General features: G+C 50.3%; 5 protein-coding genes and 1 long non-coding RNA gene across 30 annotated transcripts in view; 1 reads left to right on the top strand and 5 right to left on the bottom strand.

The window, feature by feature from the left end:
* Positions 1-19,725: 19,725 nt before the first annotated feature.
* C2CD4D (C2 calcium dependent domain containing 4D) lies at positions 19,726-34,012 on the bottom strand. Of its 2 annotated transcripts, XM_084824114.1 has the most exons (4): positions 33,888-34,000; positions 28,855-29,557; positions 26,341-26,490; positions 19,726-24,189 (listed from the first exon to the last, which is right to left on the bottom strand). In XM_084824114.1, exon 4 carries the CDS (start codon positions 24,083-24,085, stop codon positions 23,009-23,011), a length of 1,077 nt encoding a protein of 358 aa, XP_084680240.1. In that variant the 5' UTR covers positions 24,086-24,189; positions 26,341-26,490; positions 28,855-29,557; positions 33,888-34,000; the 3' UTR covers positions 19,726-23,008. The 2 variants fall into 2 exon arrangements, with proteins under 2 accessions (XP_084680240.1, XP_084680239.1); XM_084824113.1 differs by lacking the exon at positions 26,341-26,490 and having other exon boundaries at positions 33,888-34,012.
* On the top strand, positions 29,042-56,162 carry LOC146334612 (uncharacterized). Of its 2 annotated transcripts, XR_014786306.1 has the most exons (4): positions 29,042-29,853; positions 50,732-50,922; positions 51,217-51,437; positions 55,309-56,162. It is a non-coding gene; the product is annotated as an uncharacterized LOC146334612 (long non-coding RNA). The 2 variants fall into 2 exon arrangements; XR_014786305.1 differs by lacking the exon at positions 55,309-56,162 and having other exon boundaries at positions 51,217-52,562.
* LOC146334613 (acyl-coenzyme A thioesterase THEM4-like) lies at positions 39,138-55,822 on the bottom strand. Of its 3 annotated transcripts, none has more exons than XM_084824116.1 (6): positions 52,265-52,532; positions 51,200-51,368; positions 47,611-47,721; positions 40,580-40,704; positions 39,793-39,931; positions 39,138-39,219 (listed from the first exon to the last, which is right to left on the bottom strand). In XM_084824116.1, the coding sequence occupies exons 1-5, from the start codon at positions 52,434-52,436 to the stop codon at positions 39,837-39,839; spliced, it is 672 nt and encodes a 223-aa protein (XP_084680242.1). In that variant the 5' UTR covers positions 52,437-52,532; the 3' UTR covers positions 39,138-39,219; positions 39,793-39,836. The 3 variants fall into 3 exon arrangements, with proteins under 3 accessions (XP_084680242.1, XP_084680241.1, XP_084680243.1); XM_084824115.1 differs by lacking the exon at positions 39,138-39,219 and adding an exon at positions 55,543-55,822 and having other exon boundaries at positions 39,459-39,931; positions 52,265-52,424; XM_084824117.1 differs by lacking the exon at positions 39,138-39,219 and adding an exon at positions 54,844-54,924 and having other exon boundaries at positions 39,459-39,931; positions 52,265-52,424.
* A 5,148-nt stretch (positions 56,163-61,310) lies between the features above and the next one.
* Positions 61,311-76,238, bottom strand: THEM4 (thioesterase superfamily member 4). Of its 21 annotated transcripts, none has more exons than XM_084824126.1 (8): positions 75,962-76,238; positions 74,877-75,085; positions 74,063-74,360; positions 72,432-72,591; positions 70,626-70,791; positions 67,261-67,371; positions 66,638-66,762; positions 61,311-63,446 (listed from the first exon to the last, which is right to left on the bottom strand). In XM_084824126.1, exons 3-8 carry the CDS (start codon positions 74,192-74,194, stop codon positions 63,361-63,363), a joined length of 780 nt encoding a protein of 259 aa, XP_084680252.1. In that variant the 5' UTR covers positions 74,195-74,360; positions 74,877-75,085; positions 75,962-76,238; the 3' UTR covers positions 61,311-63,360. The 21 variants fall into 21 exon arrangements, with proteins under 21 accessions (XP_084680252.1, XP_084680247.1, XP_084680259.1 ...); XM_084824121.1 differs by having other exon boundaries at positions 75,807-76,022; XM_084824133.1 differs by having other exon boundaries at positions 74,063-74,268; positions 75,962-76,018.
* Positions 76,239-96,237: 19,999 nt separating this feature from the next.
* Positions 96,238-117,525, bottom strand: S100A10 (S100 calcium binding protein A10). The gene is made up of 3 exons (XM_084824287.1): positions 117,468-117,525; positions 102,353-102,516; positions 96,238-96,767 (listed from the first exon to the last, which is right to left on the bottom strand). Exons 2-3 carry the CDS (start codon positions 102,482-102,484, stop codon positions 96,603-96,605), a joined length of 297 nt encoding a protein of 98 aa, XP_084680413.1. The 5' UTR covers positions 102,485-102,516; positions 117,468-117,525; the 3' UTR covers positions 96,238-96,602.
* A 20,804-nt stretch (positions 117,526-138,329) lies between these two features.
* Positions 138,330-140,459, bottom strand: part of S100A11 (S100 calcium binding protein A11) — a 10,038-nt gene continuing 7,908 nt past the window's right edge. The window contains exon 3 of the mRNA XM_084824159.1: positions 138,330-138,652. Within this exon, the coding sequence (XP_084680285.1) occupies positions 138,485-138,652 (168 nt within the window). The 3' untranslated portion in view covers positions 138,330-138,484. The remainder of the gene's footprint in view (positions 138,653-140,459) is intronic.

Raw genomic sequence — 140,459 nt, 5'->3', positions numbered from 1 at the left:
TCCTGCCCCCTACCTGGAGATGCCAGGGATCAAAGTGGGGACCTCCTGCATGCAAAGCAGGGACTCCGCCACCGAGCTACAGCCCCTGATGGCTATCAGTGATAACTCCAATTGGTTGATCAAACTCTTTATGGACTGCCTTTTGGCCGCAAAGAGGGGTAGAACATAAAAACATCAGGACAGCCCTGCTGGCTCAGACCAGGGGTCAATCTAGACCAGCATTCTGTTCACACAGTGACCAGCCGGCAGCCCACAGGAAACCCACAAGCAGGACATGAGTGCAACAGCAGCCTCCCACCCATGTTCCCCATACACCATGCAACTGGTGTACATAGCCGTACTGCCTCTGCTACTGAGGGTATCATATAGCCATCGGGACTACTAGCTATTGATACCCTTGTTCTCCACGAATTTGCCAAGCTGGTGTACAAACTGAAATACCAACTGGAACTAAGGCCTGGTTTGCATGTAACTGCAACCCGGACTAAGGGTTGACAATGGGTTGTCGTTGAATCGTGGCTTGATGTTGAAGCGTGGGTTGTCGTTACGCGCGAACCTTGCACTGTGGTTTAACTATGGGTTGCTAACCACGAAAGAGAAGCCATGGTTTGTTGTTGGGTTGTGAACTCCGGGTGGCTCGCGGTTAACAGCCCGGAGTTAAACCACAGTGCAGGGTTCGCACATAACAACAACCCACGATTCAACGACAGCCCATACTCCGGGTTGTCGGTGCATGCGAACCAGCTATAAGTTGGAGTAGGCAACTTGGTGTCCTCTAGATATGGTGGAGTGCAACTCCCATCATCCCCAGCCAGCATGGCCAAGGGTGAGGGTTGATGGGAGTTGTAAGGGTTGATGGGAGTTGTAGATCAAAACATCTAGAAGTCACCAGGGTTGCCTGCCCCTGAACTATGGGATGAAAGAGAGAACCTTAAAACCAAGGCAGCAGCTTCTCATCCTGATTTAACCCAAAACTCTCTAGGCAAAGGCAGTCTACCTGTGAACTACCATCTTTGCAAAAACAAAGCAAAACAAAACACAGATGACAGAAGGATTGCGTTCAGACATGGCGAGAGGATGGCGTTCAGGCCGAGGAAGCTCACACAGGCGAGTGTGCCCTCTGGAACAGGGGGTGGGCAGTTTCCAAATGCCCTGGAATCTTGGAAGGATGGGAACGTGATCCAAAAGGCTGATGGGGAAATGGAGGCCGACACCCTAGAAGTCAACCCTTCCCTGTAGGGTGATGTGACGGCCCCATTCAACTCCCCACCCCCTTTTCGAGTGGGCACACCCATGCTTTCCCCAGGGGTAATTGCTGTTTACGAGGGATTATTTTTGGGGCACATGGATCCTTGCCTGACGCCGGGGGCGGTGGGATGGGGTGGCACGTGGGCAGGGCGATTGCACGTCTGGGGCAGAGCTAGCTTGGCTTGTCCTGCCACCTCCTCCAGCTTTGTGCCTCTGATTCGCTCACTGGCGGTGCCAAGTTGTCGACTGCATTCCCACCCAGGGCAGGTGCCACTCTCTTTTCCCCGCCTAGGAAGGCTGCTGTGCTTTCCACGACTGGGTGATATAACACGGCAATTGCACAAATGCAGCCTTACCAGCACGGCAGCTGTGCGCTCGCTGATGTAAGGCCAAGAGACAGGAACCAGGAAATTCCCAGGAAGTTCCCAGCTCATATTTCTCCCCCTGCAACCCACAACCCACTCAGCATTTGCAATGCTGCAATGATAACCGCATGAGCCAACCTTGCAGGGTTGTTGTTATTGTAAGGATCACAAGGAGAGGATGTTGGCAAGGTGCTTGAATATGCTCGCACGCTTTATGAAGGCCTCAGTGTTATCAGGGTAGAGGGTGGACAGGCAGGGTTGCCAACTGACCACAAAAACTGGCATGGATGGCTCCTCTACTCTTAATTAAAGCTTGAGCTGCAGAAACTGGCAGCTGGAGCCTTTCCTGGTGTGGAGAGACACGTGATCATATCTGCAGATCAAGCAGCTGCGAAAGGAAGAAGAGGAGGAGCTGGTAAAAAGAAAAGAAAAACGTAGCTGTAGTGTAGCTCTAAGGGGTACTTGCCAACTGACCGGCAAAACCAGGCTGGCCTGGTCCTCCCCATTTAACATCAGTGTGAAGTGTAAAAAGGTGAAGTGTAGACATCAGCAGATGAAAGGTTTTTTCATTGCGCAGAGACAAGCATGATCAGCTCTGAGCTTCAGGTTTTTCTTAAAGGCAGAGGAGCGGGGACTGGTAAAAAAAATTGGCAGCTCTAGCTATAAGCTGAGAATCCCCCATCTGGATTCAGATTTTTACCTCAGCCACAAACAACACCATAGGGGATTTCAGGCAAACCACTATTATCTCAGCATCCATGTCTGCAAAATAGGGATAATAAGTCCTTCCTTCCTTCCTTCCTTCCAGGGTTGCCATGAGGATTATTGAGATATATGTAAGTGAAGGGCTTTGAACATTCAAAGTAATAAACAAACTCTGCTTGCTCTCCCTCCCTTTTCCCAGTTCTGGCTTCAGAGGTTCCATCAGGCCCATGAACATCCAAAACTATCTTAAGGACCAGACTTTCAGACACAATCCCAGTTTATCTTGACAGTCATGAAACAACCGCAGTGGTTACTTACTGGTCCATTTCTGGGCACAATTCAAAGTGCTGGTTCCACTTGCGTAGTTGGATCTCTTCTCTTGCATCGACCTCCTCCAGTCTTACATTCATCCACGGAGGTCTTAGTCCAAATCCTTTCAAAAGTGTACACCGAAGCCTATCTTAAGGACTAGAACCCTGACTGGATTTGGCGACTGGGGATAAGGACTTCTCTGCTGTGGCACCTTGAATGATCTTCCCAAGGGGTCTCACTTGGAATGGATCTATTCACATTTTTAGATCTGTTTATGTTGGAGTGTTATTTGCTTTATTGAGATTGCACTGATCAAGCTGTTTTAACATTATTAATATTAGTTAGGTTTTTATTTTAATTTAAATAAAATAAAATTGAAACAGACTCTAGATTGAAGGGAGGGGCAGGAATATTTGCAAACAAACTTCATCAGGATGTGCTTGCCACAGCCTGATAGCATGTGAGCTCGCTTTAGGAATAATTACCTGTCTCCCCCCCCCCCCCCGCAGCCCCACTGCATTTTCCTTCATTTTGCTCCCTCTCTGGTGAAACTGAAATGGTTAGTTGTGGGGAAACCCCTTCTTTTTCACAGGATTGCACAGGACAGTGAAGAAAACCCATGAAATTGTCAAGGAGTTCTTTTCCCCTTCTTAATTCTCAAGATTTAGGCCCCCGCTTTCTATAAAATATTCAGGGTGGTACCTTATTGGCACCGGGGTTTCTTCGGAGAACAGAACAGAACCCCCCTACATACACTATGTCAGTTTCACCAAATGTGTCAGTTTCACCTAGCCATGAGTTGGGGAAATTTGCAAAAAACTGTGAAATTGGCTAGATTTTCCCATGGTATATTTTGCATTGGTAGGAGAGGTTAAAAATGCAAAAGAACTGCTCCCAAATTGTATAAAACTCTGTGGAAAAATGCTGGGTGGAGGACTTTAAAAAGAAGAGCATACATTTATTCAGAGGCAACACAAAAAGCAGGAACGCTGAAATGTGACTGTAAAACCTACCATAAAGCGAGGGCATCATTTGATCTAAAATATGGATTCTAAAAGATATATTTAAAACTGTGTACCTTGCTTTTGCACATGCATACCGATTGTGGGAGAGAGACCCAAAGCATCTTAAGGCTGTGATCTTATACCTGCTTACCTGTGACTAAGCCCTATTGAACTCAGTGGGCTTTACTTCTGAGCAGACATGTACAACTGCACAGTAAGTCGCCCACCTGAAAGGGGTATCTGCAAGGACGTTGCTAGTCCTGCTTTGTCATGTCAGCAAAGTATCTTTTTGGAGGAGATTCCATTTGCTGGGCCCTGTCTAGGTAAGCTGTGCCTCTGTGCCAATGCAAAGCGCTTCTGAAATAGTGAGCTCTCCCACTCGCCATGGGACGCACCGAGTTCAAAGGCAGAGGATCCCCTCCCGCGCGCGGTGAAGCTTAATTTCCCAACTTGGGCCAGCTTCACCCTAAACAAAGCTCTTGGCAACCCATGGAGGCATCCCAAAGTAAACATGCATATTATGATATATTAAGAACCTGGTAATCAATTCCTCTCTCTCTTGGTTATGTCTGCCTTGTGGTGCAAAGCAACTGTCTGTCAGGGGTTGGCAGAAAAAAGATCAGGATGGACTGGTAGTTCTCAGATGATTTGCAGTAGATCTCCAAGGGTTACTGACTGCCAAGGAGAGCAAGTGAAATTGCGAGAGGGGGGTGGGAGGAACTGGCCGGCCTTGCAATGCCTTCTCAGCCTCGGTCTTCCTCGTTTCTAAAATGGGATTCGTTGCTTCTGACCAGGTCTTCATTCAGTTTGGCTAGCCAGGTTTATTTATTTATTTATTTATTTATTTATTTACAATATTTGGGCAGAGGATGAGATGGCTAGATAGCATCACCGATGCAATGAATATGGACTTGAGCACGCTCCGGGAGAGAGCGCAGGACAGGAAGGCCTGGCGTGCTCTGGTCCATGGGGTCACGAAGAGTCGGACACGACTGAACGACCATATCTAGAACAGATTTCGGAGCGGTGAACAGAGATAAAACAGTCAAAGGATAAAAAGATGAAAACACCAGATTAAAATTATGCTATTTTTAAAAAACAGAATACCAATAAAAACGGTGACTGGTCAATTAAGGAGTGCCTCCTGGAAGAATGCTGTTTTCAGGAGGTGCTGGAAACAGCATAGTGTTGGCGCCCGCCTGGTCTCCAGGGGCAGGGAGTTCCAAAGAAAGGGGGCCACCACACTGAAGGCTCTTCTTCTGGTGGACTCCAATCGGGCCATAGGTCCAGGAACATGCCCCCCGATGACCTCAGTGGCCAGACAGGTTGGTAAGGGAGAAGGCGCTCTCTCAGGTATCCTGGTCCCAAGTTGCTGAGTGAATTGTGATAGAATCCCTGATTACTTGTAACTCACAAGTAGATTTATATCCCTGGGCCTGAGACTCTGGCCTCATCCATTGGACAGAAAACTACAGGCCACTAGAAGGATCCGGCCCACATTTCCTGGGATAAACTTCAGGACAAGGGGGAGCCCAACTGAATCCCCTCCATCAGCCAGGGAATGAACACCTGCAGGGAACTGGTCCCTTCCAGAAAGAACACCTGTAGGAACATTGAAACTAAGAACTTCTGTCCGAGGTTTACTTTTTTCCTCCTCCCTCCCAATCCCTTTTCCTCTTGTGTCATGTCTTTTGCATGCCTGAAGGCAGGAGTTGTTTCATTATTAATCTTTGTAAGCTGCTTTAGGGGCCTTGGGGGGGGGGACTGAAGAGTGGGGTAAAATGCTGTAAATAAATAATAAAGATTTTGCCCCGAGACAGACCACAGACCACAGTAAACAACAAAATAGATCCCACGAGGCTGAGGTCTACCTGTCTGTGCACCTGGGAGTCACAGGAACCAGGTGGGACCACGAGACACTGAGGTCATGCTCGTTGCTTGCCAAGGAGTCCCAGGGTGGTCTTTTAATTTTTTAAAAAATGAACAATTCTATATAATTACACATAATCTAAAATGGGAGTAGAATATTCATTTTCTTCTTTAGTACAGCACCCATGTATATCCCACCCTTCCTCCAAGGAGCCCAAGGCAGGGATTGTGGTCCTTCCCCATCCCATTTTATCCTTACGACACCCCTACAAGGTAGGTTAGGCTTGCGAATCGAATTGCCAGCCGTTCCAGACGGACCTTAGCAGCTGTCGAGTGAAACGGGAGGCTGCGTGTTGCGTAGTGTCTTGCAGTGCAATCCTATACTTCTGTCTACTCAGAAGTAAGTGTCACTGAATTCAGCGGGTCTCACTTCCATGGAAATGGGCATAGGAGTTTGGCGGGCTTCGCATTCGTGCACTTGTGTAACTTTGTAAAATACCTATTTTTACTTCATTTGTACCTGGCCTTTCTCCCACTGTGGAACTCAAGGTTATGTACATAGAATTGGAGTGGTAAGGGAACTCAGAGGTCCTATAGTCCAAACCACTGTTCAATGCAGGCATCTTACAGCTCCAGCATTCCTGAAAGATAGTTGTTGAGCCTCTGCTTACAGGCCTTCAGCAAAGGCGTGCGCGCCACCGCCCAAAGCAGCCTGCTGTCTGTCGAACAGCTCTTACCATCAGGGAGAAGTTTCTCCTAATGTTCAGCCAACATCTGCTTCCCTGCAACGTCCAACCTTGGGTTCCAGTCCTGGAGTGACAGAGGACAGGTCTGCCCGCTCTTCTGTTAGACAGCCCTGCAGAGATGTGCAGACAGCACTCGTGTCCCCAGATATCTGGAGGGAACAGAAGATGGAGCAAACTTGAAAAGAGTTATACTGAAGGACAGACAAATCCGTGGAGGTGAGACTGATCCATATTCATTGCCTAGGCTCTGATCTGCTTCTGTTTCCCCAGTTGGCTAGCTTAAAGCACAGACCGATGCTCAGGCCCTGAAATGGCTCTGGGTGTGTCCCAGGACTTACATCCCTGGGCGGAAAGAACGTCATTCCCTTTCTGCCCCACTCTCCCCCACACTCTCCCCCCCCCACAAACGCCCCTATTCCATCCCGCTTGGAATCATCGTAGGCCGATCCCCAGAGCCACACTGCCCCCTAGCGGCATCCTGCATCACCCCGGCCAGATCCGAGATACCGCTGTTCAGTCATGCCAACCTCTGAGGGTGCTGCTGCCAGATGGTTATATAACCAGGGCGCTGACTCACATACTTTTGATCACAGGGTTGTTCCTGGGCGGGGTGCACTGAAAGAACAAAATATCTGGGTTCCAGGAAAGTTGTGAGGAATGGCCCTGAAGGGCTGGGGACAGGTCGTGCCTCATGCCTGGAGAACTCGACTGCCGAATGAGAGCTTGGGAAAAGGTGCCCAGCTGAAATCAGTGTTGCAGAGGGTGGGGTGGGGGCCAAAAGGACGAAAAGAAGCAGACTCAGAGGGGCTGCCCCTCCCACTCCACCCATCATCCAAATTCACAGCATGTCCAGAGCTGTGCGATAAAAAGGGCCATTTTAGAGCAGGAGCATTTCTGGCGCAACAGACGAGCATTTATGAGCATTTCATGAGCATGTCTGGCCCAACACAGGAGCATTTCTGAGCATTTCAGGCCCAACACAGGATCATTTCTGAGCATTTCAGGAGCATTTCTGGCCCAGCACAGGAGCATTTCTGAGCATTTCACGAGCAGTTCCGGCCCAGCACAGGAGCATTTCTGAGCATTTCACGAGCAGTTCTGGCCCAACACAGGAGCATTTCAGGAGCATTTCTGGCCCAACACAGGAGCATTTCTGAGCATTTCACGAGCAGTTCTAGCCCAACATAGGAGCATTTCAGGAGCATTTCTGGCCCAACACAGGAGCATTTCTGAGCATTTCACGAGCAGTTCTGGCCCAACACAGGAGCATTTCTGAGCATTTCACGAGCAGTTCTGGCCCAACAGATGATTTGGCCTTCAGTTCCCATGATCCCTCACATTGCTGGCAAGGGCTAATGGGAACTGTAGGCCAAAGCATCTGGAGGGCCAGACATCGTTTTGAAGCCACGTCAGTTACCATCTCTTCCAGAAGCTGCGTGGTCTCCTTTCGACAGGGCCAGTGATGGAAGAGACAGCACGTGGACATGGATAACAAGAGGGCCAGCAAGAGCAAGGAACGCTGGTGAGGGGCGTGGCGGGGAAGTGGAACCAATAGGAGGCAGGGCTTAATTGGAGCCTAACAGAAACCGATCCCAGAGCAAGGAACAAAACAGCAAATGGGACTTCAAGGCAGGGGTGAAGCACATGGTGCATGCACGAGGGCTGGCTTTCGAGCCAAAAAGTCTCGGCTAGCAGAGCTGGGGATAGGGTGGCCACACGTGCTTTGCACCAAAAGAAGAAATGCATCACCAAAAAAAGGATGCTAGAGAGCTGGTCCGGGAGCCGGGAGATCGGGGTTCTAGTCCCCACTCGGCCATGGAAGCTCACCGGGTGACTCTGGGCCAGCCACAGACTCTCAGCCCAACCCACCTCACGGGGTTGTTGTCGTGAGGATGAAATGGAGAGGAGGAGGATCACGTAGGTCGCCTTGGGTTCCTTGCAAGAGGGAAAAAGGCGGGGTATAAATGCAATAAACAAATAAAAATAATAAATTAAAAGGAGGAAAAGAGGACACCAGTTTGCATGAGGGGGACTAGAAACAGAGGAACTGGGTATGAGAAGAGAACACTGAGGGGGTATGATAGCACACTTCAAGGACCTAACGGGTTGTCATACAGAAGAGGGCCGCAACCTGTTCTCTGTCATCCATGACATGAAAGAATGGCCTTAAGGAACAGGAATGCAGATTTTGGTTGACCTTCAGGAAAATCTTCCCAAGTGTCACAGCAGTCAGGCAACGGAACCAGCTGCCTCGGGAGGTGGCCGGCTCTCCATCCCTGGAGGTATTCAAGCGGAGACTGGGCTTGACCTGCCAGGGATGCTTTCAGCTGGATTCCTGCACTGAGCAGGGGGTTGGACTCAGTGGCCGGAATGGCCCCTTCCAACTCCACGACTCCACAATAAAAACTGAGCATGCACACGTATATGTAATGTATAGGTGCCAATTTAGAAATAATAACTATACCTTAAATAGAAATACAAGGCATCTCACCTTACTGGAGAAGAAGGCACCTGCGGTCTGCTCTCCGCTGTCCAGGTGTGAGCTGTGGATGGCAACCGGAAGGTGCCTTCTCTGCTCTCCCTCCTTATGGGTCATTGACTGTTAACCAGACTTGGTTGGTGCAGCTCATCAGACGGAGGACTTTCAAATCAAGGACAGGTCTCTGAAACAGTCCTCTGCAAAGGAGGACACCTGGCCCTCCTAGCTGGAGAGGACCTCTGAGTGAGACCCTGTAGAGCCACTGCAGGTCACAGCAGACGGTTCTGGCTGGCCAGCCCAGTGCTCTGATTCTGTATGAAGCAGCTCCGTATGCCAGTCTGGGCTTCTTGCAAACTAGAGGCTTCACCCTGCAAGACCCATAACGTCCAGGCTGTGTAACACCTATTGGTGCCCGAGTTGTCTTCTTTTCCTCTTCCCTCCCCTTCCCTTTTTTCCTTCTGTGTCGTGTCTTTCTAAAAAGTAACGTTGAGGGTAGGGGACTGTCTTGTTTTTATTGATCATGTGTAAGCTACTCTGGAAGATTTCCAAGCTGAAGCTGGTGGGGTATAAATGCTTCACAACAATAACTTGGGACCGGGATTCCTAACAGGCCAACTTCCCGTAGAGAGACCCAACTGACTTTTAAGAACTTAAGTTGCTGGTTGTTCTGCAACCAACAGAATGTTGCCACGTAATATCTTGAAGGCAGGCCTTTTCAGTGGTGGCACCACCCCCTGGAATACCCTCCCCCTGTGCAATTGGGGAGGTAGGAAATGTGGTATGTTTTCGACGCCTCCTGAAAATGCACTTGTTGATGCAGGCTTTCTCTGGCTTGTAATTAATTGCATTTCATCCCACGCCACTCCACCTTACCATTTATTTTTATTATTAAAGTATTGCTTTTTATTGCTATTGTAGCTGAAAGTGTTTTTAGTGGTTTTTTTAAATAGTGATTTTTAATAATGATATGTAAACCACGTAGAGATTTTATTCTATTAAGCAGTATAGAAGTATTATTAATAAGTAATATGAAATAATAAATAACAACATGCCAATTGTCCTGTTTTCCCTGGCTGGGTCCAGGAATGCTGAGGGATGACATATCAAAAGGGGGGTGGAGCCTGGAGGAATTTGAGGGTGGAGCCAGTTCAGAGGGTGGCAACAAGGGAGAGGGCCTTTTCAGTGGTGGCTCCAATCATGGAGCGCTCTCCCCAGTGAGGTCTGCCTGGTGCCAACATTGTCATCTTTTCAGCACCAGGCTAAAACTTTCCTTTACTCCCAGGCATTTGACAGCATATGATAAGGCTTTTTAGCAGGTCCTGAGATTTTATTGTGGATTGTTTAAAACTGTTTTTATATTTCTGTACATTACAGGTTTTATATTATTTTTTTATCACATTGTATTTTTAGGGTTTTAACCTTTGCAAACTGCCCAGAGGGAGCTTTGGCTATCAGGCAGTATAGAAATGTAATAAATATAATAAATGTAACGTAATAGAAACTGTGGAATTCACTGCTGCAAGATGTGGTGGTGCCCGTGAGCTTATATGGCTTTAAATGGGAAACAGAAAATTCAGGGAGGAGGATGAGGAAGAGGGCTGCCTGCAGCTATTAGCCATGACAGCTAAAGGGAAGCTCCAGGTTCAAAGGCAGTCTAGCCTTTGATATCAATGTTGGTAAGAGGGGGCTTTTGACCTCATGACCTGCTGCTTGTGGGGCTTCTTGGGGCTGCTGGTCGGCCCCTGTAGTTTAGCAACATGGACTTCTGGTCTCGGGATGCTGGAGAGATCCATCCGGGAGGTGAAGCCCTCTGGACTTTGGCTCGCTTCCCTGCGAGCTGGCCCGACTCGGTCTGCATTGAGTCGGGCCAGCTTGAGGATTTTCTTGGGGGTTTCCGCCCCATAAAAAGACATTTGTGCAAATTGCGGCCAGAAATGGCTTGATCTGTGCAAATTATGGCTGCAATTTGCGCAGATTATGCAATTGGTGGCTGCGATTTGTGCAAATGTCTTTTTATGACCCCCTCCTGCCAGAAAAGTTCCCAAATTCTGGGAACAAGCTGAGCCGGGTGGCCAGACATGCCTGCTTTTGTCTGCTGTAGGTGGGCTCTTTTTCTGCTCTGAAAACGGTGGGATTAGGGTGGCCTGTTGTGAATCACCAAAAAAAGAGGACATACATTATCGCCCCCCCCCCCCCCCGGCCAAAATATGGTGATTGGCGTAAAATTTGCAGATGCTAATTTATATGCATCAATGTAAATCTGGAAATAGTGACGAACATTTAAATAGAAATACAGTTCACCACACCATAGTGGGGAAGATGGCGGCCAGGTCTCCTGTGTGCCTTCATCAGCCTGTTGATGGGCAAATCCAAGGCCCTTTCGCTTTTCCTTTGGATGGTTCTTTGTCTTTATACTGGACTCGGAGAGGACAGCCCTGCAAAGGGGGGCCATCTTCAAAAGAGAGGACGGTCCTCTGTGAAAGAGGACACATGCCCAGTCAGGCCGTGGAACGGAGGTGGCGCCTGCCGGAATCCGGCGTTTCCTTGCTTTGGGGACACTGATACAGTGGAATCGTGGTTGATTGGTGGCATGATTTAGGAGGCCTAAATGAATGAAAGGTGCACCCTGTCCAAGAGAAGCTCCCCAGCGTTCCCACGGGAGACACGAAGCGGTTAGATGAGACGGAGTGGGGGGGCGGAAAGGGGGTGCGCGTAGGGGGAACAGGTCGGGGGTTGCCGCAACAGGCCGAACCCTTTCATATGAAGAAGCAGTGCCGCTCCTGAACGCCAGATCCACCCCGGGCAGGCATGTTTATCTCCACATCTGAAGAGGCTTCCCAGAGGAGAAGAGGCCCATCCCAGCAAACACATTCCAAGAAAAACCTGGCCCAAGTGTGACACTTTCCAGAAGGGCCTGGAGCACATTGGGAAGCATCCGAGAGGGAGATGTTCACATCGCGCCGATGCCGCCTGAGCGCCCCTGCCCCGCCGACGTTTCACAACAGCACCCACCGGAGGGTTGGCAAGGCCTCTGAAAGGAGCTCGGCAAAGATGTTATTGGCCCGTGGACATTCTTACTTGGTCCAGCTCAGTGCTGGCTCCAGGCTTAGGAGGGGCCGTGGGCAAGACCCCTGCAATGGTCCCCTCCCTCAGGGAGTCTGCCTTCTCACTGCCATGGTCACCAGCTGTTCCTCCTCCTCCTTGTCCTCATGGCTCCCACTTGCTTGCGTGGCAGGCGGAGAGGCAGGGAGCACGCGGGCCAGGGCCTCCCCTGCTCGTCCTTCTCACCACCACCGTTGTCTGGGCTGGAGCGAGAGGTAGGGGAACCAGGCGCTTGCAGTGGGGAAGAAGGGGAGCAACTCCAGGGCCTCCTGGTGGTGGCCCCCTGCTGGCATCTAGCCCTGGTCTAGCTTCCTGCATGGAGTGCTGTTAATTTTTTGCAGGGGAAAGAGGCAGAGGAACCAGCAGCTTGCAGAGGTGAAGAAGGGGAGCAACTCCAGGGCCTCCTGGTGGCGGCCCCCCGCTGGCATCTAGCCCTGGTCTAGCTTCCTGCATGGAGTGCTGTTAATTTTTTGCAGGGGAACCAGGCAGAGGAACCAGCAGCTTGCAGAGGTGAAGAAGCAGAGCAACTCCAGGGCCTCCTGGCGGTGGCCCCCCGCTGGCATCTAGCCCTGGTCTAGCTTCCGTCATGGAGTGCTGTTAATTTTTTGTCTTCAATGGCACGAAAGGAAGAAAGAGGGAAAGGGAGAAAGAGGGAAAGAAAGAGAAAGGTCTAGTTATATTACCAAATTTCATAATTACTTGGTTCGCTGGTCAAAACCCGGGCGCTCATAATGCTCACTTTTGTACCGAGCTCAGATCAGGGTCTTACGTCTAAGCTATGGCATTTCTGTGTTGAGTTGGTTGAACCCTTTTCTCTCAGGAGGAAATGCGCTGATCTCAATCGGCTTTGCCATCATCCACGAAGAAACAACTGATCGGGAAGGGGTGCGTAATGTGGTTGACGTACAGCGTCAGGGTGCACCACGTCATCCCAAACGACGGCTCCCAAGGCACAGTTGGATACCGCGCCTGTGCAAGGTCTCGTCTACACAGAACGAAATCACAAATGAAAGGAGCAGCCGTGTCCGAGATTAGACAGATGAATTTGTTGCTTTCCGAGGAAAGAACAAATCCATTTGGGGTAAGTTTGCCCATCACTAGAAAGGGCTTCTTCACGTGAAGTGTAATGGATGGCTGAAATTCCGAGCCATTCGGCATGGTGAAGCCCCATGCAGGCCCAAGGTTTAGTTCTTAGAAGTTTATGGTGCTGAATTAGGGTTGCCACCTCTTTTTCTCATCTTTAACAGCTACATGGCAGACAGGCTAAACATGGTCCAATCCATAGCTGTGTCTGTTGAATTCAGCTGGTGCAGATGGGAAATAATTTCATTTCAATTTGGTTTTGATCCGAATTTACCAAAATTCGCAACATTCTTATATTCCAGAGATTGGAAAAATTTGAATGCAGGAGAAACCAAAACTGTCTGACCTGCCCACCCTTCAACCAAATTTAAGATCAGGAGCTTTTCTACACGAGGCTGTTAATCCGCTGTTAATATGTTTGGTTTCGTCGCAGAATTGAGATCTGAGCACTGCACAAAGAGTGTTTCCTTTCCTGCTTTTCCTCTCCATAACCTCTAGGTGGCACTGTGGTGTAGTGGAATAGTGTGATTACGCAAGTAGGAAAAAGCATTTTATTTTGCTTTCACAAATAATACTGCATTTTTCCTGCTCTGAAAAAAACCTCGCTGAAAGCACTGTTTAAAAACAGAAGCAAAACTGGAGGGTCACAACGTTGCCTAAAGAGCCTGTAAACAACTGTGAGTAGGAAATGATGAGTGCATGATAAATGCCTCATGTTGAATAGCTCTGGAAATAGGAGAAACTGACAGAAACCAAAATTAACAGATTGGTCCATCGCTCCTGGTGTCCTCCAGGTGATCTGGGATGATGGCAGCTGTAGTCCAACAACATCTGGAGGGCACCAGGTTGGGAAAGGCTGCTGTACATACTCAGCCTGAACAGCTAGCCAATATATTGGTTAGCCTCATCTGGAGTACTGTGTCCAGTTCTGAGCGCCACATTTTAAGAAGGATGCGGACAAGCTGGAGAGGGTTCAGAGGAGGGCAACAAAGATGATCAGGGGACTGGAAACAAAGCCCTATGAAGAGAGAGTGAAAGAACTGGGCATATTTAGCCTTGAGAAGAGGAGACTGAGGGGAGATAGGATAGCGCTCTTCAAGTCCTTGAAAGGTTGTCCCAGAGAGGAAGGCCAGGATCTCTTCTCCGTCATCCCGGAGTGCAGGACACGGAAGAATGGGCTCAAGTGACAGGAAGCTGGATTCCGGCTGAACATCAGGAAAAACCTCCTTACTGTTAAGAGCAATACAACAATGGAATCCATTCCCTAGGGAGGCGGTGGGCTCTCCCACACTGGAGGCCTTCAAGACGAGGCTGGACAGCCACCTGTCAGGGATGCTCTGACTTGGATTCCTGCATTGGGCAGGGGGTTGGACTCGATGGCCTTGTAGGCCCCTTCCAACCCTACTATTCTATGATTCTATGATATTGTCCCTTAATTGTAATGCAAAGTATTTTGGGGGTGGTTTGGTCTTTAATGGGCAATTGAGCCATTTTCTTTACAAAATACGTGCTCCTAGCTAATGAAAAGTCCTAGAACCAGTTTGTTGATAGCAATCAACACAGCAGCCTGCATTTTGGGACTCTCCTTGGGGGTGTGGCTGTATTTTATTTATTTATTACATTTATATCCCACCTTTCTTCCATTGTGGAACTCAAGGTGGCAATACGTGGCTCCCCGGTGGTCTCCCCTTCAAGCACTGACCAGACCCAGACCTGCTTAGCTTCAGCAAGGGGGCTGCCTCATTTGCTTTCAGACCATGCTATGGGGACGGTCATGATGAAGCACCAAATTCACCAGTACACTACTGGTCCTGCTGGTGGGCTTCCACTGGGGCCCCTGGTTGGTCTTTATGGGAACAGAATGCTGGACCAGAGAGGCCTTTGGTCAGACCCAGCAGGGCTCCTTTTAAATTCTTCAGCTGCAATACTACCTCATCCTTCTAGCTGTGGACACCACCAGGAAACTGAACTCGGGACTTCCTATATGCAAAGCCGGTGCTTGTCTGTGGAGCTGTGGGGCTCTGGCACGTGCATCGCCCCGACACTTGCATAAGAAAATTCCCAGATGGGTGGTGGCCATAATTAACTAGTGAACCACACTTTCATCAATGGATAATTAAGCATCTGAACCCGGGGGAGGAGAAACTCTTTCAGCCTGAGGCCTGAATTTCATTTTGGAGAAACTCCCCGGGGCTGCGTTGTAAGGGGGGGGGGAGGCAAAGTAGGTGGGGTAAAGGGGGAGGGGCAAAGGGGGCAGGGCCAAAATGCCAAAAGAAGTTACCGCCAAGGAAAGGTGCTCTGTCATCTTTGCATCCATAAGGACTACAACCTTGGCTTTTCACATGGGAAGCTGAGATTCTCAAGAATTCTGCCACAGATACCAGATCCTTCGCTTCCACATGAATATCGTACTTCCACATTCATTGGTAAATCTGCCTAGACTTGATCTGGTTGGATAACACCGTGGGGAGGGTGTGCACTCTGCACATGCCAAGAGGCACATTCACTCAGCCTCTCGGTCAGGTTTCATGTTCATTTCCCTTTGTTTAGGTTCTTTTATCCAGGGGTGTTTTGAACCTCTTTCGGCCGGAGGGCCAAATCCCATGTCAGAGAAGCTCTCGGCGGCCGCCTTCCAGTAATGGGCGGGGCCAAAGGAAAAAGGGGCAGGGCCAAAATACCGCCCTATTTTAGCTTACAGCTCTTCCTGCCAGGAACGATGCTTCAGGAGAGGCATTTTAACCTTTGGGAATGGGGAAGAAACTGCAGGAAAGCTGGGAAACCCGGAAAAGGTAAGTGGCCAGAGGGGAGGGGGTGTGGCCAGAGGAAAGAGGGTGTGGCCATCTGGAGAACCCCGGATTTGGCCCCCAGGTCTGAGATTCTGCCTGCCTGGTTTAACCCCCCTAGCAAATACCATCACAATTCACTGGACACAATACAGTTATGCTTCCTCCGTCCCGCCAAAGTCCGCCTACCTGCTTTGAGCATATTCCTCCCTTGGCACCGTAATCTTCCAACTCCAGTTCCTCTCATCTCACTTCCTAACTTTAGCTTAGGTCCTGCCTTGAAGACCATCCAGTCTTTGGTTGCTGCTTATGCCATAAATAAAACATCCATGGCAGGGCACATGCATAAATCTGTTGTTTTTACCAATGTATAGGTGGAGCAGAAGGGAAGCTAGTAGAGACACTCGGGAAGCGCAGAATTTGTTAAACCCATTCTGTCTGTGTTTGACAGATTATCAGGCATCTTTCATTCTGTCATCCGCTCATTGACAGAATTGGGTATTTTTTTACCGGAAAGTTACGTTCTAGTTGCACTAATTCACATTAGCGCTAATGCGCGCTTGCGCTAATATTCATATTAGCACTATGCAAATTAGTGCAACCCCCGCCCCCCCCCCCCCGTGAAAAACTGCTCTGCAAGCCCACAGAACTGGTATGTCTCAGAAAAAGCTGGCCTGCTGTGAAATCCGCAGGTTGGATTCATAGAAACCTGAACTCATTTAATCTGTTGGGGGGTTTCTCCTACATCTCTAAGAGACACAAGCGGTATTAGTCCCCCCAAAACACCTGTCCAAGGAGTTGCTTCTGCTTGGTTATCAACTGACCTGCTCCTGTGCCTTTAATGTGAAGCGTAGACATCAGCAGGGGAAACTCTTCACAGCATGTGGAAAAATCGTAGCTTTTCAGCTGTTTGTGTTTGCACACCATGACTTTTTTTTTTAAGGCACAGGCACTGTGGCTGATTAAACAGTTGGCAACCTTACCTTTGGCTAGCCAGAAACCCTTTACCAACCTTTTCTAGTCAGCTCCCAATACTCAAAGGGCTCTTCTTAGAATCATGGAATCACAGAATAGTAGGGTTGGAAGGGGCCTACCAGGCCATCGAGTACAACCCCCTGCTCAATGCAGGAATCCAGGTCAGAGCATCCCTGACAGATGCCTGTCCAGCCTCGTCTTGAACGCCTCCAGTCTGGGAGAGCCCACCACCTCCCTAGGTCATGGGTTCCATTGTCGTAATGCTCTAACAGTCAGGCAGTTTTTCCTGATGTTCAGCCGGAATCCGGCTTCCTGTCACTTGAGCCCATTATTCTGTGTCCTGCACTCTGGGATGATCAAGAAGAGATCCTGGCCTTCTTCTCTGTGACAACCTTTCACGTCTTCTTCTTCTTCTAAATAGTGTATGCTTTTCATTATAAAAAATAATATCAGCTGAAATTGCTATATAGGATTAGTAGACCTGTTTTCTCTCTCTCTCTCTTTAATTCTGCACTTGATGTGAATTGTTAAGTGTTAATTGTTGTGATGTGACTGGTTCTGACGATTATATTACAGTGGTCAGAATAAGTTCATTGATGTCTAACCAGTTTCGCCCTATTAATATGGGTGAATGGCTGTCCTGCCCACAATTAATTTGCCAAGTTAAAACTTGGCACGCCTACCCAGGCACAGGGTGGACACTGGAAAGTGAGAAGGCAAGAACGTTTGCCAACAACAGGGAAACAACATTTGCCTTTTCCAGAGAATTAAGCAAGGCGAGATTTGAACAGCTACGCCACTGGTCCAAGCATTCCCTCTGCTGGTTCACACTGATATAACAACCTCCCGGCATAATCTCCGCATTTGCTCTCTCTGGGACGAATCCGGGCCGAACAGCTGGATGCAGGCCTGCAGCTGGGTCATTTTAGACTCTGGACTCGATTGTCTGAACGGGGGCAGGGGCTCTTTCGATGGTAATGCGCATTACATCCCTTCCTTCAAAATGTGTGTCAGCCAGCCCTGTTGGTTGTTTTGCTGACTGGGGCTGGACTCTGCCGCCTCAAAGCCCGACCCAGATGGCGCCGCTAACTAGACGTAATGTTGAACGTGCCTTTGCCTTTAAGATTTGCAAAGAGCAACAGTGGTGGGATTGCAGCAAATTTAAGTTCCCCCTCTCCCTGGTGAGGTCCTGAGGAAAACCTGTCCTCCAGAGCCAGTATTTTGCTTTGTGGGGGAAATCCCCCACAGGTCTTAATGGGAGATCCCCCCACACTGCACTTTCAGGGGAGGCATTTTCCTCAGGATCTCAGCAGGGGAGGAGCTGTGATCCTGATGATTATCTCCCCCACCCCGCACCCCCTGCCCAGCGGAGGCCGGGTGCATTTGCAGACAAGCTGGAGAGGGTTCAGAGGCGGGCAACGAAGATGACCAGGGGACTGGAAACAAAGCCCTATGAGGAGAGACAGAAAGAACTGGGCATGTTTAGCCTTGAGAAGAGGAGACCGAGGGGAGATAGGATAGCGCTCTTCAAGTCCTTGAAAGGCTGTCCCAGAGAGGAAGGCCAGGATCTCTTCTCCATCATCCCAGAGTGCAGGACCCGGAATCATGGGCTCAAGTGACAGGAAGCCAGATTCCGGCTGAGCATTAGGAGAAACGTCCTGACTCTTGGAGCAATACAACAATGGGACCCATTCCCTAGGGAGGCGGTGGGCTCTCCCACACTGGAGGCATTCAAGATGAGGCTGGACGGCCACCTCTCAGGGATGCTCTGACTGGGATTCCTTCACTGAGCAGGGGGTTGGACTTGATGGTCTTATAGGCCCCTTCCAACCCTACTATTCTATGATTCTATGAACAGCCCAAGCATGTGAAATGCAAAGATGCATTTAAGCTCACGACTAGTTCTGCCCTTCGAGAAACAATCAAGCAGGGCTGGGGCCTGGTTAAGGAACATGGGAGTTGTGTCCCCCCTCCCCTCCTGATATCTCACCACTGATCAGCTTCATGGGAGGATCCCTTTGGGGTCTGGTATTATGAGAGAGGGAGATGTTAATTCCCCCACAGCTACTGTGGGGATCACAGCTCAGCTCAGAGGGAACAGAGAAGTGTGAGGGGGCTTGCAGATGATGTGGGTGTTCCTGCTAATAAAGAAAGTCGTAGGACTTCACCCCTGCCACCCCTTCCTCCACTACACCATTCCTTTAAGCCCCTCTCCTCTGTACAACAGTCCTGATTTCAGTTGTTGTTCCCCCCATGCTTGGTATTCCTTGATTTTTTTTTTTTTTAAATCACACAAAGGCTAATAAATCGATTAACGTTGCATCTCGTCTGGCCCTGGGTCTCCTGTGCCCAGTGGACAGGAAACCAACATCTTTCCCCCCGTTGAGGGATTTTTCGCAGGACTGCCGCTGCAGGAGAGTAAAGGGTTCAATCTCCCCCCCCCCCGTTTCCAGGCCTGCTGCAATCCCAATAACGTTCAGCCTCCCGCCCTTCCAGCTTCTGCTAAAAGTATCGAAAAGAACCCCCGCAAACATCTGCATGTTAGATGCATTAAGCGTCGCACGTAGCTTGCCCCCAAGAAATGCTGCGAAAATTGAACTCGTGCCATACCTGTTTCTTTAAAAGAAATCTGATGCACTACTTCCATTCCTAACAGAGAAGCGGGAGCAGAAAATATCCACGCACCCCCGCCCCCGGCCACTGAAAACAAGGTTGGACAGATGGTCGAATAAACCTGCTTCAATATTGATTCTGTCTCAGGTAGGCTTCAGACGCAGGTAAGCTTCCGTTGCGCATGCAAAAACGTTTTGCTGGGCTGAGGAGGGAGGGTTGGGGGAGGCGGAAAAAGAATTAAACCCAGAGGCGCATGGAAACGGACTACTGTGGATGCGTCATTATGTGCACACAATGCTTTGTGCGCATGGAGAGGTTCTGTGTGGCACAGAGACGCCACAGAACGTAGTGCTAGGTACAGAATAGGGATGCTTGATACCTGCAGCTTTAAATGTCTATTTAACAGCACAGCTATAGATGAGGGCGGAAGCCGGAACGTTTAGCTTAAAATATATTTTTAATGCGCTGTTGCTTGTCTTTCTTATACATGTTACATTTCTTATACACTTTACTTTGACTGCCTACACACTGGAACCAGAGCTTTGCTGTTGTGCTGCTTTACACACACTCTCTCTTTCTTTCAAGTTTCTAGCCCTCATGATGGAGAGGATCTCCTTGAAACCTCATGGGGCAGGGCCTGCCGAAATCTGAGAAGCGACAGAGGGGGCTGAATGAAGTTTTCCTCCTGCGGGAGAGTGGGGGCCCAGCGCCCTCCGTAGTTGTTTGCCCCGGGAACAGTAGCACCAGGAGAAATTGGGCAAAGGTGTAAAAATAAATCCATAAAAGTGGCAGCAGGAGCAACAGTCCTGCACGCACACAGAATTGATACAAGTCCATCGATGCACTTCAATGTGGACGACATTTTCCATTTTCTGCTATGAACCACCCCACACACATACATGTCAAACACAAGGGAGACCCTAAAGGAGATGACGGGTGTGGGGCAGGGATGGACAAGAGGGGCCTGGAACAAAGAATTGCAGTGCATCTGCCCCCCTAAACGGAATTACGGAGTCAGAAGGGACCTCAGAGGTCATCGAGCCCAAACCCTCTGCTTCGCTGTGGGGTCTACAATGCAGGGTTGCAAATGGAGCAAGGGTGGAGAATTTGATTGATTGACTGCATTTATATCCCGCCTTTTTCCTCTTGCAAGGAACCCAAGGAGGCTTACATTGTCCTCCTCCCCCTCTCCATTTTATCCTCACAACAACCCTGTGAGGTAGGCTGGGCTGAGAGTCTGTGACTGGCCCAAAGTCACCCAGTGAGCTTCCATGGCTGAGCGGGGACTAGAACCCGGATCTCCCGGCTCCCAGTCCGACACTCTCACCGCTACACCACACTGACTCCCAGAATTTTGTGGGACTACAACTCCTATCATAGAATCCTAGAATAGTAGGGTTGGAAGGGGCCTATAAGACCATCGAGTCCAACCCCCTGCTCAGTGCAGGAATCCAAGTCAGAGCATCCCCAACAGGTGGCCGTCCAGCCTCCTCTTGAACGCCTCCAGTGCGGGAGAGCCCACCGCCTCCCTAGGGAATCAGTTCCATTGTCGTATTACTCTAACAGTCAGGACGTTTTTCCTGATGTTCAGCCAGGATCTGGCTTCCCGTCACTTGAGCCCATGATTCCATGTCCTGCATTCTGGGATGATCGAGAAGAGATCCCGGCCTCCCTCCCTGGGACAGCCTTTCAAGGACTCGAAGAGCGCTCTCCTATCTCCCCTCAGTCTCCTCTCCTCAAGGCTAGACATGCCCAGTTCTTTCACTCTCTCCTCATAGGGCTTTGTTTCCAGTCCCCTGATCATCTTCGTTGCCCTCCTCTGAACCCTCTCCAGCTTGTCTGCATCCTTCTTAAAGTGTGGTGCCCAGAACTGGACACAATACTCAAGATGAGGCCTAACCAGTGGCCATGCTGGCTGGGGCGGATGGGAGCTGGCGTTCAACAACATCTGGTGGGCCCCAGTGGGAGAGCCCACCACTTCTCGAGAGAGTCTGTTCCACGGGCAAACAGCTCATGCCACCAGGAACTTTCTCCCCATGTTTAGCTGACAGCTGCTTCCTTGCAATTTCCACCGGTTGGTTCTGTCCTGCATTGGAGCAACAGAAAACCAGCCTGATGCATCCTCTGCATGATATCTGAAGGCCGCTGTCAGGTGTGCAGCATCCAACTCCCTCCCCACTCCATGTTCTGTTTTTCTTTTCCAACGGTCACTCAACATTATGTGGGTACTTAGTAGGCCCAGTCCTTGGGTTGTGGCTTTGGGTTGTGGCTTTCTTTTTTGGAGGGGGGCGGGGTCTGGGGAGGTTACCCCCTTAGCTTTTTTAAAAGTATTATTTGTACATTTGAAAATTTCAGGAATTTCTCCGAGCATGTCGCTACTTCGCTCGTTTTTTTCAGTGGCTCCATTTGGGCTGCAATCCTATTGGTCCCCTGGCGTCACCTGACAGTGGCTGAAATAGGAAGCTGCACTACCACCTTCCGGCATCGGCGGTGCCCAAGAGCATCCTAGAGCAGCCCAGCAGCTCCCCCTGCTGGCGACTGGTCATGGTAGCTCAGAGGGTGAAGAGCTTAGATCTGGCCACTAGAACCTCCTGTTTGAGACCCTTCCCTAGAGCCTTAAATATCTGCGGTGTGTGGAGGTCAAACACTCACTGCCTGGCACCATTAAACTGGGGAAGAGCTGGTTGTTCATAGCTTCCACAGACTGATGCAAAACACAACCCCTCTGACTGTTGGCCACAGGCCTTTCATGTCAAAACTGGAGCAGGCGTGGTGGCATGATGGTCGATTTTGCTGGAGAAATTCTCTGTTCTGTTCTGCCTCTGTCATGTTGAGGCCTGGTGTAGACGTTTCCACTATGGATCGGGTCTTCATAGGGTTTCACAGAATCATAGAATAATAGGGTTGGAAGGGGCCTACAAGGCCATCGAGTCCAACCCCCTGCTCATTGCAGGAATCCAAGTCAGAGCATCCCTGACAGGTGGCTGTCCAGCCCCGTCTTGATGCCTCCAGTGTGGGAGAGCCCACCGCCTCCCTAGGTCATGGGTTCCATTGTCGTATTGCTCTAACAGTCAGGACGTTTTTCCCGATGTTCAGCCGGAATCTGGCTTCCTGTAACTTGAGCCCATTATTACGTGTCCTGCCCTCCGGGATGATGGAGAAGAGATCCTGGCCTTCCTCTCCGTGACAACCTTTCAAGGACTTGAAGAGCGCTATCCTATCTCCCCTCAGTCTTCTCAAGGCTAAACATGCCCAGTTCTTTCAGTCTCTCCTCATAGGGCAAGCCAGGTGTCCCAGGAAGGCACCAATGGGAAAAGGACAGCAGCATGGACAGCTCAAAGTGGTGCTAGGGCTGGAAGCCAGACAGGCTTGTCTGCACGTTGCTCCAACCAGCAGCAGATTGTGACTCAGCCTTAAGTAGGGGATTGGCTTCCTTTAGGTTGGTTAGCCCCCCCCCCCCCGCCCTCCCCACTGACCAAGGGCTTTTCTCTTGAAGGGGCCTCATCTGTTTCAGCAGCCTCAGCCTGTGACAATGCCGGAGCGGCCTACCGCGCAGGAGCCTCTTCTTCTGAGGATGAGAGGTTAGGACCCTAGTGATCTGTTGACACTCCCTTGCTGGGACAGGAGGCCAGCAAGAGTCCCCACAATCCCCTCTTCCTGCCAGCGACGGTGGCCAGCGAAGCCACTTCCCGTGGCTGAGCGACAGCATCTGCGGGGACCCCGCTCAGGGCAAAAGAGAATCGAGCGGGACATCGCATTCGCCCAGTACCATGTCCCGCCGCATGCCGGACCCTTTGTTGAGTACCTCGAGCCTCAAGCAGCGTCTGGGCAGCTCCTGCAGCGAGACCCCCTCGAAGAAAAAGTCCTCGTTGAAGATCGGGTTGGGGCTCCTCTTGACGACGGCGCTGCGCTGCCTCTGCCCACTCCCTGGGCGCAGCTGCAGGGAGACGCAGCAGCGGACGTGGCGCGGGTCGCAGCGGGGCAGGTAGAAGGCCTCGGCGCTGATGAGCCTGACACGGAGGCGCCCTTGCGGCTCCTGGTATTCGCTGGAGAGCCTCAAGCGCCCGCCTTGGCTCACCGTCAGTGTCACCTCCTTGGTGAGCCGCTCGCGGCAACGGATCATGTCCAGCGGGAAAAGCGGCGCGGGGGGCGGAGAGGCCGAGCCAGCCCAGGGGAGCTCCGTCTCCCAGCGTGGGAAGCTGGGGCTTGTGTCGGTGGAGCTGGTCTCCTCCGCAGACAAGGAGCCGGGCCGCGGCAGCGTGCTGATGTGGGTGGAGTGGCCCGCGAGTCTTCGCCGGTGGCCGCAGGCTTGGCACGACAGGTAAGGGGAGCGCATCAGCAAGGGAGAGCTGTACGGGGACGTCTCGGCAGAGGAGGCCGTGTCGCTGTCCAACGGCAGGGCGGGCTGCGAGAGCGGCCGTGTCGGCGGAGAGGAGAACCGGGCGCCGCAGAACCGGCGTGGCGCTTGTCCGTCGTGGAAGAGAGACTCGCGGCGGCGGGTGTGGGGGCTCTCCGGCAGGAAGGCCAAGCCCACTGGGCTGGAGAGCTGGGGCATGGAGGAGGCGCTGTGCAGTCGCCTGCCCGGCCGGCCTTTCTCCTGCTCGGGGCTGCCCACCTGGAGGAGGCGTGCGTCGGCCCATTGGGCGAGAACTGCCAGGTCCTCGGGGCCCTCGCTCCTCCACATGCGCCGGCCCTGTAGGGCGGCCAGGTTGGGTGGGATGAAAAACGTAGGGATCCTGTCTGGCGTCAGCACATTGGGACAGGCCAGCCGGGGGCTGGGGGGCTTCCTTCGGGAGAACATTTCAGGTCAGGCGAGGCCGGAAGCAGAAATATGGAAAGTGGCCCAGAAGACAGACGCCCCAAGGGAGAGCGGAAGCGAGTCCGGCTAAAGTCTGTCAGGATGACCTGTCAAGAAACAGAAGGAGAAATCGCTTTAGGCATTGGAGGGAAGGAGAAGCCCTTTCTACAGCCACAAACAGGCTTAGTCACACGCCTGAGCTTCTTGCTACACATTTCACAAGGCAGAGAACGATCCTTGGTGTTTTCAGTCCTCATGAGGACTAGATGCTTAACGCCCGACCACCAGTCGTTTTGTGGTTTCTCAGCTTCTGTGCTGTTCTCCCCGCCCCCTTCTAAGAGGTTGAAATGTCTCTCCTACGGCTTAGTGGCTTTAAGCTAAAATATGCTGGCATTCTTGGCCACGCCCTCCTTTGCATTCAGCCCCTCCCATCACTGGATTGCTGGACCCCAATGCTTCTCCGAAATGGAACTGAACCCTCTGGATGACAGAACTTTTGTATGTTTAGGCTTCAGCTTTCGTGGGATCTCCACTCCTGCCCCGAGCCTATGCAAGACGCATTTGCTGCCTCCTGATCTAACCACAAGGCATCGCTGCTTTTAACTCACCAAGACTTTCCCAGAAATTCCTGGTTTCTTGTCCTAACCCGTCCTCCCCTCCTCAGACAAGACCCTTTTGATTGCCGCCAGCGTCACCCTGGTCGTTGGTGCTGAGAACCAGGCGGCTGCTCTTTTCAAAAAGTAAATACAAATGAAAATGGGGCAGAGTCTGAATGGCCCGGTGATCTCCGCTTCCTCTTTGGGGAAGGACGGTGCCGTTGGCAAAAGCCGAAAGGTGAGGTTTGCGCCTCGTTTAGCAACCAAGTCATTGAACAGGCTGCTTGCCAGAGCGTAGCTAAGTAGCGCTTTGCCGCTGACGTTGTTATGTTCTCCCGGGCCCTATGAAAAGTCCTGACATGAGGAGAAGCAGCAGCAAACTGGAGGACACACCTCTCTCCCGCCCCGTGTGTGTGTGCGCGCGCTTGTGCAGGAGAGAGAGAGACGCGCACACACTTCCATACAGCTAAGCAATGGCTTTGCACCCACATCTAGGGTCTTGAGGGGGAAGCCCGTGATGCACATCTCCAAACTCTGTTGACTCTGTGCAAGCTGGTTCACCTTTCCTAACCGCCTCCGTCTTCCGTCTGCCCCTCACGTGCCCACCAACTCACTCAGCTCCCATGGGAACAGTGCCTCTGACCATGTGCAGACTAGCTTGCCACCAGGCAGTCGCGTTGCTTCGAAGAAGGCCGAAGAGGCAAAGGGTAGGCATAGGGATGTCAGAGAATTCCGCCACGGATCTCAGTGAGGCCGAATGCCAGTGGATTCGGCCCCCCGAAATCTGTGGCGGAACGACCTGCCACCCCCCTGCCCCCCTGCAGATCCCCCCCGGGACGAGACTTACCTGGGGCGGATGTTCCAGGTGGTGGCGGCGGCTCCGGCGGCGGCTTCGGCTGCTGGTCTTCCAACCGGCTGCCGCCGCCGCCATTTGCAGTCTTGTCTTTTTTTCTTCTTTTTTTTACAGAGACGTGATAGGCTACGTAAGTTTTTACGTAGCCTATCACGTTTCTGTAAAAAAAAAAAGATGAAAAATATGGAACGCAAATGGCGGCGGCAATAGCCGCCACCATTTGCGTACACTTTTTTTCCCCCCCTTACCCAGAGCCCTCCGCGGCTGGAAATCTGGTTGTGGACGGCCCTGGCCTGGGCCTGGCCGGCTGCTCTGCGGAGCTGCCGCGGAGCACAGCCGGCTTTCAAGGATTCCGGGGGGGAGGACCGGATCGCCTCCCCCCCCGTCGAGGATTCCGGGGGGAGGGATGGATCGCCTCCCCCCTTGGTCAAGGATTCTGGGGGGAGGGACGGAACGCCTCCCCCCCCCCATGAACATAATCCGCGGAAAGGTAAGTGACTTTCATACATCCCTAGTAGTGCGGGCTGGGGGCGTGGCTAAGCAAGGGAGGGCGTGGCCAGAAGAGGAAGGGGTGGGGCTGAGAGGTTGGGAGTAAAGTGGGCTTCACTCTTGCTTGGGGCATATGAAAAAGCTGAGCTCCCCCTGCCCCCCCAATCAATTTCATAATTCCTCACCACTAAAGGTTGTACTCAGCACATGGGTCGCGTGGGTCCTTTTTTGCTATTAGAAAACAGGACCCATGCAACCCCTGCCCTGAACACAAGGTTGTGGTGGGAATGTAGGAGGTAGGGATGTACGAATCCCCTTACCTGGTCTCCACAGGGGGGTCCACAGGTGGGAGGCGATCTGTTCCTCCCCCCTGGAATCCTTGCTGTCCGGCTCCGCTCCGCAGCGAGTCCGCGGAGCCACCGGCCAGCTCTGTTCCACAGGCAATACAGCCGCCATTGCCGTCCGTATCGCTGCGGGTGAGAAACAGGAAGTGAAAAAATGTCTGTGTTTTTTCACGCGATGGGCTACGTAAATAGCTACGTAAATACAGACACGTCGCCTATCGCAAGAAGAAACAGGGACGCAACTGGCGTGGCGGACGCCATTTGTGCCCGGATCACTTCCTGTTTCTCATCCACAGCGATACGGACGGCAATGGCGGCCGTATCGCTTGCGGAATGGAGCTGCTGGCGAGGAGGATTCGGCTCCGCAACGATCCGGCGGTAGGCGGAGGTGAGTGGCAACGTTCCGCCACGGACTCCGGAGGCCGTGGTGGAATTCTCCGCCATCCCTAGTAGGAGGGTTAGAAAATTCTGGGACAAGATGTGTCAAGAAATAGAAAGTATTACCCATCGAGAGATTTGTAAAACACCGGAATTCACCGTATTGAATATGTTTGTAAAAGAAAATAGCGAGATTAGAGAAAAAACATTAATTGTTTTTTTGTTGACAGCCGCGAGGCAATTAATTGCAAGTAATCGGAAGACAGCCCAGATGCTGACAATACCTTTGAGGAAAAAGGAAATCTGGGTCAGAGCAATAAATGAAAAGTTGACACAGAAGTTAAGAGTGCACAAAGGGATAAAGAAAAGAGACACCTTCAGGAAGAACTGGCAAAAATATAGAGACTTTATGAAAAAAGATTCGAATAGAATAACCTTGGTAGAAGCTTACAGAAATCTGTGGGACTCATGCAAAGAAGAAGGAAAGAAGGGAATCGCACAGGATGAATTAATATATTGCCCTGGAACAGAAATAGAAAATAAAGGAAGGGAAAAGAAGAACCCTGAAATTGTCCAAGTTGGGGGAAGGATTGGGGAGGGATTTTGGATCAATATTAATGTGTTTTTGTAATTTCTTTTGAAAACTGAAATTACAAAAAGAGGTTTACAAAGTGGGATTTGCAACAACAAAGTGCTGCGGCATGGAGTGGTCTTTCCTGGGTTCCAAGCAGCCAGCCATGCCCTCTCCTATCAGTTTTCTGTTTCCAGCCCAGCAGATGCTCAGCATGCCACGAGAAAGCTGATTAGGCTGTTTGGGGAGTTTCTTGCCCCCTCGGTGTTTCCCCCCCGATTTTGGGGGGTACCTCTGAAAATGTTGGGGTTTCCCCCAGCTCGCCGATGCCAGCCCCCCGTTCCTCCGTGGCCCCATTTTGGCTGCAATCCTGTCGGGACTCAGCACCCAAGTTCGTTATTAGAGGAAATGGCAAACTAAGAATCAGAAAGTGAGGAGTCCTTCGGTCAAATCTGGCCCCCTGAGGGGTGTCATATTTGGGCCCTGCTCAACGCACCAGAAGCCTTTACCATGTACTACATCCTTGTCGGTGGGATGTGAATTAAAATGCACAGGAGCATCCTGGTGGTTTTGACAATGGGAACACATTTCTGCTTCCGCCTGTGCCCCCACCCCGAGACCCGTCCTCCCCCTTGCGAACAGCTGTGAAGAGTTCTACAATTTTTTTTTGCAAAGGGATGCTTGAAAACAAGCAGTTTGTTTTGCCACAGGTGAGACCGTCCTCAAATTGTCTGCTGCCCTTTTAGTTCAACACTTGAATAATTGTCCTCAGACACAGTGAACGTAAGAAGAGCCCTGCTGGATCAGACAAGGGTCCATCTAGTCCAGCATTCTGTTCACACAGTGGCCAACCGGCTGCCCGCAGGAAACCCACAAGCAGGACAGGACTGCGACAGCGGTGGAATTGCAGCTGTGTGTGCATGTGATGTTTGGAGGCCATGCACGCTGTGTCTTGTGGTCTGCGGAGATGGAATGCACTTGATAAGCACGCTTGTCCCCATACCGGGAGAAATGTGCACAGGCTGCGAATGCAAAGGAGCGAAACATGCTAGGGAATATCTGCTCTCATTTAAAAAACACACACCCAAGAATGTTTCTAGCCCTCATGGCCACAGAGAAGTGCTCAAAGGTTTGCAGACAATGCCAGCTGAAATCTCAAAAGCCTGAAAGGTAGTGTGCGTGTGTATAGAGAGAGAGATTAGAAGTTTCGTGTTCTGCATAGCATTACCATGGCTAGGAGTCGTAGAAGGGGCGGGGGGAAATCATGCACGATTCTACAAACTAAGTTTTGCAAAAAGAGAGGGAAATGGTCAGTTTTCATCACGTACATTTAGATCACAACTTCTAGGTTTTCTTGGCACGCACAGCAGCCCTGCAAGGTAGCCCCTCTGAACAAGCGTCAACAGTGTGTGTTTCCCTTCATCAAATAGCACGGCACATGACCCGTCCCCTTGTAAGAGAAAGTTATCCCCTCTGGTTCTCGAGCACAACCCTCTGCTGTCAACTCAGCCGCCGAAACAGAGCTGACCGGCGCGAGTTACCTTCCATCGTTTTCTCTCTTTCCTTGTTCACCGCCTTGCTCGGGTCGCATCCCCTTCTCATTCCCTCGGATCTGCGAGAGAGCAGCTGGCTCCAGACAAGCTCCTCGTTCTGCTGTTTATACCTCGGGCTTTCCCACGTCACTCCGATGTGACTCATGACAACCCTCTCCGCTCCCCACTAGAGGGCTCTTCAGGCCACAAAAAGATCCGACGACTGACGCACCAGCAAGGTAGGATCGGCTCGGGATGGAACGCGTCGGAGACGGGGACCAAATTTGATCGGAGGGAGAAGAAGAAACACGACGACACCAAAACCCACTCCCCAAATGACAGCTCTGTTCGGCCCAGGAGGCAGTGCTCTTTTCGACAGCGTCGCTACTTTCCCGGGGCCTCATTTGACTGAAATGTCCCTCGCTGGTTGTGTTTCTTTGGCACGGTGCCTCGGGCCTCTCGGCTTCAGTTTTGCTCGGAGGATTAGTACAAAAGAATCATTCTTCTGAGCGACGCCAAGTGTTTGCCACAGGCTTTCGAGTCAAACGCCTTCCTGTCCCTCTGCCATGATGCATTACAGTTTTCGCAATCCTCGTGCCCGCGGCTGAACGGCTCGTCCCTCTGGTCCGACGTGTTACCATGAGGCCTCCTTTATCCACTGGACCTTCTGATAATGGGAGTAGGGATGTAAAAATGCAATTGTTTCTGAGCTCTGGGGGAGAGAGAGAGAGAGAAAGAGAGAGAGAGAAATAAACTTTTCTAATAGGAATTGGGGTGAGACAGCTACCCCTGTTTATATTCAGACGATACGCCCTCGATTTCATACAGTCGTTGGCCCAAGGTCTCTGCCGGCGACTCTGGGCGAAATTTGAAGACGCAAACACCTGAAGCGTAAAATGACATTAAAGGAACAACGATGCCTTGGAGGACCTGTTTTGCATTGCAAAAGGTGTGCTGAGGAGAGAGGTTGAACAGTCCTGCTACCCTTAATGGGACAACGTAGAGCAGGTTTGCTGGCAAATGCTTCTTATTCATTTATTTCATTTCATTTCTATACCGCCCAATAGCCAAAACTCTCTGGGCGGTTCACAAAAATTCTTAAAAAGTAACGTGGAGCTGAGTTAGGGATGTCAGAGAATTTCGTCACGAATCTCGGGGAGGCCGAATGCCAGCGCATTCGGCCCCCCGAAATCGGTGGCAAAACGGTCTGCCCCCCCCGCCCCCCCCAGGACGGGACTTACCTTGGGTGAATCTCCCTGGCGGCGGTGACTCTGGCGGCGGTTTGGCGGTGGTTCGGCAGCGGCAGCTGCGGCGGCCGGTCTTCTGACCGGCCGCCGCCACCATTTCCAAGTAAAAAAAAAAAAGAAAGTGATAGGCTACGTAAAGATTTACGTAGCCTATCACGGCTAGATTTTTTAAAAATACCATGATAGGCTACATAAATGTTTACGTAGCCTATCACGGCTGAGTAAACAAAACAAAACCGCGCGTACGCAAATGGCGGCGCCCATGGGCGCCGCCATTTGCGTTCCTTATTTTGGCACATCTAGTCTACATAAACATTTACGTAGACTACGGCGAAAATAAGGGGAACGCAAATAGCATAGCATCTACGCTATTTGCGTTGCCCTTATTTTCGCCGTAGTCGACGTAATCTTTACGTAGACTAAAGCGACCAAATAAGGAACGCGAATGGCGGCTCCCTATGGGGGCCGCCATTAGCCCTACGCACTTTTTTTTTTTTTAAGTCACCCGTGATAGGCTACGTGACGATTAACGTCGCCTATCACGGCTGACTTTGCAAATCTAGCCATGATAGGCTACGTTAATCGTTATGTAGCCTATCACAGGGGTGTTGTTTTTTTTTTTACTTTGCTTGTAATGGCGGCGGTGGCAGCCGGTCGAAAGACTGGCTGCCGCCCCTGCCCCTGACGAAGACCCAACGAACCGCCACCGGGACCTGCCGCCGGGAGGGACATTCGTGAAAGGTAAGTCCCATCCCGGGGGGGGGCGGGGGGGCGGAGAAGTTCTCCCCGAACAACCTTCGGAGGACCGAATGCATTGGCACTCGGTCCCCCGAAGTTTCGGGGAGAAATTCTCCCCCATCCCTAAGGAAGAGCTCTCAGCGAAAATGTGCGGCTGTTTTTGGCCCCGCCCCTTTTGGCTTTGGCCCCCACCTCTTTCCTGTTGGCTCCTCCCTGCTTGGCTTTGGTGCCCCACCCACCACGGTGGTGCAGCCTCCAAGAGTTTCTCCAAAATGGGATTTGGCCCTTGGGTAGAACAAGGTTTAACAGCCATGCTATAGCTTCCGCCTGAGCCGAATTGTGTGTGCGTTGTGTGTGAGGGGGATAGGAATAGGCCTGTAGCCAGGGTGGGCCGGGGGTGGGCCAGGGGGGTGGGGTGGGGGGCTGCCCACTTTTTTTTTTGCAAGCAAATAATTTAAAAAAGCAGTTCACAGTCTTGCCTTTAGCAGGCCTGCATCCCAGATGAACTGCCTCTGTAGTCCCCCCTCCCCAGACTTTTAGGCTGGCTAGGGGCTGGAGAGGACCTGCCAGCCCACCAGAGAAGCTGAACCAGCGTAGGGCGCCAGTGTGTAGTGTCGTGGTTAGAGTGCTGGACTGGGACTCGAGAGATCTGGGTTCTGATCCCCACTTGGCCATGAAGCTCAGTGTGTGACTTTGGGCCAGTCACTGACTCTCAGCCTAACCTACCTCACAGGGCTGTTGTGAGGGCAAAACGGAGGAGGACCACGTGAGCCACCGTGGGTTCCTTGCAAGAGGAACAAAGGCAGGACATAAATGTCGTAACAAATAAATAAATAAACCTGCCGCCGCTACCCTCGCTACAACAGAAGGCAGGGATGAGAAAAGGTGGTGGTGGGGAGGTGGTTTCAAGGCAGCTTTTGCTCCCATGACCTCCCCCCCCCCCCCGCCCGCCCCAAGGAAATATCTCCTTGGAGAGCATTCAGCTGAGCCCTGCAAAAAGCAGGCCTGGCTGCAAATTAAGCGCTCAAGCCTAAAGCGCTCTCGTGGCCTGGCCTACCTCAGAGGGCTGTTGTGTGGATCGGCTGGTGTCTGCGTGTATACTGGAGTGGGGTGGGTGGGGGCTAGCTCAGAGAGAGCCGTGTCTGCTTCCTCGAGCTCTTTGGAGGAAATGCTGTGTAATGTAAATACCACCAACAGTACTGAACAGGATGAAAAAACAGGGCAGCGGCAAAGAGAACATCATCGTACGCCTCCAAATGTCAAAGTACATTCTGTGAGATTTTTCTTCCTATGCCAGAGTTGGCCGCAGTTGCAAAGGGAAGTCGCCGCTCTCTTCCACAATGGGTGCTTGTTTCGCAGGCCTGGCCGGCCGGGGAAGCCATTGCCGTCAGCATGGCAGAGAGGCAGGGTTTTATGTTCTTCGGGGATTATCCTGGGAACGTGATCTCGCAGGTGCGCCGTGAATGGGGAGACGGGGGCCCGGCGCTCGGCTCAGCGCAGCTCAATGGCGTCGGCAGGCAGCGGCTGGGTGGCGTTTGGTGGCAAGCGAAACAGCTCTCCGCTTTCTGGAAAGCGTGGGGAAAACAGCGGCAGCAGAGTAGCTCAGCAGCGTTAATGAGGTTCGTGTCACCTGTGCGCCCGCCCAACAGGAGCAGGGAAATCCACGGATCATTGGCCATTATGGCTGAGGGCGGAATGGAACCTCCTCCTTTAGGGGCAGTGTATCTGTGGACGGCTATCCATGACGGCTAAATGGGCCAGTTCTGAGTAGGGATGTCAAAAGAATCTGGTTGGGGAATTGTCACTGGCTCAGCCCCCTGGACTTCGGCTCAGTCTGCAGCGAGTTGGGGAAGCGAGCGGATTTTCCATGGTTTGGGGGCAGGGCTGAGCGGAAAGAGACATTTGCAGAAATCGCGGCCACAGTTTGTGCCGTTTAAGCAAATTCTGGCCATGCTTTGCGCAAATGATGCAAATTGCGGCTGCAATTCGCCCAAATGTCTCTTTCTGCAAATTTAAATGAAATACAGAAAAGTTCCCGGATTTTGGGAAAAACCCATGACTCGGCTCATGAATTGAAGCCCATTTGGGGGTGCTGTGGAACTCCGGCGAGCCCCCAAAGGGCTGGATTTCTCAACAACGGACATTTCTCGATCTGAGGCAGAAACTGGTATATAGCTAGATCAATACATAGATACGTTTTCATATTTATTTATTTAAAAATGATACCCACTTTCCTGTGTATAAACTACACTCAAGTAAGCTTACAACCCCCGCCCATAACATACACAAAATATGATAGTACAATTCACGTTACAATGAAAACAGCTCAAGTTACAATTTAAAAAACCCACAAACACACCGTTCAAATCCATACATTAAAACCCAATGCAGGATTTAAAACAAAACAAAAAAATCACTGTGAAAACAGGAAGACAGAACTTAAACCCATACGAAAAGCTTGGTGAAATAGAAAGGTCTTAGCAGCATGCCGGGAGCTTTAAAGAAACACTCAACTCTCTGGGCCACTGAGCATGTTCAGGCTGTTTTAGGATTCCCCCCCCCCCCGTTTTTTTCCCCTTCAGATTTTTGTTGTACTTCTGCAAACCTTGGGGACTTTCCCACCCCCTGCCCACCCCTGTCGTGATGCAGTTTTGGCTACATAATGAACGGCACTCACAGCCTGGGCATGGAAAATAGAAGGAAAGATGGTGATATCGCTCCCTCCCCTAGCTTTCTTTAGCTGCAACCACTATCTGTCTTGCCAATATGGTGCACCAGAACAGACACAGCTCCCAGCCCTGCCTCCTTTACCCCAGAGTAGACCCATCTGTGTTAGCAGCTGCTGCCCAAAACACACAACCCGAGGACGATAAGTGTTGTGTTTCCAAAACATCCCGCAGCCTCAGGAGTGAAAGGAAGTGGCACTGGGTGTGGGGGGAAAGAAGAGTGGCTTTTTCTTCTCCTTTCGAAATAAGGACCAGCCTTACTGGCGTGACTTTCACTGTCCACCTGAAACTTGCCAAAGAATGTGCAAAGCTAATGGAGTGCAAAACTCACCCTTCTGACACCGAGGAAAGCTGGACTTCTCAAGCGGTGAATGTCGGAAAACGGTGACCTTTTTCAGACCTGCGGGAGAAGGCGCCCGCTGGGCGCCATTGTTCTCTGTCACCATTCAGTGAGTGAAAGTAGGTCAGATCCTGTTCCGCCCCCCCTGCCCCGCTGCCCCCAGAGCTGTGTGCAGCAAGACCTTTCTTGGCACAGAAGACAGTGGAGCGGAGAAAACAAACACGGCAGAGCAGTCTTTCCCCATTAAACCCTGAAGATGTGTTTTGGCATTTGCAGCTGTTTATAACAGCAGCACAAGTTGTACTACTGATATGCCATTACCAGAGGAAGCTGCAGCAAAGATTTGCAGCATGGAGTACTCCTGTTCTGCATTCCAGCCAGCCGACCGAGTGCGCCCTTTTCCACGGGGCGCCATTCCGTTGTCTTTCCCACGCTCCCCCAACAGCCACGTATGGTGGCAATTCTTTTTGCATGCACAAGCCCAGGTTGGCAAAAAATGAAACAGAGGTGGGTTTTCAAGCCCCCAGCAGGCCACCAGATATAGCTGCTGGACTGTGTTTGGGTCAGTGGTCCCAAACTGCCCAGGTCTGACAGGGGCAGCATAAGAAAGGAAGAAGTGAGGAAGGCCAGGATCTCTTCTCGATCATCCCAGAGTGCAGGACACGGAATAATGGGCTCAAGTGACAGGAAGCCAGATTCCGGCTGAACATCAGGAAAAACTTCCTAACTGTTAGAGCAATACGACAATGGAACCCATGACCTAGGGAGACGGTGGGCTCTCCCACACTGGAGACGTTCCAGATGAGGCTGGACAGCCATCTGTCGGGGATGCTCTGACTTGGATTCCTGCATTGAGCAGGGGGTTGGACTCGATGGCCTTGTAGGTCCCTTCCAACCCTACTATTCCATGATTCTATGATTCTATTCATTTATGAGCAATCGGGCGTAGGGATTGGCCTTTGCAGCAGGTTGTCCCTTCGTTAAATCTTTTGAACAGAAGTCTTTGTCCAGGTTGTTTCCTGTTTCCCGAGGAGACGTCAGGATTAGGGCGTTAATATTTTCGTCTGCTGTTGGCTGCAGAAAAGGAAGTAATTTTCAGCAGTCCCTGTAGATCAGGGATGGGGAATACGTGGTCCTCCAGATGTTGTCAGATTGGATATGCTGGCTACGAATGATAGGAGTTGCAGTCCATCGACATCTAGAGGGCTGCAAGCTGTCTATCCTTGCTGTAGCTTGTAGCCACTGGCCATCAAAAGTAATTGAAGTAACACCTTCTAGCCACTTCTGACAACTGAGAAGACATTATTGGCAGTTTGCTAAACAAAGGAGTGGAGCAGACTTCGCCACCCTGGTGCACTCCAGAGGTTTTGGACTACAACTCCCAGCATTCCTGACTGCTGGCCATGCTGACTGGGGCTGATGGTCCCAAAGCCCTGGAAGGCACCAGGTTGGAGACGTCTGGTTTAGAAAATATTGGTGAGGCTAGAGTTGGAGGAGAAAGGCACGGCAGAAGTTTTTAGCGTTCTGAAAAGCATGGAGGAACTGGAGCAAGAGAACGTCTTCTCCCTCTCTAGTAAGACCAGACCTTGAGGCCACCCAACGAAATAGACAGGACCGTCAAACGAAAGTCTTCCTGTACCCATGGCAGGTTTCATTGACAGAACGGACTGCCAGAAGTTTTCGCGAATAGCCAGTGCTTTTAAAGGAGATCAGATATAGGGATGTACGAAACACTTACCTGGTTTCGTCCAGGGACATCCACGGTGGGGGGGGAGGCGCTCTGTCCCTCCCCCTGAAATCCTCGATGGGGGGGGAGGCGATCCATTCCTCCCCCCTGGAATCCTGCCCGGCCGGCTCCGCTCCATGGCCAGGCTGCGGAGCCGCCGGCCGGGCCAACCCGCAGCGGGGCCTCCAGCCGCTGCCGGGCTGGTGCGGACGCAAATGGTGTCCTGAGTAGGGGATGCCATTTGCGTCCCTATGGTAGCCCATGATAGGCTATGTAAACATTTACGTAGCCTATCACGGCTAAAGCGGGAATGCAAATGGCATCCCCTATCACGGAGAAAACGGGGATGTGTCCCTGGTTTAGCCGTGATAGGCTACGTAAATGTTTACATAGCCTATCACGGGCTACCATAGGGACGCAAATGGCGTCCCCTACTCAGGACGCCATTTGTGTCCACAGCAGCCCGGCAGCAGCTGAAGCCACCGCCGCCGCTGCCACCAAAGCCTCAGTCAGGTAGGCTCCGTTTCATGGGGCTTTCGCGGGATGGTGGGGCGGGTTGCTCCGTTCTGCCACGGATTCCGGGGGGCTGAATTCACTGGAATCCGCCCCCGCTGGGATCTGTGGCGGAATTCTCTAACATCCCTAATCAGATACATTCGTGGGGGCGAGGTCGTGGAACAGATATTCGAGCTGAAGGAAGCTCCGTGCACAGACACGATGATTTTAGTTTTCCAGCAAGTCAAAGCAGGCCGGAGAAAGAGGGTCCAACAGCTGCTCAGAGACCTTCCCCGTTGACCTCTTGCTCAAACTGCGGAGCCCCTGCGGTTCATGGCGTTTATATATGAGGCTGCAGGAAGTGATTGGCTAATGCTGATCACCTGATTCTCCAAGCTGTGAGGGCCCCACCCACAGGTTTCTGCTGACTGGGCTGGCTGGGCCTGGACTCCTCCTGACCAATCCGGTATTCTGGCTTGTTCAGCAGATAAGGAACTAGCTTGATTACTCATGTGCTCAGACCTACATCACATGTGAAGTTTGATCTGGTACATGTTTACTCAGAAGTAAGTCCCATGGTGGCTGAATGTGGCTAAGGGTGCAATCTTATGCATGTTTAGACAGAAAAAAAGTCCTACAACTCCCAGCATGCCCTAGCCCCATAATCTTTATTGTAATTATAATTATTGCATCAGTATTATTGCTATTCTTTTCATTATCACCGGCACTGTATGTGTGGAGGGCAGGATGGCATATGGCAGGGATGCACATTACATACCGGTGCGCTCAGCACAGAGAGACACACACTGCCATAGTTGGCTGGGTCCATTCTTTCCTCTTCTATGAGGATGTGCCGATTCCATCATTTAATTCCTTTGTTATTCCTCCAAAATGCTCCGCCCTATTCTTCTGGAAGGTATACGGGTTCTAGGAAAAAGTCACTGAGCTTTGGAGACCAATGGATCTAAACGACCCCGCTGCAGAATGGGAAACGGCAGGCTGCGCGTTGAATGTGCCTTAGTGGTCATGCGCATGTTGTGTTAGAGGCATACATAGTAGGGGCAAGATGCATCCACCCTCCAACCCAGAGTCTAATGTCTAGAGGCCCAGGGGATGTGGATGACAGGGTGCCCCCTTGTTTCAGTACCAGAAGCGTAACCAAGTCACCTGTAGTGTTGGAGGGGCCTAGAGATCCACAATGCCTTGCTTAAGTTCATTATGGGTGCAATTTCAAAGTGCTGGTGTTAACATTCAAAGCCCTTAACGGCTTGGGGCCAGGTTACCTGAAGGATCGCCTCCTCCCATATGTGCCTGCCCAGACCTTAAGATCATCCTCAGCGGCCCTTCTCCGTGAGCCCCTGCCAAAGGAAGTGAGGCGGGTGGCTACTAGGGGGAGGGCTTTTTCTGCTGTGGCACCCCGGCTCTGGAATGAGCTCCCTAGTGAGGTTCGCCTGGCGCCTACATTGTATTCCTTTCGGCGCCAGGTGAAGACCTTTTTATTTTCCCAGGCATTTTAGCATTTTAGCTTTCTAAATTTTTATCTTTGCTGTTTTAAATCTGTATTTTAAACTCTTGCACTGCTGCTAGGTTTTATTGTGGTTGTATTGTTATATTGTGGTTTTAATGTTCTGTATATTTTAAATTGTTTTATTGTGTGTGGTTTGGATTTAATTTTTGTGAACCGCCCAGAGAGCTTCGGCTATTGGGCGGTATAGAAATGAAATAAATAAATAAATAAATAAATAAAGATGAGTCAAAGGCCGATAATAGCCGCCTCAGCGCATTCCTTGCTAATGAGTAGAGAGCTTCACTTCTCAGGCATGGCCTGATAAGGCCATGTGTTTATGCTGAGGGGCAGGTGGCTGTGCTGAGAACCAAACCCGGCTAGTTTATGCTGGGAATGAACGCTAGATGGCGCTTGCTGCTAGGCTGCCTCGTTGCTAACGTGTATGGTATAAAACCCATTGTACCCCTTGGCTCTGGGTTCAGAGAAGCTGTCTGATCCAACCATTGGGTACGCCTGTGTGCCGATTGTACTCCATAAAGTATCTCCTTGTAAGTAAACCTGGATCTGATTTATCACTATCTTGGCACCTCTAACCTAAGAGTTTAAAGCCCACAGCTGGGGCAATACACCCCTCCATATCTTTCCAAGCAGTGGTCCATCTGTCTGATCTCAGAAGCTAAGCAGGGTCAGCCCTGGTTAGTACTTGGATGGGAGACCACCTGGGAATCAGGCTTCCTGCACTGAGCAGGGGGGTGGACTCGATGGTCTTGTAGGCCAATGCGAATTGGCTAAGACGGCAACCCTATACCCACTTACCTAGGAGATAAGTCTCATTGCATGCAATGGGACTCACTTCTGAGTAGACCTGTAGAGGAAGGGTGCTTTTGCACTTATGTCCTGCTTGTAGGTTTCCCGTGGGCAGCTGGTTGGCCACTGTGTGAACAGAATGCTGGACTAGATGGACCCTTCGTCTCATCCAGCATCAAGGATCTTCTTATGTTCTTATGATTGCACTGTAAATAGCAACAATTTACCCAATCTTCTAAATCCGAGGTGAGTAATGTGTTTTCATCCCGGGGTTGAATTCTGCCCCCCCCCCCGACCAACCCCACTTTGGTCTCTAACCATGCCCCTAGCTGGCCTGCGGGACCCAGGTGCTTTCCTGGAGGGCAAAACGGTTCCCACCCTGTCCTGCTATACACCCTTACCTGGGATTAAGTCTGATTGAATTTATTAGGACCGAGTAGACATGTAGGATTGTGCTGGAATTTCTGCACTTGAGTCTAGGAAGTACGGATCAGGTCAGCTGATGAAGATCAAATTGCTTGAGCATCCTCAGAAAGAGGTGAGATGGAGAAGTTTGCACTGAAATGTGAACCGAATGAATTTCTCCCCCATTCCTATTCAAAGCTTTAATTCCTTTCCAAATAGACCTTTATTCAGAAAATCAATTTCCCCAAGACTGGAAAGAAAGGCCCCTATGTTACAAGTGGGAACAGATAGTCACAAATATGATGGCTCTGTCTCTCTCTCAGTCCTTCTCTGTCATTCACTCATGGGATCCTCTTGTTCTTCTGAGGAATGTCAGTAACATGCTAAGAGAGGGGAAGCAGTGAACAGAATGTGATACCGGATTGTAGAATTTTATCTGTATTGGATATTGCCATGGCAAATAGTCCTTCTTGCTGCAGGGGTAGGCAGAAAATAGATCTCCAGATGTTCTGGACTTCACGTCCCAGCCTTCCTGATCATTGGCCATGCTGGCAGGGGGCTTCTGGGAATTGAAGTCCAAAACATGTGGAGACCTACCCCTCCTTTACTATATTTTCTTGTCTGTCTGTCTGTCTGTCTGTCCATCTAGTAGCAAAGTCAGCATGTATCGGCCAACAGGACTGTAGCCAAAAGGGGGCCCTTGAAAAACAAGGAGATATCAACATGCTTAGAGGAACTCCATAGTTTACAGAAGTACATAAAACCTTTAGGAAAAAACCTAAGGGGCCAGCCCCCCCACCCCTCTGCAATGGTCTAATGAGGGCTGAGCTTTCTAAGTAGTCACCAAATGCTGAGTGTCTCAGCGCACACAAGAGTTAATTTTATTACACACATCAACGCTTATTATTCACCCCAAGAGGGAAAATGGCCAAGAGTTCCGTATTTCCGAGAGTCACCTTCTGGGATCTCAGCATTCCTTGACCAAGTAGGAGCAGGATCATCATTTTCCCAGGAGAGGAAGTTTCCGCTCCTCAGTGGGTTCAGACGGATCGCTTGGAACAGAGGCACTCTTTGAACCGGATTGGATGAACAGAGCTAAAGGCGGCGAGAGGAGAAAAAAGAGAACAGGGATGTGATTCAGAGAGGACACACGTTGACATCTGTTTTGCAGGGAGACTTTGGTGTCGTTACTTTGGCTAAATTGGTCATCAGTTCTCTCCAAGGAATTTCAGACAAGAAAACAGCCCCCCCCCTCACGACCCCTGCAGGCACCATGATGCCCACAGGACATCCCAAGGGACATTCACCCATGGACTGTAGGATTGCTCTCTTCATGTATTTAGAGGATTTATATACCGTTCTATATCTAACAAGGTTCTGAAGAAGGGAACAATAAAAGGAAAGAAAAATCAGATTATGCCAATAAAATTGTGGCTGGTCTGTCAGGGAAGTCTGGCTTAAAGAAAGAATGTCTTTAGCAGGTGCTGAAAACAAAACCTTGGTGCCTGCTTAACATCAAGAAGCAGGGAGTTCCACAGAGAGGGAGCCAGCACACTGAAGGCTGTGTTCCGAGTGGACTCCAAAAGGGCCACAGGTCCATGAGGAACCATCAGGAGCACCTCATCTGATGACCTCAGTGACCGGGCAGGCTGGAAAGGGAGGAGTGCTCTCTCAAATATAGAGACCCATTTATAGGGTTATGGTCACAGCCAAGTCTCAAACTGGAATGAATCAAGCACTTACCTGTGGCTTCTGTGTGAAGGGTCTTCCCACTGGCACTCTGCACATAGCCAGACATGAACAGCTTCCTCCCCTCCACCCTGTCCACTTTGGCATCCACCAGGACCACAGAACCCAACTTGATGGGGCTGAAACAGGAGACATTTGCGCATCAATGCTGGATCCACGTTACTGTCATGCCCCCACTGGAAGAATCCTCTGAGGAGGAGCTCTGCATGTCAAAGAGGGCATAGTGTCGAGCGGACTACAACACCTAAAAGGGGTAGACTCTTCCACAGAAACGCTGTGGGTGACAATACCATGCTCCCAAACTCATTTAGTGCTAGGAATGTGCTATGTGTCCCCCAGACCAGAATGCTCAGGGTACCCTTGAGATGGAAAACGAAATCAGGGAGGCCTCCAATGAGGAAGTGTTGTGATAATGGGTGACTTCAATTACCCCCATTTTGACAGGATAAATGCGTATTCCGGTCACGACAAAGAGATTCAATTTCTTGATGCGCTGAATCACTGTGCCCTAGAACAGTTGGTCATGGAACCGGCCAGAGGGGAGGCGACCCTGGATTTAATCCTAAGTGGCGTCACCCAGGACCTAGTATGAGATGTAAATGTTGTTGAACCAACCGGAAACAGTGATCACAGCGCTCTCTGATTTAATATATATTTGACTGGAAAATTGCCCAGGAAGTCCAACACAGTCACATTTGACTTCAAAAGAGGAAACTTCTCTAAAATGAGGGAACTGGTAAAATGGAGGGGGAGTCAAAAGGATTAAATCCCTTCAAAATGCTTGGGGAATACTCAAAACCACAATAATAGAAGCCCAGCTAAAATGTGTACCACAGGTTAGGAGAGGCAGCACCAAGTCCAAGAGGTCGCTGGCATGGTTAGTGAGTAGTGTTAAGGGAGCTGTTAGAGAACAGAGAGCTTCCTTCCGAAAATGGCAGTCTTGCCCAAGCGAGGAAAACAAAAGGGAGCACAAGCTTGCACAAAGGTGATGCAAGCAGACAAGAGGAGATGCAAAAAGCATTTGAAGAGCATATCGCTAACAAAATCAAGGCCAACAATAAAGAATTCTTTAAATATATCAGAAGCAGAAAACCAGCTCGGGAGGCAGTTGGACCATTGGATGAAAATGGAGCTAAAGGAGGACTAGAGGAGGATAAGGAGATTGCAGAGAAGCTGAATGAATTCTTCTCATTGGTCTTCACTGCAGAAGATATAGGACAGATACCTGTGCCTGAACTGATGTTTTCAGGAGGGGAGTCTGAGGAACTGAGGCAAACAGTGGTGACAAAAGATCCAAGTTCTCAACCTCATTGATAAACTGAAGCCAAATGAAGCACTGGGCCCTGGATGGTATCCATCCTAGGGTTCTCAAAAAACTCAAATATGGAATTGCTGATCTTCTAACCAAAATATGCAACATGTCCCTAAGATCAGCCTCTGCACCAGAGGACTGGAAGATGGCCAATGTAACACCAATCTTTAAAAAGGGATCCGGGGGGGATCCAGGAATTACAGGCTAGTTACCTTAACGTTTGCTCCAGGTAAATTGGTTGAAAACATTATTAAAGACAAAAGTAGTAAGCATATAGAAGGACAAGCCCTGCTGAAAAAGAATCAACATGGCTTCCATAAAGGTAAGTCCTCTCTCACTAACCCTTTAGAGTTCTTTGAGAGTGTCAACAGACATGCAGACATGGGTGATCTGGTAGACCTTGTCTACTTGGACTTCCAAAAGACTTTTGATGAAGTCCCTCACCAAAGACTCCTGAGCAAACTTAGCAGTCTTGGAATAAGAGGACAGGTCCTCTTATGGATCAGTAACTGGTTAAAGAACAGGAAACAGAGGGTAGGAATAAATGATAAATTCTCTCAATGGGGGGAAGTAAATAGTGGGGTCCCACATGGATCTGTATTGGGACCAATGCTTTTCAACTTGTCCATAAATGATCTGGAATTAGGGGTGAGCAGTGAAGTGGCCAAGTTTGTGGATGACACCAAATCATTTAGGGTGGTTAAAACAAAATGGGATTGTGAAGAGCTCTAAAAGGATCTCTCCAAACTGGGAGAAGGGGCATCTAAATGGCAAACACGGTTCAATGTAAGGAAGTGTAAAGTGATGCACGTTGGGGCAAAAAATCCCAACTTCAGGTACAGCCTGATGGGATCTGAGCTAACAGTGACTGACCAGGAAAGAGATCTCGGGCTTGTGGTGGACAGCTCGATGAAGATGTCAACCCAGTGTGTGGCTGCTGTAAAAAAAGGCAAACTCCATGTTAGGTGTAATTAGAAAAGGGATTGAGAATAAAACTGCCAATATCATACTGCCCCTATACAAATCTATAGTGCGACCACACTCTGTACAGTTCTGGTTACCACACCTAAAAAAGACATTGTTGAGCTGGAAAAAGTGCAGAAAAGGGCAACTAAAATGATCAAGGGGCTGGAGCATCTCCCATCTGAGGGAAGGTTTCAACAGCCAGGATTGTTTAGCATGGAAAAAAGGAGGGTCAGGGGAGACATGATAGAAGTGTACAGAACTGAAATGCTTAATTCTGCAAAATGCTTAACTCTGTGGCGGACTCTGGGATCTGTCAATTCCAGTGCTCCCTGCCCCTCTCACAAAGGCTGAGTTCTCACGGGGGGTGGGGGAGATGGGCTCTGGACCTAGGTCTCCTGTTTGATAAGCTCCTGGGAATGTTCTTCCCTGACTTCTGGAGTCTTGGGGGATTTCCTTCCCCACTCTCTGTCTTGACTGGGCTTCTTCTAGCTCTGCCTCCAAATCTGACTCAGAATCTGAAACCAACCCAGGGAGCCTGGCTCCCATCCTGACATTGGGGTCAGCTGAATACAGCATGCCTAACTAGGTCTTTCAGTCTGCGCACAACCGTCAGACCCAGACGACATGACGCAACTCCCTGTGTGATCTGGAACCTGGCAACTGGTCCCTCGAAGCCTGCTGAAGGGGCAGCCAAGGCCTTCCTTTCCTCACATCCAGAGCCAGTATCTGGCACAGATTCACTCTTAAGAGCAGGGTTGCCAGCCTTTCCCCAACCTTGTGCCCTCCCGATGTTTTGCTCTCCAGTTCCCATAAGCCAGCATGCCTGATTGTCAGGAATGCCGGGAGTTGTGGTCCAAAACATCTAGAGGGCACCAGGCTGGGGAGGGCTGGATAGATGGAGACTTGCCTTGGCATTTTTTCAGAGGCAAGGCTTTGCCACTGAGACTTGGCTTTAGGGACCCGTTCTTGGAACGCCAGGGTGACAAATGTTATCTCGGGAGCATTTGTTGTTCAGTCGTGTCCGACTCTTCGTGACCCCATGGACCATAGCACGCCAGGCCTTCCTGTCCTCCGCTCTCTCCCGGAGCGTGCTCAAGTTCATATTCATTGCATCGGTGATACTATCTAGCCATCTCATCCTCTGCCGTCCCCCTCTCCTTTTGCCTTCATTCTTTCCCAGCATCAGGGTCTTTTCCAGGGAGTTTTCTCTTCGCATTAGGTGGCCAAAATATTGGAGCTTCAGGATCTGTCCTTCCAATGAGCACTCAGGGTTGATTTCCTTTAGGATGGACTGATTTGACCTCCTTGCAGTCCAGGGGACGCGTAAGAGTCTTCTCCAGTACCACAGTTCGAAAGCATTGATTCTTTGGCGCTCAGCCTTCCTTATAGTCCAGCTCTCACAGCCATACGTTGCTACTGGGAAAACCGTAGCTTTGATTAGACGGACCTTTGTCGGCAAGGTGATGTCTCTGCTTCTTACTATGCTGTCTAGGTGTGCCATAGCTTTCCTCCCAAGGAGCAAGCGTCTTTTAATTTCATGGCTACAGTCACCGTCTGCAGTGATCTTGGAGCCCAAGAAAATAAAATCTGTCACAGCTTCCATTTCTTCCCCTTCCATATGCCAGGAAGTGATGGGGCCAGATGCCATGATCTTCGTTTGTTTAATGTTGAGTTTCAAACCAGCTTTTGCACTCTCCTCTTTCACCCTCAACAAGAGGCTCTTTAGATCCTCTTCGCTTTCTGCCTCTCAAACCTCTCTATTTGAATCTTCGGCCTCTCTCTACTTGAATCTGCAACAACAGCATTTTAAGAAGGACTGCCTTATAAAAATGCACTCCTAACCCTGAAAGAGGAAATATTGCACAAGAGGGGTTCCTCCTCCCAATATTTCCCCAAATTCCCAATATTTCCAGTGAAAAAATTGGAGGGGGAAACCTCAGAAACATGAAGAAACCCAGTTTTGACTAGGGATGTGCATACAAGCAAAGCTCAGGTTCGTCAAAGTTCTCCAAATTCCACTTCCAAGCTCATTCCGTCTCGTGTCCATTTCAGACGGGGGTCTTTGTTTTTTCCTTGTCGCATGAGAATTCAGGCGTATCTTGCCAAATGTATGCATCGATTGTGTATGCATTTAAAATGTACGGACTTCTCTCCCACTGATTAAAGCGTGTCTGTGTGCATTTTCCAAAAATGCGCATTTTCCACGTGCATTTTTCAGATGTGCGTACGCTGTTGAAATGCTTTTTTTTTTTTGGTGTCTCAAGGATCACACTTCCAGCTCGGAAATGTATGGGCTTTGACCACAGATTGCAATCAAGTCTGTGTTTGCTCAGGCAGGTGGAAACTGGGTAAATCCTGACTGAAAACAAACAAACAGCTTTTTCATTCATCCCTAGTTTTGAAACACGAAGGGGTGGGGAGAACAGTTATTGCTGTTTTCAGCTGCCCGCATCCCCGTCATGCTTCTTGCTGTTAGGGATTCCAAGCCCTTCCGCAGAGTAATGAGGCAACAGAGACTCACTGTGCCATCCACAAACTCTTTTATTCAGTTAATAGCACCTCTTCACACCTGAAGTTACTGGAAAGGCTGGGAGCTCTCCTCTGGGCCAAATTAGCTAAATACCGCTTTTGTTAAGAGAGCAGGGCAGTTGCCTTTTGACTAATGGATGGGTATCCCACTCTGTTGTTTTCTGGGCTCCTCCCTTCACGGAGGACCCTCCTGAGCCAGCTTCTGACAGGCAGCTGATCTGGTGGGACGCCCCCCTCTTCTGCCCACTTAGCGGCGTTGAGCTCTGGCATCTGTCAGTTCCGCTGCTCCCTCCCCTTCCGACAGAGGCCGGGTTCTCCCAGGGAGGGGAGAAGACGGTCTCTGAGCCTGGCTCTCCTGCTTGATAAGCCCCTGGGAAGGTTCCTCGCTGCCTCCTGGAGAGTCTTGGGGAATTTCCTCCCCCGTCCCCTGTCTCGGCTGGACTTCTTCCAGCTCTGCCTCCAAATCTGAATCAGTGTCAGAAACCAAGCTAGGGAGCTCGGGTCAAATCCTGACACACACTTTTCTCCACTGTTCTCTATCTAGCTGCCTGATACACACAGCAGTGTTGAGGACCTGTAAAACACATAGAATCATAGAATAGTAGGGTTGGAAGGGGCCTACAAGGCCATCGAGTCCAACCCCCTGCTCAATGCAGAAATCCAAGTCAGAGCATCCCTGACAGGTGGCTGTCCAGCCTCATCTTGAAGGCCTCCAGCGTGGGAGAGCCCACCGCCTCCCTAGGGAATGGGTTCCATTGTCGTGTTGCTCTAACAGGCAGGAAGTTTCTCCTGATGTTCAGCCGGAATCTGGCTTCCTGTAACTTGAGCCCATGATTCCGTGTCCTGCACTCTGGGATGATCGAGAAGAGATCCTGGCCTTCCTCTCTGTGACAACCTTTCAAGTACTTGAAGAGCGCTATCAGATCTCCCCTCAGTCTTCTCAAATACACAATTTGGACATTTGAAATGGAGGGAAGAACGGAGGGGGGTGCTGAAAGCAGCAGTAACTGCGACCTCCCTTTGTTCTTTCCTCCATTTCCCTCTTTCAGGTTGCGTATTTTGCAAATCTCCAGCACTGCTCTGTATATCGGACAGCTCGCATTTTCTCCGACTCAAGACATTTAAATCCATTCAGAGATCTGATGCAGGAGGAGGGCAGGGAGTTTCGCTCTGGAAGTGTGGAAGTGGAGGATGAAATTGACAAGTTCGTGGGCAAGCGTGGAATATGGCTCTACTTGACTAAACCAAGAAGTGGAGGATGAAACTGATAAGGATATTTACAAGGGGGGCGGGGAATTAGCCTCTGTGGGGCTACGTAGCAGACAGATGGACTTGCGCAACACCCCGAAAAAATGTTTTAAAAAAGTATGATCCCATTTGCACAAATTTAAAGACTCCCCCTGCCCCCTAAAGATCCCATTTATGCAAATCACCAGAACCGGGAAAAAGAAAGATCCCATCTGCACAAATTCCCGGACCCAGAATTCCCAGAAAAAAGGCTTGCGAATGGTTTCGGGATGCTCTCCAGTGTCCCGCTCTTGCTCTTGCCTTTGCTTCTAACAGCAAGGAGCTGCGGGCACGGATGAGGGAGAACGGCGGCAGCTCAAGCAAGATTGTGGGGGGAGGCATGCTCACAAATGCAATTGTGCCTATTTAATGTGTGAACAAATCCTTGTATTTGATGCTTGTATTTCATGTGCATAAAAACACCCTGGCCGTTTCCGGAACTGGGGGAAAAATCCGCTACAGTCTGCCGTTATGGGAACATGAACACTGTGAAATCCCACTGGGCTTAAATGGAACGGACGTCCCTACTCCTAATCCATGCACCTTCCCTTGGCCTCACCCCGTTTTCCCGAACAACCGATCATTTGGTGTTTCCTGGCTTTTATAATGGCTTTCCCCATTCCAAAACATTAAAATGTCTCTCTTAAGGCTTAGTGACTGGCACAAACAGCTTTATACCAAAATATGCTGGCATTTTAGCTCTGAGCCTTTTGATGCTGGTCTGCCCATCGCTGGAATGTGGCTCCTGAGAGTTGCTCTGCAATGGAATTCAGCCCTGAAGCTGAAAGAGTTTCAATATCCCTGCCTGATGAGCTGGCTCAGAGGAGGCGTCTGCGGTACTAAAGAAGGCTGCTCCCAGCCTTTGGCCATCCCAGCTGCCCGCATCTGATCCCAATCCTTCCTTTTCAGGTCGCAAATGCAAACCGCTTACCTCATGAAGTTTATGTTGAGGTTAGCAGTCATGGTAAGGCCGGAGACGTGGAGGGCGCAGGCCGCAAGGTTGCTGTCGAGGATGGCAGCGATGGCACCACCATGCACAAATCTGGATGGAAGAAGAATAAACATCAGAAAACCAAGACGAGATGAGGAAGATGGTGTGGAAGGAAAAATGCCCATCCGGACTGAAGGGCTGCAGGGAGGCAGGACCCGGGGTAGGGTTCCAAAGGGCGGTCCTTCAGGAGGAGCTAGCTTTACCAGCTGTCAAGTGCTGAGGGTGTAGAAAAGTCTGGTATGACTTACAGCGGAGCTGCTCTAGAAAGGGAAAACGTGGCAACGCAGCATTTAGTACTGGCGGCAATAAACTCAGGTTAGAGCCAGTTTTGAAGAAGTTCACATCAATTTACTGCATTAGTGCTTTTATACACATTGTCAGAGAAGGCTATGTGACCCTGTTTAACTACAAGCCCCCCCTAAAGCTGAGTGTGTAAGTAAGCGAAGACATGAGATGTGGTTTCTTGCTTCCTTCCTGGAGAGACTGTCTGGTGCTCCTTGCTGCAGAAACTGAGGAATGCAGAAGAAGGAAGGGGAAGGGGAGGGAGTAGGAAATAGGAACTGATCAAGCTCCAGAACATTCTCCATAGCCCCCTAGTGTCTGGAAGCAAGTGGAGTTGCTCCTATTATCCTACACTGGAAAAAGTAATAGTCACTGGAATGGGCCTCTCTATTCCTCTTTCAAGATCATTTTCAGAGGCCCTCCTTTTTGGCCCGCTACCAAGATCAGTAAGGTTAGCAAGCACTAGGGACAGGGCCTTCTCGGTAGTGGCCCCTACCCTATGGAATTTCCTCCCGAGATATATACAGCTGACCCCATCTGTGGTTGCTTTAAAAAACCATCAGATCTCCCTGGCTTTTAACGGAATTGTTTAAAAAATGGTGTTCACTGCTGCTGATGGATATTTTCAATATTTTACTGTATCTGGGTTTATGTAAGGTCACTGATATTAAATATGTTTTTATGAGTACGTTTTCCCTATTGTTTCTATGCCGTAAGCCACTTGAGGAAGACTATGGTCTTGAAAGGTGACTCGGGTGCAATCCTATGGCTGCTAGATAGGGGCTAGACGGCCAGAGGATTGTTTGGTTTTGGGGAACTGATCTCACAGCCCATGCTCCGAGGTCAGTTTCTGGAAAACCGCCTCCCCGCCCCCTCCCCTGCCGCCTCGTGGACAGCGTGGATCACGCCTGGGCTCTGCACTCAGAAGAGCAGCATGGAGCAGGGCAAAAGGGGACGTTCCCGGGGGGCAGGGAGTGTGGGAGCGCCGGTTGAACACTTCCTATGCATTGTCCGGCCTCCCCCCCGCACACTCCGAATTCCTGTGGCTAGACAGCCGAAATCGGCCAGCTAGCCGCATTTGCAGGGTGGCCGGAGCGCGGAGAAGATCCCCTCTGCTTGCCCCACACTGGACAGGAGGTCGCTGCTGAGTTGGGAGTCGGCCACATATCCTGATAGGATTGCTACCTCCAAAACAATCAAACAAACAAACAAAGCTATCTGCTGTGTCACAGGCTTGCCGAATAATAGGACGCCAATCACTTGCCAGAATTCATTCCATGCTTAATACCCTTGAGAACTGGTCCCTCAGGAATGGCCTGGGCCCAAACAGGAAACCTGTAAGGATTGACCCAAGCTATTTCGCTCCCGGAGGCTGAGTACACAATGGCACTTGCCTAGGGATGTCAGAAAATTCCACCACGGATTCCAGTGAGTCTGTGGCGGAATCTGTGGCGGAACGGCCTCCTGCCCCCCGCCACCCCCCAGGATCCCCCCAGGATGGAACTTACCTGGGGTGGATGTGGCAGCGGCGGCTCTGGCTGGTCTCCCGGCTGGCCACGGTCAGGCTGCTGTAGCCGCCATTTGCGGCCTTGCAGCTGTAACAGGCTACGTAAATACTTATGTAGCCTATCACAGCTGCTTGCAAGGATGCAAACGGCGGCCGCTACGACGACCCCCAGTTGCGGCTGCAGCAGCCTGGCCATGGCCGGAACTCCGGCTGCGGCTGGCCCTGGCCGGCGGCTCCGCGGAGCTGCTGTGGAGCCAGCCGGGGAGGATTCCAGGGGGAGGGACGGAGCGCCTCCCCCCCACCGCGGATGCCCCGGCACGGAGCCAGGTAAGAGATTCGTACATCCCTATGCTCGCCCTCGGTTCTATGAACAGAAATGGACTGGACTGACTGAATCTTATTTCAACACTGGAATGAGACCACATTCTCTACCGTTCCTGAGGGCAGCAGGCTAACTTAGGGGCTGCACAGGCCAATCCTCTGAGACCGTGCTGCCACTCCTCGCCCCACAGCAGCTGCCACCCGAGGCAGCTGTTTCACTCCGCCTCATGGTCGGGCCGGCCCTGAAGCCCGTCGTAGCCTTTCCTGCCCAGGAGGATGCTTTGGCTGATGGGGCCAGTCCAGAAGATGGGCGCACTTTAAGCCAAGAAGGTGTTCCAAACTCTGGTTTCTGATAAGTCCCCAAAACGCAAGCACACCCCAAACTGAAGCACCCCAGTTTGCGTCTCCGCAGTTCCTGGCTCAAATCTCACAACCCACACTGAAAAATAAAATAAAAATCCATCCACCACCTGTGCCCCCCAGAGCTGCACACAAACGGCCTCTCAAAATTCTCCACTATGTTTGCGGGCAGACAAAAAACCAGGGAGACAATTTCAGCGAATTCCTCCAAGGGGAGGAGAAATTCTCCAACAGTTTCTAGCAGATGGGGCTGGCTCCCCATTTGCAAGGGTTGGAGCACAATTTCTTTCTTCTTTTCCAAAGGGTTTTTGCTTTTTGCTGAACGTGGCAACAGAATCAACTGTGTTTGGCCCCCAGTTTGCATTTTCCGCAATGCAGCCGTGTGTGAGGTGTTGTGCTCAGCTCCGGGGAAGAAGTGGAGCTATTGCTGTGCCTAAATCTGTCCTCCAATCCCCTGGAAGTGTTATTCCCCCATGAGAGAGGCTTCCATTGCCCTGCCTCATTTTCAGGGTCCTTTATAATTTATTTTTGTGGCATTTTTGAGCATACCTAATCAGCCGAGGATACTGTGTGTATGTTTTCTCTCCACAGCTCTGCAGCCTCCCAGGCTGCCTGCACTTCCTGATCAGAAAAAGCCCTATGCGAGGAATTACTTGATGCAGTCATCCCCTGGTCTTTAACTGAAGTGTGGGAAGCCATGGAGGCTACCAGCTGCTGGAGAGATGTTTGTACAATGGAAGACCGGACACGCAAACACATTTCTCAGTCTCCTCGTAAGTAAGGTAAGCAGAAGAACCCTGAACCCAACCTGTGAGAACCCTGAATTTCTCCTCTTTTGAATTTCTTTTTGAAAACAATTGCTTTTCTTCCAAATTGAATGAGAGGGGTCGGGGGAAAAAAGTGGGAGAAACTTTCGGCACAGCACGAATTCCACCGAAGCTAAAAATAAGGATGCAACCAGGGCAGTGATTTACCCGGGACTGGGAGAAACAGGGAAGTCGGACTAAAGGCCAAGTGTCTCTCTACCCACAAAGCATTGCTGGGATTAACAAACCTTACCCTGTCATCCCCTCCAGGTAAGGGCCTGGCTGGAAGATTGACACCATCCTTTTCTCTGATGCACTGAAGAACATGGTGTATTCAAAGCCCAGACCTTCGGTATCCATGTTTCGGAGGAAGAAACGGGTGCCTTTTTGCTTCTTTATCCCGAACGCTGGCCTTACCCATTCTGTGGAGAGATGGGGGCGGGGAGGTGAAAAGCAAGAGAATTTGGAGAATCAACTGAGGTTGAGCGATGGTAGGTTACTCCGTATTAGAGATGAACAGACAAGCAAGCGATTGTCCCAATCGCCCAAATTCTCCAAACACCCCTTTGAATCTCGTCTCGTTTCCCCCGTTCCTTTGCAGTCTTTTTTCATTTTGTTTGGATGGGAAAAGTACACATTTACAAAAGGGAAAAATGCACTATTTCCTCCCACAGAGTAAAGTGTGAAAAATGTGCATTGTTGTTTCTTTTTGAGTGTGAGCAAAAGGTCGGGAATTTGTGAACAGTCTTGGAGAACATGCTGTCTTGCACGCATTTGTGCTCGGGGTTGTGAATGGGGCACATTTGCAAACACAAATGAAATTCTCGTAATCCTTACTCAGTGTAGCTTCACAAAGATCAGTACTCTGGTGTAGGATTTAAATTTTATTTTTATTAAGTGTGCCTACTCTGCGCTTTCCTTCCACTTTCCTGTTCTACTGTACTTTAATAAGCCTGACTCAATTCAATCTTTGGGCGGGACTGGATTCTTAATTATATCTTCAAGCCCAGAGTGCGAACCATATTTGGCCCAAGGGCCAGGTTTGTTCTGGATAAATATTGCAGCAATGGGTGGCTGAACAATCGCAGATATTGTAACCTTCGCTGACAGGGGAGTTGCTCCAGCCCCGTGATCATTTTAATTGCTCAATTCTGCACATTTCCCAACTCTACAATGTCTCTTTTTAGGTGTGGTAACCAGAAGGGCCTCACACTGCTGCAATGAGGCACCAACAGATACTTTTTATAAGCCTCACCGCGGCCTGGTAAAACGTCTTACCGGGATATTAAAAACATAAAAGTAAAGCAGAGATCCTTGCCTGGAATATCATTCACCGAGTGCCTTGAATTTGGCAGCCTTTGCCATGACCCATCTTTCGACATCTCCATAAATTTCTCAAACTGGTCCATCATCTCCCGGCTCCAGCTGAAGTTGGGGAGGCAAAAATCCTTTGCCTGCTGGGACTGACACAACGGGGCCTGAAAATTCATTATAAAATTAAAGTATGGTTTTATGAAATGGATCTGTTGATATAGAGTTGTACATGTTACGCTGTAAGCTGCTAAGAGACGCGGCTAAAAAATGCATTAAATAAATAAAAGGCGGCTAAGAAATGCATTGAACTGAGAATGCAGGAAATCTGTGTTCGAATCTCATGCTAGCTAGCTAGCTAGCTAGCCCTTTTCTCCTTTAGTTGAACACAGTAGAGAAACGAAGGGATGTTTAATCTTATCCTTCCCTGTGTGCCATTTTCTTGATCTAAATCCCTCCCCAAAGATGTGGTTACTGTACACTCAGCAGTGTTTTCCTGATCTAATTCTCTCCCCCCAAAAGTGCTCCAATTACTGTACACTCAGTAAACATTTATTTATTCACAGAATTTTGATGCCACTCTCTCCCCCTCCCCAGCCCACCCCAGCTCCTGGGTTGGCTTACAAAGATGGGATGGCCCCTGCCCTCAGGCTTACATTCTAGAAGACACAGCATAAAAGGAAAAGGGATGGGGAGGGAGGAGGAAAAAAAGAGAGAGAGCAAAACTCAGGCACTAGACTGTTTATGGGTGTTATTTCTGGCAGGAAAGGACGAAATAAGCTCCGTGCAGCTGTTCCTTCTCTGACCAATATATGGGGCTCGGTTGGTCTCCGTCTTGCTATGATGTGAGGAGTTACCCTGCCTTGCCTTGACTCAACGTGGCCTGGCTCAACCTGCCCACAAGAGACCCTGCTTGACTCCTTCCTCTGCGAGCCCCCGAGCCACAGTGGAACAGGACAAGCACAACACAGAATTCACAGGAGCCAAGGGAAGGGAAGGCAACTACATCCTCATCAGAGACACAAAGGTCCATTTAGGGATACTCAAGACTTTTGTTCAGTCTGCACTGAACTGACCCGATCCGTACTGCCTGGACTCTCAATGGCTACGAGTCCTTATGCTTCTGTATCACCCCCAGCAGCAGAGGCAGTATGTCTCTGTAGACCAGTTGCTGGGGGACACGGGTGGGAGGGTGCTGTTGCATTCATGTCCTGCTTGCGGGCTTCCCGTTGGGGCATTGGGCTGGCCACCGTGCGAACAGGAGGCCGGATCAGAGGCAGTGCCAGCGCCAGGCTTTGGAGGGCACTTGGCCAAGTCGCCCTCCATGGGCCCCTTCCCTCTCTTCCGCCTTGTTTTCTTTCTCATCATGGCTCCCGCTAGCTTGACAGGCAAAGAACCAGTAAGGAAGTCAGAAGTGTCATCTCCTGCTCCCCTTTCTCGCTAGCTCCGTTGCCTGGGCCAGAGCGAGAGGTGGGTGGACCAGCAGGTGCCCCCTGGATGCTGGCCCCGATTAAAGAGGCCTTTGGCCTGATCCTGCGGGGCTCTTCTTAGGTTATGCTCTGCATGTGTGCTACACAGAGCAACCAGGATAGAGTGGAGGCCAACACGCACAGCTCTCTGGGGGAGCCTGAACCGTGAACACTAAGAAGGAGGCATACAGGTCGGCCTTCCTTCACACAGAGGTAACGGAGCAGTCCCACACCGCAGCAGAAATAAGGGCGGCCATTAATCTGATACGGGTTGTATTGGAGCCTCTTTCCAGTGGAGGCTGGTGGCTCCAACTTTTTTGGAGTGTGTGTGTGTGGATCCATTGTGGTTTTAGTCAGAATCACAAAGAAGAGGAACAGGTTCTCCGGATGCCATATGTGTGCGTGCGTGCGTGTGTGTGTGTGTGCATGTGAATGTATGTATGTATGTGTATGTATATGTATATATATATATATGAAACCCAATGCGTTTCGGCCTTTTTCTTATTTTTAGGCCTTCTTCAGGGGGTGGAGAAAAAAGTCTGCAGAATTTTTTCGCGAAAGATCGTCCCTTGTGTCAATCGATGGGAGTCCGACACAGGAGACAATCTTGTGCTGAAAAAACTCTGCAGACTTTTTTCTCCACCCCCTGAAGAAAGCTTAAAAATAAGAAAAAGGCTGAAACACGTTGGTCTTCCTACAATTTATTCCCCCCCGCCCCTGCATCCGGAGAACCTGTTTCTCTTTTTCCTGATTTACTTTGGATGCTCACCTCCTTCTGTTTTCTCTCTTCTTTTAGTCAGAATCAGCCTGGAACTTTTTTTTTAAAGCTTTCCAAGGTGCTGAACGCTTTTTGTGGATAGTGTTCAACACCTTAGATGGCTCCTGTAGAGCTCACAGCCCTACCGAAATCCTTTCCCCCCCGCAAACTCTCAAACTGAAAAGGATGTACTTGCACACACACCCCGCCCCCGTACCAATTTTTCTGAAATGTGGCAGGCTACGTTCCCCCAGAAGGGCCAGCATGCCTAATAATTTCATCCATTTCTGCCAAGAAATTAAAAAAAGTTATTGTTCATTTGCTTTTTAAAAAAGAATATGTAACACAACCCCACTGCACCTGTTTATCTGAAACGGGGCAGGCTTTGTTCCCTCAGAAGTTTTTCTTATGCTTGCAAATTTCATCCAATTCTGCAAAAGGCAAAAAGGGGGTGCAGCCCTGTGTGGATTTCCACCAGTGACCGTCAACAGGAGGCATGAAGCTTCCACACTGGATGGCACCATCTTCCGAATCGCTGAATCAGGATCTGAACAAAATCTTGTGGCTTTTGCACATCCCAGCCATTTAGCTATGCTGGCTGTCGGATTATGGGAGTTGTAGCCCAACACACCTGGACTACAACTGGTCCAGATGGGTCTAATCCCTTTTAACATCCTCTAACCAGTGGCCGTCACCTCACTGTGTGTCAGAGAGTTCCACAAGTTAACTTTGCATTTCCAAATGCACGCATCAGTTGTACACGTCTTTGAAACGTATGTATTCTCCTCCCACTGATTAAAGTGAACTTGTGTCCATTTTTCAAAGGTGCCCATTTCTTCACATGAATGATTCGAATGTACGCATGCTGTCAAACACATTTTTGGGGGTCCGCGAATCACACCGCAAGCTCGGAAACGGATGGACTTCGACCAGAGAATGTATCCAAGTCTGTGTTCAGTCCAGATTGGGTAAATCCTGGTAAAAAAAGGAACTGAAACAAATTTCTGAAGCATCCCTAACGGTGGGAAGAAGGTCTTTCGTATCCCTTTCCGTACTCACTGCGATATTCCATGATGCCACATGGGAAGGATTCTTGGGAGGATGCAGTAAAGATGTCTTGGATAGTGCTACCTGAGGGCCACGTTGGGATGCTCCCCGCTGTGTCAGTCTCTTCACCAGCTGACTGCAGGTCCTCCGAAGAAGGATCTGCATTTCAGAGACTTCCAAGTCGCACGGCTCTTGGGACTTGACTTCTTCCTCGTTGCTCTACCTGCTAGTTATGTCTCTTGAGCACATGCCAGGAATGAACAGCTGTTTCCCAAGATGTTGCTCCTAGACAATCAAGGATGGGGAATGGTAAGATTTCACAAGACAGGGTTCAAAGGGTTCCTCAAAGGAGGACGGGCAACATTCCCTCCAGCTGGGAACACACGCCCATATTTTAAAGGCTGAACCTTCATAATAATACTGCCTGCTGTGCATTCGTCCCTAACAAAGCCCCAAGTTCAAATACTGACTTGCCTGCATCAGTCAAAAATGGGTGCTGCTGTCTGAATGCTGTTTCTGATTTCAATGGTTGTAGTAAAAAAGAAAGGAAAAAGACTTCATATCGATCCCATCGTTTCTCCAAGGAACTCAGGGTGGGGCCCTCTTCTTATCCTCACAACAAGCCTGCAGAGGTAAGTTAGGCTAAGAGGTGTTCACTAGTTGAAGTGCAGGGCCTTCTTTAAGGAATTGATACTGGGTGTCCATTTTTTCAGTCAGATGGCTTGCATGTGGACGCCTCTCTACCATGGATAAGCCCTGATGCTCAGACTGAGGCAGAAGTGGTTCAGACTAAAACAACAACAACAGGGAGTGAATACAGCCTTGCAAATGTATTCACACAAGTTACTAGCAAAATTCTTACTCACCTGCCCACCCACCAGTAAATACATGAATTAAGAGGCAAAACAAACAAATGGACTAATAATCTCTAAAACTCTCATTTCAGAAACTCCTCTAATGCCAGAACTTTAAGCTCACAGAAGAATTGTTCTGGGGTTGTTTGTCAAGAACAAATCCTGCCAGACTAATCTGAACTCATTTTTGGATCAGGTCACCTCCCTTGTGTGGGGACTGTGGGAATGCTGTGGACATAAGATTCCTTGGCTTCAGCAAAGCTTTCGACAAAGTGCCCCCTGATATCCTGATGAGCAAACTAGCGCAAAGTGGGCTAGATGAAACAACGATCCGGTGGATCCACGGTTGGATCTCCTTGAGCCATCTTTGTCACCTGAGGCTCAGCAGCCTCTTCTACCATCTCCGGTTGGTGGCCCAGCTACGCCTCTAACTGGACAGCGGTAACCTGGCTTCAGTTGTCTATGCTCTAGTAACCTCCAAGTTAGATTACTACAATGCACTCTACGTGGGGTTGCATTTGGAGACAGTTTGGAAGCTGCACCTTGTGGAAAATGCGGCAACCAGACTAGTTACAGGGACCAAAAGTTCCGAACATATAAGACTGATTCTGGCCTACTTGCACTGGCTGCCTAGATGCTTCCGAGCCCAATTCAAAGTGCTGTTTTTGACCTATAAAGCCCTACACGGCTCGGGACCACAGTACCTGACAGAATGCCTCTCCCAGCGTGAACCGACCTGCACACTATGCTTTGCATCAAAGGCCGTCCTCAGGGAGCCTCCTCTGAGGGAGGCTCGGAGGGCGGCAACAAGGGAGAGGGCCTTCTTGGTGGTGGCTCCCTGTTTATGGAATAGTCTCCCTGACGAGGCCCACCTTTGTCATCTTTTTGGGGCCGGGATAAAACTGCCCTCTTCTCTCAGGCATTTGGCAGCGTATAATGAGTCTCTTGATTGTCTCTGATTGTTTTTGTTTTAGATATATGCTGTTGTTGTGCATGCTATTTGTTCTATGTCATTACATGAATGGTTCTATATTTTATGTAATGTATTTTAATGATTTTTAATTTGTGTGAACCGCCCAGAGAGCTTCAGCTATGGGGCGGTATAGAAATATAATAAATGAATGAAATGAAATACCAAATTGAGGCAATCATAATAAAATCCCTCTGGACCCTCTAAGCTTATTTAGAGAGCAGGCCCTCCCCCACCCCCAAATAAATAGCCATAGACCTAAACATGAGATGAGAGGAAGCCGCAGGGCTTTCAGGGCAGATGGCATGGCCTTAAAACTTCTCAGCCCTAACACTTGTCTTAGGAATTAAGGCCTGGCCTCTGAGCATATACAGAAGTCCTTTCCCGTATCATAGAAAGTAACCCTAACCAAAAAGGAAAAAGCAACATCACATGGGGTGGGATGGAATTGTTTGTTTCTGGCCCATTTTTCACAGATCAGATCATCACATTAGTCAAACAGTCAATACCGTACAACTTGGGATCATGACCAGCATCTGACCCACAGAACCGCTGCCTGCCATAAGAGCGTTATAGGCCCCGAGTTAAGTCTCCCAATTGCCCCTAGTTCTGAAAGGTGGCGCTAGGGATGTACGAACCCCCCCAATGTCCGGTCTGGGGTTGTGCGTCTGTCATGGGGCAATTCAGGCTGCTCGGGGCCCCGTGGATTCCTCTGGAGCCCTGCCGCTTCCACCGGAGTTGGCGGAGTGGCTCCCCAGCTTCCTGAAAAATGTGATACGCTAACGGCGGCTGCCATTCGCCTATCGCGGGAAAATTACAGCTGTAAATGGTGCACTTTATGCCATCTGCGGACGTAAATTTGCAAATTTGCATGCCATCCATCCTGGAAAATGGCAGCCAGAAAAATTAATGCCACAGAATAAGGATGTCTTCCCAAGTTAAATGTGTCAAATCTTCTTGATTTCGCAAGAAGATTGGTTTGTGTTCATGACCGGCCCAGTGTGGAGCATCAGGGGCCAGATCCTCCAAACTTATGGGTGTTTGATGTTTCACATGAATTAGGACATATAATGGTGCAAGCATGGGTTATTTGGAAGGCCCATTAGCCAAGGCTGTAGGCCCCATTTCTCCTTGTGGTATTGTGTTACATTGGCATTCCCTCAAACATGGCAAGAGCAGCTGAAATATAATTGTGGGCAGGCTTGAGAAGGAAATGTCAGATGTCTCAACATCCCCCTGCCCTTTGCCTGGAAGACCAGGCCAATCGTTCACATATGCATCATCTAACCTCCGCTGCCCAATTTGAAAATTCTATAATCAAATGCCTCCAAGAGAATTCTGGAATTAAAAATGAGATCCCAATGGCTAATGCAATGTTTAGCCTTCTGACCCCTGAGTAGCAAAAGTGTCTCATCTCTGAGGTTTGCCAGATGAGAGACAGTAGAGACAATTAGCACCCTTTACAGATTAGAAAGGAAGCCAGATAAGGAGGTGCCAATGTTAAACTTAGCATCATAGAATAGTGGGGTTGGAAGGGGCCTACAAGACCATCAAGTCCAACCCCCTGCTCAGCGCAGGAATCCAAGTCAGAGCATCCCTGGCAGAAGGCTCCCCAGCCTTGTCTTGCATGCCTCCAGTGTTGGGGAGCCCCCCACCTCCCTAGGTCATTGGTTCCATTGTTGTATTGCTCTAGCAGTCAGAAAGTTTTTCCTGATGTTCAGCCGGAATCTGGCTTCCTCATAGGGCTTTGTTTCCAGCCCCAATCATCTTGGTCGCCCTCCTCCGAACCCTCTCCAGCTTATCCGCATCCTTCTTAAAGTGTGGTGCCCGGTACTCCAGATACAGCCTAACCAGTGCTGAGTAGAAGGGAACTAGTACTTCCTGGGATTTGGAAGCTATGCTTCTCTTAATGCAACCCAAAAGAGCATTTGCCTTTTTTGCAGCCACATCACATTGCTGGCTCACATTCAGGTTGTGATCGGCAATTCCAAGATCCTTCTCGCTTGTAGTGTTGTTAAGCCAAGTATCCCCCTTCTTGTAACTGTGTATTTGGTTTCTTTTTCCTAGGTGCAGAACTTGGCATTCATCCCTATTAAATGTCATTCTGTTGTGTTCTGCCCAGCGCTCCAGTCTATCAAGATGACTTTGAATTTTGTTTCTGTCTTCCAAAGTGTTAGCTACCCTGCCCAATTTCGTGTTGTTTGCAAATTTGATCAGCATTCCCTGCACCGCCATAAAACAAATAGCTACATAATGAGGCTAGGAAGGCCATGTAGTGAGTTGGTTAGTGAGCAAAAAAGTGGACTCCACAGTGTCCCCATATGCTGGAGGTAGACCTGTGTAAATTGGCCTCACCAGCAGCTTAATAGTGAATTAAGAAGCCCTTTCCCACAGCTAGACTATGTGTGTCATCTTAGACACGAGATAGATTTTGCTCTCCATGCTAGGCTGCTGGGCACTGTCCTCAAAGAAGGGGTGACCGATTTTCCAGACTGCAATGCTTTTGAGCACTTTTGGGGAAAAGATGCCCCCCTTTTCCTGAATGTGTGTGCATGGCCTGTTAGCTCCTGAGAGGGGAGAGAGGCATTGCCTGTCAAGCTCATGAGCCAGAGGTGAGCTAGCAGGAAAGCTTATAAGATCCAGCCCACAGACTTTGAGCTTTGGTCTTGGGCTAAGGAGCAATGTGAGCCGTGCCAACTTGGAGGACTTTTGCTGGTCCTGGAGGAACCCCTTCTCTTACTCTGATCCCCCCCCCCCCCACACACCCCAGCATACAGTGTGGCAGAGAACGGCTTGGTCAGCTGAAGAGAGGTGTGAGCTTCCTTTGCATGTACATATTTTGCATCCATTTTCGGTCAATAAACTATCATCCTCTTGCACAAGTGTCTTTCTTTCATCTTGGTAATCAAAAGAATCTACTTTGACTGGGACCTGACAGAAACAGAACCCCAGATCAATACAGGCCACTAGATTAAGTAACCAGTAATCTTATCCCAGATTGTAAATACGAAATATGTAGTAAGAAAACAAGCTCACTAGACTGGATACCAAGGGAATATTTTTGTGTCACAAACATACCTGTAATGCCAAGGAAGGCTAAAGTGTTCCATATGTTATGTGCATTAAACTTCATACGCCGCTTAATAGGTTTAGACTGTCCTCTACTCCCAGGCATTTAATGGTATACGATGGGACACCTACGCTAGCTGACTGAACATGTCTAGTATTCTGTTTAAATTGTTTGTAGCTGTTTACATTGTTTTAAATTTTGTGTATTTTAATCTTTTATGCTGTTTGTATCTGTGAATTGCTGTGAACTGCTCAGAGAGCTTCGGCTATTGGGTGGTACAGAAATGAAATTAATAATTCAATCTCATTTAGATATGAAGTTTAAGGGAGAAACGCTATCTTTTCTCCCTTAAATATCTTTATCTTTAAAGAAAGATAAATTGTAGTAAAACAGTTTAAATATATTTTATAGCATCCAAAAAGTATATAAAAGAGGCTCAGAACACACAACAGCCTTTAGGCTGTTAATCCTTTAATCCTTTAGGGTTAGGGCACTAGTATCTCTCAGGGTCAAACCAGACATGCTAGAACTCCTTCATTATCGTAATCTCCTGCTGATTTAAAAACAAATTCAGAATTGGCAGCCCTACACAGCTGCTTTTATGAAGAGGTGCTGGAGATGTTTTAATTCTTCCTTCTGGTACCGTTTTGATGTAAGAGCAGCACCGGGGGGGGGGGGAGGGGGGAGTTTAGATCAATGGGGGAAATAATACCTCCAAGGAATTCTGAGAGAAGCTGGACACATTTTGCTAAAGTGACACCAGTCACTACCACATCCCTAGTTAAGCCAGACAATAGGCCTGATCAAAACGTGGTTGACCTGACTGCTTCCGCAGCATTCTGAAAGCAATGAAAGATGTTTTTCCTTCTTAAAGAACCCACAAGCATTTTTTCCTTCCAAAACCCCCAGACCTTTATTTCAGGAAACCCTGTTTGTACATACATAGGTCAAACTTGACGTGTTGCTAGAATGAACAGGTAGCCAAGCAGTGATGGGCAAATGTACCCACACTCCTGTTTTATTTGTAACTGGGCTTCTCACAACCCTGCTGTGAACTCCCAAACCATCAGTCTGAGCTGGCTACTCTGGAAGTGGTGGTTAAGGGGCAAGGTTTCTGTCCCCACCCCACAAATGGCTGGAATGATGGTACAGCAGGAGTTAGGGAAAAGAGTATTTCCCAAGACAACCCATATCCTTATTTGGAATATTGGGTGCCCTGGGAAAGTAACATGCACCAAGGTGCTTGCAATGCTGTTATAGTGGAGTTCCAAACATCAATGGGAAGGCGGAAAAGGGTGGGGAGAATCTTCCCTGCCACCACCACAAAAGTGTGTTAGACAGAGTGGATGGGAGGCATTCACCAGCTAAGATTAAAATCATAGGCAGGCATTCACCAGCTAAGATTAAAATCATAGGCACTGTCCACACTGAAGGCAAGTATTATGGGGTTCAAATTACATACTAAGGTATTACAACAATAAAAAAAATATGCTCTCAGGTACACACACACAAATGGAATCTCCTGTCCAACACAGAACTAACCAATCCAGCATATAAATAATAGCCTGTTAGTAAAAAAAAATATAAGTGGCTCTTTTGAAGGAAGTCCTTCCCTATTTACTTTTGTTTAAAAGCTCATTTGTTAAAACAGAAGATAGTGCAGTTTCTTCTGTTGAAAATTATCTCCTCTCCCTCACTACATCTTGGTTATATTTCTCCTTTGCTTCTCGATAGGCTCAAGAGGTGCATTTCTAAGACCATGGAAACAAAAAAGAATTTCACAATAGTTTCTCACCTCATGATGCGAGTTCTTTACAAAAGCACATCTTGTAAACCAACCATAACAGCTCCTGCACTGGCAAAATACTCATATGGCAGCTTTTCCAGTAAGGCTAGAATGCCCTGGAAGAACCACATCCCAAAGTCTCAGGTGTGAAGTCAAATATTCTTCTCCACAGAAAGGCTTGATGTTTGTAGGCTCCAATGATATTTGGAACTTTCTGCTTCTAACTTTTCCAGTGAGTGAGTTTGGAGGAGAGAGTTCCAAGTCTCACTTGGAAGCTTTGAAGAATGTAATTGCTTTTGATGAAGTCTCTTGAAACCCATTGGGAACACACATGTATCAGGGATTTAACACTGCAGCTGACTGTTTTGTTTTTAATTGGCTCAAACAGCTGTGTTTTTGATCCTTCTTGCTGTTTTTTGATCCTCCTTGCTGTCCAAAGTGGCCCTGGGCTTGTTGGAAGCTGGACTGTGGAACACACATTATTCCATGCTCGCGATGTAACCACACTGCAAAGAGTTAACTTGAGTGCACACATAGATACTAATGTACCATCCCACTTTTCATAAATTAACTCAGCATACTAAATATCTATCTATCTATATAAAAAAAACCTATTTGACCTAAATAATTTTCTCTGAAACAACTGGCTATCTTGTATATAAAAAGAGATCCATCTCTCCAGCATTACAATATCTACACACCCTGCCAAAGGAGGGTTCCCCTGCCTGGGAAGAGGCTTGTTGCCAAGGAGATAGGAGGGCTGGCAACGCTAAGGGAGAGAGATGCTCTGAAGAAGACGTAGGTACCCTTGAATGGCTGAAGAAGGCTGGCTTTGCTTGGCAGTGGCCAGAGATAACCCTCTGAAAGTGCAGCACTGTGGCACAGAGGCTGGATGTATGAAACTCCAGCACTGATCGCTCTGGGTAACAAAAATAACTCCCAAAATAACAAAAACAACAGCATCAACCAGAGGATACTGGATGGGAAGAGAGGCATGGTTGGGGTTCAAATGGGTGAAAGAGGCCTGGAAAACTTGTTCAGTAGGGGTGAAATGCTTCTGTGGTTGTTGGCCCCGGCATGGGAGAGAGGGAGGCATCTAGACTGGGACTCTGATTGGCTCCGGTCGAGGCGACTGGTTTCAGGAGAAGAACTAACTTCCGCAGGGGGGCTCAGGAGGGTTACTCGGAACCTGCTTGTTGCTGAAGGGTTTCTTTGACTGCACTTGGATGAACAGAGCTAAAAACAGGCAGAGGGGGGAAAGAGAAAAAGAAACGGTGTAACTTGGCTGAATGGCATATTTTTAGGTCTCTGTTGAGGGAGGCTCCGATGACAATGGCTTGATCAAGCTGGCCATCAGCTATTCTTCGGAGGCGGGGGGCACACAAAGAAACATTGATTGTGTTATGCATGAACAGCAAATTAAAGTGCTAGGAGCTGGATTGGCGATACACACAAAACCACCTGTAGGAATCGGAAGACGTTACAGAAACCTGTGCAAGGAGCCGATACCTCAAAAGTCCGATGCTAGGCTGGGAAAGTTTTTCCTAACAAGGCATTACCTTGGCCAAGGCCTGTTGGGGTCCACATTCGAGCGGCTGGTAGGGCAAGAGCCCAAAGGAGGCAGAGTTCTGGATGCAACTCTTACCTTTGCTCGAGGAAAAATATAGAGTGATTTGCATCCAGGAATCTTCCTTGTGCAAGGTTCCCTCTATCAGCTTTGCAGTCGGGGGCAGAGAGGGACAGAATGAATCTTATCAGTGACAGGGCACAGCCTAGGGGAATTTGAGGTATGGTTTAACAGGCACAGAAGTACACATGTGGCCCATAAAGGTCGCCCACCTTGATTGCTTCCACTTCTGTTCCCCGCCCCCCCGCAAAAAAAGAAAAAATGGTGCCTATGAATACGAACTGTTTTTTCAGCTTGGTTCAGAAAAAGATTCATGCCTTATGTACAGATAGGCTTAGGCAGCTGGGATTAAGCTTGTTAAGGTATGGAGTTTCAGGTGCCTATTTCTGTTTGGCTACCGATCGGATTTTACTGAATATTTTGCAAGTCTCACCTCTGAACTGTAACCTGTTCCTTGCCTTTGGGAAGAGGGGTAGGCTAGGAAATAAAACATCTGATCACCCTGAATTATAGCCGGGGATAATGGGAGTTGTAGTCCAACATGCCGGGAGGGCACCAGGTCAGGGAGAGCTGGTCTAAGCTCACCAGCAGTGGGCTTTCTCAGGTTCCAGTTTTGGAGGGGAGTGTGTGTGGGAGAGGGAGTTATTTCCCCGTCAGTCCGGACACCTGTTGAACTGGAGAGATTAGGGACTGAACGTGGGACTTTGTGCATGGAAGAGGTGAAATCTGGATCTGGGCCCTCTTGGCTCACAGCTCAGAGGCTGGGCTGCTATGCTCTGCACCCCACAGAGAGAGATCTGTCTCAGCAGGCGATTCATAGAAATGCTTCCCGTCAGATGCCGCTTTGCCGCCCTCCAGTGGACAGCCGGTGCCCTGAGCCCACAAGCTCCTGCACTCGAGCGGAGGGGGTCGGCTGCCCCCTCCGCCCTCCCCAGACAACCATCAGGAGCGGCTACCATCTAGGGATGTAATAGATGCGACGTTACCTCCGTGAAGGCAACTGACGTGCATGTTTGTAGGGAATACAATCAGCAGCCATGGGGACGCCTCGAGCGGTAGCAGGACCACAGTGTGTGTGGAGGGTGGGAGTTTAAACCCTTTGCTCCCTGCCCTGGTCTGAGAAAAATGCCCCCCTGAAGCTGTTACTTGCTTTGGGAGTGACACGTCCTTTGGTACGGACGCAAGTAGCAGCTGGTGGCGATGGGATTTCCATCAGGACCATCGTTAAACCAGCTTTCCGCAACCTTGCGCCCTCCAGATGTTTGGGACTACAACTTCTCTCAGCCCTAACCATTGGCAATGCTGGCAGGGACTGATGGGAGCTGTAGTCCCTAAAAGCCTGTGAGCAAGAAGTCTCTCATTCTACTGATTGCAGATAAGCAGCTCTGGAAGCCTTTTTGGGTGAGGAGCAGGATAGAAGTATTTTAAATAACTAACTGTGTAGCAACGAGAAACGACAGGGTTAAAATTAGAAGTCTTCGCTGTATTGTGTCGGAACTAAACACTCCGCCCTCAGACTATTCTTGCATTTTACTTTCATTTCCTTATTCAGTCCTGCTTGCTTGCTCTGTCAATAGACAGTTTGCGACTTGGGCCTACGCAAGAGTGAGTTATGTTCTGCCTTTGTTAAATAAATGGCATTCATGCAATTAATGGCACGTCTAAGCTTTGAACTTGGATGGCGTTTTGCATTCATGCTCAGGTGGTGTTGAATTTGTTCCGCCTCCCCCCTCGGTCATCTCCCTTAGAAGATTTCATAACCATCGTTGCACCCTGTTTTTACACATCCCTTTTCTCAGGACAAAAAAGTAAAGTATTCCCTCTTCAAGCAGCTTCCCCCAGCATGGTGCTCTCCAGGCGTTTTGGACTACAACTCCCATCATCACATAATGGCTGGGGCTGATGGAGGTTGCCAAACCATCTGGAGGGCACCACTTTGGGCAAGGCTGCTCTAGCCTCTAAACTACACTGGGCTCTTGTAAACCAAGTAACCCCCAACTCCTTCTGCTACCCCCCCTTTGACCTGTCTTTCGGTGACTGTTGACCCATCGCCCTCTAGTTGCTGCTGGATGCAGGTGGAGTGTGGGTGGGTCATGATCTATGACCTCCCCTCCTTTTCCTCCTCTCTTCTCAGACCTCACCTCTGGAACGCTGGTATGAGACACAATAAAACGATACTTGAATCCCCCTAATAGAAGAGGTGATCTAAGGCCGCCTTCCTCACCCAGTCCCCAGTAGGGTTGGACTACAACTCCCACAATCCCCAGCCAGCATGCCCTGATGGGCTGGGACAATGGGAACTGTAGACCAGCACATCTGGGAGCAAGGTCAGGGAAGGCTGCTTTTAGGGATGCCACTCGCTCGTACTCAGAGCAGTTGAAGAGCGGCCAAAGGGCAAGTGTTCCACCCCACCACCCACCACTCATTCAGTGCCCGCTGACGGGTGGAATGGAGCGATTCCTGTATTAATGACTGTCCTGCTAACAGCTATGAAGGGCCAAGAAACACACAGCAGCAGGGCACGCCACAAGAAACGAACCTATGGAAGGCAAACAGTTCTGCCCTTAAAAGCAAGGGGAAATGTTTCCTGAAGGCAGCGGCATTGAAGGTTGGAACCTTAGCATGTGGCCAAGGAATTCCTACGAGAGCTGATCCCGTCTTCAGGAAGAAGGTCTTGGACTCGTACGTCTCAGGCCTACCTATCTGGGCTCCTGTGACTATCAGTTTAGCACACCTAGGATGCCAGTCCTTCAGAGCCAGACACTTAGAGCTGCCCAAACTGGCTCAAGCAAGCACATACCCGTGGCCTCCGCATGGAGGGTCTGCTCATCGATGCTCCGCACTAGGCCTGTTACAAACAGCTTCCTGCCTTCCATTCGGTCCAGTTTGCTCTCCACGACCACTACGGAGCCCAGGGGGATGGGCCTAAAAGGGTGACATATGCTCGTCAATAAGACATGGCTTCCCATTTTGTAGCTAAAGCATCACTTCTTCCCCCCACCCCCTGCCCCACCACCAGCCCCTTTCCTCAGCTGGGGTGAAAGAAGATGGATCAAGCAGGAAAAGTGGACTGGGAGCAGAGAAAGCACAGGGCCAAGGTCAAGGAGATGTTATGGATGGGTTCTTACCCAGAGGATCAAGCTAGGAGCCAATAAAAGCCCAAGAACGCCTTGAGGAGGAGTCAAAGTTCGCAATGACTACTAGATTTTACAAGCGTTTACCTTCGGACTTGAGAGGACTCTGGTTGCTCACAACTGGGTTTCGACTTGGCTTAAGGGCCTTGAGTCAAGTAAAGGACCAAGCCCAAAGGCCTGGAGCAGCTGAGGCAGGGAACAGTCCATAAACAGCTTCTCCTTGGTCGTATCAATCCCCACTCCTGAACTCCAGTTCTTATGCTTTCAGGGCCTACCAAGACCCACTTACCGCTTATAGTTGATGGTGAGGTTAGCGGTCATGGCTCTGCCAGCAATGCAGACAGCACACGTCCCAAGAGTGGCATCGAGAATGGTGGCAATGGAACCGCCGTGTGCAAACCTGGAAAGCAAAAAATACAAAAGGAGGAGGAGGATCAGGCAACCAAGGACAGGTGAATGCGGCGGTGTGCAAAGATGATGCAGAGTCCCCAGGTGTGGGACTTGGGGAAGGCACGGCTGGATTCAGAGGCATAAAGAGCTGGGGCTGGCGGGAGACACCAAGCGCCGTCGGATTGCCCTTTGGGAGAAGCTGCATTTCCCCGCTCTCCGGACACTGGACTTCAATGACCATCAGCCCTAGCCAATGGTGAAGGAGGATGGAAGTTGTAGTCCAACACTGGGAGGCCCTCACCTTCACCAGCCCTGCATTTTACAGGGAAGAGCAACGTCTAGTCCCCTGTATTATGGGTCGCGTAGACCCATTCAGTTTAAAATACAAAGACAAATACACCAAAATCAGGACACCAGCTACAATTTCTTCAGTTTAGCTGAAGTTTTCTTCAGTCAGGCAGCTGAGCTCTTGTTCGCGTGGTGATTAGAAAGAAATTAGACACCTGTTCAGTGATACGTGGGACCTTATCTGAAAGACAACTGATTACCTGTCTTTCATTGGGATGCCCTGGGAAGCCAGTCAACAGAAGATAAATTATATGACACCTCAAATTAGAGTAAAAATCACAACATAAGAGCACAAGTGTCAGAGTTTCAGGGACTCCTGCTTTACATGGACATCATCTGCTTTGAAGCAGTCTGTTTCCCGCCTCCCAGCTGAGCAGAGCAGAGCAGAGCAAGCTGCTCCAGCTGGTCCAGGGACTACAGAAGCAGGCAAGCTCCCAGAGAGCGAGCGAACAGGGGGAGCGAACAGGGGGAGCAAACAGGAGTTGGCCAGGGGAGTTCGGCAGGGGAGGTCAAGGGGGAGGCCCCTAACATTTTTTTTTATTTTTTTTTTTACTAACTTTTTTTCATTTATTTGTCTTGTAACACACACTTCCACACCAGTGGGACTCTGCTTTTAACCTCTACTGAGTAGAGGAGCAGGCACAGGCTAGTCTAGAACAATCACAAAGCTAGACACAAAAAGGGAAAAGAGGCTATGGAAGGACAAGACTCTCCAGTGGTGGTGACCTGCAAGGTGTGTGCAATGTTTGTTTTCTTGCCTGAGAACAACATGGCCTACACCTGCAACAAGTGCAAGTTGATCACGCTGCTGGAGGAAAAAGTAAGTGGACTGGAGCGGCGACTGTCAACCCTCCGGGGAATAAGAGAACACGAAGAGTTCTTGGACAGAATGGGGGAACTACAGCAGCAAAGGGCAGACCAGAAGCTTGAAGAGCAACAGCAAGATGAGGCAGTGGGAAATGCTGAGGTGAAGAAAAATGGAGTAGAGGATACTCCTTGGAAAACGGTGACAGTTAGGAGAAGAAGAACTAGACGCCACTCTGCACCAGTGGAAGCGGTGGAGCTGTGGAACCAATTCCAGGTACTTGCAGATGAGACTGGAGGACAGCCTGCAGAGGAAGAATCACAGGGGAACCTGCATGAGAGTGAGCAAGAGGCTGAAGGTCAGTCAAACAGAGGCGATGAAACCCAGGCCTACAACAAGAAGAAGAGAAGAGTGGTAGTAGTGGGAGACTCCTTGCTGCGTGGGATCGAGACCCAAGTATGTCGCGAAGACCCGTGGACTCGCCAGGTATGTTGTCTCCCGGGAGGACAGATTAGAGACGTGACTGAAAGGTTGCCTGCACTCATAAAGCCCACTGACAGGTATCCCTTTCTTCTCATCCATGTGGGAACAAATGATACCGCCAAGCGGAGCTACGAAGAGATCACGTCAGACTTGGAAGCTTTGGGAAGGAAACTCAAGAACTTTGGGGCCCAGATAGTTTTCTCATCCATCCTTCCAGTAGTTAGAAGAGGGATAGAAAGGGAACGAAAAATACTCCGGGTGAATGACTGGCTACGAAGGTGGTGCCGACGAGAGAGATTTGGATTCTGGGACCACGGGCTATACTTCCTGGAAGATGGGCTGTTGGCTAGGGATGGGTTGCACCTCACAAAGGCTGGGAAGAATGTGTTTGGCCACAGCATGAAGAACTTCATCAGGAGGGCTTTAAACTGAATCCTACGGGGAAGGGAGATGTAATGTTGGGGGTAACAATGGACGTAGGCGCATGCACTGCAATGGAGAGAACAGCTCTGATAGCGCCCAATAATAGTCTTCAGACACAGGTAGGAAGAAAGCCAGACTATGAAGCACATGGTCTTCGATGTCTATATACTAATGCCCAGAGTATGGGAAACAAACAGAACGAACTTGAACTCTTAATACAGGAGGGAAATTATGACTTGATAGGTATAACTGAGACTTGGTGGGATGACTCTCATGACTGGAATACAGCAGTTGAAGGATATAACTTGTTCAAAAAGAACAGGAGGAACAGAAAGGGAGGCGGGGTTGCACTGTATGTGAAAAATACATATCTCTGCACAGAAATACAGGAGGAGGAGCTTGGTAGCCCCATCGAGAGCATCTGTATCAAAATAAATGGAGCAAAGAATAAAAGGAACCTGATGGGCGGAATCTACTAGAAGAATCTATCTTCTCTGTGGGCTCTCCCACACTGGACGCCTTCAAGACGAGGCTGGACAGCCATTTGTCAGGGATGCTCTGACTTGGATTCCTGCATTGAGCAGGGGGTTGGACTCGATGGCCTTGTAGGCCCCTTCCAACCCTACTATTCTATGATTCTATGATTCTATGAAGCGGGATCGTTAAAAATCTGCCCTGGAGTACTGCTGTTCGCAGAAGATTAAGACCTGCAAGTACAAATGCTCTGCAAGTTCGTATATTCCTAAGACATGTCAGATAAGAAGGCGAGGTGCTGTAACTGGGCAAAATACCACAGGCTGTAGGAGAGCAAGTTCTGTTGGCCAGAGAGTACAGATCCAGTCTTTCAATATAATGTAACTGGGGTGGGTGGGGCTGAGCTCCAACACACAGAAACACCCCACTGAACCTAAATAAAGATGGCGCCGGAGAACAGCACTTGGCTTTGCAGCATGGCCATCTCAAAGAGGTTTTTTTAAAGTAATTTTTAAAAAGTCATAGGAAATACAACTGAAGTTGGGAGGGGCAGGAAGGCTGGTGAGCACCAACAGAGGTGTCTGCGGAGACACTGGTGCCCATGGGCACAACACTGGAAACCCCAGACATACAGTATCTAGATTCAGGCAATCTCATCACAGAGTTGCAGCTCATCAGGAAACACCAAAGCGTCTCTACAAACAAGGAAGTCGAGGATTTCTAAGTCTTACCCCGGAGGTCCCTCAAGATAGGGGCCTGGTTGGAACAAACACACCACCCTCTTCTCTAACAGGTTCAGGAACATGGCGTATTCAAAGCCCACACCTTCAATGTCAATGTTTCGGAGAAAGTGACGGGTGCCTTTGTCCTTCAGCTCATGCTCTTGCCTCATCGTTTCTGTGGGAGCAACAGTAAAAAACAATGGCTAGGTTCCTCTTGATTACTCCGATTCATGAAGCTGGTATCAGTGGCTCTATTGTCAGTCTGTTATCACTTATAAGTGCATGGAATTTTCTCTGTGCTGTACAGAGACTAATCCCCCTGCCCTCAAGACACTAGCTGGCTGCAGGTTTACAATCCCAGGGGTGGGCAATGTTTTATCCTATAACTCCCATCATGCCTCACCATTAGCTAAGCTGGCTAGGTGTTGCTGATGGGTGTTGCATGATAAGTTGCTCACCCCTGTAACAGACACTACGCAGAGGGAACGGGAAGGGAAGACGAAGAAAGCCGTTCAAGTGCCAGTGCTTAAAGTTTCATAACTGATCTTTCAGTGACCTGCTGGAGCAATCACTGAGATCGAGACTGTTCTGGGAGAGGAGTCAACACAGCAGTTGGTCTCAGGATAACTGGACGAAAGGGCTTTGCCGCTCCTTTAGACACAGCCGGGTGAAAATGCTCAAGTCTGTCATCCACACGAGACTGCCTCCACCCCTACCTCCCACCACAGTCTTTACACTCAACCAGCAATGCTCTCAAGCACAATGTTGGAAGGGTGCACAGAGATACGAAAGCAGTGCAAGACGGTTTTTTAAAAATTGAGCCTGGATGGTTGGGGGCCGGGGATAAAGACAGATAGTGGGAAATAGTTAATATATTATGAACATTGAGGTGCTAGAATGAGAAGAGCTAGGAAGTCTAAACTAAACAAGAAACAAGCCTGCCCTTAATTGTGCTTCTATCTTATCCTAACCATGGTCTTGGCCAATTAAGTTATTTTTGTAGGAATTCAGGATAAGAGAGGGAGTCATGCAAAGCTCTTAATAGGGGGAAAAGAAGAAAAGCTGTAGCAGAAGACAAGAAGGGAAATAGGACCATTCCACCAGCTCTGCTGAAAGACCACTTGCTCCCCTGCACCAATTATCCTTTGATGGTGTGTATTTTTAGACTGTAAGCCTGCAGGCAGGGACTGTCTTGTTTTTATTGACTGACTGTAAGCTACCCCAGAAGACTTTTTGGCTGAGAAGTGGGATAAAAATGTGTTAAATGAAAAATTACCCCTTGATCCGACTCCGAAGCTGCTTTGTGGCTTTGGAGGTGGGCCCGATTCGGCTCAGGCTGATTTGGGGGGCCCCTGACACGACTTGGCCCTGAAGTGGGATTTGGCTGGCTGACTCCTGCTTCAGGCGCCCCCCCCCGCCACCCCCATGCAAACCCCCAGCTCCTTACCTGGGCTGCCGCCACCTCTGTCGCTATCCCTGCCACCACCAGCTCTTGAGGCGTGGACATGCGCCTGCTCTTATCGCAGGCAGTTGCCATTTTTAAAATGGCACCTTCCTGGAACTTCCAGGAAGTCACCATTTAAAAAATGGCAACTCCCTGCAGTAAAAGCTGGCGCACATCCACACCTCAAGAGCAAGCGGCGACGGCAGTGGCGGCTGCAACGATGGAGGTGATGGGCAGCTCAGGTAAGGACCTGGAGGTGCCAGCGTGGCTGGGTGGGGGTGCCAAAGCGCCCCCTCCACTTCACCTCGGGCTGAAGCAGTGCACAGCACTAATAAAAATAATCACCACTTTAAAAGCAAGACCTCCCTTGCCTGGAATATGTTCCAAAAGATGCCTGTAAGAAGGCAGCTTTCTCCATGTCCCGTCTTCTGCCATCTCTGTGAATCTGTTGAACTGACTCAGCATGTCCTGGCTCCAGCTGGAGTTGGGGAGGGCGCAGTCCTTTGCCTTCTCAGTCTGAGAAGACGAGACCTGGAGAATGAAGGTAGAGCATGAACGTGAGAGAGGCCACGGAAGGTGGACGTGGAGGAGCAACAGGATCCAGGCTCCACCACAGCAAAGCCTGACCTGGCACCAGCTACCTTTCCTGCCAGAGACGTGTTGCAGCCTGCCTCCTTTCTAGAGGCTCTGATGTATTCCAAAACTCCTAGACAGCATCAGAGGATTTGGACACAGCTGGTTGACCAGACATTCGGAGCCTTTTCTCACTTTTGGTCAGGATTTTTTTTGAAACGTACATCAGGTTTTCATTCAGAAATGAAGACAGATGACCCCTTACAAGAGACACAGATGTCCATTTGCCCCACTGTCTTCCTTCCTACATTGGCCAACCTGACCACGGCATGAAACTACACAAGGACAAGGGCCCTCCCCTGGTGCTTGGCCTTAGTATCCATTCAGAGGTACACTGCCTCTAACCATGGAAGCTCTATGTAGTTAGCATCACTTCTACCCGTCAGTAGTCCTCTCTTCCTAAAATAATTTTATCTACTCCTTTAAAAAAAAAGGAAACACAACACAAACATATAAGCTCCTGGCTGTTATTACATGTGAAATATTTAAATTGAGAGCCAGTATAGTGTAGTGGTGAGAGTGATGGACTGGGAGCTGGGAGATTTGGGTTCTAGTCCCCACTTGGCCATGGAAGCTCACTGGGTGACTTTGGGCCAGTCACAGACGCTCAGCCCAACCTACCTCACAGGGTTGTTGTTGTGAGGATAAAACGGAGAGGAGGATAATGTAAGCCGCCTTGGGTTCCTTGCAAGATGAAAAAAGGTGGGATATCAATGCAATAAACAAACAAACAAACAAACAAACAATCTTATGGCAGTGAATTCCATAAAGGAGTTATGCACTCAGTGAAGAAGTGCTTCCTTCCGTCTGCCTTGAACGGCCAATCCGTTTTTGTTATGTTCGGGGTTTGCACTTGACAAAGAGGGAACAGGTGACTGGTTGGAGTGTGGAATGTTAAACTAAGTGGGAGAGGGCGTTGAAGGGAGCATGGAATAACAGTTGGGAATGGGTGGGAAGTAGTTTTCTCATACACCTATTTGCTGCATCTTATGCGCCCTGCCTAGCGTACTGCTGTTTCATTCATTTTGTGTCCATCACTTTGTGAGGACTTGCCAGCCCTAACTGCATTCACCTCAGACCTCAGTTGAGCAGGGCTTTGGTTTCATTGGCCCCCCAATTAACACTCTGCCCGCTGTTAACCATGGGTAACTGTCAGTGAAACCCACACTTAAATGGTCTGAATGCCTGCCTCAGTATCAACACTTCCACTGTGCTGTGGGCAAAGTAACCCTGTGACAAGAACATAAATGAAACTGAGGGCGGGAAGTTCACAAGAGACAAAAGAAAGTTCTTCTCAAAACCAAGGAAGAAGATCTTAGGTTTCATTAGGAAAAGTGGCACTTCTTTTTCCAGCGCTCCCAATACTCACCGCGGCATTCCGTAACGGTGTGCGGGAGGAACGCTGCAAGGTCTCCTCAGATGCTGCTACTGCCTGCGAAACATCTCTGGGGGCCGTCCAGCGAGCGAGCCCCTTTGTCAGCCAACGACAGCTCCTCAACATGGCCTGCACAGTAGAAGCTGCACGGCCCTCAGGAATAGGACAGGCTTCAGCTGTTCTTGCTGGTTATGATGCAGCTAGAAGGAACACGGATATAGGAGGTCACAGCCACCAAGGAAAAGCAGCCCAGTCAGGCTTTTGCACAGGAACTGCGAACTGGCAAGAAGTTCTGCAAGGAAACAAAATATTCTCCGCAACTGAGTATCACACGTCTCAGAGGAACTCCTACCCACGTTATTCCAAAGTCAGACTTGTAAGACACCAAATGAGGTGGTGGGGGGGTTAAAACCAAATAATAAAAAAAGCACAAAGATTAGACTAGATATTGTGGCCATGGGTTCTCAAGATGGAGAATGCAGGCTGAATGGATTAGTCCCTGGTAGATGCTGATCAGATTCCACCTAGTATTCTAGGACAAAGGAGCAATGACTGACCCCCACTTCTGAAATTGTAAAGGCCGGCTGCAAACCCAGGTCTGTTTCTTGCCTTGGGCAAAGCACGTACGCTCTTGGCTAGGCAGAGGAGAGAAACATGGACGTCTTTACCTTAGCATAGCTGTAGTTCCATTTTAGGGGGTATATTAGGTAAAAAGTAAACTTAAGCCTAATTGTGCAACATCGCCTAGTAGTTAGACGGAAGAGAACGATCAAAATGCGAGGTCCCTCTCCAGGCGGCGGAAAATCACCTTCCTCCGCCGGCAGATTGTGCTCTGAACAGCTGCGCATCCCGGGTCTCTTTACTTCATCTGTCGGCCTACCCAGGAACCTGCCCGTTTCGTCCAAGGAAAGGCAGGCGGGAGTTGCAGCCGGCCTCTATCACTTCAGAGCGGGGGGAGCGGCTTCTTCACTCCAGGATGGCGGGTGGAGTTCAATACCTGCAGCACCGACCAGTGACCTGCGGCACAATCCTGTGGACGGTTAGATGGGGGGAAATGTCCCAGGCCTCCCAGCATCCCCAGCCGGGCACGCAAGTCCTACAGCCCCAGCATTCCCCAGCCAGCCCTACGGCTGTCGCCTCGCGTGACCTCCAGGGTGACCCCCAGGGTGACCTCCCCCGTCTTCGGTGACCTCTGACCCCGGTGGGGCTGCCGGGGGGCCTCACCCGCTCAGCCCCGACTTCCTCTCCCCTCCCGGCCCTCGCTCCCTTTTCCTCCTCTGCCTCACACAGGACTGAAGAGCCGCCGGCTGGCTTCCGGTGACGTCAGCTGGGAGCCGTAACCGCTTCCGGCTCCCTCCGGCAACGGCTTGCCGGCTTTTGCGCATGCGCGCACTCCCTCCCACCCCTCCCTCCGCTCGACTGCGTGACGTCACGCCAAGACGCTTTCTCTGGCTCTCCGAGGGATCAGAATCCTCGAGGCGGAGCCGGCGTCGACGCTCTGCGCGTGCGCGAGCCTCTCGCCGCCTCCCCCTCTGACGCTCTGCGCGTGCGCGAGCCTCTCGCCACCTCCCCCTCTGACGCTCTGCGCGTGCGCGAGCCACTCGCCGTCTCCCCCCTCTGACGCTCTGCGCGTGCGCGAGCCTCTCGCCGCCTCCCCCTCTGACGCTCTGCGCGTGCGCGAGCTTCTCGCCGTCTCCCCCCCTGACGCTCTGCGCGTGCGTGAGCCTCTCGCCGTCACCTTCTCTGACGCTCTGCGCGAGCTTCTCGCCGTCGCCCCCTCTGGCGCTCTGTGCGTGCGCGAGCCTCTCTCCGTCACTCCCCTCTGCGCGTGCGCGAGCCTCTCTCCGTTCCCCCCTCTGACGCTCTGCGCGTGCGCGAGCCTCTCGCCGTCACCTTCTCTGACGCTCTGCGCGAGCTTCTCGCCGTCACCCCCTCTGACGCTCTGCGCGTGCGCGAGCTGCTCTCTGACTTCCTCTTCGACGCTGTGCGCGTGCGCCAGCTTTTCGCCCGCTTCCTCTCCTCCCCTTTCATCACCATGGCAAGGGGGCGACGGACGCGGCGAGGCAAGCCACGCCCAACGCCAATTCGTCGCCTTTGAAGTTCTATATTTCCTGATATTTACGCTTAAAAAAAAAACACCATTGCGCTTCACTCTTGGTATTTCCCCCTCACACGCAAACACGCCCTTTGATTAGCTCTGGGCTCTGTCAATCAAAGTATAGACTCCAATAAGATGCCTCCTAGATTCATTTTCCAACCTTCATTCCCCCCCCGCGCTAATACCTGACTCTGATTGGGAAACAGAACTGTCAATCAAAGGCGTGTCGGCTGCCCACCCACAATTGTAGCAATCTGATTGGGCAAGGGTTGAGCCAGAGGAGGAAGAGCTTAAGCCTTTTCTGAGTAATTCTTACTTTTCATTGGACTAGATGAGCGCCAGTCTAACATTTCCCTTTCTTTTCCTCCATCCGTGATTGTGACTGGACAAATCGAATGCCACTCAGTTTAACGGCTTTTCTAAGCAATACGTGCATCTGATTGGTCCAGAGGAGTGCCAGTCAAATCCCAGTGGGCGGCTCTGGCTAGTTGGGCGGGGATGCTGACAATCTGCGCCGTAAAGCAGGCTCTGAGTTTTTGGCGGGGCACTCTGCATACGCTCAGAGGCACTGAATCTTTCTTGTCTATAAACGTTCTGATATACCAGAGTGACTCTGCGTCACTAATTTAAATTAGTGACTCTAATTTAAATAATTATTAAAAAAAATATTATTATTATTATTTCCCTTAAAAATTCAAGGTGCAATTTCCCTGTGCCGTTATCACTTTCATATATATTATTGATTCTGGTAGTGGGATGAAAATCTGGTGGAGCGTGCAGAAAGGGAAAACACGTCCCCTGCTCCAAACACAGGTGATGTCAGCATCTGGGGCGATGGGCTCTGTGCCTCTGAGCATATGCAGAATTCCACCCCCCCCCAGAACGTACGTCCTTTGAAAAATAAATAAAATAAAGCTGAGTGCGAAGTGTCCCTGAGCATGTTCAGAATGCCTTTCCATCGCAGAGGGAAACTGGGCCTCCCGGTTGCATTCATGTGATGCAGCCTTCCCGAACCCGGCTGGTACCGTCCGGATGCTTTCAACTCCGACTCCCATTCGCCCCAACCAGCACAGCCATGGCTGGGAGCAAACTTTGTTTCTGAAAAAACACCAGGTCTCTTGTCTCCAGCCGTCCCAAACCTGGGGGCCTCCAAATGTTTCGGATGACAGCTCCCAACATTCCTGACATTGGGCCATACTACCTGGGGCTGATGGGAGTTGAAATCCAAAACATTTGGAGTGCGACCGGGTTGGGGGAAGGCTGACGCAGAGACTTCCTTCCACGCTGTTTCCGAGGCGGGGTTTGTTTCCAGCTGCCTTCCGACGCAAGAGGGAGCAAGCGGACTAGCCACTGTCCCGCGGCCTCCAGACAGCCGGGGTGGCATCCTGTGCCAACTATGGGTCTCTGGCAATGATTTGCAGTGCTTTCAGGGCGGATGGCAAAAAGCCTCTGTCTCCATTAGGCCGAAGAAACGTGATCAAATGCTGACAAAGAAAAAAGAACAGGAACGCTGTGTAACAGCGGCACGAAACTTTACCCCATGAATAATTGAAAGAAAAAGAAAAATGCGGCGTGTGGCGAATTTATGCCTGCAGCTCTCTGGCTTAGATCTCTCCGTGGGCTGTACCGCTTCATAGAATCATAGAATAGTAGGGTTGGAAGGGGCCCGTAAGACCATCAAGTCCAACCCTCTGCTCAGTGCAGGAATCCAAGTCAGAGCATCCCAGACAGATGGCTGTCCAGCCTCGTCTTGAACGCCTCAAGTGTGGGAGAGCCCACCGCCTCCCTAGGTCATGGGTTCCATTGTCGTATTGCTCTAACAGTCAGGACATTTTTCCTGATGTTCAGCCGGAATCCGGCTTCCTGTGACTTGAACCAATTATTCTGTGTCCTGCATTCTGGGATGATGGAGAAGAGATCCTGGCCTTCCTCTCTGGGACAACCTTTCAAGTCCTTGAAGAGTGCTATCCTATCTCTCCTCAGTCTTCTCAAGGCTAAACATGCCCAGTTCTTTCCGTCTCTCCTCACGGGGCTTTGTTTTCAGTCCCCTGATCATCCTCGTTGCCCTCCTCTGAACCCTCTCCAGCTTGTCTGCATCCTTCTTGAAATGTGGCGCCCAGAACTGGACACAGGACTGCGTATGAGGCCTAAGCAGTGCTGAGTAGAGGGGAACTGGTACTTCCTGGGATTTGGAAGCTATGCTTCTATGAATGCAGCCCAAAAGGGCATTGGCCTTTTTTGCAGCCACATCACACGGTTGGCTCATCTTCAGCTTGCAATCGACAACAATTCCAAGATCCTTCTCGCTTGTAGCGTTGTTGAGCCACGTATCCCCAAGTATTCAGACTGATGGCAGTGGGGGTGGCATGATGGAATGCTTCCCCATGCAAGAAACAAACAGAGAACTACGTCCCTGCATATAGAAAATTAGCATGTCAGGTACAACTTTAAGCTAAAAGCCTGGCATGCTGGCTTTCTATGATGAGGGATAAAACATAAAATAAAAATAGAGGAGCGTTCACTCATATGAACCCCACCACCATCACCTGAAGTGGCAGAAGCTCAGTCTTTCAGGCAGAATTAGGGCTCTGATCTCAGATGGGAAAAGTATGACTCTGTTGTAGGCTGCCTGATTCAACTGAGAACAGGTTTCCTGCCCTTCTGATCACCACACTGGGGGCAGGACCTGGTACCTGTGGGCTCTTGCCGGGACAACTGCTGACATCTTTATAGATCCCCCCTCGCCCCCAGGGGGTTGCTGCTCTGTTTTTCAATTTTTCCGTTGCCTGAGTGCAATTTTAATTTCCCACAGAGCCTCCAATGTAATGTTACTCCTAAGTATTACAGGGAATGTAAATGTTTCTTCCCCCTCCCCTGCCCAGCCCTGTTCCCATGCATGGATCCAGCCCTTACCGCACCAAACGGAAAATGTCAGGAGGTTTCGCTTCTCTCCATCCCTGTAGCACTGTGATGGGAGAAGCGGAACCTGCCCAAATTCTCCACAATCCCGTGCAGATCTTAAAGCCACAGGAAACCTGTTCCCTGTGTGGAACCTAGGAATTCTGTACAAATAACGTGTGTGTGTGTGAGGCCTGTGGGGAGCATTTTGGAACGTTCAGAAATGTTTCACATTTGTTCTTTTGGACACCCTCACAACAGTCGGGTAACGTGAGTCAATATGATGAGCCCCTGTATTGTTGATGCTGATGTACTGGAGATTTTTAGTGGGGTGGTGAAGGGATGAGGCTGAGAGAGCGTTCAGCTACTGAATATTTGGCCAAGCTGACCCAAGTTTAACCAGGTTACGGTTAGACATTGGGTGTGATGGGAGTTCCAAGCCGGTGCTGAAAAGCAAACCTCCCACCCCGCTGCCATTGCGGCAGTCAAAGTGGCTTTCCCTTGCAAAGTTTGCAACGTTTTCATTTTTCTTTAAATGGACAGAGGCTCACTCCCTGTGCCGTTACAACCACATAAAGAGCAAAAAGCGACAGCTGAGGATTTCCCTCTCCATGGCTGATATTTGGAAAGGTTTGGAATGTTTTCCCCTTCCGGTGATGTTTATAATAGGTGCTCTCTCTCTCTCTCTCTCTCCCCCCCCCCCATACATATATGTATATTATTTTAATACACCTAAATTATTATGTGTGTGTATTTAGATAGATAGATACACTCACATACACCAATTTCAGAATTCTACGCCAAACTCTGCAATGACAAAAGCCGCACTGTGCAACCTGCGCGAAACATGAGAATGCCAAAAATGTGCACGCTGTCCCTTTCTTTTGCGTCATTTATCCTCCCCCTGCTGCTCGTGTGAGGAAGGAGGGGACAGAAGCTAAGACAGGCTACCACAGCCGCCCCGCAGCTCTTCCCGCTGAAATCTGGTTTAGCCATCCCCTCCAGCGGCTGAGATTTTTCTCCAAGCTCCCGCACAGATCCTTCAAGGTGATTGTTACGATCATAAGGTCTAGAAACTTGAAAGTTCAAGAGAAGTTCAGGAAGCCGGATTCTGTGCCCCACACCGCGTTCCGTGACCGTTTTTGCTCTCCTTATGTGGAACTGTGGCATAAACCCGGCCCTGTTGTTGACGCACTATTTTGGCACGTGTGTGTGTGTGTGTGTGAACCACATCAGGGGTGCAGAACTTCAAATCTGCCCCCCTCCCCGTTCCCCAGAAGGCCGCACTCCTTCCCTTGGCCTCTGCCCTTTCCCCCAACCACTGATCTTTTTGTGGTTTCCAACATTTGTGGAATTTCTCCCCCCTGCCCCACCGCGCCCCGATTCCAAAAGGTTGATATGCCTCGCTGAAGGCTGAGTTCCTGGCAGGAAGAGCTTTACGCTAAAAAAGGCTGGTAGTGTGGGGCCTGGCCCTTGGCCTCCAGCCTCGCCCACCACTGCAGTGCGGCCCCCGAGGGATTTCCCAAAATGGAATTCAGGCCTTGGGCTGAGAGAGGTTCTGCATCCCGGAAGCAGATCTTGGACAGAGAGGAATGTTGTCCTCTCCGTAACGCTGCACAAGCGACACTGCAGCCCCCCGAAGTGAAGCAAGGAACTGGCCGAGGACCTCGTTTCCTTGGCTGCAGTTCCTACGCAGCAAAAACGAGCAGGTCCGGAAGATACGGCCGGGGCCTTTTCTTCCCCGGCCGAGTTGATGGATGATTAGGGTGGTGGTGGAAGGGATGCAGCCTTCCTCAACCGGGGCCCCTCTGGATGTTTTGGACAACAGCTCCCAGAATTCCCGACCGTTAGCCATGCTTGGCTGTGGCTGATGGGAGCTGAAGTCCAACACATCTGGAGGGCAGCGGATTGGGGAAGGGTGGAGGAGAGTCTCCACTCCCTGAGGCAGGAGGATAGAGAGCCTGTTAACGCGACCGTGGGGAGAGGAACAGAGAAAGATAGCTCGAATTAAGCACACCCCAAGTCAGGGGTGTCGATCCTCTTTCAGCCAGAGGGGTTTCGGAGGAGTGCTTGTAGTCTTTGCTGGGGCCAAAGTCCTTCAACTCCCAGCATTCCCCAGCCAGCCAGAAAAAAGTCCTACAACTCCCAGCATTCCTCAGCCAGCCAGAAAAAAAGTCCTAAAACTCCCAGCATTCCCCAGCCAGCTATGCAAGTCCTACAACTCCCAGCATTCCTCAGCCAGCCAGAAAAAATGTCCTAAAACTCCCAGCATTCCCCAGCCAGCCAGAAAAAAGTCCTACAACTCCCAGCATTCCCCAGCCAGCCAGAAAAAAGTCCTACAACTCCCAGCATTCCCCAGCCAGCCAGAAAAAAGTCTTTCAACTCCCAGCATTCCCCAGCCAGCCATGTAAGTCCTACAAATCCCAGCATTCCCTAGCAGGTCAGCCAGCCAGAAGAAAGTCCTACAATTCCCAGCATTCCCCAGCCAGCCTGCCAGAAAAAAGTCCTTCAGCTCCCAGCATTCCCCAGTCAGCCTGCCAGCAAAAGTCCTACAACTCCCAGCATTCCCCAGCCAAAGGCAAAAAGGGGTGGAGCCACAAAGACTAAAAATGCCAGCGCACTTTAGTTTAAAGCTGTTATTGCCCATGACTAAGCCTTAGGAGAGGCATTTCAGCAATTTAGAATGGGGGGTGGGGAATGCACAAAAGCTGGGATAAAAACTACCCGTGGTTTGAGGGAAAGGGGTGGGGCAGAAGGAAGGGGGTGTGGCTACCTGAGGTTTGCCACGCCCGAAGGAAACATTGCAGCCCCCTATGGAGAGCAGAGCTGAGATCCTTGCGGGTGGGCAGTCCAGAGGCCATCCCGGCCCCGCGCTCACCTAGGAGCCCGACATCCTTGGGGGAGCATTCCTGCTTCGATTGTCTTCAAGGCGACGCCGGTGCCTGACCCAGGGTCCCGGGCGAGGCTTTGCTTTCCCCGCTGGAAAATGTGAATTATCTCCCCGGCGTGGCAAGCCGTTTTGGGGAGGCGCCGGGAAAGTGGACTGCGAGTCCGGAATGCAGTCGGGGCAGAACGCAGTCCGACAGGCACGGGAAATGTGACTTCTTTTTTTTCGTTTTTGTTTATCACCCACCCGAGGCTGGAATTCAACTCCCAAACCCAGGAAGATCCACCAGACTCCTTCTGGGCTGAATCCTTCTTGGCCCCGGTCCACAGGGCCTGCTGATATACCCAAGGCTGGCTTTACTGCCTGTCTCATACCGAGGATAACTTCGTAAGCCTCGCCCCTTAGACACAGAATCATAGAATCACAGAATCATGGAATAGCAGGGTTGGAAGGGGTCTGTAAGACCATCTAGTCCAACCCCCTGCTCAACACAGGTATCCAAGGCAAAACATCCCTATAGAGTCGTAGAATAGCAGGGTTGGAAGGGGTCTGTAAGGCCATCTAGTCCAACCCCCTGCTCAACACAGGTATCCAAGGCAAAACATCCCTATAGAATCATAGAACAGCACGGTTGGAAGGAGCCTGTAAGACCATCTAGTCCAACCCCCTGCTCAATGCAGGTATCCAAGGCAAAGTACCCCTGAGAGGTGGCCGTCCAGCCTCATCTTGAATACCTCCAGTGTGGGAGAGCCCACCACCTCCCTCGGTAATGGGCTCCATTGTCGTATTGCTCTAACTGTCAGGGCGTTTTTCCTGATGTTCAGCCGGAATCTGGCTTCCTGTCACTTGAGCCCATTATTCCGTGTCCTGCACTCTGGGATGATGGAGAAGAGATCCTGGCCTTCCTCTCTGGGACAGCCTTTCAAGTCCTTGAAGAGCGCTATCCCATCTCCCCTCAGTCTTCTCAAGGCTGAACATGCCCAGTTCTTTCAGTCTCTCTTCATAGGGCTTTGTTTCCAGTCCCCTGATCATCTTTGTTGCCCTCCTCTGAACCCTCTCCAGCTTGTCTGCATCCTTCTTAAAGAGCAGCGCCTAGAACTGGACACTGAGCAGAGGGGAATCGCTTCCCGTGATTTGGCAGCTATGCTTCTCTTCATGCAGCCCCAAATGGCTCTCGGCATCGCCTTCGGGCAGCATGCCAGCCTTTCCCAGCACACAGAAATGTGAACACTACGAGACGCGCACACACACACACAAAATCGTCATTATCACCAGTTTATTTGTACGCCGCTTTGCCAACGCGGCTGACAACAACGCCGGAGATTTTACACAATAGGATATGCCGTTGCAAAATAATGTACAGTTCCAAATAATAGCACGGCTTGAATGACCGTACGCACACGGACGTCTCGCATTATAAACCCACAGCAGGATTAAACAAGCCAGGGATTAGTAACGATACTACAGTCAAACAACGGAGAAATATTACATGTCCAAACAGCAGAAATAACTCCAGGGGCAGCAACCATCTAGGTGGAAGGTGCCCTATATGGAAATTTTCCCTATAAGCAAAGGGAATAATTTTTCCTATAATTTCCCCTATATTTTCCCTATAAGGAAAGCAGGGCCATATAGATTTCCATACAGATGTGAAAAAAGAGCCACCAAAAACCGGAATCCCAGACCAACGCAGGAACAGGCCTTTCCCAGCACACAGAAATGTGATGGAGCGAACTGCAGGTGGGAAAAAGGAGAAATTGAGGGAAACTCAAATTGACAGATTTGGACATCCCGACTGCCTTCTATTCTCTCCCTCATTCTCTCTCTCTCCCCACTGCGGTACAGGGCCGGCTGTACGATGTGACTGTTTTTTCCTCGTCACAAACCTCTGTGGTTTACTGTTCGGCAGGAATGAGTCAGGGCCTTACTCACAGGAAGGGTTTTCCTTTAAAAAAAGAAGAGAAAAAAAGGCAATTCAAACCAGTCACTTGGTTACTGAGGCCCTTCGGAGAGTGAAGCACTGGGAGAACACCTTCTCCAACCTTCATTTATGGTGGCCGTGTGTCCTCCTTTACAGATCGCAGTTCTATGTTTGAAGGGCTCTTCAGCCCAAGTCCAGTTGAAAGGGAAGGAACCCAAAGGGTTACATCCAATGTTAGTCTAACTTAAGCCCCATTCATTTCAGTGGGTCTACTCTAAGTAGGACAAACATTGGGCACAACCTGCAGAAGGTTACATAGGGTCCTTGATGTTGCTCACCACCAACTGGACAGCAGAATGAGTGGGGACCTGGGTCACCCGGTCACAGCCTTCTTCTCCATCATCCCAGAGTGCAGGACACGGAATAATGGGCTGAAGTGACAGGAAGCCAGATCCCGGCTGAACATCAGGAAAAACTTCCTGACTGTTAGAGCAATACGACAATGGAACCCATTCCCTAGGGAGACGGTGGGCTCTCCCACACTGGAGACGTTCCAGATGAGGCTGGACAGCCACCTGTCAGGGATGCTCTGACTTGGATTCCTGCATTGAGCAGGGGGCTGGACTCGATGGCCTTGTAGGCCCCTTCCAACCCTACTCTTCTATGATTCTATGACTGCTACGATGAGACGTATTGTATTTCTACATAAATGCCAGTAGATATTTCTGATTTTGCATCTATCCATATAAATCTGCCCATGCCAATTTTAGGCAAATCACAAATCAGTGCCCTCTTTTGTCCTTGTTTCCCTTTGGATGCTTTATTTAATTCATGCATTTATTTTATTATTACATTTATATCCCGCCTGGTTTCCTCTTTCAAGGAACCCACAGCGGCTTACATGGTCCTCCCCCTCTCCATTTAATCCTCACAACAACCCTGTGAGGTAGGGTAGGCTGTGAGTCAGTGACTGGCCCAAAGTCACCCCGTGAGCTTCATGGCCGAGTGGAGACTAGAACCCGGATCTCATGAGTCCCAGGCCAGCACTCAAACCACTTAACCACACTGGCTCTCCCTACCCATATGCAGGACATTGGGAAAACAGCTCTATCCCACTCTTTTCCCCCAGTGGATGACATTCAGAGCCATGCCGCCTCGAATCCTCAAGGCAGCGTATAGCCAGGGCCGGTCCTATCGTAAGGCAGAGTGAGGCAACCACCCCAGGTGGCAGATGCAGGAGAAACCAGTGGCCACAGATCCCAACAGTTCTTCCTGACACCGACACTCTAACCACTACACTACGCTTTACCTGTTTTGGGGCGATGCGTATGTAGCCACCCTACCAGAACTTCACCATCCTATGGCCGGAAGCGGAGAATACAAAGCTAACAAAAACATCCCGGCAGAGGTCTTCTTGCAGGTCGTATTCATGCGCTGCCTCTTGTAGTGCATGCATGCACACTAATGCGCTATGTCGGAGCAAGAACAGCGCCGGTAGTGAAGTTTACATGAGCCAGCTGCAATGGCTATGTGTCCTCTTTTACAGAGGAGAGTCCTCTATTTGAAGAGCTGACAGAGGATTGTCCTTTATATGGTGTCCTTTATTTGAAGAGCTCTCCCGTCCAGTTCCGTTTTAAAGATAAAGAACCCTCAGAACTGTTGCCACTGAACAGCAGGCAGTCAAGCCACCTGGTCACAGTTGTCCATGCTATGGTGAGATGTACTGTTTTTCTTTTTAAATTAGAATCATTATTTCCAAATTTGCATCTATACATATAAATGTATACTCTGGGCTGGTATTAACATTCAAAGCCCTAAACGGCTTGGGGCCAGGTTATCTCAAGGATCATCTCCTCCCATATGTACTTGCCTGGACCCTAAGATCATCCTCAGCAGTCCTTCTCCGGGAGCCCCCACCAAAGGAAGTGAGGCGGGTGGCTACCAGGGAAGAGGGCCTTTTCTGCTGTGGCACCCCGGCTGTGGAACGAGCTCCCTAGAGAGGTTCGCCTGGCACCTACGTTGTTCTCCTTCTGTCACCAGGTGAAGACCTTTTTATTTTCCCTGGAATTTTAGCATTTTAGCTTTCTAGCCTTTTAGCTCTGCTGTTTTACATTTGTGACTGTACTTTACATCTCTGCATTGCTGCTAGGCTTTATGCTGGTTGTACTTTTATACTGTAGTTTTAGGGCTTTGGTATTTGATATTAGTTTTCTATTTGATATTACTTTCATATTTGATATTAGTTTGGGGGCTTTCATCTTTGCTATTGTGGCTTTAATTTCTGCGAACCGCCCAGAGAGCTTCGGCTATTGGGCGGTACAGAAATGTAATACATAAATAAAAATAAATAATTTAGCATGTACCCATTTTATGCAAATCGCTGCCTTCCGTTGTCCCCTTTTTTGGTGATGCGTTTCCTCAGCTTTGGCCCTTCAAAAGCGGATGCCCTAACTATGAACGCCGGACATTGTGAAAATGTGGGGGCTGTGCTACCATGGGGGGATTTATGTGCCCCGAGGGGGACGGAGAAATGCTGTCTTGCAGGTTCCCCTGTGATGCGCATGATGAGCATGTGCCTTTGGCCTCAGCGGTGCGCATGATATAGGTCAAGACCAGCTTTGAACCTGCTGGGCTCCCTGAGGTCTTCGTTGTGTTTATCGTTCAAATTATTGCATCGCTTTATTTTGGCTTTTGACGCCCTTGCCACCGCTACCCCCGCCCCGAGCAATATTTATGGGCTGCTGTTGGTAAGGGAGGCCCAAACATCTGCACAGGACGAGAACCACTTCCTGCACTATGAGGAACCGTTCAAAATGAGCTTGCAAGGCTGCTAAACGGTGTGTGTGTGTGTGTGTGTGTGTGTGTGTGCATGGTGCACGGGGGGGAGACGAGCCACAATTGTTGCTGGCGCTGCCGTGCCCTGTCACCCTGGCAACGGCAAATATTTTCGGCCCAACCGCTTGGGACCAGAACCACACCGGTGAATCACGCCAACCCAAGTGGCGGTGTGTGTGTGTGTGTGTGTGGGTGTGGGTGTGGGTGGGGTGAGTGAAACTTAACAGAAAGCAGAGGGGCTGTTTTCCATCTGGCCGTGGATAGCTTGTACCAAGCCGGCTGAGATCCTGATCTACTAGCTGCTGTTCTCTTTTTGAGAAGCGAGAGTTTCCCTCTGAGAAGAGTGAGGTTAATGGGACACACGGATGACGGAGGCAGACGTCTGATCTGCTCAAGAGGTTGCTTTCTTCTCTAATGCGATTTTGCCATAAAGTCGCATATTATGCGGGGCGGAGGGTCAGTTAGGTCGTGTTAGGCGTAATGGTCTTAGCAGCGGGGCCGGGGTGGTGGCGGCGGGGACGCTTTAACAGTAGTGCAGGGGCAAGTTCAGAAGTGTGGGGTCCCTCCGTGACAGTCACAGCCACGGCCCCTCACAGCCAGGCCCCCTCCTAAGATTGTACAACCTTGTAAGATGTACAGCCTTCAACCGGGATCCAAAAACAGGGCAGCTGAGAGGAAGGCAGGGGTATTTCCGCTGGACGTCTGAGAAAAAAGGCAGGGGTGTTAAAACCCTTTTTCACCTACACACCCAAACACAAACACTGTAGGTTTTCAAAATATGATACTCTATGGAAGCTTCACCCTCTCAACTCAGCCCTCATGGACAGATCCCTTCTCAGCCCCCTTGCACACTCCCTTAATACCCTGATGCTACCCCTTAGCCTTTCCTAAGCTCCTTCAGTACATCTCCCCCTGTCCTGCTCCAATGGAAACGTCCACACACCCAGCTGGATTGACCTGCACGCACGCACGCCCAGATTGGTGTAGTGGCAAACTTGGAAATGCAGGCGCTCATCGTGGCAGTCTCCAAGGGCAGTCCAAAAATGTCAGGCCGCTGTGTCGATCCACGTCAACAAAGCAGTTCTAGGCGTTTTCACCTCCGCCAGGAGCACATCCTTGGCAAAGCGAAGAGGTCTTAACTGCCCATTCCAGACCATGGCATCCCAAAGGTTTGCATTCCAACATGGAACAATATATTGTTGCTTGGAAAATTCCTTCCCCCCACAGCGATGGTGAGGGTCGCAGCTAAGCTCAGAGGGAACAGAGGGGGTAGCAGATGACATCACAGTCCCTGCTCATGAAAAAGTGCCGGGGCTGCGTCCCTGCGAGCCCTGCCTCCATGACACCACTGCCCTTTAAATGGCGATGTGTCTCACTTCACTTCCCACAAAATGTGGGAAGCCAGTCCTATTGTATATACCCCAGGCCCCCACACTCATGCTGCTCAGTGGGGCCCTGGGCCTCTGCCCCAAATTCCTACCCTGATGGCACCACAGATGATCATGCGCTAACATACCTTCCAATTGTCCCTGGGATGGCCTTACCTTTTCATCCTGGGCCTGCCCTAGAAAATATCCCGGCCCTCCTCATTTTTAATGTGATTAATTTTAATTTGAGCCAGCCATCATCCTATATAACAATACTGAACGTGTTCTCTGAGTGCTGAGCCTCGTGTGGCCGAGAGGGCAGCACCGACACACGAAAGGGAGATATCAGAAGCCTTAGGGGTACTCCATCTTTTGCGAGCTACAAAAACTTTTTAGAAGGAAAAACTCTAACGGGGCACCCCCTGCACCAAAAAAAAGTAGTCAGGTCTGAACATGTTCAGTGGTTCAGAATTCTGACAGAGGTGGGGGGAACATGGAAAACCTAAGGATAGGGGAGTGGGAATGGAATGGAACAGCTGGAAAAGGGCATGACTGACTGGCCGGCAGCAACTCCAAACAGAAGCGCTTCACGCTGTAAAATTTTGTTGCAGGGTCAACTAGTAATGTTTAACACCAGCGGTCCCTTTTTACCGGGTTTTGTGGTAAGCTTGTTCCTCTTCTAGCAGATGTATACAGAGGGGCTTGGGATCTATGCCGTCAACTTCAAGAATGCTTGCTGCGTCCCGCCTACTGGGTACCGGCCCACGTTCACCTCCCCAGACAAAGCTGAAGCAGGCTGTCGAGACGCCTTTTGATGCCACCGGCTGCAAAGGCAGGCCCAGCAGACTCTGAACATACGTAGGCAGGGAGGGGAAATTCCCAACGGGTGACAGAGCTATTGGCCAGAAATAGCTACCTGGGATGAATTCCACAGCCCTCGCCGTGATGTCAAGAATTTGCAGGTGGCTGAAGAATGAGATGGATTCTTCAGGGTGTGTGGAATTTACAAGAGCATCATCACCTCTGTCCTCCTGAAAAGCCAACTTTCCTTTCTACAAACTCCCGCCTTTCAAAAGATACTATCTGCAGTTATGATAGACCATGCCTGGCCCAAACATCATCCCGTTTGGATTTATGTATTCTAAATGGAAGTGTTACCGGCGACATCCGGGGAGAATACACATTTTGGCCAGGTACCAGGATGAGTGCTGTTGATCACCTGATTTCCTCACGTAACCCGTTGAAATGTGCGGATTATTTGGTGATGGATGATCGGCTCGACCGCGATCATCTTTCCCTGACCCTGGCCCTAAAGCCCCTTGAGTGCCATATGCCCGTGGTTCCCGCTTTTCAGCCTAACGTTGAGGCTGATATCAGAACCACCCAGGTCAAATGGACTGAGAAGGTGGACAGGTCCATCACGAAGTTGTTAAACATCAGAGCAGGTTTGGTCAGCACCTGGGTCTGAGGACCACTCTGCGAACGGAGTGTGCGTGCGCCCTGCTGGCCCACTCGTGAGTCCCTTTGGTCCAGATGCTAGCCAGCCGTGCTTTTCTCTAGCCTTCAAGGTTGGCCTCAGAGGTGTCAGGTTCCCTGATGACCCAAATCCAGGGGAAACCTCTTTGGAGGAGGAGGAAGAGTTCAGTCGCTCAGCATACCTCTCTCCTAGAGTGGACCTGGGCAGCCTGAGGGGTCCTGCAGTCCCCTCAACCCTGAAATGAGGACAGCCATGGTTCAAGAGTCTCCTCCCTCCTCCTATAGCTCACTGGAGCACGAGTGGCAATGAACCGGGTAGAGTCATTGTCAGAGGGCCTGCTGGGTTGCTAGAAGACCCTTTTTCCCAGGGTATACTCAGGAGCAAGGGCCTTCTTGTGAGGGGGCATACCCAGCTGTGGCTTCTGACGAAGCAGACCCATCTGCAACAGGCGAATCAGGGACGGCCAGCATTTTATTTATTCATTCACTAGTTGTTTTCTGGGCCAAATTCAAGGATGTTGGTTTTGACCTTTAATACCCTATACGGTTCTGGCCCAGCCTATCTCAAGGAGCACCTCCAGCAACACCAGACAGGCTGCTCAACAAGATCAGCCTCGGATGGCCTTCTCTCTGTCCCATCAGCCAGGACAGCTCGGCTGGTGAGGATGAGGGAGAGGGCCTTCTCCGTGGTGGCCCCCACTCTGTGGAACTCCCTCCCTAGGGCACTCCGCCATGCCCCCTCTTTAATGAGCTTCCGCCACGCATTGAAAACGTGGTTGTTCAGGCAGGCATTTGGGGTGGGCTAGGGTAATTTTAGAAATGTGATGTTTTTAATGTTGAATTTTATTGTATGAACTGTTTTTATTGTTGTACATCGCCCAGAGTGGCTGGGTGACCAGCCAGATGGGCGATTAATAAATTTAATAAACAAACAAACAAACAAATAAATATAATTGAGATCAGGGGTGCTGAACCTCTTTCAACCACAATGCAGGGCCCAAACACAAAAAATTGCCAGCATATCATCATCGTCACCATCATCATCAATTACATTTCTATACAGTCCCATAGCCGAAGTTCTCTGGGCAGTTTACAGAATTTAAAACATTAAATACAAAATAAAAAGTTTGAAAACCGTTTACATAAAAGCACACAGACAATGCGCTGATTTTAGCTTCAAGTAGGGATGCTGGAGAAATTCGAGACGGATTCAAATGAGCCCGGATTTCTAAGAATCCGACCCACAGAATCCTCCTGGACTTTCGGGTGATTGTTTTACTTTCCCGAAATTTATGCATATAAATCCGTAGAAAAATCCGCAAGTTTCTGCTGAGGAAACGTAGAATGGAATAGGGGACAAAACACTAAATGTAACGTACTGGGGTAAATTATGTAAATACTTACGTAAATACGTAAATATTTCCGTATTTTTCCGCATGATGAAAAAAAAAATTCGCATCCGTCTGTGGGCGGATGACGGAACGAAAGGCACCTGACAATCCGCAAAACACAGACGGAGCGGATTTTCCACAGTCTGTACATCCCTAGTTCAAGCTCTTCTTGTCAGCAACTCAGTGTTAGGAGAGGCATTTCAGCCTTTTAGGGCTCAATCCTATGTATGTTTAAACAGAGAAAAGGACTACAGCTGAGGAATGCTGGGAGCTGTAGACCTTTTCTCTGTCTAAGCAAGTGTAGGACTGCGCCCTTAGAAGGAGGGAAAATGGCACAGCATTCGGGAAACCACCAAATAACTGGGGCTTGGGGGAAAGGGGTGGGGCCAGGAGAAGGGGGCGTGGCCATCTGGGGAAGACTGGAGGGCCGGATTAAGACCCTTGGAGGGCCGGATTTGCCCTCCAAGCCTGAGGTTCTGCCCTCATATAAGCTCCCAGTCTTTGCCAGACCTCTGCTGTGTAGCAGTTCCCACAGAGCTGTTTCACTCCAGTTATGGGCTTGGCACAGGCGGCGAGGGCAACGTGATATCATTCAGAGGGCCGACACTGGCCCAGAGGGACTAGCACCGTGACTTTTTCTTTTTACATGCCGAAGTTGGAGAGGGTGCGGTGGGGGAGAACTGTGACGTTTTGGACAGGTGGGATCAGAGGTACCAGCTTCTTTACCGTGTGGAGCCACCCTGTTTGCCAGAGAGCAGTCCGGAGCAGGCTGTGTATTTTGCAGCCCGAACCCTCCGCCAAGGGGCCGGGCCTGGGGCTTTTTCGTGGGACGCTTCTCCGAGCGGCTCGCAGCTCCAGCCTCTGCTAAGCCTGCCCGCGTTCTGCGGCAAACATGCCCCGCTGGCTTCAGTTCCAAGCGTTTTCTGGATAAAATGCCTCGGGGCTGAGGTGAACGGCGTGCGTGGCATTCCTGTGCTGCTGTCGGGAGAGGCTGAGCCAAGGAGGATAATCTGGGAGCTGCCTGTTTCCTGGAGATTAACCGCTCTCTAGGATTGTGCGAGGTGCAGGGGCTGGGGGGCATAATTACACCGAGCTACCCTGTCGACTCGGTAATCCCCAGGGGATTTTGCCTTTGCCAGCATTGGCAATCTGTGCCAGCTCCAGGGATTGGAGCGCCCTCGGGCGAGAGCCCCTCCATGGGCCCCCTCCCTCTGTGAGCCCACCTTCTTGATGGGCAGAGACAGCCGTTTTCTTGACGGGTTTTTCTTGTTTTCTTGAAAGAGAAAGAGAGTTTTCTTGACGGGCAGAGAGAGCCGTTGAGCAAGGAGGCCGTGCCATCTCCCGTTCATCTTCCTCCTCCTTCTCCCCACCACCGTTGTCAGGGCCAGAGCAAGAGGCAGGGGAACGAGCAGGTTGCAATGGGGGACAGGAACAGCGACCCCAGGGCCTCTTGGCAGTGGGCCCCCGCTGTGGCGTGGGCCCTCAGCGCATGCCCAGTCATGCCTACCCTTGACGCCAGCTCTGACAGTAACGCTGTGATGGTCTAGAAAAGAGCAAGGGGGAAACGAGGGGATGTTGCTGCCTCTGGAAACGAGACTGATCGGCTCTAACGGGGAGGAGTCTTGAGGGGATGGCCCGGTGGAGAGCGCCGTGACTTCTGTGCCTTGAGCACAAGATGTCCGCCATCTTGCGACGTATTACTGGCAATGTCTGAGTTTTAAAATACTGACCCCGCGGGTGAGGCCGGAGCGGGTGGGGTTAGGACCACTTGCGATGGGCATTTGGGGTGGGCTAGGGGAATTTTAGAAATGTGATGTTTTGAATGTTGAATTTTATTGTATAAACTGTTTTTATTGTTGTACATCGCCCAGAGTGGCTGGGTGACCGGCCAGATGGGCGATCAATAAATTAAATAAATAAATAAATAAGTTGTGATGGGCCGGGGAGGGGTGGTGCGTAGGGGTTATGGACAGAGCAAAGCAGGGTGTGATGTGCCAGGACATGTTGGCCTTCCAGGCCTCAACACAGCCTGCCTGTCAGGGTGGGGGGGAAAGTCTAACAGGGGAGCACAGTAAAACACAGGCCGATTACCCGCCCAGCAAATCCGGCTTTAAAACCTCAAAGTGAGGCAGAAGGAGAGCTGCTGTGATGACACAGAATGTTCGCCAACACTCCAACTGTTCAAGGGGAAGACGTCATCAATAGAACGTAGACAAAGGTGTGGAGTTTCTGTGAAGAAGGGTTAAGTATGTTTAGCCAGGAGAACCTGCAAATTGGGCCTAAGAGATAAGAAGAGGGGCTGTTGCTGTGGTCAACATAGGCGGCGCTCCCTCCCTCACAATATATTTTTTTTATTGTGTCTCCATTAGTTAGCAGGAAGGAGGGGGGTTGGTGCGAGGGTGATTCTTTGGACGGGGAGCCCGGGAGCCAAAAACCAGAGAGGCCAAGTTGGTAGAGTGATTTGAACCAATCACCCAAATACGTTGCTACTTTTTTTCCTGGGCCTACTCAGAACATCTGGCATAGTGATCTATTGACCATCGCTTATGTTTTTAAAAATCTTGTTCTTCCTCCAGGCAGCTCAGGGTAGCATATATGCTTCCTCCCCAATCCCAATTTTATCCTCACACAACAACTCTGTCAGGTAGTTTATGCTGAGAGAGAGAGGTCTCACCATGCGCCTCATAGCTAAGTGAGACTCGAATCCAGGCATACCCGCTTCCAACCTGACACTTTTTCCTCTATATATAATGGGCTCCCGTGGCTAAGTTTCTCCAGATCACTTGCTGTTAAGGGCACAGGAGCAGGGCCATAAAACAAAGATGGCAACCCTGTAGTTGCTGTCGCCAACCTTTTCCCAACAGAGTTCCCCACTGATGCTATAATTCTTTTCCAGTTGTATCTTCCACGTTTTATTAACTGTAGATTCTGCATGTGTTGGATTCAAATATACCACCACCTCCCCTGATCCTTGCCCCCAAAGCACGGTAACCTCCAAAAGTAATATTAATAACAGAGCGGTTGAACCTTTCTGGGGCTGCACTCCAGTGGTGGACGGGACCAAAAACACAGCAAGTGTGGGAACAAAATACTCAAAATACAATCCTATTTTAGTGTGAAGGTCTTATTGCCAATAGGGGGCATGTCAACCTTTTAGATTGGGGAGAAAAACTGCACAAAAACCGGGAATCCACCCCAAATTATTGGCAGATGGGGCAAAGGGGGTGTGGGCTGGGAAAGGGGGCGGGGCTTTCTGGGGAACAGACATCGATGCGTAGCGCTCTTGGCTTCAGACGCCAAGATCTGGCCCTTCCCCAAGAGAAATTCCTTGGGATGGGCTGTGCTCGGCTAAAATTGTGGATGGAGAATGGAGAATAGCACCGACCGTACAGAGAGCTGTGGCCGACTGGTGCTCTTTAAGGCTAATTTACAGAGCTGGCAACGTGGGCAGTGCTGTGTGATGTTGGAGAGGAGCCATTGGGAAGATCCGTGCCCAACGGGGGAACGTAGAAACTTTTCGATCCCTCTCTGTCGGCTGGTGTTGGTTGAGCTTTTCTCAGTTATTGAGTTTTTCGGGGGAGAAGCACACAGAATTTGTCCTGCACCCGGGATGTTGAACCTCTTTCTATCCAAGGGCCAAACTGCATTTCGGGAAAGTGTGCGGGGGGCTGCATTCTAGTGGTGGGCTTAAAGCTCTTACTGCCCCGAACGAAGCTTTAGGAGAGGCATTTGAACCTTTCAGAATGCGGAAAAAACTGCACAAAAGCCAGGAAACCAGCAAAAGCGGTGGTATGCTTGAGATATATCAGAGGCAGCCTTAGAACGGGTCAGAACATTTGTCCATTTAGCCCAGTATTGGCTACTCCTGGGGTCTCCCAATGGGGAGACTCCAATGTGCCACGGACATCTCTCTTGGTGCCTGTCGGGTTCCCTCTCTCTCTCGATCTTTATTTTAAGATTTTTTGTAATTAATTAAAAACAAACCAGGGAGGGTGGCATGCTGCAAACTGAAGCCCCCCCCCATCTATTTGGTTTCAAAAGAGGGGATTTGGAGTTCTGTCTGTCTTTCCCTTGTACTTTGGTTCCTTTTTTTTTAGACTCACCCGTTTGCTTTCTTGGAAAGGAGTGTGTTGTGACTGGCCATGCCCATCATGGCAGCCATTTTGTGACAGCACTCTCTGAAAATTCCAAATGTACCCACCGACCCCAACAAAATTGGAGGATATTCTGACTGGCAGAGACCCTCAGGCAAAAAGAGATCTTTCCCAATGCCTGGTACCTGCTCCTTTGAATTGGAGATGCCAGGATTCGAACCTGGGGCTTTCTGCAGGCAAGACATGTCCTCTACCCCCTGAGCTATCGCAGCTGTGTTACAAAAACCAAGAGGGCTCATCAGAAATCAGTCTCGTTCGTATTTGACATGTGGCCCATAAACCAGACAACTGTTTTGGTAGAAGACTGGATGTTTCACTTGAGGAAAACCCTTTGCGGCCCAACGTGGTTCTGATTTTGCTTTGGACTAAATCTGCGGCAGTCCCACTCAACACGATATTCCAGCATCAAGAGCTTTAAATGAAATTTGACTGAATTTCAGCTGATCTGAGAAGAGGCGGTTGGTTCGATCGTTTGAGTGGGTCAACCGACTGCCTCCCTGCTTATCTGAAGAGTCCCAAATGAAGGATTCTGTGCCTAGACCAGACTCAGAAAGCCAGAGTTTTGCGGCGTGTTGGTGGAATCACCACTGGTTGGATCTTTTTGGACAACCTCTTTCTACTGGAGTTCTACCACATGGGGAACTTCTGTGTCAAGGGTGTTGAACCTCAGGTTCGTGCATCAAATCACCACCAGCCCAGTGAACGTTGGGGCACGGTGAGCAGAGGCCCAGAAGGCCAAAATGGAAGTCTGTAGGCAGCAGTACCTTCAGAGAGCACAAGGTTGTTCAGACCTCTGACCTGGAAGGGTTTTATCCTTTGTACACTGTATTTTAAATACAAAGGCCTGTGGCTGAAGCAAATAAAGGAATCTTATTTTTCTACCTTCATAGGGGTCAGGTAGCCTGATATGACCAGATCAGGCCTTCCACTTTCCCTGCAAAGCTGGCTAGTGATACATAGACTGAATGTGCTCAGCGATGCCCTGGGTTCAAGTTCTGACGTAAGAGGTGGACTACACACTGGTGGGATCAGTTCCCCTTTCTTCCGACAGCCTCATCTTTGCCTTAACACAAGCAGGCTGAGCTCGAAAGAATGAGCTTGCCCTTAGATTTTTTTCAAAAAATATATATGATGTTAAGGAAAACAGGCTCTCCAAAACAAAACAAAATTGCTTTATTTCACGGCCAAGTCGAGGAACACAGCATAGGAAAAGGACAAGCTTACTCACTCCTGGCGGCAGCAAGGAGAGCGATTTTGGGATCCAAACATTTCGGAGAAAGAATGGAGGGTTGGGGGGGGGGTAGGGTCTGCAGCACCCTGTACCTAACTCCAAAGCTGGGTTGTTAGGTCTGAGACAGGGTGTGGCACTTTTAAGGAGAAACAAGGGGTTCTGGAAGGGTCAGCAGGTCGGGTGGTTCTTTCGGGGTTCATCGGTGCAATGCCAAAATGCACTGCACCGACGAACGGTGGTGCAGATTCCTGTGGTGCAGATCGCACCCCTGTCTCTTTAATACTTCTTTCCTGTCGGCTTCATCTTTTTCACATAATACTCGTTGCATCCGTTGGTGAGCCCGGCAAACAGGGAGAGGTACCCCTCAAAGCTGATTTTGCCGTCTCGGCACTCTTCCAGGTTCTTCATGATCCTGTCGATGGCCATCGGGTCCTTCTGGTTCTGAAAGAAAAGGGTGGGAAGGGGAAAGAGAAGGGGCTTTTAAAATGTATGTTCCAGCGATTCCTGTTCACCAAGGGCTGTTGGTTCATTTCTGATTCCTGTCCCTGGCAAATCCTTTTATTTTTGCCATGTGGGCAGGGGCGTCATTGGGAGCGCCACCTGGGCATGGACCTTGGATCTTTTGAGCTGTGTCCCGGGTCTTTTGAGCTGTCCTAATTGCCATTTTTTTTTTTACATTTTCCCATGCAGCAGCGTGAATATGCCAAATTTCAGGCAGTTAGGTCCAGTGGCTTTTGTGCTAGCCGCAGGTAAAATTTGCTATTTTCAAGAAAATGTGTCAAAGCAAAGAGTTATATTTTTTTGTGCTTCCACATACAGTACGTGCATTGAATTTGGAGACCTGGCAGCCCCTATAGAGATGATCGAGCCTGCCAAAGTTCGGACAGTTAGGTCCAGTGGCTTCTGTGCTAGCCACAGGTAAAATTTGCTTTTTCCAAGAAAATCTGTTAAAGAGCTATAATTTTTGTGTGCTTCCACATAAATTCATGGAATTTGGAGACCTGGCAGGCCCTATGGAGCTGACTAAACCTACCAGATTTCAGACAGTTAGGTCCGGTGGCTTTTGCGCTAGCCATGCGTAAAGTTTCCTTTTCTCAAAGTCTAAAACAAAAAGTAAAAACTGTCAAGTAAATACCCAGGGGATTAGAGATCCTAATCAGAAGGTGTTCAATGTGACCATTAGGAGATCACTATCCCTAATCTCTGGTGTAGGTTTTTTTGAGGTGCAAAAAACCTCTCTCCCCCCACTTTTCTGCTCTTACATGCCCACTGTTGGGAGCTTGCCTGCAGTGAAATTTTGAAGAGGGAGAAGGAAGGGAAGAAAGAGCTCCATGTGAAATACTGGTATTTCACACCGCATCTGATTTTACTGCCCCAAACTGGAACCTTTGGCTTCTGCGGACATGTAGTGGCTTCAGTACAGCAAAGGATCCAATCAGCCTCCGCAAACTTCTTTCTCCCCCTCCACTTTAATTTATCCTAAATAGCTGTAGGACTCAAATAAACCCAAAGGGAGGGTTGGGACTATGTGGCGTCATGATCGAGAAACTGCTGGGGCTTTGAAATAGGCTCTACAGTTTTACAAAAGCTAGAAAAAGCCCTCAGCCACCTGACCTCATAAAGTGCAAAATCTTGATAAAAGAATGAAGAGCAGAGACATCACACTGACAACAAAGGTCCGCATAGTTCAAGCAATGGTATTCCCTGTAGTAACCTATGGCTGCGAGAGCTGGACCATAAGGAAGGCTGAGTGAAGGAAGATAGATGCTTTTGAACTGTGGTGCTGGAGGAAAATTCTGAGAGTGCCTTGGACTGCAAGAAGATCAAAGCAGTCCATACTCCAGGAAAGAAAGCCAGACTGCTCACTTGAGGGAAGGATATTAAAGGCAAAACTGAAGTACTTTGGCCACATAATGAAAAGACAGGATACCCTGGGGAAGATGCTGATGCTAGGGAAAGCGGAAGGCCAAAGGAAGAGGGGCCGACCAAGGGCAAGATGGATGGATGATATTCTGGAGGTGATGGGCTCGACCTTGGGGGAGCTGGGGGTTGCGACGGCCGACAGGAAGCTCTGGCGTGGGCTGGTCCATGAAGTCACAAAGAGTCGGAAGCGACCGACCGAATAAACAACAACAAATCCTTGCAAACCCTGCACAGCCTCCTAAATTCCTCTGAGGTACCACCTCTCTGAAAGGAGCCACTTGGCTTAGGGAATTCTCTCTGCCCCCCATCCCCGCGCACATTTCCAGTCACCATTCTTTTCTTCTTCCTTCCCCTATCCTGCTTTCTTTCTTTCTTTCTTTCTTTCTTTCTTTCTTTCTTTCTTTCTTTCTTTCTTTCACCCAGAGCATATCTTGGGGAATTCTTGAAGAGAATTCTCTTCGGCGGGCAAGAGAAGCTCTGAACCGTAGTTGACTTTGCACAAACAGACAGGCGGGTTGGTTTTCCCCCTCCTCCGCACTCGAGTCTTTGGAAAGAGGGGGTTCACGTGGCCGCCGAGAAGCAAGTCTGGGGCTGCTTTGTTTCCCAGTTGCCATCATCCAGCAAGAGGAAGGGCTGTAGCTCAGTGGCGGAGCACATGCTTGGCCTGCAGAGGTCCCGGGTTCGATCCCCAGCATCTCCAGGCAGGCTAGGCAAGAATCCCGCCTGAAACTCCGGAGAGCTGCTGCTGCCAGTCAGCGTCAACAATTCTGCGCTAGATCGATCCAGGGTCTGACTCAGTATAAGGCAGCTTCTGATGTTCCAATGAACAGAAAGCTTTAATTAAAAAAAAGAAGGAGTTTTTGGTTTGTTTTTTAAGTGGAGAGGAGATAAATATTGTTAATTTATGCAATCCTAGGTATGCCTACTGGGAAGTCCCATTATATTTAATGAGGCTTACCCTCAGGAAAGTGTGCATAGGATTTCAGCACAAGTTCCTTTTGCAGGGAGGTTCGCACCTTGATGTTCTGCGTGTTTACTCAGAAATAAATCCCGAGTTGTGAGCATGGTACTGCAAGCTTAATACAGTGCCTACCCAATTCCATCTAATGAACTGACTACCCTTTCAGCTCAGTCCTATGCATGTTTTGTCATTTGTGGGTTTGGTGTTTTTTTTGCATGAACTCTAGCTTCAGTGGTGAGGGAAAGGCACTCAGTACATGCTCAGAGTATCTCCATAACTTAGCTCTAGTTTTGAAAACAGACTCATTGGCTGAATCCTGGTGAAGACTTGGCACAAATGAAGTTATGGGGAGGAAGATACGAGAGCTTGTGCATAACAAGGAGGAGGTAGAGGAGAGTTGCACAAAACCAGACATCTGTTCTGATGAAGAGTTGCTGGAGGATGGTAGGATGAGGAGGGATGGTTGCATGGAGGGCAATAGAATTGGTAGGGGGAGAATGTAAGTGCTCAGTGGTGAAAGAAAAACATTCTGCACATGCTCAGAGGCACTCTATATTTAAGAACATAAGAAGAACCGTGCTGCATCAGACCAAGGTCCATCTAGTCCAGCATTCTGTTCACACAGTGGCCAACCAGATGCTCATAGGAAACCCACAAGCAGGACATGAGTGCAATAGCACCTTCCCACCCATGTTCCCCTGCTGCTAACATTGGTGAAATGTAAATAAATTCTAGTCATTCTAAATTTGCATGCATATATATCCTTCAGAAACTTTGCAGGTTTCTTGCCTGGGGGACACCTCTAACGACCTGTGCATTTTCATACAAATTTACCCAAAAAATGTTGGGGAAGGGGTGAATGGAAAGGAAAGCAAATCACTCCCTCCCCCAAATTGGAGAACTCCCCTTCCACATGAACTGCTGCACCTGTCCTTCTGAAACTTTGCTGGTTTCTTACTTAGGGACAGCTCTAGGCTGCCTGTAATTTTCAGAACAATGGTCCACAAGTAACATAGGGAGATAAGTGTGTGCTCTTTTGGAGACCTCAAAATGTCAAGGCCACCCTTGCACAAAAAACCCTTGTGGCTATCATTCTGAAATTTGGCAGACATGATCTCCTCTGATGGGGCAATGAATCCTGAAATTTTCATCCGCTTCTTCCAAGTAATAAAAATGTTATTGGCAGTTCCCTTTAAAAGAAAATAAAAATATAAACCCTGCACCTTTTTTTTTTTCCTGACATTGGACAGGTGTAATCCCGTTCTAGGGGGCTACTGCGCCTAAAGTTATCATCCAGTTCTGACCAAGAGAAAAAAGTTACATTTCCCCCCCCTATTTTCCCATGGTAGTCAACAGGAAGCATAAAGACTCATTTTCCCAAACATTGACTCAGGTTTGGGGCTGAGCTGAAGTGGTCCAACTACAAATTGACCTGACCAGAAGTGGGATGTTTTCCAAAACGCTGAATCGGGGTCCGTCTGAGTTGAAGTGGGGTGGGGGGTCAGTGCACACTTCTTATGTATGTGTGTATGTATGTATGTAATCTATACACACACACAAGCACGATGCATGCACCCCCCCCCACTCCTATTAGACGTGCGCTTATATGCGCACACATTTTTGTTATGGGCCTGTGCCCAGGATCTTTTAAGAACCTAGCAACACCCCTGCTTGTGGGTATGGTTAAATCATTCCCTCTAATTCTGATGTTCGGAGGTGAGTGCTGATATTGATTTATTTATTTCGTGAAAACATTTGTATCCTGCCCTATATCGGTCAGAGCTCAGGGCGGCCAAAACCATAGCCAGGAGCCAAAACGGAAATGGAGCCCAAACTATAACCATTCCAGTACCAAGCCAGCGTGATGTAGTGGTGAGAGTGTTGGACTGGGAGCCGGGAGATCTGGGTTCTAGTCCCCACTTGGCCCTGGAAGCTAACTGGGTGAACTTGGGGCCAGTCGCAGACTCTCAGCACAACCCACCTCACAGGGGTGTTGTTGTGAGGATAAAATGGAGAGGAGGATAGTGTAAGCTGCCTTGCATTCCTTGCAAGAGGAACAAAGGCGGGATATAAATGCGATAACCAACCAACCAACCAACCAACCAACCAACCAACCAACCAACCAACTAACCAACCAACCAACCAACCAACCAACCAACCAACCAACCAACCAGGGAGTGCAACAGTCTTCCAGTTGCCCATACACAGTTAGCCCTGGGCAGCAGGGACACGGATAACCTGGTCACGGTCTCTCCCACAGTGCTGAGACGGATGGTATTTCTGGGCAACGATATTGTTTCTAAATTTGCATCGGCACATATTCATTCGCATATGCGCTGTTATGCAAATGTGCGTCCTCCTTGGCCCTCTTTTTTTGGCAATGCACAAATGGCCGCCCCAGAGGACGCCGAGGTATGGTTAGTTAAATGCCTCCAGGACATTCGGTTTCTCCTTTAGGAGACCACAGTGGAGAACAAGCGTAAAACAGGGCAAGATGGGAGAAGAAGTCCACCCACTCTGACATGACCCAGGGGCAATCTACATTACAACTTTAAACTGGTTTCAAACCGGTTTATCTAAAGGGATCCTGCAGTTTCATGAGGGTACTGAGAATTCTTTGCTAGAGACCCCTGTCCCCTGCCCAAGCGGCCCCTCTTCCTAGAGCCACAATTCCCAGAATTCCTGTATTTGGTAGCCGTAATCGTTAAAAACAGCGTTGAAACCAGTTTAAAGTTGTAATGTAGATTGCCCCCCGCTTGTCTTGTGCACAAGAAGTGGGAGGACTTCAAAAGAAATTCTGCACCTGAACCCCCTACATCAGGGGTGCAGAACCTCAACCCTGGGGGCCAAATCTACCTGGGGTCCCAACCCGGGTTCCCCAGAAGGCCATACCCTGTTACTGGCAGTGAGATCTTGATCTAAAATAGGCTGGTATTTTTGGTATTATTGGCCCCGCCCCCTTTGCCTGTCCTTTTGCCGTTGGCCACGCCCACCACTGGAATGTGGCCCCCGAGACCTTCTCCACAATGGAATTTGGCCCCCAGGCTGAAATCAGCACCCCAGTGTTACACGCTACTCCAGGGCTTTGCATCCTTCCAAAATCCAGGACCTCCCCACCACTCTGCACTTTCCGCCTACTCACTTCCATATATCCTGGGACCTCCTTCTCCATCAGCTGCCGGAGGTCTTCTTTCGTCAGGTAGTTCTTGTCACCGGCAAATCTGTGAAACGTGAACATCACGGTTTCCATGGCGTGTTCCAGTTGGGACGGCATTTTTCCTGCTGATCTCTGGATCTTGTCCAAGCCTGCAGAGAGTGAGAGAGACAGCGAGAGCGGTTGACTTCTACCGCCCAAACCCTTGATGGATAGAGAGAGGAGAAGAACAGCCAACAGCTCGAGCGAAACCAGAGCCAAGCCCAACCGATTCTTCACTGCTACATTGACACCACAAATCTTTCGACGGGGTGGATGCTCAAAGACACGAAAATCTGAAGGCCGGGAGATTCATGTTCTTTTCACAGAGAGCCTAAAAATAGTTGGCTGCGCATGAATCATGTAAATCGAGTGAACTGGCAACCTGTCTCATATTTTGCAATTTTTATTGTGCTCTTTTGTGTAATTTCAATGGCTTTTGCTAAATCACGGGGAGAGGGTGCTATCACAGCACAGCCAAATCCACCCACCCAATACTGTCCCATCACCTCTTTAGGTTCTGAGGTTTCGGCAGGCATAGCTCACACATTTTCAAAAATATCTTGGCAGCAAAAAGGACTAGAAACCTGATTTTTTTTTTTAAAAAAAGCAACAGGAATTCTCAGAAGTTGAGAAACTTGGAGTACCAGCATAGCTTGGTCCCTGCCCATAACGCTGCCTAGAGTGTCCTGTGCAGCACTAGATCTTGAGACTCTCAAGTTTTCACTTTAATTTAAGCAGAATGCCTTTCTAGTCCTCATGATTAGAGAGAAAAGCATGAAAACCACAGCCAAAGCCTGAGAGAGGGGTTGGAATTAGGTATATTCCATGGACTGCTTCCGTTTGCTGGCAAGACTCCTTTATCTACTGGAGGACAGGACAGAATTCAACAGATGCTGCTTTTCCTGGTTTGTGACTTTTTGATCAGTTCCGCAGAGGATTTTCTGCAGTGATTCCCATTCAAGGTTTTCACGCTAAGAACAGAACCTAGGAAGCTGCCTTAGACCTTTCTCCATTTAGCCCAGAATTGTCCACTCTGACCGGCAGCTGTTCTTCACAGTTCCATCACTTGCCCCCTGAGATCTTACTAGCTGGAGATGCAACCTGATGTGCTTCTAGGCTATTGGCCAGAACTGCTGTGAGGCCATGGAATGTTTGCCCACATTCTGCATGCTGAGGGTGAAAGGGCAGGGATGGAATAGTTCACGCTCACAAAGGCTGTGCTCCATCACTAAGTTACCCTGACGAAGGAAGGACCACGACATGTGATGGCCGTTTGTTTCTACGGCTGCTGTTCGCGCCGGCTGTTTGACGATGGCATGCAGCTTCGTGCGTCGTTAACAGAAAAGCGGCGGAGGCAATTTCAAACCCACCCGCCCACCAAATCCCAAATGTAAGAAGAAAAGCTAAAACCCAAATCATCAGATATGAAAGCCATTGCACACAAAAGCAGGAGACTGCCGTTTAGAGGTTAAGCCGCTCCTTCCAACAGCCGACGCTAAAATATAGCCGTGACATTTACTACCGTGGAAGAGCTCACTGGTGCGTGCGTATGTGGGGAAACTCTTTTCATATAACGGAAAAAAAACACCTGGGGGAAGCTGGCTGCTGTGGAAGGGCCCCCCAGCGTGTGTGTCACAATGCTCAAGAGCATTTCTGCACATGCACAAAGTGCCACGCTCCCTTACTATTGCCAGAGAGCAACCCTCGACCTCTTGGAAAATTCCTCCCAAGCTCAGGAGGCAGCCAAGAGTGATCCTGAATCGCTGGTTTTGAGCCGCCTAGCGTAGCACTTTGGCTCAAAGTCTCTGGCTGCTGTCTTTTCTCCCCCCCCCTTTTCGCATTCCTTCCATAACCCCTCCAGCCTTGGCCTCTGCCGGCTGCATTGTCTTTGATCAGCAGCCCTTTGGGCTTCCAGGAACATTTGAAAACCGGACCGACCATCTGGTTCCTATCTGGGGAGGGTTCTGCCTGGGGCAGGAGCTGTTGGCTGAGATCCCTGGGTGGTTCCAGCCAGAGTGATTCCCTGGCTCCCACCCTCTCCTCTGCCTGGCTGGCACGCCCAGGACACACTGCCTTTCGAAACCCTGAACCCCTGGCTGGCTATGGGCTCCTGAAGGAGGCGGCAGCCAAACAGGGCAGAGGTGCCCTCGGGAAGCCCGCAAACAGCGCACAAAGCGGGCACCAACTCTCTCCTCTCGTGCGTGTCTTTCCCTCCGAGCATCTGATCCTCGGGGGAAGACTTTCTCCGAACGCAGAGGCTCCATTACTGCCTAACTCTCAGAGCTAATCCAAAGAGCCCCTGTTGGATCAGACCGAGAGGTCCGTCTTGCCCAGCCTCCTGTTTCCAACCAGACACCCCTCCAGGAAACCCCCAATCAGGGCAATCTTTCTTCAGTGGCTTCTCCCCCACATTTAGTACTTGGAGGTATACTACCTCTGAATGTGGAGGTTCTATTTTTGGCTGTCTTATTTACTTTACTTTATTTATTTCGGCCTGTTTTCCTCCTCCAAGCAACCCTAGGTGTCTTACATGGTCCTCCTCTCCATTTTATCCTCTCAGCAACCCTGTGAGGTAGGTTGGGCTGAGAGTCCATGACTGGCCCAAAGTCACCCAAGTGAGCTTTGTGGACGAGTGGCGATTAGAACCTGGATCTCCAGAGTCCCCATCCAACACCCCGACCGCTACTCCACACCGGCTCTCTAATCATGGCTAATCGGAACACAAGTAGAGCCTGGTTGGAACTTAGCTACGGGAAGGTAGATTTTGGTTGAATGCTTGGAGAAAATTCTTGATGGCAAAAGGCGTTTGGAGAAAGGAACCAAGCAGGCAGAGGCGTGGTTATGGGCTCCCCCTCGCTGGAAGAGGCTGGGCAGGGGGGTTAGACTAGATGGCCCCCAAGGTGCCCTCCAACTCATTCACTCGATGAATTGACATCTCCCCAGTTTTGGCCTAACACTCTAAGCCACACTGGCTCACACAGACCAAGAATGTCCTTCTTGCTCTGCTTCGCATATCCGCAGAAGGAGGATGTTGCATCACAAAAGCGCATGGCGCAACCGATCCATGCGCCATCCATCCCTCTCTCTCCCTCCCGGTCCTAAAGAATCAGTCGTCACGCCGCCTGGAGTTTCTGAGTCTTTCGCAAGCGGCAGACCTCAGCGCAAAGGGCAGGGCAGGGCGAAAGAGGAGGGGGGCAGTCAAATTGGGGCGAACCGTTACAGAGAACGGATGCTGCAGGGTGTGGCTGGCAAAGGTTGTCACCCCTGCCCATGCACCTGTTCATAACCCATGTGCCTGTTCATAACCCACAGCTCCTAGCATGACACCTGGAACCTTCAGGAAGGGATCCCACACCAGCCGCGCAACTCTCCTCAAAGACCAGACGCGGGTGCGTAAGGCCAGGCTGGGTGCGCTGACTGGGTGGGGAAGGAAAGGCATTCTGGACATGCTCAGAAGCTCTCGTTAGCACTACCACATGGGTTGAAAGGAATTAATCGTGGCAATGAAATCAGGCGACCGGGGGGGGGGCAAATTAGTGCCATTTTAAAAAGTATTTGTTTCTGCCAGTAACACAGCAGAATGGAAGAACCGCTTTGCCAGATCAGGATCCATCTAACCCGGTATCCTGTCTCCAACAGCAGGTCAAATGTGGTTTGAGCGAAGCGGTGAGTGCTTCCGATGATCAGTTCTGAGCCTCAACCATTGGGGTCTAGAATATGAGTCTGGGGTCTGGACCTTCAAGTGGCTCTCCGCCAGACTTTTTATTACGCCATCGGACTATTTCAGGACCAGATTAGCAGCGTCTTTCAGCACCCCGCCAACAATATTATTCAACCCAGGGTTGCAGGAGCACAGGCCTGGGGGTGAAATCCGACCTGGCCGAGGTCTCGATCCAGCCCTCTGGCTTTTCCCAGAAAGCCACACTCCCTTTCCCCAGTCCCTATTACGGCTTACTTATTACGGCTTTGTAACTTAGACTTAGGAAAGGCATTTTAAACTTTTAGAGTGGGCAAAAGCCAGGAAACACTCAGAAAATGGGTGGTCAGAGGAAAGAGACTGGAGCCAGGGGAAGGGACATGCCCAACTGGAGACCTGAGGTTCAACACCCCTGATATGCCTAAAGAAACAAGAATATTGGGCCCACACTGTACTTCCCTCTAACTGGCATTGCTCCGTAAAGCTACCGTGAGCGGCGTAGTTCAGTGTAGGTCTAATGCAAGTTAGAATTTCAGACCCAGCCTATCGGTTTTTATGTCTATAGATAAAAAGCAGCAACATTAGATTGGTTTTCAAAGAATGTTTCCCCACGGATACCCCAGCCTTTAGAAGGCAACCTCTTCGGTTCGAAGGCTATCCACCTTTCCATACAAGACTTCCGCCATCTTGAGTGGGCCATCTTGGAAGCCAGTCAGACCAGATACCTGTCTGAGTATCGTGCCTCGTGGTCCAATTTCAAAACTGCCTCCCTCCTTTCGCCGCCAGAACGGACGTCGATTAGGGCCGTCCCATTATTTCAAACAGAAACTGAGGGGGCCGTGATGTCTCTCCGAAATCTCTCGCCCCCTTTGAGCGCGCCGCTTCCCAGAATTCCACGGGAGGGAAAGCCATGCTTTGCTTGTTAATCACGGCGTTCAGAGTATTTGGCTTTTATAAAGGTTTTATATAAAAGTTTTTATCTATGATGATGTTGTGTTTTAATCTTTCTGCGTAAACCGCTGATATATGATGTAAGACAGGGGTCCCTGTCCCCCCGGGCCGTGGCCCTGTATTGGTCCGTGGTCTGTCAGCAACTGGGCCGCAGGGATGTGCGAAAGCCCTTCAACTTGGGTCTGCGGGGGGGCAGAAGGTGATCCGTCCCCCCCCAGAATCCTTGCCGGCCCCGGCCAGCTCCGCTCCGTGGCGAGTCCATGGAGCTGCCGGCCAGCTCCAGCCACTGACGTACTTCTGGCCATTGGGACACAAATGGCGTCCGCTATGCGGACGCCATTTGCGTCCCTGTTCTACAAGTAATAGGCTACGTAAATCTTTACATAGCCGATTACTGCAAAGAATAGGGATGCAAATGGCGTCCACATAGTGGACGCCATTTGCGTCCCAGTGGCCGGAAGTCTGCCAGTGGAACCCCCCCCCCCCGGAAAAATTGGACCGGTCCCTGGTGCCAAAAAGGTTGGGGACCGCTAAGATACGGTAAGCAGTATATCAATCTATTTAGGAAATAAATGACCAGTTTTAAGTGTGCATTGTGGTACCTTAAAGATGAGTCATCAATGGTATCGGCATTTCATAGCCCTCCCCTCCCGCCGCCGCCCCTTTCCCAGTTCTTTTTGCTGTGGCTGCAGTAGAAATGGGAAAACAGTGCACAGAGAGACTGACATGCAGAACCGTGGAGAACAAAGCCCTTGCAAAACTGGAAGTAATTTTGCTCAACCACAGAGGTTTCCCGTAGATGCCCGTCTGCTTTTTCTTGGGTGTTCCTCCCCCCTGGGTGGGTGGGTGTTTGCTGGAGGCTAGAGAGAAGAAGTCTGTCTTTTGAAGGGGCTGGGGTGCAGAGGATGGATGCGGGGGAGAGGGAGAGAGAGAGAGAAAAAGAATTAAGGGCTCTGCCAATTGCTGCGATGAATAAACAGGGCTTAAGCGGCCCTGGCAGCCTTCCTGTACTCCCTCCTCGGAGGCGGCCGCCAGAGGAGAGCGGCCCAGCCTGTGCAGTCCCGAGCGGATGGGTGCGGCCCTGACTTGGCTGGTATTTGCCAACTGTAGGCCTCATGGGAGGTGACTCCACACAGAAGTATGCACACTTTTTTTAAAAAAAGGGATCCAAATCCTGCAACTGCCCCCCCCTTGCTTTCGCAGCTTGGTCTAAATAGTGACAGTTGAGGAAGAATTTGGCGCGGCACTGAAAAGGCTCACTCTCTCCTGCAACCCTGCTGAGCTCTCCGTTCACAGCTTCGTCTGGGAACGTTCTGTGCCATCCTGAGGTCTAGCAACATGCTCCTTTTAAGCAGAGAGCCAAGAAAACCGCCGGCTGTGCACAAATCGTGCAAATTGAGCGAACTGGCCTCTTTTCGCATCTTTGGCATAACGTCTTTGGCCGGTTTAATTTTCCTGTTTTGCCAAATCCGTTTGGCGAAATCATGGGGAGGGGGCAAGGTGTTACCCCAGGGCAGCCACATTCTGACCCCACCCCTCCGCCCAGCCAAGTTCTGACACCCACCCACCCGCCCACTCCCTTTGGTGGCACAGGCCGCAAAAGGATCTCGGCAGCAGAAAGGGCTAGAAACTTGCTTTTTAAAAAATGAATAGGAATGGCGATTCTCCGAAGTGGAGAACGTTGGCGTACCAACACAGCTTGGTCCCTTTTCGGCTGCTCTTAAAACTCCAGGGGCCTCGCCTGGTCACACACGCAAAGCTCGTCAGGTGTGGCCCTCGAGACCCAAGAGGAGCAGACTTCCGCCAACCTGGGGCCGTCCAGATGTTTCGGACTACAATTCCCAGCCTGCCTGACCATTGGCTATGCCAGCTGAGGCTGACGGGAACTGAAGTCCCAAACATCTGGAGGGCGCCACGCTGGGGAAAGCTGGAGCAGAGATCACGGGCGGAGGCAGCAAGGAAGCGATTTCTCTTTCGACAACGGAGGCCGCTTAAAGGAAACAAGGCTTGGCAGCCAGGCCGGAGTCCTGTGCACGCGCACGCTTGCAAGGCGTAGGAGCCCACTGAGAACACTTCGTCAGCACGAATGGAATCCCACCTATGAGCAACTCCGTGGGGAAGGATAATACTGCTATTATACACCCTGCACTGACAGATTGATGCAGCACTGACTCAGAGCAGCAGGTCGGTTGGGGCCCTGCTCTCATCCCACAGCGCACAGAGGAGGGCTGTGCGGTGGAGTGGCTAGAGCGCTGAGTTAGGGCTTCATTTTCCAGCCTTTGCGGAGCTACCAGCTTCAGTGGGTGACCTTGAACAAGCCCCTCCCTCTCCCCCCATCACCCCCCGCCTCGCTCCGCTGATTCGAATACTCTCCCCCGTTTAAAAAGCGAGCCTTGCTTTCTGTCAATGCTAGTCCTGTGGGTTCGATGGAACCTCCAGGTTTGGAGGCAGTCTGCCTCTGAGTACCGGTTTCTGGGGAGTCCCAGCAGGAGAGGGGTGCTATTGCCTTCCTGTTCTACCTTGGGCTTCCTGTAAGCGTCCGCTTGGCCGTTGTGGAAGCAGGATGCGGAACTAGATAGCGCAGGGGTGAAGAGCCTCTTTCAGCCAGGGGGCCGGGTACCGTTTCTCGGGGCCCGCATTCCACTGGCAGCTGCAGCTGCCGAGACAAAAGGGAGCAGGACCCAAAGCAAACGGAGGCAGGGCCAAAATATAAAAAATGCCAGCATGTTTTAGCTTAAGATCTCACTGCCAGGCACTCACCCTTCGTAGAGGCTTTTTGGCTTTTTAAAATAGGGGGAAAACTGCACAAGGAATGGGAAACCACCAAACTGTCGGTGGTCAGAGAAAGGGGTGGAGCCAGGGAAAGGGCGCAGACTTCTGGGGAACTGGGATCCACAGTGGGCCAGGTCTGCCCCCCGCCCCAGACCTGGGGTTCCCCACTCTGGAGATTATTAGCCTTCGGCTTGATGCAGCACGGCTCTTCTTAGGCTCGACTTGTCAGGGAGACACATTCCCACCTCTAGTGATACTTTCCTGGACTTGCTATACTTCTGCATGCGGGGAGTTTCTTTCTCGGGCTTCCCAGTCATGGCGTCTCCCGCCAACAGTCTGAAACGGTACAGCCCAGGAAGGGCCACACCACGGGATTTCGTCCCAGGTGTCAGCTACTCGAAACCGAAGCCCGGCGGGATTCAGTTTGCGGCTTCGGCGTCTTGCCGATGCTCTGGATTCATGGCCCTTGTTTCGTTTGCTTCCGCGACTCCGATTCCAATCAGAGGACACTGCATCTGGCACCCGGAATTAACGCTGCACGTTTCAAGAAGGCGCTTGTTGCCATATTATTCTTTCCCTCACCACAGTGCGCGGAGTTCCCGAGAAGCCTCTAAAAGGGTCGAAGGTCTTGGCGCTGGCTGACGTCTTCCTATATTTCTTTTACACACAACTCCCTCCCTCTCTCCCTCTCTGCAGTGGCCGGGACTTCTGTTTGCAGAGGGGCCCCCAAGCAAAAAAGGCACACCCAGATCAGCGGCAACCTGGAAAACGCCAGCCTTAAGGGACTATCTTATTTCATCCCATAGCGTCAGGAACGTTTGGGGGTGGGGGGATGATGTGGATTTATATTCTGGGCCAAGAAGAACTTAAGATTTCCCATTCGTATCAATTATGCCACTTTAAGCAGGACATCCCAATTTCTCTTTTAATTTTTGCGGCTTTGCATAGTTATATTGAGGAGGGAACCGTGCAGGTTGCCAAAGAACCGCTCCTAACCTGTGTCACTCCTAGGAACATCAGAAGCGGCCTTCTACCGAGTCAGACCCAGGGTCCATCTGGCCCAGTGTTGTCGACACGGACTGGCAGCAACGGCCCTTTCCCTAAAAATGAAGATTCTAGTCCTCATGGCTCTGAATACAGGGCTGATTTAAACAGGAACATCGGAAGCAGCCTTCTACCGAGTCAGACCCAGGGTCCATCTGGCCCAGTGTTGTCGACACGGACTGGCAGCAACGGCCCTTTCCCTAAAAATGAAGATTCTAGTCCTCATGGCTCTGAATACAGGGCTGATTTAAACAGGAACATCGGAAGCAGCCTTCTACTGAGTCAGACCATGGGTCCATCTGGCCCAGTGTTGTCGACACGGACTGGCAGCAACGGCCCTTTCCCTAAAAATGAAGATTCTAGTCCTCATGGCTCTGAATACAGGGCTGATTTAAACAGGAACATCGGAAGCAGCCTTCTACTGAGTCAGACCATGGGTCCATCTGGCCCAGTGTTGTCGACACGGACTGGCAGCAACGGCCCTTTCCCTAAAAATGAAGATTCTAGTCCTCATGGCTCTGAATACAGGGCTGATTTAAACAGGAACATCGGAAGCGGCCTTCTACCGAGTCAGACCATGGGTCCATCTGGCCCAGTGTTGTCGACATAGACTGGCAGCCTGAAACTGTCCAGGGTTTCAGTCAGGAATTTTTCCAGCACTACTTGGAGATGCTGGGGATCGAACCTGGGACCTTCTGCCGGCAAAGCAGGGGCCCTTCCCACTGAGCTACGGCCCTTCCCAGTGCAGAACGTCCACTTTGTGGCCCTCTCTGCAGCAAGAAATGAAGTGAACCCACTACCTTAGATGGCCGGGGTGGAGTGGGGCGAGAAAAGGACTGGAGAAATAAACGGAGGGGGGAAACAGATAAAAGCGGTGGTAACTAAATAGAACCTCCATGTTCAGGGCCAGTCTACCTCTGATGCTGGGGGCAAACCAAGGAGGATTCATGCCCTGCTTTGGAAGTTTTCCCGATGCATCTGGCTGACCACAGCTGGAGACAGAATCCTGGGCCAGTTGCACGGTGGGTTTGATCCAGCAGGGCAGTTGATGTTCCTACCTCTTAGAGCCTTCTGCAGCCTTCACCAACCTGGTGTCCTCCAGAGGTGTTCGACTTCAATTCCAATCATCCCCACCCACTGTGCCCAACGGTCAGGAATGCGGGAGGCGGGTTTCTCCAATGCGATGGAGCGGGTTCACTGCCCCATGACATCGGAGCCACCAGTCTCCACTGTGTTCAGAACATCTGGAGGAAGCCAGGTTTGTGTCTTCCCCTTTCAGACAATGCATGTACAGAAACCGACTCAAGGTACAGATTTTGCAAACGAAACCTCGACCATTTCATCGCATCGAGCTTTCGATCAATCCATTTAAAAGGAGCAAGTCCCAACCCCGCTCTTGCGCTTTGGCCATGGTTTTTCATGCTTTTCTCTCTGATCATGAGGACTAGTAGAAAGGCACTCCATTTAAATTAAAATGAGAACGTCTTGAAAGACTCAAGATCTAACACTGCACAGGACAGTCCAGATTTAGGAAGACGTCAGGGTTACCTAGAACTCAAAAGTCGCTGGGTACAATGGATCAGAAATAGGTTCGGGACAGAACAAAAAGGAAGTCCCTCTCACACACAGCCATCAGGGACTCATTGTGACTAGATGCGGCAGCTGCCAACAGCTTAGGTGGCTTTTCAAAAACTCACAGAAGACAGCCACTCTGTCTCCCTTTATTTAGCCTTGATAGCAAAACAGAACCTCCCTCTGCAAGGGCAGTGTATCTTTGAGTACCAGATGATGGAGACAAACGTCCCAGAAGTTTCTGGCTGGCTGTGGTGGAAAAGAGGATATCGGGCTAGATTCGGGGTGTCAGACCTCAAGCTCCAATCCAGTCCAAGCCTCAGGAGTTCTTCAGGTGATCACGCCTAGTACTGTATTAGCAATTGGCATCCATTCATTGTTACGAATGAAGGTCTGAAATGGACATTTTTCCTGTGGAAAAACAACGCACTGGAAAAATTTCCTGTGGGTAATTTTCTGCCCCACAGCACTGGCCCCAAAAGTAATGACACACCCTCCTGGTCTGGGTTACTCCAGAGTCACTCACTACCACCGGTTTGATCCCAAACACCATCCTGATCTATCCATGAAGCGGAGTGAGGCGGTAGAGTTTCGAGGGGGGTGGAAAAGAGTGTACCTGTTAAACCTCCAGGAGGGGGGAAATCACATTTTTCAATGCTCCTTCACATTAAAACAAACAAACAAACAAACAAACAATTATCCCTGCAAGATAAAAAGCAGACTATCAGGGAGGACGGCTCAAGGCCAGCCTGTCCCCTGTGATGCTAGTTTTCTACTTGCAGGGACTTTTCTACCGAGGCATTATTCAAAAGGAAGAATTCTATCCCCCTCCAAGGTTTTCTCTTTTAGCCATCTCATTCTGCTGGCATGAGACCTCAGTAGCATTCGTGTATTAGAGATCCCATTCACCTGCAAGCAGATGATTGAAGACTGGAACGTTGACAAATGGATGAACTCTGCCTGATGCGGAGGGAGATCATCGGTCCATTCCGACTGGCTGCGGGGCCCTTCCTAAGACCCGTTCAACTGGAAATGTCAGGGGTAGAAACTGGGACCTTCGCCATGCCAAGCATCGCCTCATCCGCTGAGTTATATGGTCCCCCCCTCCAACGCATCCATCTCCAACTCCACCCTGGCTGTGGGGATGGCAGGACTGGTAAAAAGTGTATTCAAGGCTGGCCACTGTGGCAACCAGGACTGGACAGACCACCTTGATCTGATCCCACCAGGGGCTCTTCTTATAAGCCACAGTAGTTAGAAATGGAGCCTCCAAAATAGAGGCAGTCTACCTCAGAGAATCAGAGGAGGGGACGGCTATAGGTGTGTGGAGGCTTCCTGGGGGCATCTGGCCACTGGGGGAAGCAGGATGAAGTGGAGCCCTCGTCTGACGCAGCAAGACGCTTCTTAAATTATTATTATTATTACTTGGTATTATTTTCTACTACTCCTACATGTATATCCCACCTTTTCTCCTCTCGCAAGGTGCCCGAGGTGGCTCCCGTGGTCCCTCCCCTCTCCATGTTATCCTCACAACAACCCTGTGAGGTGGGTTAGGCTGAGAGGCAAGGGCTGGCCCAAAGTCACCCCGTGAGCTTCAGGGCTGAGTGGGGACTAGAACTCGGATCCCCCGAGTCTCAGTCGGACATGCTAACTGCCACACCACACTGGCCCTCGCCAGGCGAGGAGGAGCGTTGGAACATCGCCAGCCGTGGAAAATGAATCATCCTTGGACGGTTTTCGAGCCCCACCCTCAATCTCTTCAAAAGCTGACTCCCCCCAGGATGACAGACCAGCCCTTGTGACAGGACAGCTGGGATCTCCGGCCCACATGTGGTCCGCCACCATCTAAAGTAGGTCACCGAAACACGCAAGAGAAACACCAGGCTTTTCAGGCCCGGGCAGTCCGGCTGCAGCATGCCACGGCCTGCTGCGTTTCCGGGAGCGCTTGCGTCGGGGCTCCCTGTGACCACCACGGAGCCAGAGTCATTCCCCCCAGCCCCTCAATCACAAGACTGGCTGAAAAGCTCTGAGATTACAGATCTGGTGAAGGCACACAAGCTTCCGAGCTGCTCTCACTCGCCGTGAAGAGCTAGAAGCCGTGGCGGTCGGTGCTGGGGGAAATCAGAAATGCTGAACTGAAACGCAGAAGTTAAGCGAGAGCCAGAAAGGAAAATTCCAAAGCGCAGAGACGTTCGGAACTGACCATCGGGGGAAAGCTGGCTCAAGGGCCCAGTGGGGGAAGAGAGGCAAGAAAAGGGGCGACTCCCTACCTCAGTTTCCGGATATGTGTCCGAATACACATATCGCTCGGGCGGGCATCTGTGTATCTGAACATCCCCAACGATATTATCCCTGCGCTAATCGCTCCCAGAAGTATCTTTACTCCAAGGTGAGGCAGATCGGGCAGCCTGCTGCCCTCCCGATGTTCTTGACTACTACTCCCATCAGCTCCAGCCAGCATGGCCAATGGTTGGGGATGCTAGGAGGTGTAGTCCAAAACATCTGGAGGCCCCCTTGAGTTGCCTACCCCCGCAAAGTGCCTTCCAGATGTTTGGGATCACAGCTCCTAGAATTCTTGACGCTAACTGATGCACTGGCCACGCTAACTGGGGCTGATGGGAGTTGAAGTCCAAAGCAGCTGGTTGACACCAGGTTGGGAAAGGCTGGTCTCTCTTCCATAACCTACACCACATGTAGGCCACTTCAGTTGACCCATTACCGGGCCAACTCCTCAACTGACTCAACGGACTCGTTCCTGTGCACTTTGCCTTTTTTCCTGCCAGATCCACCTGAGAAAGCAAGCAAATCCCTTATCACCTTTTGTCCAAGAACAGAATCTCCCTATCAAGGGTGGAGGAAAAGATTGCTCACTGTGTAATCATGTCAGCCGCGCCACTCCCTCGGGGTGTGTGCGCGCGCGCAAAACAGAACAAAGCAAACAGAACCCAGCTCTCATCGACCAAAGGTAGTTCAAGGAACCTGGGTTGGGTCACTGGCCAATTTCTGGTGGAGAGACTCACACCTGCTGGTTACTGGAGTCAATTCTTGCAAAACGGCGACTGGATTAGATCTGATCTCCTGGTGTGGTGTGCCGAACTCGGGATGACTTCACCCCGCCTTTAACCGTTAACAGAGCCTGATGATGCATTCTTGCATCGTACATTGAATAGACCTCGTGGGCCCTCGGGTTTCTAGCCCCAAAATAAAGACACTGTACTAGATTGACCTTAGCCCAACTGTATCATAAATCTCTCTCTCTCTCTCTCTCCCCCCTCTTGGTGAAGGGGAGAGTTCCTATGTGACATGCTGTCAAGCATCTCCTTATGAAAAGTGGTGTTTATAGGAATTACATGAATTTTTAAAGTGAAACTTCTTAAGTGCTTCCCTGGCAGCTGCCCCAGGAGAACTGAACCCACAGCTGTGGGGCAATTGAGGCCTAGCAGAAAACAGCCAGAAAGTGCATTGCTCACAAATCCCACCTCACAGAATCTTTCCACAGAGGCAGCTCGCTGAGGCACTCCAGCTGGTGGCAAGGGAATACAGGACCATACAGAATGCTCCGATGGGCTGTTCCTTTTTCAAACTAAAAATTAAATTAAATTTAATTAAACTGATTGAATGGTTCAAACGGATTCAACCAGCAAATGCTATTCTGCATTCGTTTTCAGTGGATGTCTCCCAAGCCCTTGATGTCACAGCAGCAGTCTCAGAAGCAATGACATCCCTGCAGAACGATGGCTGTTTTCAAAGCGTTCTTGAAGAAGCAAGACTGAAGACTACAGAAGAAGGAGACCCATCAGATCATGCAAATGAAATAAGACCCATGCCAAGGAGGGTTTGTAAATCTAGCTGTCGCCTACAAAAATATGCTGATGTATGAAGGAAACATTCAGACTGTGAATGAGAACCGTTCCACAGATTATGAGACTTCTAAGAGAATATATTTCAGTGCAACTGGTACTGCGAAGGGGGAAACGGCAGCTCGATTTTGTGAAAGGAATATGCACGTTTCAGCTTTTTATTCTATAAAGAATATAGGCACAGATACCTTTCTTGACCCAAGCAAGCTTACGTCACTGTGTGAACATTCCAGATGCGCTCCAGAAATCAAGGATTTCAAACATATCTACTGCAGAAGTACAAGGATATGGCGGAATCCTGCAAAACCCCAACACTTCACGAGCTTACTAAAACACTGCACCTGTCCAAGGAAGGCTTTCCACACCTGTACACTTTCCATGCTGCAGGGCTCACTTTTGGTGCATCTACAGCTATGTGTGAAAATTCATTCTCAACTTCAACACCGTACAGGCATTCAGTGCTTCATCAGAGAAAAGCAAACTTCATAATATTTGCTTTTGAAAGTCATATATTTGAAGGAATTCCAAGTAAACAGTTCCTCTGCCAGTCTGCAGAGAAATCACGGTGCATTAGACTTTATTAACCGTTCAGATCATTACAGTAGGATGACTTGCACAATATACAGTGCCTTCCTCGCCATCGTTATGTAGTTTACACCGCTGTTTCGCGTTTGGAAAATACTGTAAATTGTTTGCTTTTTCGTAAACTTCACAAGTCAGAGTCCCTTATTAAAATGCATACAACTGGGTTTATTTTTTGTAATTCCCTTTGAAAACATTTTTCTCCAGAAACCTCTTTTAGAGTGACCGCTGCCCCAACCCTTTTCTGTCCCCCCCTCATTTTTATCTCTGCCCACCCAATGAAAATGGGCTCGCTACAACCCTGGTGGAAACCTATATTTGTTTTTTGGGGGGGGCGGGATGTGCTTCTCGCTAGCAAAGGGATGCTCTCCTCCTTTGTTTAGCTGGGGCCACCCCACGCTTCAGGATCTGGAGTCGAGCGGAGTGGAGAGCCCCCCTCCCCTCCCCACCCCACCCCCCCTTCTTTTCCTGGCCGCGCAGCAAACGCGCAACGGACGCGCGCTCTTTTTACGCACGGAGAAAAAGCTCTCCAAAAAGTCCCCGTTACGCGCAGCCCGAGAGAGACGCGCGGGCGCTCACTCACCAAGGCGGGTCTGTCTGTGGAGCAGCTGCGAGGCGCGACGGCTGGCAGAGACAAGAGTGAGGCTGACCAGCCGCCGCCTCCGCAGCTCTCGCCGGGCTGGGCTGGGCTGGGCTGGGCAGGGGGCGGAGAAGCAGGGCGACTAGAGGAAGGGCCGTCCCTTTGGAGAGGAGCCAGGTGGGGCTATCAGGAACAAGGAACCGCCCTCAGCCGGGCCTGCCTAGCAGAAGCCATCAATTAACCGCAGCTCCTTTGAGCCTTTTAGATTTGTCTCCTCACCCCCCTTTTGCAGAGCATCTCTCTGCCTTCGACAACCGCGAGGCAGAGGGAGGGAACCAGGAAGTCCAGTTTTGCCGCCGCCAGGAACTGGCAGGCGAGACACCTACCCTGTCTCTCAGCCCCAATCTGCAAGGGGGGCAATCATCATATTCATAGAATCATAGGATCATAGAATAGCAGGGTTGGAAGGGGCCTACAAGACCATCCAGTCCAACCCCCTGCTCAATGCAGGAATCCAAGTCAGAGCATCCCTGACTGGTGGCTGTCCAGCCGCATCTTGAATGCCTCCAGTGTGGGAGAGCCCACTGCCTCCCTAGGTCATTGGTTCCATTGTTGTATTGCTCTAACAGCCAGGAAGTTTCTCCTGATCATAGAATCATAGAATAGCAGGGTTGGAAGGGGCCTACAAGATCATCGAGTCCAACCTCCTGCTCACTGCAGGAATCCGAGTCAGAGCATCCCCGGCAGATGGCTGTTCAGCCAGCCTCATCTTGAATGCCTCCAGTGTGGGAGAGCCCACTGCCTCCCTAGGTCATTGGCTCCATTGTCGTATTGCTCTAACAGTCAGGAAGTTTCTCCTGATGTTCAGCCGGAATCTGGCTTCCTGTCATTTGAGCCCATTATTCTGTGTCCTGCATTCTGGGATGATGGAGAAGAGATCCTGGCCTTCCTCTCTGGGAAAACCTTTCAAGTCCTTGAAGAGTGCTATCCTATCTCCCTTCAGTCTCCTCTTCTCAAGGCTAAACATGCTCCCTTCTTTCAGTCTCTCCTCATAGGGCTTTGTTTCCAGTCCCCTGATCATCCTCGTTGCCCTCCTCTGAACCCTCTCCAGCTTGTCTGCATCCTTCTTAAAATGTGGCACCCAGAACTGGACACAGTACTCCAGATGAGGTACTGTGCTGAGTAGAGGGGAACTGCAAGTCCTCCAGAGATCTACCAGTATATCCTGATCAACCTTCTGCCCAACCCTGTTCTGGACCTCCTGATGGAGTCCCATCCAGTTCCCAGGGTCCTTTGTTAAAGGGAACTATGAGGGGTAAGAAGGTTTGAGACACCAGTCCAAGCAAGTCACCTCAACGTGGCCTTCACTGGTGAATTGGGTCCTGCCACATCCGGTCCCCCGCAGCCCACTTCAGCAGAACACGAAGCAGCCGATGCCTGCCTTGCAGGGCTCACTGGTTGCTGGTCCCTTTCCAAGTAGAATTCGAAGTGCTGGTTATGACCTATAAAGGCCCCATTTGGCTTGCAGTCTACCTGAAAGACCTCCTTTTGCTGTGGGAGCGTGCCCCGTTTATTTTAAATGTATACCTGGCCTTTCTACCAAAAAAAATGGCACTCGAGGCAGCTTATGGAACCAATTAAACTTGATTAAAACAATACATTAAAACACAATAAAACAGAGCAATTACAGAAAAAGAAGTGTTAAAAACAGCATCCAGCCCACCGGACCCACTTACAGGTAAATGCCTTTGTAAATAAAGCAGTCTTTGCCTGCCAGCGGAAGGACATCAAAGAGGGAGCAATCTTAGCCTCCTGCCGTAGGGAGTTCCATAGCCTGCGAGCGGCCACTGAAAAGGCCCTGTCTTGGGTTGCCACCAAATGGCCTGCTGAAGGCAGTGGTCTCAAAAGAAGGGCTTCTCCAGAAGATGTTAAAAACCGGGCAGGATTGTATGGGAGAAGGCAGTCTTAGGGTGCAATTCTGTGCAGATAGATGGCCGCCTCCGAACTTGGAGGCGACCGCCTATCCAATGCAGGACAAGAGAAGCAGGCAGAAGAAGCAGAAGGGGATCGTTCCCTCTGCGCTTCTCCTGCCCTGCGTTTGCAGCTAGGCAGTGGGAGGGCGGAGTGGGGGAGGAGGCTGCCATGCAACTCATAGGATGTGTTGTACCAGCATTTCTGCCTTCCCTGCCCCGGAACGCCCCCTGGTACGCCCCTTTTTTGCCACTCTGCGCTCCTCTTGCGAGCATGGAGGATGGAGCTTCTCTGCGCTGCCTCCGAGGCAGCGCAGGAGGGGGGGAAGGTTGGTTCTCCGGGAACTGACCTCTGAGGTCGGTTCCCAGAAAACCAGATATCCTATGGCCATCTAGCAGCTGACTAGCGGCCATAGGATTGCTCCCTTAATGTATTATTTTAATGTATTTAAATAACTTAATGTTTTATGTATTGTTTTAATAAATTTAACTCGTTCTGTAAGCCGCCTTGAGTACCATTTTTTTGGTAGAAAGGCAGGGCACGAATAAAACAAACAAACAAACAAACAAATAAATATGGCATTTATTCATTTGTTAGATTTGTATAGTGCTTTGACTGGTAAATGCCCTTGGGGCAGATGATAATAAAACCAAGAGACAACCATAACAAACCAAACAAACCAAAAAAAGTACAACCGTCGAAGTATCAGAATAATACAATGCTACACTTTAAAAACATTTGAAAATATTAAGAACGTTAAGGAGCAGGCAGTACAATCTAAGAACTGGAGCAGCAGGTTAAAGATTCAACACCTGCTTGTAGCGGAAAGTCTTAACGGGGTGTCAAAATGTATCTAATTAAGATGTTATCTCGGCTGGATCATCTCATGACCCCACGAGTAGCTTGCCAGGTCATGCGGGATCGTAAACTTCCTGTTTTCGCTACATGCCTGCAAATGCAGCAGGAGGGCTGTGGGTTTTTTTTGTGAAACATCCGGCAGGCTGCGACCAGCTTTTGGAGGGCCCTTGGGCAAGATGCCCGCGACGGGCCGCCTCGCCCCACAAGACTTCCTTCTCACCGCTAATGTCGGCAGCAGCTCTTGCTCTTGCTCGTCCTCTTTCTCATCGCTGCTACCATTTGCTTGCCAGGCAGAGGACCTGTGAGCAAGGAGGCTGGGGCATCTCCTGCTCTGACTTGCCTGGGCCGGAGCGAGAGAGGCAGGTGAACCCGCAGGTTGCAACAGGGAAGATGAGCAGCAAATCCAGGGGGCTCTTGTCAGTGGGCCCCAGCTGGGGGGTGGGCCCCTGGCAGGTGCCCGATCAGGCCAACCCTGGACGCCGGCCCTGGCTGCAAGCAATGCAGTCAGCTTGGTGGGTTAGTTGTGAGAATGACCAAGACCACAGTATGAAAACGCCCTCCTGGCTGTGTTAAAGCTCTTTGCCTTTTCTCCCTTGCTGCCTCGTGCGCCTGGAACTTTCTCCCAGAACTCATATGGGATGCCGCCTCTCTCACAGCCTTCAAACCCATCCTCAGTCCTGCCGTCCTTTGCCACAACAGCTTCACTCCCATCCTCTACTGAAATTAAAATCCGGTGTATATGTAACTGAGCTGAACTCCAGTTCTTCCCTCATTCCCCCTGCCTCCACCTCCCTTGCTTCCTCCTGTTCCCCTCTGCTCCCATGCTGAAGTTTAGATTGTGACCCTCTGGGGGCAGAGACCTATCTTCTCCTTCCTGCTTTGTACAGCACCGTGCGCACCGATGGATTGATTGCGTTTCTCTCCCAGCCTTTTCTGAGCAGCACACACCACTGTAGGAGGCTCCCCCCTCCCCCTGCCATTTTTCTTTACAACAACCCTGTGAGGTCAATGAGCCTGAGAGGGGGGGTCTCATCCAAGGTTAGACTTATAATTAATCATAGGGGCAAACTTCTCCGAGTGTGGATCCTTATGTAGCCAAAATGACACTAGTCACACACAAGAGCAAGATTATTTTTTATCATTATTTTATCATTATTTATTACATTTATATCCCACCTTCCTTCCATCGTGGAACTCCAGATGGTGACGTGGTTCCCAGGTGGTCTCCCCTCCAAGCACCGACCAGACCCAGACCCACTTAGCTTCAGCAATTTGGCTGCCTCATGTGCCTTCAGGTCAGAAGCGATCAGAGAGGAACCCCAAGGTTTCCAGAAGTACAAACAAACTCCTTAGAAAAAAAAAATAAATAAGGGGGCAATACTCCCTTGAAACGGCTCCATGAGGACAGAGCACGGAGTACTGATGCTGCTAAGGGGGCAGGGAGAAATGGAAAACCTGTGGGTGGGTGGGAATGGAATGGTTCCCCAGAGGGCCACACCCCTTTCTCCTGGCCACACCCCTTTCCCAGCCACACCCCTTTCCCCCGATCACGGGCCATTTTGTGGTTGTCTGGCTCGTGCACGACCCCCCTCCCCATCCGACTGTGTCTCTTGAGGCCTAGTTCCTGCTAGGAAAAGCATCAAGCTGAGATATGCTGGTGTTTTGGCCCTGCCCTCTTGGCCTTTGGCTCCACCCCCTTTCTGCCCCACCTACCACTAGCAAGTGGCCCCGGAGAGCTTGAATCCAGCCGTCCGCGGCTGCCAACGTGGGGACCTCTGATCGGGGCTCTCTAATAGCTTCTCAAGCGGAGACAGCCGGGATTGAACCTGCGACCTTCTGCACGGAAGGCAGGTGCCTCCACCCACGGAGCCCCGCTGCTTCGGTGTTTCTCTTTCCATCGCCATAGATAATCCCAGCCCTGCCCTAATCTCCTGCCCCACCTTTCCCCCCTCCTCTGTGCACTTGAATTCCGCTGGCAGGAATGCCACGCCACCCTGGATGTTGTTCTTGGCTGTTACTGCTTGCATACGCCCCGCTCAAACATTTTTTGGTGGGGAGGCTTTTTCCCACTGGCCAGGGGCAGGGCAAGAAAAACACGCCCATCTCCCTACTTCCCTGGTGGTTCCGGGGGGTGGCAAGGCCAGGCATTTGCCAGGATCCTCTGACCCAGAGGAGGGCGAGGATGTCTACTCTGCAACAGAGCAACTTTTTCCCAACTTGGTGGCCCGCTGGATGGATTGGACTGCTCCTATGAACCCCCTAGCCAGGTATGGTGGACTATAACTCCTCCTGTTCCCATGGGCCATACTGGCTGGGGATAATGGGAGCTGTAGCCCAGTCCACCTGGAGGACCACCAGGTTGGGGAAGGCCGTACCCGAGAAGATCAGACACTCAAGATAATTCTCTGTGTGGGTGTCCCCACCACAAACAGCCTTCTAAAACAGTAGCTATGTGGGCTGACACTAATGTCGGGCTGTGCAACGCTGGGAATTCTGTTTAAGCCTGATGGGATTTCACAGTGTTTCCGTCCCGAGAAGTGGTGGCGGACTGTAACGGATTCCCCCCCCCCCGATTGCAGAAGTGTTTGTATTTTTTTGCGCACATTAAATAGACGCATTTAAAAAAATATATTTGCAGCAGGATTTGTACAAATGGGATTCATGCAAATGGGATCTGCGGAAACGGGATTGTGTTTTTTCTTTTTTCGGGGGTGTGTGTGTCTCTACAGTTGTGCAAATGGCATCATAATTTTTCTAAAATATCTTGAAATCAGGAGTCTTGTGGAAATGCCCACTTGTACGTGTGCGCCTGTCTGCTGTGTAACCCCGCAAAGGCAGATTCCCCTTGCAGATACCGTTGCCAGTCTCAACCTCTCCACGCACTACTTTGTTTAGCCCATTCAGTACTGGTCGAAGAACTTGAGAGTTTCACGTCAAACTCCCCTTCGTGCTCCTTTTGCTCGGTTTCATCCGAAACAGAATCCCTAAGGCAATTTACCTTTTCAAATTAAAACAATTTGAATTACAATTTCAAATTAAAACAATTTGAATTACAATTTCAAATTAAAACAGTTTGAAAACGTTAACGTTTATGTGGCAGCCCTCCCTAACCTGGTGCCTTCCAGCTGTCTGGGGCTTCGGATCCCATCAGCCCCAGCTGGCAGAGCTAATAGCCAGGCATGTGGGGAATTGTAGACCAAAACACCTGGAGAGCAAAAGCCTGAAGGAAGGCTGGTATGTGATTATACAGTGGTAAGTTAATGCACTTTGCACATTCTCAAGAGCTGTCAGGTTTCCTGGTCCCTCCCGGCGCACATGCTCAGGCAATCTGACGCTGGACACCCAAATCGGTGAGATTTCTTTATTGCAGGGAATCCCACGGCAAAAGCTTAATGGTGACGCTCTTCAGAAATCATATAGCTGATGGTCCATAGCTATAGGCTCTGTGTAATTCCAGAAACACGGCTACCGTGACTGAGATCCTCAACATGGTTTCTCTGTTGCCATCTCTGTGGTTCTGAACACAAGGGAAGGGACTCTGGACTCCTGGGTACCCAACCCAGACAATCCTTTCACGGGGTTCCAACCCCAGACATGGAAAGGGAAGGATTCCTGGAATGAACCCATCAAGCAATCGGGGGATAACTTCTTGAGGGGCCATAGCGAGTCCAACTTTGAATCTTTGGTTGATAACTCCAGGCTACCTGTTCAAGGCCCACCAAGGTCAAGGGAAGGGCATACCCACACACATGAGGAGTTCCAGGCCACTGCTTTCACACTGGCAACTCCACGCTGCCTGAGTTCTGGCAGAGGGAGGTCCAAAAGTCGTGGATCACACCCAGCCTGCCGTACTGTCAGGGAGGAAACTGAGCCCAGAGAGCCTCAGAGCAGTTCGGATTCTGAGGAGGAACAGCAGTCCGTGGGAGAGGGGCCAGCTCATCCTTCACAGGCTCAGCACCTGGCAGAGATTCCTCCTGCCAGCATTCCTGGGATAGAGAGCGACCCAGGTAGTGAGGGAATGCGGAAGGGGGGCTTCTTAGACGCTTGACACAGACGCAAAGAGCAATGAGTGATGGAGGGTGTGGAAAGGAGGCGAAGCGCCCGTTTGGCGCGCAAGCAACGGCTGCCTCCCATGGACCCAAGGGAAAGAGGGAGGATCTCTCCCTAGCCCGGAAGTTCTGGGTCTTCAAGTGACTCTCTTTCAAATGGGGATCAACTGCCTACTTGAAGCTTAGGCCACCCTGCTGTTCCTTGCTTTAGTTGCTGGTGATCAGCATCTGAAAAAGTCATCAAGTTGTAAAAGGATTAAAGCTTTGAAAAGAAATCCTTTCATCTGTGTCGTGAGTTGGCTATTGGAATCTACTGGGAGAAGCCGCCAGAGCGCTCCTGACACGTACACTGAGCTGACCGCAAACGCGGACACCCCATCTGCAGCGACGAGAGTTTGAGTCTATGAAAAGGCTCGCAGTACTTTTCACGGCAAGTCCTTAGCAATCTGAAGTTCCAGACCACGTGCGGAGTGCCTCCAAGAGCCCAGACGATGATGGATCCAAACAGAGATGCCTTCGGGCAGTGAAGACGAGATGTTCCTAGCAAAGGCTCTTCACCTTGGCATCAGCGTAAAAGGGAAGGCGTGACTGCAGGACTGGACACCCCCTCCAGATCCCTGGACGGACAAGGGCCTTGAGCCTTTCAGCGAGGGCCCCGTCTAAACCGGGCGGCACTGCTCAGCCCTCCAGCAGTGACGCTTCAACCTGGGCGGCCCTTCTGCAAACCCCGCCCCACCTCAGTCGGGTCCTCACGGACAGCTTCCAGCCTCCCTGCCTGCCAAGGCCAGACCGGCAGGTGGGCAGGGAGTTGGGTGACTCCCCCCGGCTCTGCTCTGGGAACAGTGGCAGAGAGAAGCTCACATAGACTCTGACATTCCAGAGGCTGAATAGGCTCCGGCCTTTCCAGGCTACCTCTGATTCAATCCTGGCTATAACTTACAAGGCCCACTGCGGTGCTGAAACTGGGCCCTGACCAGAGCGTAGCTTTCTCCCCTCTGCTCCCCACACGCCCGGGGCAAGCATGGGGCTGGGGAGGAGGACCCCAAACAACCCGGTGCTGATTCTCGTTGGCAGGAATGCTGGATAATCTCCTCCAGGTGTCCGGCCCTCATTGTCCTCGGCTGGGCGTGGCACGACGTCTTTGCGAGGCGGGGCTGTGATTTTTGCTGCGGTTATTAGACGGGCTTCTTCCCTGGAGTGTCGGGCGTCTCGCCCATTAATCCCGTTCCTAGCTAAACAGGGACGCGGCGGTGGAGACCACCTACCGCAGACAGGTCGAAGTGCCCCAACTTGTTCTGCTGGATCTTTCTGAGATCGGATGACAGGAGACGAACATCCAGGAAGCCAGAAAATGCTCTCAAAGGGAGGCATTCAGAAATGACTTTATTTATTACCGACTTCTCGGGTTTAGAAGGCACTGTTCTTCAACTGGAGTTGGCAAGAAGAGGGAGACCAGAATGGGGAGGGGACAGAAAACAGGGAGGGCGCCTGGTCAATTGGGAAAGTTGGGGTGGAGGCACGGGAAAGTTGGAGAGGCACGGCCGTGGCACAGCTCAGCAACCCCCTCCGAACTCTGGGCCTGTGTCAGGCCTGGCGCCAGCGTGTGGCATAATTGGGGAAAGGCCACTGCCCTGCGTCCCCCTGCAGGGCTCGCTGCTACTCAAGCCTGTCCTGTCCTGGGTCCCAGTGCCAGCTCCAGGTTTTGGAGGTCCCTTGGGCAAGACCCCCTCCATGGGCCCCCTCCCTCAGTGAGCCCACCTTCTCACTGCCACGGTCACCAGCTGCTCTTGTTCCTTCTCTTCCTCATCACAGCTACCGCTCAGGAAGACCTAGTTCCCCTCTACTCAGCACTGGTTAGCGTTAGGGTTGTTGTAGATCACAAGCTGAAGATGAGCCAACAATGTGATGTGGCTGCAAAAAAGGCAAATGCTCTTTTGGGCTGCATTAATAGAAGCATAGCTTCCAAATCCCGAGAAGTACTGGTTCCCCTTTACTCAGCACTGGTTAGGCCTCATCTGGAGTACTGTGCCCAGTTCTGGGCACAGCACTTTAAGAAGGATGCAGACAAGCTGGAGAGGGTTCAGAGGAGGGCGACGAGGATGACCAGGGGACTGGAAACAAAGCCCTGTGAGGACAGACTGAAAGAACTGGGCATGCTTGGCCTTGAGAAGAGGAGACTGAGGGGAGATAGGATAGCACTCTTCAAGGACTTGAAAGGCTGTCCCAGAGAGGAAGGCCAGGATCTCTTCTCGATCATCCCAGACTGCAGGACATGGAATAATGGGCTCAAGTTGCAGGAAGCCGGATTTTGGCTGAACTTCAGGAAAAACTTCCTGACTGTTAGAGCAATACGACAATGGGACCAATTCCCTAGGGAGGGAGGGAGGTAGTAGGGAGGCGGTGGGCTCTCCCACACTGGAGGCCTTCAAGAGGAGGCTGGACAGCCACCTGTCAGGGGTGCTCTGACTTGGATTCCTGCAGTCAGCAGGGGGTTGGACTCGATGGTCTTGTAGGCCCCTTCCAACCCTACTATTCCCTGATTCTATGATTCTGTCTCCTGCCCCTCCTTGTCGCCATCACTGTTGTCTGGGCCAGAGCGGGAGGCAGGTGAACAAGTGGCTTGAAACGGGGAAAAGGAGGAGCAACTCCAGGGGGCTTTTGTCAGTGGGCCCCCACTGGGGGAAGGGCCCTTGGCAGGTGCCCGACCGTGCTGCCCCTGGACGCTGCCTCTGTCAGCCCCCTCCATTTTATTTGAGCCTACGACACTGGATATATTGTCACTGCACTGGTTAATTTGAGCACTGGGTATAGTGGCTTGGTCTATTTATTTCATTAACTTTTATTTATAACTTAATGACTCACTTTTGTTATCCCAGGTAGTACAGCTCAAGCTGAAAACAACGTGAAAACATTTAACATCCCCGCCCCCATGTGAAAACTTTCAAAACAATGTAAACCTTTCAAAAACAATGTGAAAACTTTAACATTTATCAGGCAGCCGTCCTCATCCACCTGCCCTGCAGCTGCTTGGGACGTCAACTCCCATCATCCCCGGAAGGCACGGCCAATGGATTGGAATGCTGGCAAGTGTAGTCCAGAACACCTGGAGAGCAACAGCTTGGAGGAAGGCTGGTATACGATTATGCAGTGGCAATTGAATGCCCTTCTCACGTGCTCAGGAGCACGGACCTCTTTCCCCAACAGACCCTCAGGCCAAACAGGGGGCTGCGGGATTTGAATCCCCCCAGAATGCAATGCTGCGCCTACATTGGAAAGCCTGCTGACGAAAGGCGCTTTGCCCAAGGCCCCCTCAAACCTGGAGCCATCCCTGGCCTACATCGCTGTATCGGTAGCGGAAACCGCCGCTCCGATCTCTCAGCCAAACTCACTAGCCCTTGTTCCAAAAGCGTCCCGCAGGGCCTGCCGCGCCCTCCCCTCCTGGCCCATCTCTTTTCCCACAGCGTGGCTTCCCCCGTCCAAGTTTTCCAAGCGTCCCCTGAAGGGCTGTCGTAAGGCTGTGTTAGCCACTATCGCTCCCTGCCATCGTTTCCTGCTTCCTGTTGGTTGTCCTGGAAGCCATCCAGGTAAAGCTGAGTTCTCCCGGGCTGGTTCCCCGCTCTTCCACACTCGGGGAGCTGCCAAGTCAGTCATCTCCCACTCTTGTCTCTTCTGCTTTTGCCAGCAAAGTCTCTCTTGCTCAGTTCTGGCGGGGCTCGCAGCAGCGTCGTGATCGGCAAAAAACCGACGCCATCTCGAAAGCTTTCCCCCAACTATCAGACAACGAAGAAACATGACCAAGGATGTCGGGAATGGGTCAGATTTGCCACCCTCCAAAAATGGCTCTGGAAGGCCTTCACGACAGGGCTGGCTATGCCCCATTTGTGCACACGAGGTGTACAACAACTACTCATGCCGTTTACATGCCCAGCAAGGAACGGGTTGGGACCGTTTGGACTAGATCTCACAGGCCGGAGTTACAGGAAGGTAGATTTTTGGTTGAACGTCAGGAGTTTGAAAGGAAGAACCAGTGCCAAGGTTTTGATTCTTTCCTCCTCCCGCCCAATCCCCGTTCCTTTTGTGTCGTGTCTTTTAGATTGGAAGCTCGAGGGTAAGGAGCATCGTGATATTAAGCTTTCTAAGCCGTGGTGGGAGCCTTTTTCAACTGAAGAGTGGGGTTAAAATGTAGTAAATAAATGAATAAATAGAAAAAAACTTCTGGACGCTAAAGGGAGTTTGACAATGGAGCCGATAACCTAGAGGGATCAAAATGGCCTCTCCCTTGCTGGAGGCTTTTGAGCAGAGGCTGGGTGGCCCGTCTGTTAGGGATTCTCCACCTCTGAATTTCCGGCATCGAGCAGGGGGGCTGGACTAGGGCTGTCGGAGAAATCCGCAATGGAATCAAAGGAGTTTGGATTTTTATGAATCCCCCCCTGGATTCTGCAGCAGACCGACTTTTCCCGAGTCAGGTGGTTTATGCAGACTTGTGGACCATTTTTCTGACTTTCCTGGATTTTGTGCAAATTTAGTAATAGAAAAATGTGCATTTTTTTTAAAAAACCCAGCCCCAAATGCACATTTTCCCCAAAGTGCAACAATGCACATTTGGGGTGTGTGTGCACATTTCGGGGGATTCCAGGGAAAAATCCAGTCCCATCGATGAGAGGACAACGGACCAAAAGATGCCTGACAATCTGTGAATCATAGATTTGAAGGATTGTACACAATCCATATGTCCCTAGGTGGTCTCCAAGCCCCCAACCCCCAGCTGTGTTGTTCTAGGACTGACCAGAGACAGAAATCAGCAATGGGAGTTGAGGGGGGCCTTTTAGGTGGTGGTACCTCATCTGTGGAACCCCCTCCCTGTATCTCTTTGGTGCCTACGTTAACGGCTTTGCATTGCCATATATATATATATATATGTGTGTGTGTGTGTGTGTCCCCGTCTGTCCGTGTGTGTGTATGTATATGTGTATGTATGTATGTGTGTGTGTGTGTATGTACGTACATATATATATAGTTGTTCAGTTGTTCAGTCGTGTCCAACTCTTCGTGGCAGCCCCATGGACCATAGTACGCCAGGCCTTCCTGTCAGGGATGGCGGAGAATTTCTCCACAAATCTTCGGGAAGCCGAGTGCCGACGCATTCGGCCCCCCGAAAGTGTTGGAGAAATTCTCCGCCGGCCCCCCGCCCCCCCCGGGATGGGACTTACCTTCGGCGAATGTCCCTCTCGGCGGTGGGTCCCGGCGGCGTTTCGGCGGCGTTTCGGCGGGGGCGGCGGCCAGTCTCCCGACCGGCCGCCACTGCCACCATTACAAAATAAAAAAGTACAGAAAAAAAAAACAACACACCCGTGATAGGCTACGTGACGATTTACGTAGCCTATCACGGCTAGATTTCCAAAGTCAGCCGTGATAGGCTACTTAAATCATCACGTAGCCTATCACGGGTGACTCTGGGGGAAAAAAAAAAGTGCGTACGTAAATGGCGGCGCCCATGGGCACCGCCATTTGCATTCCTTATTTGGACAGGGGTAGTCTACGTAAAGATTTACGTAGACTACGGCGAAAATAAGGGAATGCTATTTGCGTTGCCCTTATTTTCGCCGTAGTCTACGTAAATCTTTACGTAGACTAGACGTGCCAAAATAAGGAACGCAAATGGCGGCGCCCATGGGGCACCGCCATTTGCATACGCGCTTCCCCCCCCCCCCAAGTCACCCGTGATAGGCTACGTGACGATTTACGTAGCCTATCACGGCTGACTTTGGAAATCTAGCCGTGATAGGCTATGCAAATTGTTACGTAGCCTATCACGGGTGTGTGTGTTTTTACTTTTCTTTTTCGCGGCCGGGGAGACGGGGCGCCTCCCCCCCCAGCCTGAATTTCGGCCGGGCGAGGCGGGGCACCTCGCCCCCTTGCCTGAACTTCGGGGGGAGAACCGAAGCGCCTCCCCCCCACCGCGAAGCAAGCTGCGGGACAAGGTAAGTCCCTTTCGTCCATCCCTACTCCTGTTGTCTCTCTGTCTCTCTCTCTGTCTCTCTCTCTGTCTCTCTCTGTCTCTGTCTCTGTCTCTCTCTCTCTCTCTAGTGTGTGTGTGTGTGTGTGTATATGTGTGCCAAAGGGCCCATGGTCAGGGGAAAGGGGGCGCGGCCATCTGGGGACACCCCTGGAGGGCTATTTTGTATGGCCTGCAGTGGCACACAGCTTTCTGACCACAGCCCAGCAGCCAGGGGTGCTCCAGTCTCATGGGAGCATCCGCCGGACTTCCCCGTTCCGTCTCCGTGACATGCAGGGGCTTGCCGGGTTTCTGTCTCGGGAAGCTGCCCCGTCGGAGCAGAGCTGTGCCACGCAGCCGGAGACAAAGGGACTTCTTCTTCCGGGTGCCATGAAAACGGCCTGGCTGTGATTCATGAGCATCTGGTCACATGAGTGGCATGGCACTGCCCCTGGGTGGCACGCCCTGGTCACAGGGAGAGCAGGGCGGGCCCAGACAGATGCCAACAGCTGCCTACAGTAGCATCGGTGAACCTTCTGGAATTCATGCTGCTGGTTCAGTTGTTGCTGTTACTGTTGTTGTTGTTGTTATTATTATTATTAACAATAATACTATTATTACTGTACTTACTGCTTTACATTTAGGAGACGAACGAGAGGAGGGGAAACCACCATCTCCGCCTCTCCCTGCCTCCTCCTTCTCCATCACCTCACCCATCAGCTGCATCAGCTTCCTGCCAGAAGGGAAACTCAGCTCAGACTGACGGTTCCTGGAACTGTAGACTCTGGCTTCATCCGGAGAAGCGAGGGCCACGGGGAACTTGCTGGTTTTATTGCCGGCTTTTCTTGTTGCTTTTATCGCTGTTTTCTTGTGTTCACATTTTTTTTTAATCAAAAAAGTGATTTTTTTAATCACTTTTAACATTTTCACTGTTTTTATCCATTTTACCGCTGTGAGCCGCCATTTATTTATTTATTAAATTTCCTAATCGCCCATCCGGCCGGTCACCCGGCCACTCTGGGCGATGTACAGTAATACAACAGTTTAAAACAATAAAGTTCCACATTAAAACATCGTATTTCTGAAAATGCCCTAACCCACCCCAAATACCTGCCAGAACAACCACGTTTTCAATGTGTGGCAGAAGCTCATTAAAGAGGGGGCATGGTGGAGTTCCCTAGGGAGGGGGTTCCACAGAGGGGGGGCACCACAGAGAAGGCCCTCTCCCTCATCCTCACCAGCCGAGCTGTCCTGGCTGATGGGACAGACAGAAGGCCGTCCAAGGCTGATCTTGTTGAGCAGCCTGTCTGGTGTTGCTGGAAGTGCTCCTTGAGATAGGCTGGGCCGGAACCGTACAGGGTTTTAAAGGTCAAAACCAACACCTTGAATTTGGCCCGGAAAACAACTGGTAGCCAGTGAAACTCCTTCAGCACTGGAGTGATGTGATCATGCCGGCGGCTGCCTTGAATCATGCGAGCCGCTGTGTTCTGCACCAGTTGCAGCTTCCGAACCATCTTCAAGGGTAACCCCACGTAGAGTGCATTACAGTAGTCTAGGCAAGAGGAGACCAGGGGGCATGTATTACAGGTGGGAGCAGATGGTTAGGGAGGCAGGGGTGCAACCGCCATATCAGATCGAGTTGGTACAGCGCTGCCCAGCTCATAATTGACACCTGAGCCTCCATGGACAGCTAGGAGTCCAAAATGACCCCCAGGCTGCAGACCTGGTCTTTCAAGGGTAGCCGTACCCCATTCAACACCAGGTCGACATCCCCCAGCCTCCTCTTGTCTCCCACCAAAAGTAGCTCGGTCTTGCTTTGAGAGGGATTCTGCCATGAGAGGGGCCAATATATATTTTAAATAAATAAAACTTGTACCCCCTGTCTCCTAAGAAGAACATCAGGGCAAAGGGAGACCAACCTGGCCCAGTACATCAGCCAGTGACGTACTTGCTTTTTTCCTCCTCCCTCCCAATCCTGTTTTCTTTTGTGTCATGTCCTTTTAGACGGTGACTGTCTTCGTATCCATCTTTCTAAGCCTCGCTGAGAGTCTTTTTCGGCTGGGGAAGAGCGAGAGAAAAAGGCTGTAAATAAATAAGAAAGTCTTACAGTAGGGATGTCGAACCTTTTTCAGATGGAGGCCCAAATTCTGGGCACCCCTGGAGGGCTCGATTGGGATCCCAGGTGGGCTAGATGTGACCCACATGCCTGAGATTCCACCCCCCCTCCGCGTTATGGTAGGTCTGGTCTCTGCCCCAAGGGCCTTACAAAATAAAATTCGACGCAGAGGCTGGGGGAGCAGAGGCGGGGGGAGGGGGTAAACAGGAAAGAAATATGCAGTCGTAACAGCGACGTGTCCGTATCCTTCATTACAGACTTCGCCGCAGTTGGGCTTGAGGACTAGGGGCCCGAGCCAAAAGCTTCATGGAAAAGGTAGCTTTCAAACATAGGGCTCCTTCATGTGGAGCTTTTACCCTGCAATTGAGATGGCTCCTTTACGGACGTTTGCAGGCTCTTTACATGACGCCGTGATCATCCAAGGCATCTCCTGCACTAAATGCCCTCTGTTCCGTTTTTAAATAGATGGCAGTTCATGAGCGATCACATTACCCCGGTGTGTTCCGCTTCAGTTTCCTCTGTGAAAAGAGGAAAAGCGGCAAGAAGAGAAGCGAGACCAATGAAAGATCATGGAAGACTCAGATACGGGGAGAAGGAGGGGGGAAGGGGAGGGAGGAAAGGGAGCACATGTAAAAGGAGTAAGTTGTGACCCTGCATTTAAAACGGAAACAGAAAGCCCCATTTTAAATGCAGGATTTTAGGCTGGCGTAGAGATGCCCTCGGCTTCAGACTGATCAGAAGTTCTGTGGTCTAGAGCAGCGGTCCCCAACCTTTTTGGCACCAGGGACCGGTTTTGTGGAAGACAATTTTTCCACGGACCGGAAGGGGATGGTTTTGCTGGCAGACTTCTGGCTGCTGGGATGCAAATGGCATCCCAGAGGCCAGAAGTCTGCCAGTGGCTGGAGCCGGCTGGCAGCTCTGCAGACTTGCTGCGGGGGTGAGCCAGCTGGGGCCGGTGAAGATTCCGGGGGGGGGGAGGGAGGGATCGCCTCCCCCCCATGGACCCCCACGGACCCAAGGTAAGGGGGTTTCACACACCCCTACGGCCTGGTTCCAAACAGGCCACGGACCGGTATCGGTCCGCGGCCTGGGGGTTGGGGACCCCTGGTCTAGAGGCCTCCCTCCATACAACCCCTGTTCTTATGCACATCCATTGACAAGTTTCACCCCCCACAGCAAATTCCTTTGCTCCCCCCCAATACCACATCTCCGCCTCAGCTCCTGCATCTCTTCTCTGCTTTGCCTCATGATTTCGTCTCCAGATCGAGGTAACTTTGACTGGGTACACCCTTTGGCCTCCTACACACAGCCTACAATCCTTCATTTATTGACTTGTTAGTTCTATTTCTATGCCGCCTTTCCTCCAAGGAGCCCAAGCCGGTGTATGTGTTCCTCCTTTCCACTTTATCCTCCCCCCCACCGCGAATGTCACCCTTCGAAAAGGTAAGTGACTTTCGTACGTCCCTACCCGAATCCCAGTCCGACGCTCAAACCACTGCACCACGCTGGCTCTCACATCTGACCATGTAATGTCCTACACATCTGGTCTCCCCATGGTACGTTGCCTTCGGCTTGAGGTAGCTTTGACTGGGTGCACCCTTTGAGCTCCTATGCTCAGAGCACAATGCTTCATGACCCATCCAACTCCTCTGTCACCCTACTGTACGATATTTCTGCCTCAGCATCCCCACGTGCACTTTTCCTCTAGTAGAATCATAGAATAGTTGGGTTGGAAGGGGCCTTGAAGGCCATTGAGTCAAACCCCCTACTCAATGCAGGAATCTTAAGTCAAAGCACCCCTGACAGATGGCTGTCCAGCCTCATCTTGACTCCTGACTGTTAGAGCAATACGACATTGGGACCAATGACCTAGGGAGGTGGTAGGCTCTCCCAGACTGGAGGCGTTCAAGACGAGGCTGGACAGCCACCTGTCAGGGATGCTCTGACTTGGATTCATGCATTGAGCAGGGGGTTGGACTGGCTGGTCTTGTAGGCCCCTTCCAACCCTACTATTCTATGAGTCTATGATTCTACGATCAGGAAAAACTTCCTGGCTGTTAGAGCAATACGACAATGGGACCAATGACTTAGGGAGGTGGTAGGCTCTCCCAGACTGGAGGCGTTCAAGATGAGGCTGGCCAGCCATCTGTCAGGGATGCTCTGACGTGGATTCCTGCATTGAGCAGGGGGTTGGACTCGCTGGCCTTGTAGGCCCCTTCCAACCCTGCTATTCTATGATTCTATGATCAGGAGAAACTTTCTGGCTGTTAGAGCAATACGACAATGGAACCCATTCCCTACGGAGGCGGTGGGCTCTCCCACACTGGAGGCATTCAAGATGAGGCTGGACAGCCACTTGTCAGAGATGCTCTGACCTGGATTCCTGCACTGAGCAGGAGGTTGGACTCGATGGCCTTGTAGGCCCCTTCCAACCCTACTCTTCTATGAGTCTATGATCTTGAATGCCTCCAGTGTGGGAGAGCCCACCACCTCCCTAGGTAATAACTTTGGGTATACCCACTGGGCTTCTACACCAACCCTGCAGTGCTAACCCTTCAGGGGACAATAGGGCTCTCTGTGGCCCTGCTGAAACAGGGAATAAAAAGTTCTGACAAACACCCACCCCTTCCCGTACCACTTCTGACACAAGCCAAATCAGTACAAACCCAGAACTCGGGTCCTCCTTATATCCAGAACATACTGGGAGGTACACTCCTCTGGGGCTGTAAACTAAATCAGCTGGCTACTGGGAATTGTAGTTTTAACAAAGGGACTGGGGGGGGGGAACCCTATTAGTGAATCCAAATCCCACTCCCATCACATCAAACTACACTCCCCAGAATTCTCTGGGCAGGGGATGTTGCCTGGGAGAGTTCCAGCTGTGTGGCTTGGATCGGGTTAGCCTGGATTCAAAATTGCGCGACTTTGCAGCTGTGCTGAGTTGAAACCTCTTTTTTTAAACACCCCATTCAGAGCGTCTCTTCCTATTCTCGGCAAATCCAAATGTGGATTTGTAGGCATTGCAGCAGCGCCCCCCCGTGGCTGGCCAGCAGATGATCCATTTCGCTCCCAAAAGAGATGTGGATGAGGATCACGAAGAAAGGCCTTCCCCAAGCTGCTGGCCTCCAAATGTTGCAGACTACAACTCCCATCAGCCCTAGACAACATGCCCAGAAACTGGGGACTATGGGAACTGTAGACAAAAGTACCTGGAGGACGGCCAGTTCAGGCAGACTGGCTCTTCTTGCGCGTTATCGTTTTTGAATGCTCCCCTAAGTACAGCAAAAAGAACAGCCATTCCTTGCAGGTAGAAATCCAGCAGAGCAAATAGAAGGCCAGTGTTAGGCAGCGGGGAACCAGAAGTCAGGACTGAGGGATTAGCAAGGGCACGCCAGTGCTCGGAAGACACGCCTGTGAGGGTGGGATGAACGTAGGTTCTGTTAGATCTGTGGATGGTTTTGCAATAGCAGCGATGAAAAGGCTGCCCCCCCACCCCTTTCATTAGAACAGGGGCATGCAACTTCTGGGGGTTGGGGGGGCACCCTCAGGGGGCCACACCCTGCCACCGAATTTGTCGCCGAATTGGCGGCGGCGGCGGTGACTGAAATTGCAGCGCTTTTGCGCTGAAACTTGGGATGTGCCTTCTTTCAATGCAAAATCGCCACCGTTTGGGCCGCTGCCATTTCGGAAGTAGGGGAAGAAGCAGAGCCTGCGGAAACAGCCCAGAGTGTGTGTCCATGTGGCCTGCGGCCCACGTGTTGCTCACCCCTGCTTTTGAATCTCTGATCTGCGATAACTCACGTGGGCGTATGTCTTTGCGTATGCAAGCCCTCCTGTAGGGCATGGCTCACGGGGTGCAGGAGGCATTTGGCTCCGCCCCCTGAGCCACCATTTTGAATCTGCTCCTTGCTGGTTGGTGGACCTTGGGCGTCCTAGTAAGAACGTAAGGAGATCCCTGTTGGGTCAGACCAAAGACCCATTGAGTCTGGCACCTCTAGGTAGTCTCCCAGCAGGGCACGAGGCAACAGCCCTCTCCAGGGTTGACCTCTTAGCTACTGACATTCCAAGGTAGATTGCAGCTGAACATGGAGGTTCCATATAGTTATTGTGACTAGTAGCCACTGATAGACTGCTGCTGCTGCTCCTCCTCCATGAATTTGTCTGATCCCCTTCCCTTTAAAGTCGACAAGCCCATGGCCATCACCATTTCCTGCAACAGGGAATTCCATCAATTCCTTACGCATTGTGGGAAGTGGAATTTTTTCTTGAACGTAAGAAGAGCCCTGCTGGATCAGACCAAGGGTCCATCTAGTCCAGCATTCTGTTCAACCAGCTGCCCATGGAAAACCCACAAGCAGGACAGGAGTGCAACAGCACCCTCCCACCCATGTTCCCCAGCAACTGGTGTATGTAGGCATCCTGCCTCTGATAGTGGAGGTCGCATCTAGCTTCAGGATTAGTAGCCACTGATAGCCTTCTCCTCCATGAATTTGTCCAATCCCCCTTTAAAGCCATCCAAAGTGGTGGCCATCGCTACATCTCGCAGTAGCGAATTCCATAGTTTTAGCTATGCGCTGTGTGCAGAAGTCCTTTTTATCTAGCCTGAATCTCCCACCAATCAGCTTCATGGGAGGACCCCACTGGGTTCTACTATTATGCGAGAGGGAGAAAAATGCCCCCATATTCACTTCCTCCACACCAGGCATAATTCTGTACACCTCCATCACGTCTCCCCCTCAATCCCCTTTTCCCCAAGCTAAACCAACCCATATGTCGTAAGATTTCTTCATCAGGGAGATGCTCTAGGCCCTTGATCATTTGAGTTGCCCCTTTCTGCCCTTTTCCCAACTCTGCAATATCCTTTTTTAGGGGACCAGTGCTGTACCCCGTATTCCAACCGTGGTCGCACCATAGATTTATATATGGTCAGTATGACCTTGGAAGTTTTATTTCCCAATTCATTTCCTAATAATGCCTAACATGCTTTTCGTCTGTGCGGTCAAAAGCAAAGTCGATCTCACAGGTCTCCCTGGGCAGGAACACCTGAAGGTGTAAGCAGAGAACGTCTCCTGAGCGTAGAATCCTGCCCACATGCTGGAGGCCTTCAAGATGAGGCTGGGCAGCCACCTGTCAGGGATGCTCTTACTTGGACTCCTGCATTGAGCAGGGGGTTGGACTCAATGGTCTTGTAGGCCCCTTCCAACCCTACAATTCCATGATATTTCCACAAATGCAAAGAGCAGACTTCTCCAAACTGCTGCCCTCTAGATGTGTTGGACTCCAACTCCCATCATCATGGCTGAGGGCGATGGAAGTCGCAGTCCACACATCTGGAGGGCTGCAAGTAGGGGTGCACGAATCCGTCAATTTCAGTTATTCCCAGTTTCTCATTTTTTCAATCCTAAATTTGGTTCATCTCGAACTTTGAGGGTTTTCTCCAGTCGTCAATTCGCTTTCATCCCCAAGTCTGAGATGTTTTAAAAACATTTGCATGAAAATTAACAGCTTTCTCCTGTCCATTTCTCCTAACACATGTGTTTTTGTCATATATACTCATTCTTTGCAAGCAATTGCCCTAATACAATGCATTCGTAAATGTTATTTCCTCCCATCTATGCATGTATGTATGCATGTGTGTTCTTTTTGGATTGGAGAACTTCATTGCCAAATTGGAGGGAAGCGTGAATCTTGAAGGATAACAGAGTTTCAGCTCGCGTAGTGGTTTGAAATGGCAGCGTTCGGCAAGTTTGCATTAAAATATGAACTGAACAAATTTCTCCCCACATCCCTAGGACCAGGTTGCCGAAAGCTGGCTGAGAGACTTGGCGTGACAAAAGAGCCCTGAAGAGAGATGTTCACACGGAAAGAAGGACCTCTTTTAGGATCCGTGCATGGATTTTATTGAGGAGAAGCAACCACGAGAAGATGGCAGCCCACGCTTGCGTGCAGGTTTGTCCCCTATGCTGAGCGATAGATTCTGGAATGTTTGGGATGACGTTGGTCTCGGATTGGGAAGGCCCGCAGGGCATGGTCATGGTCTGTGGGGGCCGCCGCTGGTCGGGGAGGACAGGACGTGGGAGTGGCAAGCTTGTGCCAGCCCCCCGATGAGGTTCAAGAATTCGCCGAAGTCCAGCTGTCCGTCGCAGTTCATGTCGAGCTTCTTCATCATGCGGTCGAGGACGCCCGGGTCTTTCTGGTTCTGAAAGGCACCGAGGAGGGTTAGCAGTGGTATAGCGGGACCAGTGGTGTCGTGGAGGCCGGGCTCACAGGGACGCAGCCCCGGCACTTTTTCATGAGCAGGGGCTGTGATGTCATCTGCCACCCCCCTCAGAATTCCCTGCTCCCTCTGAGCTTAGCTGTGACCCTCACTGTCGCTGTGGGGGGAAGGAATTTTCCAAGCAACAGTATATTGTTCTGTGTTGGAATGCAAAGTCTTTGGGATGCCTTGGTCTGGAATGGGCAGTTAAGGCCTCTTCGCTTTGCCAAGGACGTGCTTGGCTCCTGGTGGAGATGAAAACGCCTAGAACGGGTTTGTTGACATGGATCGACACAGTGGCCTGAGATTTTTGGACTGCCCTTGGAGATTGTCACAATGAGCTCCTGCATTTCCAAATTCACCACTACACCACTGTGTGTGTGTGTGTGTGTGTGTGTGTAGTTCAATCCAGCTGGGTGTGTGGACGTTTCTGTTGCAGGATAGGAGAGATATAAGGAAGGAGCTTAGGGAAGGCTAACGGGCGATGTCGGGGCACTAAGGGAATGTGCAAGGGGGCTGTTCAAATGAGAAGGGATCTGTCCAGGAGGGCTGAGTGGAGCGGGTGAAGCTTCCATAGAGTATCATATTTTGAAAACCTAAAACGTTTGTGTTTGAGTGAGTGAGGGCGTGTGTGAGTGAAAAAGATTTCAACACCTCTGCCTTTTTTCTCAGATGTCCGATGGAAATACCCCTGCCTTCCTCTCAGCTGCACCGTTTTTGGATCCCGGTTGAAGGCTGTACATCTTACAAGGTTGTACAATCTTAGGAGGGGGCGTGGCTGCGAGGGGGCATGGCTGCGAGGGGCGTGGCTGCAACTGTCACGAAGGGACCCCACAGTTCTGAATTTGCCACTACACCACTGAACGGAACCAGGGCTCATGGGGGACTTTTTCGTTAGCAAGGACCTGCCACCCCCCCACAGGGTTCCCTGCTCCCTGCAATTCTCACAATAGCTGGGGGAAAATGGATTACCACAGGAGCGCACGCGCACACACAGAGAGATATCATAGGTAGACGGATGGATGGATGGATGGATGGTTGGATAGAGACAGATATGCATTTAATGGCATATGAAGGGGCACATCTCTGCTGCCTTGAACAGGCTTGCTATTGAAATGGTTCACTGAAATTATTTTTAGCTATTTAAATTGTTTTTAAATTTTTAAAAACAATTTTTAGACTAAGTTTTATTATAATGTTGTACAATGCTTTCATGTGGTAGGTTGCATTTTTTTCTGCGTGTGAATTCTTTTGAATCGCTCAGAGAGATTCGACTGATCCAGGCTAGGTCAGAAGATAAATGATTATACATATTATTTTATTCTCTTTATTCTCTTTCCTCTTGTCTTGCTTTTCTTTTTCTTTTTTCTTATATCGAAATAGATGTGATATGCTGTATTTAACTTTATTGTTTGAGGGTGTCTTGTGCACATGCATTTATATATCTAGTACAAAATATATTGCTGATTGTTGAAGGTTTATTTTAAGTTTTATTACTATATAATACTATATTTCATTATTATTACTATTATTATTATTATTATTATTGTTAATATAGGCTACTGGGAATGAACTGTAGACCTGTTTCTTTGACATAAGATTGATATGATATTGAAATGTAAGGTTGTTTATTAAACTGTAAGATTGTTAAGGTTATATAGTTTTTAAAATAGAATGGCATCGGAGGCCGGGGGGTGTTGGAGTTTAAACTTAATCCTTTGAAGGGGAGGGAGAGGGGGAGGGAAGGGGA

Source organism: Heloderma suspectum, chromosome 17 (genome assembly GCF_057233095.1).
Source record: "Heloderma suspectum isolate Gila_16-S chromosome 17, 16-S_ref, whole genome shotgun sequence".
NCBI lineage: Eukaryota > Metazoa > Chordata > Lepidosauria > Squamata > Helodermatidae > Heloderma > Heloderma suspectum.
Note: the sequence above shows the minus strand (reverse complement) of the source record. Positions and strands in the feature narration are given on the sequence as shown.

What these genes read in the sequence shown, in the direction of transcription:
- C2CD4D (XM_084824113.1), bottom strand. Translation starts at nt 24,085, where the DNA reads ATGTTCTCCCGAAGGAAGCCCCCCAGCCCCCGGCTGGCCTGTCCCAAT.
- LOC146334613 (XM_084824115.1), bottom strand. Translation starts at nt 55,695, where the DNA reads ATGCAGATCCTTCTTCGGAGGACCTGCAGTCAGCTGGTGAAGAGACTG. An exon ending in TGGCATCATGGAATATCGCA is followed by an intron (nt 52,425 to 55,542) that starts GTGAGTACGGAA and finishes ATGAATTTTCAG; the next exon opens with GCCCCGTTGTGTCAGTCCCA. An exon ending in CTCGGTGAATGATATTCCAG is followed by an intron (nt 51,369 to 52,264) that starts GCAAGGATCTCT and finishes ATCTCTCCACAG; the next exon opens with AATGGGTAAGGCCAGCGTTC.
- THEM4 (XM_084824126.1), bottom strand. Translation starts at nt 74,194, where the DNA reads ATGTTGAGGAGCTGTCGTTGGCTGACAAAGGGGCTCGCTCGCTGGACG. An exon ending in CTCACCATCAACTATAAGCG is followed by an intron (nt 66,763 to 67,260) that starts GTAAGTGGGTCT and finishes TCACCCTTTTAG; the next exon opens with GCCCATCCCCCTGGGCTCCG. An exon ending in CCTCCATGCGGAGGCCACGG is followed by an intron (nt 63,447 to 66,637) that starts GTATGTGCTTGC and finishes GCCTGTTTTTAG; the next exon opens with CTCTGTTCATCCAAGTGCAG.
- S100A10 (XM_084824287.1), bottom strand. Translation starts at nt 102,484, where the DNA reads ATGCCGTCCCAACTGGAACACGCCATGGAAACCGTGATGTTCACGTTT. An exon ending in AGGTCCCAGGATATATGGAA is followed by an intron (nt 96,768 to 102,352) that starts GTGAGTAGGCGG and finishes CTTTTCTTTCAG; the next exon opens with AACCAGAAGGACCCGATGGC.